Genomic DNA, 128,613 nt, shown 5'->3' with positions numbered 1-128,613 from the left:
TACGTCCATGAAAAAAAAGAAAGTTGGGATATAACCTATTGTGTGTTCCTGTGTAAAGGCAATCAACCAAAAATAAAATCACTAAGAAAACCGCTTAATCTTTAGAAACAAAAATAATATAGTCATATATAGTCCAATCACAACACCGAAGTAATATGACACTATCCTGTGTCTATAAACCCTCAATATCAATTGACTCCGGAACACTGTGTTGTAACTATGTTTATATGTGGGTTTGACAAGCATAAAACTCAGACCTAACGGCTGAAACATTACATATTGTCTCTACCTCTGCCTCAAACCAGAGGCGGAGAGTATGTTCTTCTAAGAATACTAAATGATGTTTGAAAATACCAAATACATGATGTTCTCGCCCGGCATGTAAGCCGGGCGGCTAACGGTATGTCTCACTAGGAAGCCCGCATAATGCCTGAAGGGAAATTTAACCCCGTGCTTTCCTATATAGGAAGTATAGGGTTTGGTTATTATCGTCCAGGTATCTGGAGCACAGATTAGTACAATTAAATAGAATAACGTTGATGTAAAACGGTGCCCATAAGTAACACTTATCCAAAAATAGTAATTGGCCCGCTCTAATAGCTGACGCATCTATACTTTCTGTATAAGAAAGAGTGGGGTTAAATTTCCCTTCAGACATCATTTAGCGATCATAGGGAAACAGACTACCCACAGCTCCTCGACTTAAAGGCTAGGGTGAAGACATCATTTGGAGTTCGTAAGAATCAGACAGATTTTAAGAGGAGAAGATCATCATGTAGACTTAGAAAGAATGCTGCAAAACCCATAGCTAAACCAACCAAGTCAATTGATTCTTGACGTTTTATACACAACGTGAAGTTAAAGTTAGTTCCTAATTGACTGTAGTGTCACAATAAAGATTAAGATTATCGGAATATGCTGCAGGTCAAGGATGGGGGTTGGGATGGTCTAGTAGTCTAGATTGTCGCGCTTTGGGCTCTAGCTGACCGATTACCTCTGGCATGCGGTCGTGGTTTCGATTCCTGGTGTGAGCGAATGTGGCTTGGAGATAGGAGCGCCTTCTCCACCTCCCATTTACTCCAGGCATTCCGGTTTTCCCCCACAGAAAAGCGCCTGTGCGTGGAAGCGGATGTTAAACACTAATAGGTATTGTCACGGAATTAACATTGAAGTCAGCGTGGAGAGAATTCCAACTCCGACTTACGTTTATCTCCCTTTTACCTGGAGATGTGTTTATAAACTTATTGACCTTGAATCATCAGAAAGAATAATCTTTCTGCCAGGTATTGGAAAAAATCCGTCATATTCACGTGGAACGATCAGTGCGTAAGCAGGGTGTGATAGTGAAATACCCTTCGAAAAGATTGATACGGCTCTATACAGCAAAAAAGTCCCTTTCAAGATTTTTACCAGCTAATTGTGACATGTTAGGCTATTTGTAAATATTGATATTAAGATCTCCATAAAAGAATGTAGACTAAAACATTATCAGGGCGTAACACAGAAAGCAAGTGGGGAAAATTACTAGCCTTGTGAACAACCAACCAGTTTAAACATACAAGCATGGAGTTAAGTCCCTTCTATCTCAGCAGCCGTGTGTTTACTGCATAAGAAAAGTAGCCAGCTGTCTGTGGCAATAAATATTAGCGTGGTAAGGTCTATTTAATGCCATCACACGCACGCCTTACTTCATCCTAATTATAAAACCCCATCTCGTTTGATATTCTGATTCTAAAATGGTCGGAAATTAAATAATTGTAACACTGTAACAATTATGAAGTTATACCTTAATGCAAATAGTTTGAATATTTTTATTTTAAAGATGCATTATGTAAGATTTAGATAAAGAGTTGGTTGTTCTTTCTATAAAAGTTCAAACATAGACAATAAAAAATTGAATATATTGATAACTTCAGTCAAATTACTTTATTCTGTGCAAAATCACGAGTGTTTGAATATGTAGCGTATATAGATCGTTTATTATCGCAGCAACGGAACAATCAAGAGTAAGTCTCCATTATCCAGTTTATCGTTGAAATTTTAAATCTCGGTCATCCAACATCCAATGGTCTAGATAACAAACCTCATCTCTCAACCCTCCGTGTTTCGGGATAAGAGATGGTGCTATATAGTTCCGCGTAGCAAAGCCCAACGCAAATCACATCGGGCCTCAGTAAGCAAAATTGACAAGTTTAATTAGTCATAATAGAATAAATTTATCTTATTTTTAAGATGTTACATGCATTAATAAAAAAATTGAATTTGCCACTTGGAACTAAAGGCACCTAATCGTAGCTAAAAACAAGCACATATATCTCAAGGTTTTTAGCTACGTTCTCGAGCTCGTAGCTACCGATGTACTAGGGAGTTGATTATAGGGTCGTCTGGTGAATAAATGTCTAAATAATAGTTTATATAACATTTTTAAGCCAATAGGCACATTTATAGCTTACCTAATGCATCTTTAAACTAAATATTTAAAACCCAATGCTGTTGTAAAACAAACAGCTGTCACAGTGTAATTCTGTGAATATTAAATTCAATTTGTTTTTAATACTATATATTTGCAGTCCGCTGAGTATCTCAATAACAATACAACAAGTTTTCTCATTTGAGACTAAAACAAATTATTGTTTAGTCCGTTTGGGGCAACTATCTGGAAATCTTTTTGTTTGTAGAAAGCTGGCTTTTCGTGTTATCCGAATAATTAGGCCCATTTTAAAGGATAAGGTAGCAAATTGGGTGAAAAATCTACTTTTATGAAATTGAAACCGTCTGACATGTTCGTAATCTTAATGAGTATTGAATACTTACCGTTCCGAGTAATCCTAGTATAGTACCTATCAGTCTAACATGCCATGATTTATATCGCATCTCCAAATACTGAAATAAAACAAACAAATAACAACTAGGTTTTTTCTCTTTCAATTTTACAGATTCATCAGTTACATATTCTGATCCCTGGACACCGTGGTTAATTTTCTACTCCATACCTAGTTTATGCTTTTGAAATCCAGGTTCACTTTAGTTAACTATACAGAGTGGTGGGTGTCGTGCTCGAGGACGGGTATTTAGAACACCTGTTATCTCTTTACGGGTGATCGAGGAGAAGTCTGTTGATTGGACTACTTTGGTGTTTACTTATTATATCCTAAACGAGGATCATATTTCGTTTCGTGTTTTTATTGTTCAAATATCGTTTAAAGGAGGCAGGTCTGTAACTCAATATCATGATGGGCTTTTGATATCCAATATTTAAGACAAAATGAGAATTTTAAAATTGGCACATGTATGAGCAATGAATACTAGACTGGAATAACCAGACGCCAAAGACTGCCATTTAAGTTGGACTCTACCCGTATTTCGCCGATCATAACTGATTAGAAATATTTACAGTAAAACAAAAACGATTGAAATCAGATTATATACATTCATATTACATTATTATATGCGCTGCTATCCATTTATGTCCATTTCTAGGTCCCAGAGATTTAGCTCTTTTAAAGTTGCAATTTCATATTTTTAAGTTATATTTTTAAGTTATATTTTTAAAATTTATTAAAATAGATGGTATCTATAAACAGTCCTACCTTTGTTAAAGAATAATCCTATTAGTCCTATAATTCACTATTGCCAGATGAGAAATTGGCAAAAATATCATTTTCATCGACAAATTCAAACGTTTGAAGTTAGCTACTCCATAGTGGAGAATATAAAACAAGGGAGGTAATTGGGAGGTAATTGTGTTTTTATTTCCGGTGTAAATGAGTTTTAAGTGTGAGAATGACACCTATGATCGTATAATAGTGAGTTGACAACCTATTAAGCAAAAGACATAGAAATAATTGTGTTTTGACTTTCTTAGAAAATATGAAATTGTAACTTTAATGTATTTTCACTACATCTAAATCTGAAAGAGTTTTGAATTAATCAGCATTCTATTTAATGTCGGGGATTAGCCATTGAAATGGCATGTTTAGCTTAACTTTGTTCGAGTTGTCCATGGAATTCTGGGAGACAACCCACAGAGCAGTAGAAAACAGAAAAAAAACAATAGTTAATTATACATATCCCACGCAATTTAGCTTAAGTTCACCCAAACTGGTCAGGTCTTTACGGAACGAAGCATATCAAAGTATTAGAATAACGAAACGAAATTTTATTCAGATTGTAATTTAGATTCAAGAATATTAAAATATAAATTACGGAAAATTGCCATCAGATCAAAAACACCACACTATAAAATTATTTAAAATACAAAACTGAATAATTGCTTTACTTTTTTTATAAACAGCTGTTATACTATAGTTCAAAAATATTACTTTTATTGATCTAAACGTCGTTTGATTAAAATTACCCAATATTGACAAGGGATCACGTGGCTAAGTGGGTAAGAGTCTGGCTTGCTAGCCTGGAGGTCGGGTATTCGATCCCTGTTCATCCAGATTTTCCGGCGTGGTTCCCCCTTGTCAGTGATGCAGGACGCAGGGTCTGACAAGGACAGCTGTCTAGTCGTTCGGATGGGACGAAAAACCGAGGTCCCGTGTACAAATTGGCGTGCACGTAAAAGATCCCTTGACAGTTGGAATTCGATATAAGAGTAGGCCGTAGTGCCGCTGTCCGGGCAAAATTTCCCTCATAGCACACTGTATGGCGTATGCCCGTCTTCATTAGCCCATTTCGGAGCAGAACAGTAGGACGTTAAACCCCATTTCATTTCATTTCCAATATTGACATACATTTAGACTGTATATATAGTTTTACTCTTGATTAGCTTAATATAACTGATTTTAAAGCCGCCATTGAACTAAAGTGTGTCAGGTCAGACATACTTATTAAATGCAAATTGATTTTCAGCGTTAGTGTCCTATTAAAAGTCCCGAGGCAACATATACGTTGTAGAATTAAAGTAACTGACTCATTGAATTAAAAAACAATCTCGTTAATACAAAATCAGCATTGTATGTAGGATACAGTGGTCATGTTTGGCTAGTCTACAAACGCTTGAGCTCCTGGGTATTGATTAAAAATAGATTTTTCAGTAAAAACTTTGCTATGTGTGGGTTTTTTGTTTGTGTATAAACCAAGCATTCTGTTATTGTTTCACAATATTGAGGTAGTATATATGTGGTGGTATCTGGCAGATATTCGTTAGTATTGGGTGTACTGGGTAGTAATGGGTATCTCGTCTTTTAGCTTTACAATACTGACATAAACGTACTGATTAAGTGGGATATACGTTATCAAAAATAACGAAATCCGTATTATAAAATCCTCATGTGTATTGATACATTATCGATTTTTTAAGCTTCGTGTGTTCAAATGCTTTTTGAGATCGTTATCCGCTTATGGCCGTATGTTTAGTGCAGAAATAGAAACATTTATCGAATACATAAATCCATAACATAGAACCGTCATTACATGTAGTGATTAAAGTTACAATTTCATATTTTTAAGTTATATTTTTAAAATGTATTAAAATAAAGCCCTGAAATAGATGATATCTATAAACAGTCTTACCTTGTTAAAGAATAATCGTATTAATTCTATAATTCACTACTGCCAGTTGAGAAATTGGCAAAAATATAATTTTCAACTTCAAATTCAATTGTTTTAAGATAGCTATTCCATGGTGGGGAATAGGAAAACAAGGGAGGTAATTGGGAGGTAATTGTGTTATTATTTCCGGTGTGAAGATTTTAAAGTGTGAGAAAGATAACCTGTGATCGTATAATAGTGAGTTGACAACCTATTGAGCAAAATACATAGAAATAATTATGTTTTGACTTTCTTAGAAAATATGAAATTGTAACTTTAAAGCCCCGGGTACTCAATTTCTCAAAGACACGACTACACTGCGCAGCATCAAAATAAATAATATATCGACTTAATATTGTTGTGCTCGATAAGGTATGACGACTAGCATACAAGGAAATGCAATACAATTCCAACAGGGTTTTTTTCTCTTAACTTCTTAATTTCGCCTTGAAGCAGAGGTATTTATTTCTCGATTCTAATTACACGTATTTGTTATGTTGGACTATGACACGAAATAAATTTTGAGCTATGGTCTGTAGCCTCTCTATGTTCGGAAAACACTTCAAATTCCGCTCCGCCTTCACAAATGCCTAGCGCTTGTCTCCATATTTTAATATGGATTTTTTTTATATGAAAGCTGTGAGGTAAATTGCTTGATTTGTAATTATTTGCTTTTTGAATCTCTGGTAACTGCAGATGTACAAAGGTGTTACAATCTTTTTTAAGGAGACATAATATTCCAGCTTTGTGGTTTATGGTTTGGAAGTTTGATCATAGGTAACATTAATACTATAAATATACACCTGTTTAAGTCACGCATTGGTACGGTATCTTCGTGACATCCGGGTGTAAATAGAGAAATCCGGACACCAGAACACGTGCCCTCGTAAAATCAAATAGTCTCGTACGCCTACGTAACTGGATCCTTGGCCTAGCAATATCAAGTCATGAACAGAACTTGTGGGCCCATGACTTAAAATTAGATCCTTGTTTTGAATGCTCGGTGTTGTTTTAAAAAAGGGAAGAACATACGGTTTATGTAATTACACGTCACTGTTATATACGAGATGTTGGTGGGTCAATCAATGGTTTTATCTCCAATTCGTATAACAGTTTTATTCATATTATTAAAATTACCTCAAATACACTGGTTATCTTCAATGGATGAATTAAGGGCACGACGAGAAAAATAGAGATCATTTGAGCAGTAAGGTATCCCCAAGTACAAATCCACCACTGTATTCCATATACGTAAGATTCGGCTGGAACCCCTAACATCATTATAGACGATTCGAACGATACCAATAATGATATAGCCACCGGTAAAAATGTCATTTTACGTCCTCCTACTAAATATTCAGACGTGGTTCTCTGTCGGCCTCCAGACAAAGCATAATAGATTCCAATTCCTATAGAAATAGCCATTGTAACACTGAATATTACAAAATCGGCCACATGAAAGTGATGGAGTGTGTTCACCATTTTGTGGATTTGCTGAGACCAACATCTGCAGTAAATGTAAAGGTATTTATGAGTATATTAATGCGATTAAAGAATTTAAGAACTTATTAGTAATATAAACCTAGTTGAAACCAGGCGTTAACCCCACCTAATAGTTGCAATAAAATTTTTAAACTAAGACCAAGAGAGAGAAAAGAGGACCCGGAGAAAACCCACGAGGTTGGACAGACCCTACTCCTTGTCAGGTACAATCGGGGAATCGAAACCACGCCACTTAACTCAATGACAGAACTTCTGATCCAAAGCGCATGCGTTAATCATTTGGCCAGCCAACCCCACTAAGACAAAAAAAGGAATTCCCATTAAAAATAATCGGTCAATTACACCCAGTCAAAGAATTATGAATATATTACTTCTAACAAGTGTATAACTTTTTTTCTTAATTGGATTTTTAAAGATGCATTACGCAAGATTTAGATAACAAGCTGGCTTTTTTTGCTATAATAGTTCAAAAATAAATAATGAAAATATTGAAAATGTAATTTAAATTACTTTATTCTCAGTAAAGTTATGGGTGTTTGAAGGTGTAGCGTAGATGGTTTATTAAGAATGTGTCTTAATTATACATTTTATCGTTATTTTTTTTAATCTCGCGGTCATTCAAATCCATTTAAATCTCTGCCATCAGATAATTTATGGGCTTGATATGTTAATAAATGTCTAAATGTATAACATTTGAAGCCAAAATCAAGACCTGCGATCGACAGGTTTAGCTCCTAAATAATTCATCTTTAATCAAACTTACCGACGAATAAAATAAGTTTCACCTTTGGTTACGACGGTGGGTCCCTCTGTGTGATAACCCACCTGATCGTGATCACAACCTTATAACCAGGTTTATAATGATAATGAGGTGTACATATTGGTCATCATACCGAACTTCATGTATATACACTTATACATCTTAGAATATTCTAATACTTTGCATATATGTAGAAAAGGCAATATCATGTTGGCTTTCAAAGACAGTGGTATGCAGGGGTGGACCGAAAAAATTTTGCATGAGGGGGTTTGTCAGGTTCCTGAGACAATGTATCTTTGCGGGCGGGGTCCGGGCTCTCTTACCCCGGCCGTGAAAATTTTTGAAAAATACATGGTCTCTATCCCCATCTTGGCATATATCTGGGATAACCGGAGGTCACTTAGACAAAACACAGAAACTGGAATTTTACACACGAAAAAAATATATTAAATACATGTACCAAATACGCTACGTTTTACTTTTGCTAATATGCAATAAAATCAGTTCTGCGTGATTTTTACAGGACACATAAGGGAGAATAATAGAAAAACAAAAAACGCCCTCGTCTAACAACAATATATCAAGAAAATTCAGAACATGTACAGGGGGAAGCAAAAAAAAAAAAAAAAAAAAAACGGAATGAGGGTTTAACGTACTTTTCTGCACCAAACGTACTAAGACGGATATATGCCATGAAGGAAAATCTGCGACGTTGCCCTAATATATAATCTCCATCGAAGATTAGCCATCGTATTAAAATTCGGATCTAAAGTTCGTTTCGTTTATTTGTTATACTTTCGACGGTCCAGTCTTTCCAAGGATATTTTTTAATTCGTCTTGTTGATTTTTTATGGCCATTGGCCATTTTGATATGGCCGTCTTGGCACGACATCCCCACAGCCATCTTGGAAATGTGACGTCATATCATCAATATCCGACGTCAATCTACCGACGCGCTATTGTCCATACATGCCAAGTTCCGTGAAGATCTCATTGTCGAAGAGTGCCGTTCCAAGAAGAAAAACAACAAGAAGATGAATTTGGATTCGGGCGCGATTCCTGGTTAAAAAAAAGAACCAAACATTTGAATAAATATAGATTTGCATCTTTGTATAATGGTACTCAACTTGTCATTACTCCCTTTGGTTCATTATGGCTGAATGTCAATAAATCAGAGCAGTAATGATTGTAGCACACCGTGGTTCATTGTGACACAATTAATGTGGTTTAACATTTTACTTTCTCCTTGCTTCCAAATCTACAAAAATCGGTGCATTGACGCCAAAAGACATTATCGAATATGGGTCACCTCTTTGTATTATGTCGATTATAGCTACAACCGCATGATCGGAAAAAGAAATTGTCATTTGGAAAGGGCAGAAACATGTCTTCCAGGTTATAAACAAATTTGACCAGTTTACTAAACCAAAGCAATATTTTAAGCTTGGTTAAGGTGCCATGATGAAACATTTGATGAAGTTGATGATGTTACTTACGCATAATGTAACACAGGGTAACGCGTGAACTGGGACAAGCAAAATTTTCTAACAGTTGTCTTCTTAAAATTGTTTACTAGAACATAAAAGCTGATGGACTATCACCTTTAACGCCAAACGCGTTTCTCGACCGAATTGATAACCTAGATAAAAGACATGGGTGGGCAGGTGCTTTAATTAGGTCAACAGTTCTATGTTTGCCCTTCCGGTTTTGTAGAGGACAGAGCCGTGTTTTAAAATATAGTTATCATGAAATAATTAATTAATTAACAACCTTAAAGTAGCTAAGTCTCTAACTCAATATCATCCAAAATCTTCATTGAAAACACGATTTATTTGTCAAATTAAATCAACATTCATGTTGTGATCTTACCGGAAAAAGATGGGCTTTTGATATCCAATATTTAAGACAAAATAAACATTTTACCATTGGTACACGAATCGTGTATCATAATGCGCTTCAGCCCCAGTTGTATCCAGTGATTACGTTTCTAGTGTAAGGAAAGATTTGTAATATAAGAATCTTCAATGAAAAAAATGGAATTAAACAGTTAGAAGGTTTAATGGATCCATGTGATTTAAAGCGTCGACACATGGATCCAAAATTTTCACAGTCTACAACAGAATACAATACAGAACAGCTGTATTCATCCGCCAAAAAAAAAATAGTACCTAAAATTCATGTACATTATATATGTTTAAACGTCAAATGAGGTCAAATGAATAGAGACGTCTTTAATATATACTAAATATTCGTATCATCCCAAATCGACAATAAAACAGTGAGAAAAAGGAAAATCTAAGTAATGGCAATCTAATTAACATAAAATTTACGACATAATCGATTCTTCAATGTTTTGATGGTGATCATGAAGAAAATACATCTGTTCTCAGGAATCCGATAAGATTTTCAAAAAAAAGATCACTAGAATTATAGATTGTTATTCCACAAAGTCGAAAGGTATGTTAGATTTTTCATTCAGTCAAGTTAGAGCGAGTTTATTGCCGTCCTTTGAGCTCCAAACCAGATAGAAATGAAGGCGGAAATGGCCATAATAGTTTTAGAGATCACCACGTGATGGCGCTCCTGCGTCGCGACAAACGGGGCCGATTTTTCAAGAAACTCGAGGGACAAGGCTAGACACATTGCACCAAATCAAACGGCGTATGTAGACTGGAATAACCAGACGCTAGAAATTTGCACTCGCTTGAGACTGCTGGCTTATTTCGCCGAACATAACTGATTTGAAATTGGAGTAAAAACGGAAACCATTGAATGTAAATCAGTTTATATCCATTCTTATTACAGTATAATATGCGTTGCGACCCACTTTTGTCAATTTCTAGGTCCCAAATGTTAGCGATTTAGCTCCTTTAAATAGCACTAGGTCTTTGATTTAAGCAATTAGTGTTGTGATTGCTCATTTATCCATATTTTTTTCTTCAGATCAAATTACTTACTTTATTTATTTTTGAAAGTCTTCGTCATGAAATACTTGACGTTAACCATTATTATAGTCTTGTAATATCATAAAGTAGGCCTATATGTAGGCATATATTATGAAACATCAGGCAGAATGTAAGGGGCGTCACTTAATAGCAACCTATCCGTTCTTTGTCTGTTCGAGTGATATAGGGAGCGCTTGGCATTTTATTGACTGTTATGAGGACAGGGCGAGGTATACACGTACCAAGCAGAGTCTGCGATTAAACGTCGCAAGATGAATTTGGCAGAGTATAATCCAAGACTTTGATATTTATGGTAAATGAACAGCGCAGCAAGTAAAACAAATACGGTCTAAAATGGACCATTTGTGAAACATATAACAAACATGACTGTTTAGAAATGTTTTTACGGCATGAGGTAGATCCTTGCGATTAAAATGTGTTGAGGGGGATTTGAAACAATTCTTTGATAAATTAGTCTGAATGTTTTTAGTCCAAATATATCACCAAATCCCATTTTGTACGTGGAAAGGCATCTTTTTTCACGCGGATCAGATATGAAAAGCAACTGGGCCGCGGTGCCTCAGTGTGTAAGATGTTCTCGCTAACCTGGAAGTCTCATGTTTCATCCCGGTGTTGGTCGCGAAAGTTCATCGGATTTTCGGGGGGTTGGATGGCTGAATGGTTAGCGTGCGCTGTATCATAGAGTCTGTCATTGAGTCGACTGGTGTGGTTTCGAATCCCCGGTTGTACGTGACAAGGAGTAAGGTCGCCTGTCCAACCTCGTGGGTTTTCTCCGGGTCCTCCGGTTTCCTCCCACTGCTAAAGACCCCTACGCGCAAGCGAATAATTGAAATAAAATTAAACCATATGTTAGTCCCGAAATGACCTAATTTGTGTCGAGTGGATGTTAAACCCAATTTCTCTCTCTCATCGGATTTTCCGGCGGGTTCCCACTTTTCAGATTTCCAGGGCCGGGCAAGAGACAACGTATCGTTGTTCGAATGGGACGAAAAACCGAGATCCCGTGTACACATTAGCGTGCACGTAAAAGAACCCTTGACAGCCGGAATTCGGTGTAAGAGTGGACTGTAATACCGCTGTCCCAGTAGAATTCTTTTTCATGTTATTCATTTTCATTTAAGGCATTTTAAGGGGAAAGCTTCCAATAATGAAGAAAACACGAATAAATTTATATTTCATTTTTTATTGAGATATTTTTCATGATTGTTTTATTTCATATAATACATGTATCCAAATAACAGTAAAATAATGACAATCACTTCACGATGACTTCTCAAAGCTCTTATAATATAAGCTATCAAAATACAATCCTATGATGCTTCACCGTATTAAAAAATGAGTTTCGTCCAATCGAGTTTGAACATAATTTAGTAGCTACGCTCTTTACCAAGTCAAAAGATCCTGACCTGAGCTCTGCTGGGAAGCATGGAATACCTTCTGAACATTACGATGAGTAGCAGAGGGATGTATTTTGATAAACTACAAGATTATATTATGATATCACAAGTACGGCATGGGGGTAATATAAACCTAAGAAACATTGTTTCACATTTTACTGGTATTCCAAGGAACTCTTTATGTCCAACAAAAATCCAGCTGCAGTAATGTAGCTTCATTTAGATAAGAAGCACTAGTCTCGACTCAAGTCTGATAGACGGACTGGACGTCTGAAATAACTAGATTTCAGTTTCCCTATCAGGTTAATTCAACTGGATAAACTAGACTAGTATTATCTGAACATGAATGGCTGAAATTTGAATTGTTTCAGCCAATTGGATTGCTACGAATTTGATGGCTGGAAAAACAACGGAGATTGTATGGTACGGACGAGAAGCTGTTCTATGGGCATTTTGCCATGCCCTAGCTTCACTGTAAACTTTATATGTGCTGCAGTAAAATTAACGTTTCATAGGTTTTTATTACCGACTAAAAATGGAACAGTAATGTTTAATTATATATGAATCTTTCAATTATAACAATATAGTAACGTAACAAAGATGGATGACTAATAAGAAAGCTAACATCATTAATCTAACAACAGCACTAAAATCCTTTCAAAAATTAGTCAATAAAAACAAGTGTCAAACTTGCTATACACAATATGGCTCAACAAATTCAAAGTTCTAATAATGATTCACAGTATACATGCACTTTCACCTGATTCTCACACCAATAACAAATAAAGTTTTTTATCTTAAAATCAAAAAAATAGAGATGATACCGCTAGATGGCTTCAAAACAATGAAACGGGTTCCTCCTCCCCGATGTTGGCCCGGTTACAAACAAAACACTTAGGGTTGTAGGAATCATTATTTTCATGAACAAATTAAAATAATATGCGACTTAGGGACCATTCTCGTCATAATTCATAATGATTGATTTGAGAAAGCTGGTTTCTAAACATTAAATGATCACAATTAGGCACTATGATTGCTTTTCGGTAGGTCGAAATAGACCTCTTATTAAAAGGTGGGGGGGTGGGGGCGATATTCTAAGTTGCATTGTAAGACAGCGCATCCTTTAAGCATTCAACAAATCTAAAGCCAGGCATAAACTGCTTAAAATAAGATCCAAACGATCAAAATACATCAGCAATTTTGTGTTAGTATTTTGTTGCCATTAAAAATGTCGCACGGTAAAAATTCTATAGTTCAAATGTCCAACAATATTTACACATTTATTCAAAAACATTTATGACTTGACCACTACGGTTTGATATACATATTCACAATCACGCCATTCGTTCCCAATACACCAGCTTTACTTCACATAACGTTTATAATAACACTTGGCATATTCATGACCACCACACCATTTACCAACCACAGAATCGTAAAGCAGAAGCAACACCGTTGAATAAATATCACAGCACACAGCGAATTATTTACAAAGTACATTCATTAATTCGAATCACATTCGTCTTCAAATGCAAATTTTGATAACGCGGCAGCTGTCGCATGAATTGAATTAGTTGTTTTCGTATCCGACGAACTGCTTGTTTTGAATTTCCTCGTATCGTCCTTAGTCGAGTGTTTATTTGGATGTTTATTCATTTTATCCTTATGCAATTTTTCCTTATTCATTTTTTTGTCTTTTTTAATTTGTTTATCAGAGCCTACAGTTCCATTTTTCTTAATAACAACTTTTGGTAACGTATTAAGACTAGATTGATGTTTTTTATGGAACAGATTACTAGTACCATTCTTTATATTATTATTTATAACGTTATTATTATTATTGTTATTATTATTATTGTTTAATCCCGCACTTGAACTCTCGGCACTTCTGGATGACGTCGCAAAAGCAGACGAACAACTTTGAGATTTGAAAAGAGACTGATTCTTTAAATTTGCCCCTTTCTCCGATTGTTTCGTGTCGCGTTCCGACAAAGACTTCACACACTGGGATTTGCTGGATTTTTTATTACTTCGGGATGGGCTATCACAACCTCTTGATGGATCTTCCAGTTTTCCAATGAGTTTCTTTTCCGTAGCTTTGTTTCTGTAAGATATCAGTTCCGATACGTTACTGCACTTGGTCGTAGGTGTAAGCTTGTCCTTTAAAGATTTAAAATACGCGTACTTGATAAGACAAATTGTTGGGTTTGTGGACTGTGGACATCGAACAACAGAACTTTCAAAGCAACTCTTAAATTTCAAGAAGGGCATTTTGATAACATCCATTTCCGGCGTACACAATTTACGTAAACGTGTTTCGTTACAGTTAAATTGTGTCTGAATATCTTCACCATATACATAACTTTCAGATCTGTAAAATATTAAATTCATAAAAATGAGATCATTTTACACATGCATTTATGTCCATAAAGTTAAGGACGGTAGATTATATGTTACAAAGTAGTCTTGGACAAGATCCAATCAGAACTACCTACATGCGCGTGGTGTGTTGATTATATATATTTTACATTACGGAAAATATCTATATGGTCATCAAACTATTTATGTTTGAAATTCGTGAACCTGTACCGAGATGCTCTTCTGCTCGAATGTCCTGGTCGTTGTTGTTACCGAATGTTATTTCCACTGTTTCGTATTCTGACGGCTCTGTGGCAATCATATGTAGCTGTTTTATGATCAATGCTCATGACTACCCCGTCGAATCTCTTTTCGCGCTGACTAGCCTCGAACAATCAGATTAAAACACATATCCTATTTCGTTTCATTATTAGTTCAAAATTTCGTTTTACTTGTCTTTATTACACTAGGATCTGGAAGAGTTGTTATCATTGACGTGTTCTGAATGGTGTGAGAGATTAGCCAATGAAACAGTCTGTTACGACGAGCTTTAGACGTGTTTTGCACGGAACTGTGGGTAATCCACTAGTAACATCAATGCTGATTGGTTAATCAAATGTCTGACGGCATAGGGTCAAAAGTCTCTCGTATGACTTCTAACGCGATCTATAGCTACAACAGGTCATATCTTCATGTAGTGTAAGCCATTGAAAGTATAAAAAAAACGAAACGAAATATAGATCTGTATTTTAATCAGATTGAGCCTCGAATATCAAATGTAGGAGACCACAGGACCTACTTCTCGCTGCGTAGGTCTACCATATTGAACAGTCTGAACCGGCTTCTCGACTACTGACCAATTAAAATTATCTTGTATACATGTCTGAGAGTAATGACCTGGATTATCCCATCATTTATTTTATATATTAGTCCAGCTGTTCTGGTTTATTTTCTGTAAAATAGTTCTGTTACAGGACAAGAAAAGAATAACCCAATTTTTGTTGTGTACGATTAGTTAGAGTAGGAATTCGTATATTACCTTCCTATGTTATAAAGGTCAAGGTCGAACACCCTGATGGAGGAGGAAATTTCATCATCGAACAAATCGTTTTCATCATCTTCTTCTGGATCGCTAGGTATTTCTGAGAAAATATCAAATCCGGTTTCTTTCTTCGTTTCTGGAATAAAACAGACGACAGGGAGTTAGATAAGTAAGCATAGACTGCGATGTGATGAAAACGCCATAGACCAACGATACCCGTGACTAGTAAAACCACACGACAAATGAAAGTGTCCCGACGGGCTACCATATGGGATTTGTTTTTATAACTATTAATCTATCTTCTATATACTAATATTTGTGACTGTCGTTTGTCTGTCTGTCTGTTTGTCTGTCTGTTCGGGGTTGGCGGCTACACTAGGTCTGCCCCGAGTCTGAAATTTGGGGTATAGGGGTAGCTCGGACCGGGGAGTAACATAGGCCAGGTGGCGTTAGTCTACTACTTCCGGTTTCGGGGTTATGACCCCCGGGCGAAGCCGGGCATTCTTCTAGTAGATTTATATTCTTAAATTTAGTCATAGTCACACAGTACACTGCGGTCCTACTAATCACCGACAAGATCCGGTCATTGTTTGAAAGATTTCGGACGCCATTGACCAAAAATGTTCTTGTTGGTGATTAGTAGGACCCCTGTACCGTAATAGTATAGTGCAGGAGAACCGTACTGCACGCAAAACAAAACCGATGAGACAACCCTGCGGGCAAGACAAATTACACACATTGCAAGAAACAAACAACTAATATCAATTCAAGTAAATGGGTCAGGGGGTCACCCGTAAGCGTTCACTACGCCGTGCTGTCCCGGACCTGTAATGATACAGGGTTCACTCAAAATGAAAAAAAAACCAAATGATTTACAAGACCGTAACAGAAATAATGCGACAAGGCGGTCGTCTCTTGAATGGAAATAGGCTGCCAGTTGACCCCCCCCCCCCCCCCCTGCGCCCCGCCTTTTTGGAATTGGAGAAAAACACCGCGCCCGCCTCTTTGGAAATGGAGAAAAACAACACATATTTAAAGTTTATAAAAAAAACGGTAACCAATCTCTAGAAAATTGTTATTGCCCAATATTTCTCCTAAGCGGAAGAACAACATCCATCAATGTCATTTATTTGTCTCTTGAGTACGATTTTCAAACACACATATATCTATTTTTAATACGACGTATTGATAGTTAATCGTCATGGGGTTTCTCGGAATCTACCTAGAACACAGTCAAATCACAATATTTCGCTGGATACAGCTTGAAATGTGGAGATGAGTTTGGATATTATTATATTTAAATTATTTAAAGGTACATTCCTACCATAAAAGATTCTTTAGTGTTTCAAAACAGCGTTGCTATAGTATTTTATTTCCTTTATTTTATAACAGTGAAACATCGTATGTTCTAGTATTTATTACATCAATATTAAAATCAGTGAGACATAAATATTTCAGTTATTTAATAACGTTTATTATGACAATGTCCACAACATTTATATACGCGTATTGATTTAACATTTGGGGGTCGTTGAGGACAAGGTAACTTGTAATATTATACAATATAGTATACAATAAAATTTCTAGCGCCTATAATGTTTAACGCTTAGAGGTCTGTAGTAGATAGTAGTGGAAGGAAACCAGAGGACCCGGGGGAAACACACGCAGTTAGGGAGGCGATCCCACCTACCATACCCATTAAAGATTCAAGTCTCAATTTTGTCTTAGCAATTTGGCGTGGAAAACAGAGCTTGCAGACTGTGGCACTCAGAATTGAGAATTCCGGTTGTTTCTTCAGCTCAGTGTTGAATATTGTCTCGTAGTAAATGTAGAAAGACCGAATGTCTAATTGTAATGGCCATTGTATTCCTGCATCGATTTTGCTCTCTATTTTGTTAATTAAATTCTGAAATGTGCGCCAGTATAAACTGTTAAAACTCAAGCAATAGATCTCCATAGACATGTGTTCTCTTTAAATTTAATAAATCTCGAGAGGCCATTGTCAAGATAGAAGCGAATCCACACAGAAAGTAATAAATAAACTGACAATTAAAGGAAGACTTAGAAAGAATAAATACACGATCTTTCGTTGAGTGTGGCGGAACTAAACTGACAAGTTAGACAACGGTATTTATTCCTGGCTTAAAAGTCCATCAAAGCTCCAGCATTGATGGAACTAGGTAACTAGGTCACTGTATATCATTAACCTCATTTATAAGTAATTATATAATGACTAAACAACTGACCAAGAACTGACCAATACTGGAGTTGTCCTGTTTATAAGATTACCCCCTATTAACCAAACTAGCGTGGTATACAAAGGCAGCTTCCAATCTTTAATATATCGCCTTATAAACCGGGGTAATTGCTAAGTATAAAGTGCGTGAGGTCCTCATCGACTTTTACTTAACTGGCAGTTGCTGAGGGAAAAACTAACCAATAAATGAGCACGTTAAATCGATGCCAAGCTTCCGCAGAGTTCATCAGCATGTCAAAGAGCTCGTGCGATCTCCAGACATAACTACGTCATCGGTATGAAAAGATAAATATTAGAAAGCCGTGTTCAAGGACCTATGGGGAACAATCAGGGAGAAAAGTGCCAAAATTAGTCTATGATTTCTTGATTTACATGATGTGGCTGAAGAAATTACATTGCGCGAAGAAAACCAGACAATTAATTGGTGTCTATATGACTGTAGATAGATTATAGTAAATGTAGGGAATGTGTTTTAACGTCTCGTCAACACAATAATTATGGCATTATACATGGTATGATTGAGGAGGCGTTAAAATTAAAGTGTTTATATCCTGATAAATTGCAACCAGTTCTTCAATTTGTATCATTTATTTAAATCATTTAGATTTCCCATATATTTTCTTTCGGTCTCAAAACCGAACAAGCCATGTCTTCTGTTAAATGTGCTGTTGTCCCAAAGAATCCCGGGCTCTATATTTAAAATGGTTGTGCTTACCCATGTCAAAGGTGCCAGAAAAATGCCATGGATTATCTTCAGCATCAGAATCAAATCCATTGATATCACCAAAATATCCTGAAAAAAATATCAAAAATATGAATAAATAGGTCAAGCCAAAGATTTTGCTAGTGTACGAAATTCAGGAAAACAAATAAACCACAGGTTCGAAACAAAATGACAAATAGTAGGGCTGTCAACTCTATCACTTTATACTAACTTAAAGGTAAGAATCAGACAATTAAGATTTGGGACGTGGCATCTTATAATCTAGACTTTAAATTACAAATTCGTGACCTCAACAACAAACCTTAATACATTTTATTAATTCTAGAAAAATCTTGCTTAGTGTTTCGTACATCACACTCAAGCCGAAGCACTCGCATGGCTTTTGAACTTCGGGATAATATTTATTTGCATGGGCTACATAGGTCCATTTTTTAAAACAGGCATTATGTAACATTTTGATACAAAGCTGGTTGTTCTTGCTATAATACATCAAAAATATATATAATGAATATATTGAAAATTTCAGTCAAATTAATTTATTATGAACGAAGTTATGAATGTTTGAAGTTTTGACAAGAAATAACCTAAATTGTGCTCGACGATTGCCAATTCATTTTATCGGTTGACAAGTACCATGGCCACGATAACAAACGAAGTCCGTGTTTTCAGTCATTTAAAATCACCCTCACCGGCAGTGCCACCGTATTATTGTTTAACGTAGATATGGCTGTCATTGTCTAATCCACTCAACAGCTAAGCCCTACAATGGCCTATAGAATTGATATGGGTTTGTCATGTGAATAAATGACGCCAGAAAAAGGACTTGCAACGGGGCTTAAAAGAAATGAAATGAAATGTGGTTTAACGTGCTCTGACTGGGCTAATGAAGACGGTGGTCTTTAAATATATATAACCATTTTAAAACAGAGCGTGTATAGAATGTATTGTTACTATATAGACGATTTATGTGTGTTTTGTGTGGGTTGAATAAATCATCGCATTTCTTTAGCGTAGACAATTTTGTCACATTATTTGCTTGAGGCACGCGACCGAAGTCATTGGCATTTTCCTGTTTACTGGTTTCCAGTTACCATGACACTAGCGCAGCTTGTGTTTAACTATATAACACTATAAAAATCCTAAATTATGAAAAACAAATATAAAATAAAGTTGATAACTTGAAAAACAAATATTCTAGGTATTGCACTCGATAAAGAGCATGTCATCGAGACTATGTCTGACCTGCGACGAATAGGGCACCAATTAATAATACCACAATCATTCCTAGTAGAACTTCTTCTCTTTTACTGGAAGACCGAAACCACCGTGATCATTTCTTCAGCGTCGCTCATCGGCAGTTCGCCATTTTAAAAAACAGTCTATCAGTATTCCCATGTTACAGACGGCAACTCTGCGTGTTTAGCAAGATCTGACCTACGAGGAAGACCAGTCCAGTACGGCGTAAGTGCCGATTCCCCTTAGTATGTTTCATACTGTCTTAGTCCTTAGTCAAGTTGCAACCGTTAAGGTATGCGGCGTCGGTGGCAGACTCAGCCTGTTCTCACACTCTTCTACGACGTGCCTGCGTCTCACTGAACCACTTGCGCGCGAGCCACCCCGAGCGGCAAATCTCAGTCAATCACTCATCGTAGCTGTGTCCCATGGCGTTTTAAGAAATCGATTTTACGTTGCCAACGACCATCTAGCTTACCAGCATGGACACTGACCAGAGATCGGATTTCTTGTCAAGCTTTGCGAGCTGAAGTCGGACTTGTGGTCCTAATCCTTGCTGATCGTTTGTCAGATCCACAGGCGCTGCTAGACAAACTGGGTCACGACATAGCAGGCGACAAAAATATATAAATATGCGCCTATAAACATCGATTTTATCAACATAGTAAGGGTTATGATGAAAATACGTAGGATTGTGAAATCAATAATTCTAAGCGTTATTTAAGGCACCATCATTATCTAAATAATTCTATTTTACAATATCAGAGATCTGTCATCAACGCCCGCAGCACCAACAGTTCCTTATTTATCTAAATATTACTAAAAATGGGGTTTTAAACTCACGCAACACACCAATTTGTGCGTCAATAATTTGAGTTGTATTTTTAATTGTCTACTAAACACGTCATCACCATTTATGGAAATAGTGAACAATACTGCTCCAATACCGGATTCTATCGTGATAAATAATGAGTCGAATGGTGGTCGCAAACAAAAAAGTGGGATTTCAATTGGTATCAATGTAATGAAATTCGTGTTATAATCGGATATTCTGATTGATGAAGGACGCACTTAGGGATATTTAGACGGGTTTAACAATATGGTATGTTTTGGAAGATCAGAATTCCGCTCTATTTAATTATATTTCATTCAATTGATGCGACTTAGAATCGAAATTAAAGAAATTTGTTTCCACCACTCAGTTCGTCTAACTAACCGACATTTTGCCTGTTCTCGTTTCAGGCGCTTATATAATTTATCTATACTGAACTTTTATACTACATCATATTTGAAATGGATTTTAAGCAGAATCATAAAACTCCATTTTCAGAGACAATTTATGAGAGGAATCAAGTCAGTCCCTTTGACTATGATCTGAAAGTATTATTAATCAATATGGTGTCATCAAGACCAGATAGCCCAAGGAAGCGATAACAATCTGGAAAACAGACATTATTAAATTAATCAGAAGAGTCCATGGCTAACTGATTTATACAAGGTCATTACTGTCATTAGATTATCGTTAATTGGACCGTAAAGTCACTTTTCTCAATATGGAGCAAACCAAAATGGCCGAAGTTTGAGTTAACCAATTACGACGAGTGCTGTACAGGAAAAAATCAACGGTTCTCCTCTATATGATTTTAAAAGAGAACATTTATGTTTTCAATAATTGCTTCCCTACGCTATTAAGCTCTCCGCATTTGCAATACTTATAGTGTGTTGTACTTGTCGCCAATAATGGTTTCCATTGATGACTCTCCTCTTCTTATAGTGACACCAATGCAAGACAAATTGACGTGTTTCAAGTTCTCGGATACAAAAACTTCATTCACATGGGTTTTTTATTCGTTGTATTTCTTGCTCTGAAATGTCAACCTTTAAAACAAATAATGATACATTGTGATTAGAGTTACATACCCTGTAAGAATCGGCTCATCGACGACGTCACAGATATATCCGATAACGATTTTCCTGTATTAGTTTTTAAGGTGGGGTCAGCCCCACAGGCGATCAACAACCTGACAATTTCAATATGGTTGGATTCCACAGCATCATGGATAGGTCTAAAATATATAAAAAAAAAGATAATTTAAACAACATTCTGACTAAAATACAGATCTATATTTCGTTCGGTTTTTTATACTTGCGATGGCCCACACTACATGAAGATCTGACCGATTGTACTGGAAGGTCGAGTCAGGGGTCGTAAGAGCGGCTTTTGACCCTATGACGCCAGACATTGATTAATCAACCAGTGTTGACGTTTCTAGTGGTTTACCCACAGTTCCGTGCATCGCAAGCCAAGAACTCGTCGTAAAAGACCGTTTCATTGGCTAATCCCTCACTTCAACTCTTCCAGATCCTAGTGTAGTAAAGACAAGTAAAACAAGAGAGACAAACTAGGTCATTTCGGGACTAAAATATGGTTCTATTTTATTTCAATAATTTGCTTGCGCATAGGGGTCTTTAGCAGTGGGAGGCAAACCGGAGGACCCAGAGAAAACCCACTCCTTGTCACGTACAACCGGAGAATCGAAACCACACCAGTTGCTCAATGACAGACCTTATGATGCACCGCGCATGCGTTAATCATTTGGCCAGCCAACCTCTGTAGCACCATGAGCCTTCTGTCTGACGTGGAGAGCGTCTATGGGAAACCGGTCGCCACATCCTACGTACGACCCATGCATCTTTTCTGTAGCCTTGTGATCGTCTAGAATTTGTCTCTAGCTGTCTTTACTTCTGCTTCACGTTGTGTATTTACTTCTTCCAGTTTCTTAAGACGTTTGTCTTACCAGGAATAATAATGCATAGTTCGCTTCTAAATTTTATATAGCATATAACTGAATACAGGTATACAAGCATAGCACAAATTACAATACTATATAGCTAAAACCACTTCTCCACCCTATCCAGCCTCTCGGCTGTCTAGGAACTCAGATGTACCCTCGATCTCTGGAATCTAATGCAAGTCTGACTTACAACTTTACTATGATTTATTTTATAAGACTCCTGCAGATCACGCAGAGAAAGCCTGTTCATGGCCCTGAACCTGTGCAATTAACGACATGATTGGTTACTTTAAACCAAATGATGCAATTAGAATAATTCCACTCACGTGTAATTCTGGTGGTAAATGAGTGACATATGTTTTCGATAAATAGCTCTTTTTTATGTGTCAACTGTCAATTACAGACTAAGTTGATTTAAGTATTTTAAGTACATATCACATATTATGCGAATATGTTATTTCTCGAGCAAAAATTCTACTAAAAGTATTACACCTCACTAAGACAAAATAAGGAATTCACATTAAAAATATTCGGGCAATTACACCCAGCCCCCCCCCCCCGGAGTTAACATGGGCTTGTCATGTGAATAAATGAAGCCAGAAAAAGGATTTGCAATAATGCATATAAGTATTGAAGTGAGCATCGAAACAACCCATTATCGTTTTTCAGGCAATGTAACAATGTAAAAAAAATATTACACAAAAACCCATAATAAATCCACCAAGACGACTCACGTGTTGACAACAACATGAAAGACATAAATCTTTGAAATCATGTGAATATGGAGGCGTTTTCATAAACTAACGCAATAACCTGAGATATAGATATTTATCTTCCTAACTGCTTTAATTAAAGCCCCGTAGGATTACATAATCACCATTGACACCAACTTGATTAGAGCCACATCAATGTCAATTAAATAAATAAAAACATACATAACTGAAAACTAAAGAACTTTTGACCTTTTGTTAAACTATGTCGCCTGTAGTACCAAATAAGAATAGGGTCGTTGTTCTGACGTAACTACAATAGCTATGTGCTGCTTGAAAAGGTCTACCCAATTTAAAACTTGGAATCGAGCCAAGTCTTTTAACTATCGTGCCTCGATCATCGGCGAATACATGCACAGAAAGTAGGCCAAGTCTGTCGCTTCCGAGTCACAAATCAATACGGTAACTAAGTTGAATAAGCCCTACAAGTTCTCTGCTTAATACTTTGAACGTAAAATGTCAGGCGAACAATCGATACATTTTCCATTTCAATTCGTCTGGTTTTATAAGAAACCCAATTAACCTAAGTTCACAGAGGAGAAAAATACGGGCCTTGAGAGAAAATAAAATCATGGGCGATTAAGTCCACTTTAGAAATTGATGACACGATTGTCAAATATACTCTCTTAATCACGCCATTAATTCTTGATATATTGCTGAATCTAGTCAAACATACAAACTACGAAACGGTCTCCGGTATCGAGAAGGAGACAGCCTAAATGAAAACCCCACGTGACAAACGGTCGTTAGTGTCAAGCGGACTCAAGCCGGAAGTTAATTCTAGTGCTCTGGTGTGAAAGCCGGGACTTGAGAGCACGGCCCAATATAATGTATTTTACTGTAAAAATCGTGTCTTAATACGTGACAATAAGCACTGTAATCTTTAATCAATTAGATACAGGGATAGTAACATGGCCATCTAGCCTACTCATCTTGGTCTTCTTCTTGTTTTTGGAGGCGAAGCTTTTTAAATAATGCCCATGGCTCCCTCAATCAGGTACGATCGACGTGAAACTTGGAAACTTGACGTGTGTTCCTAGTACAATTATTGCGTATCCATTTTTGATATGACGTCACAATTCCACGATGGCGGCGGTGGCGTTATGCTCGGTTCCTGGTCCATAGTACGCTCGAAAATTGCATGATCTAACTTAGTACGAGAAACTATATTTTTCACTTCGAATGATTTCATATTTCAATTAAATCAAAATAAATGGAATCTATAAATATCCTTAGATACACAATTCTCTTAATTACCGTTTACGAAAGTTCTACAACACGTTTAATCTGTAGTAAATGTCAAGGGTCACCTCAACCTGTTCCCACAAATGAGATTAAAATAGCTATACGCAACCAGTATTATCTTCCACTAAAACCTATCACTCACGATAAATAAACCCCCGAGCCATAAAAATGATATAGCTCTAATCTGATTCGACAGGCTGATCAAAACCAGACCATCACCCTCATACCCCGTGATGCAAGATGTATTATGCTGCCAATGAACTAGGAATGCTTACTAAAAGCTTACTAAAACCTCCTGGCAAGTCAGTGCTTGGTGATATGTTCCGTTCATTCGGTACATCGAGTATTTGTTGGGTGCAATGTAAATCACCACAAATATTTCTTAGCTGAACTGGGTGCAGTTTTGGACCGAATTCAGTATCTGGCCACCATTGTTTCCCTGCCATATTACGTTACTCCCACCCCTTGATATGTATTATAAGTAATGGAGACATTTTGGTATCTATAGCCGATATGTAATGCCTACAAAAGACATACATCTGCTTTATTGGTTACTATTACTCTTCAACTTCGATGAAGAATATCAACGAAGTCGATAAAACAGAATGCATTATGTGGAGTTAATATTATATATACAATTTTAACTAACCTAATGTCATCATGTGATGACGCATTGACGTCTGCACCATGCTCCAGAAGACTTCGTACCACGTTCAATTTTCCTACTACACATGCCTCGTGTAAAGCAGAATATCCAGCATTATCTCGAGCATTCACATCAACTGTTCCACTTTTTAAATAATATAAGATTGCCTCCTGCAAAAACAGTAAATAAGAATTGGTAAGTCTATAAACAATATCGTATACACACCAGAATCATGAAGGATAAAGGTTTATCCAGTGGGCACAGAGGGTTGTCCAAATAATTAAATATCCTAATCAATTCTTGAGTGCGGTTTGTTACAGCAGTGAATATTTGCTCACAAAGCGCAATCCGTCTTTTTGTTCTTCTTCCAGACGACTTTCTTCGCAAAAAAATTAAGCTCAGCAAATTAAATTACCACAAACATGTCACTTCGCACGACTGTTCCTGTGACAATGTCGCATCCGTTGACGGACTTCGATTTTTTATATGACGTCACAATTCCGAGATTGCGGGCACGTTCTGTTCCTTGCCCCGAGTTCACAAAGCATTCTCAGACTTAAGAATTTACTCAATTTTCAATCACTCTTCTATGAGAAATATCTTTGATCCAGAAACACAAAACTAAAGTCTGAAAATGCTTTGTGAACTCGCGGATCGGGACCCGGTCTATATAGTATTATAGGACTTCTTTTAAAGGGCCATTTTCACTTTCAAGTGATATGAATGCATAACCGGGCTGCGATCTACTGTTGAAACAGAATTTACAACTTCAAAGTCTGTAGTGCCGCCACTTTATCCCATGGCTATAAACAGTAAGGTCTATGAGATAACGAAACAATAATAGATTAAAGTAGCTAAGTCTCTAACTCAATATCATCCAAAATCTTCAACATTGAAAACACGATTTATTTGTCAAATTAAATCAACATTGATGTTGTGATCTTACCGGAAAAAGATGGGCTTTTGATATCCAATATTTAAGACAAAATAAACATTTTACCATTGGTACACGAATCGTGTACCATAATGCGCTTCAGCCCCAGTTGTATCAAGAGACTCGAGGGACGAGGCTAGACACATTGCACCAAATCAAACGGCGTATGTAGACTGGAATAACCAGACGCTAGAAATTTGCCCTCGCTTGAGACTGCTGGCTTATTTCGCCGAACAAAACTGATTTCAAATTGGAGTAAAAACGGAAACCATTGAATGTAAATCAGTTTATATACATTCATATTACAGTATTATATGCGTTGCGACCCACTTTTGTCAATTTCTAGGTCCCAAATGTTAGCGATTTAGCTCCTTTAATACTAATACCTTAGTTAAAAGGTATCTTAGTTAAAATTTCGTGAAACAGACCCCTTGTTACTAAATAGTTAAAACAAACAACAGTCATTGTAAACATTACGTGTCCCTTTAACAAGCCAGCTGAGGTGATTAATGATTTAAAGGGAAATTATTCCAAGAAAACAGGATACCATTAATAGCAAAACAATGAATTGTCACGGTATAATGTCACTGGATTAATAAGAAAGTGGTATCTGCTCAATATCCAATTACGGTATAATATTGCTGCTCCGGACGGCAGCTACGGGTTTAGGTTGTGCGCTGGGTTAGTCGCAAAATGACAACTGCCTAATTCAAATTGCACCAGAAAACTAACTTTCTGTATTAACAATAACTTTTGGAAGTCCGAAATAATGCAATCTGATTAAAATACAGATCTATATTTCGTTTCGTTTTTTATACTTTCGATGGCCTACACTACATGACAAATAAAACGAAATTTTGAACTATAAAAAAACGAAACGAAACGAAATAGGATCTGTGTTTTAATTAGATTGGGAATAATATAATATCAACTACACTACTCCGAATGTCTGAATTTAGAAAAGTAGTACTCCATTAAGTACATGTCATTAAAGTCCTGCTTTAAAAACAGTTTCAAGGAGATACGAGGAAGCTATTTATCTTAATAATAAATCAAACCTGGGGCTATAAATAACATTACAAAACATCGCTGGTAAATAAAATTAACTGGTAGTAGATCCATGGAAGCCTATTTAGACTATTTGTGTCTATTTTAAGGTAGAATGGTCAATGTTATGTTTTATCTGAAGACAGTAAACATGACTATAATTGATTACCCTCGAGACACTGTTATTAAAGTCAGCTAGCAAGAAACAAAAACACACTTCTCCCATTGTGTCTTTACTTTTCTTATGCGATGAATATAAATGTAGGCCCTATTGATAATATGTATTGTATAACAAAATAGTCTAAAAACTTGTCTCTACCTTGTTATATTTTCAAAGAAAGGAAAGGGATTGGAGTCTAATTTTGTCCAGGCAGTGGCGTTTCCGCCTACTCTTCTTACAGGAATTATTTTGCTTGCACGCCAACGTTTACTGTGGCGGACCTAGGATTTTCGTTCCCTTGGCAACACTTGTCAGCACCACATCCTTTACCTCGAATTCTATTTGGAAAACGTCGGGACTAGAATCCGAGATATTTTTGACGAGACATCAGCGCCCTTACCGCTCGATTACCGCGGTCCCTTTTGTTTCACGTTTCAGCACGCTGATTATATACATGTACCTGTACATTAATAAATAACGTATTTTGTACTGTAACGATTATCAATAAAATTTAACGAAGCTACAAATTCCCCAGTGATTAAGTCTTGGCAGTGATTAAGTTTTTCTATGACGATTCTTCATAATGAGCCGCACTGAAGGAAACAATCGGTGCAAATCTATTACTTAGTAAAGACAAAACCTCTATAGGTTTTATTTCAATGCTAGGCTAATTGACTTTTAGAGCTGATATTTTAACCGGTTGTATTTGTTTTCAGGTTAGTTATCGGGAGTCGCTATTAATCGATAACCTAGAAAGGAAAAAATCTACCATTATGTTTTCAGGATACCAGTACACTGCATTAAATGTATGAAATGAAATGAAATGCTGTTTAACGTTCTACTGTTCTGCTCCGATTGGGCTAATGAAAACAGTCGTTGTTTCTCCCCCGACCCTCCGTCCTACACTACTGACAAGGGGGGACCACACCGGAAATTCCAGATGAACTTTCTAGGCCAATGCAGGCACCGACGTCTTACTCGATGCTCCCATTAAACGTACGAGTTCAGATGTCCTAAGAGACCATTCTGTTAGATATATCATGAGATGAAATATAGTATTGATATATCTTATCAATGTAAACTAATCTATCACATTAGACAAGACAAAAACTTGATAATTCGGGTTACATAATATTCCCATAGGGTGGGGTCCGAATACGTCATTCTTCACGCTGTGGTATTTTCGTTTTTTAAAGAGATTTTTCAGTGCATATACACTATTCTTTTTCTAATTAACATACAGCCTATGTTTCCTCTTTCTTTGATTATGATTAAGTGAACGTTAAAGTGGATATATATACATGTATACACTGTGCTCAAACGGTACATCTTAAATAATTCATTTTGACAATCTTGCAGTAAGTGCAGGAGGACCGCACTACACGCAAACAAAACCAAAAAGACAAACCCGAAGACAGGACACAAACTGTACAGACATTGCAAACAATAAACAAATATGCGGTCGTTTCAAATTATGTGTACCACGCCGGATGGCAGTATTCGTTGAATTTTCGCCGAATTTCGGTTATTTGTGGACCTCTATTGATTTATGCCAATGTATAAAAGAGGTCATTGGTTTCACATGCCCCCTCCCCACTATGCTGTTTAGTCAATCCAATATGTTTTAACAATTAGCGAATACCGTGTTCGATCCCGGTGTAGGTGGGGGCCTGGCAACGGACAACGTATAGTTTTTGGGAAAGTACGAAAAACCGAGGTGCCGTGTACACATAGATGTGCAAGTAAAAGAATCAGTGAAACCATGTTCGAGCCCGGTGTAGGCCGGTGGCCTGGCAACGGACAACGTATAGATTTTCGGAATGGACGATAAACCGAGGTCCCGTGTACACATAGATGTGCACGTAAAAGAACCCTTTACATTTGGGATTCGAGACGTGTCCCTGTATGACGTATGTCCGTCTTCATTAGCCCAGTCGGTGCAGAACAGTAGGACGTTAAACCCTATTTTATTTCTCATCAAAACATCGCATAAGGTTGTTAGCGGTCCAAAATTGGATTCTCATTAGGATCATTATAATCAAAAACTGGATTTTCATTAGGGTCATCATTATCGTGTATCCAGTCTTGATAGTTTCATAGGCGTATTCTCGATCTAAACTATAACTAATCGACCTTGTTGACGAGAGGCGTTCATTTTATTTCCACTGCGAATACCTTTGGTTTCTTCACCTTTAAAATTTTAAACATGTGTACAACACAATGGTGTTTTTTTTTATAAAAGTCCATGACGTACATTTTATTCGTTTTATTAAACGCTTTATTATCACTTCGATCAGCCATTCAGCCATTACAAAAGAGTCGTACATATAAATGACATTTTCAATTGAATTCTTCATCATAGCTCATTTTTTAAAAGCCGATATTGTTTAGCTATTAATATCAAATTGCTTACGCAGGCGTTTCAAACTAAAATAAAAAAATATCGCGTGGTGTGGCAGCTTAACGAGAGCGTAAGTTGGAGCTAATCAGCGAATGGCGGGTGGTTTCGGGGTCAAGACACCTACGTATATTATTCGCACATATCTGTGAGCTCACCAGTGGGCTAAAACAGTATTAGCTAGGCGCGGCAACTAAAGTAAATAATTTTGGCGACATTGACCTTACCGACATTGACAATGTGTAAACGAGCACGTAGTGTAAACATTACACGGCGTGCTGGTTTACCTAGCTATCTGACGTTTTAAAGCGACGATGTCGGGTTTTAAAGGGACGACGTCGGGCTGTGAAGGTGCGGTGTCGGGCTTTAAAGGGAATGCGTTGGGCTTTGTTTAATGTTCAGCTGATTTGCGTACAAACGAATCGGAATAATTGAATGTTCACGGTACATTTTACGCTCATTTCCAAAGAATTACGCTCACAAAAGAGGCAATAGATCACGCAGGCACACATGTAAAATATACATTTTCAAGACAAATCGTCGGAAAATCGCTTCCAGTGGGAAAATATTCGGGTTTGGGCGCGGGGGGGGGGGGGGTGCATTGCACTAAGCCAAAAAACGTTGTCGGTGGTTTTTCCTGGACTGTGTCGGCGGCTATTTTTAGGGCATCTCATAGGTTTTACGTTTGATATACAACCATTTTCCTAATTTCATTATATATATTTATTTATCAACCAAATGCAATAATATGTCTGTCGACCGTCTCTTTAAGCTGGAGATAGCGCATTATCATTCAGCTCTCGGTTTACACCAGAACACGAGTAGAAAATAAATTCGTAAAAAAAAAAAAACAGACTAATATAAACTCGTGATAAGCATTACAGTAACGCTAACAGCTGCGTAAAAAATATCACCTTTATATGAAAGCTTCAGAAAAATATAGATTACATTTATATCCAGTTACAGAAATATCATTAACTTTAAAGGCAATAATATATTTTGTTTGGGGTATATGAAAGTCACCTTATTCCATCGTATGAACATCGTTTGTTCAATAAATCAAGTATTAATTTTGACACGACAATGTCAGTTTCTCAGAACCACGAAAATTGATCGGTTACAACAAGACGGCCGACAGGGCTGCATTTAAAACCGGATTTTGACTGACGGCAACTAGTCTAAGACAGTTTTTAAAGAGTCGCACAAGCCAATGGGAACTGATCTGACAAGTCGCGTGATACTAAAGCACATCGGAAGACTTATATGGCTAAAATAAACTATACTAGAAAACAGCTGCTAATATATTTGGGCGACGTTTCGAAGAGTATTCTTTCTTTCAACTATGACTGAAGTAACTTGGACAGACGTTGGTGACATATGAGCGCCGTTACGATCCCGACCAACCAGTTTTTACCCTATCTCTGGCCGTAAGAGACATACTCTAAATGGTAACCTTGGTATGGTGGATCATCCATGTCACCATCCACTATAAGAATTCTAGCAATGGTGAACTAAGCATTATAACTATAACCGATATTTGAATACCGCCCGTGTTGTTGGTTTACGGCCATAAACAACTTGTATCTTACAGGCGTACCTTTAACCTTTAAGCTAGGTAAATTGATCACAGACGTCGTGTTATTTCTTTGTCGGCGAATTATTACACTTGATTAACTCCACTGCCAATAATATGATGTTAGAAGATTGAAGCTTAAAGTGGAGATCTTAAGAAGAAAAAAAAAGGTAGCGATGTATTTTAGAAATGTCCAAAGTACTTACATTTTTTTAAAACAAAAATCAGATAATTCTGTACAGTGATCGCGATAAATAGTGGACGATGGGCGGACCGACGGCAAGATAGGACTTGAATTTCTATGTGGGCTTAAGAAAAACTTTCTCAAAAACAAGCAGTGAGCCGTGGTTTTAAACTGGTTTATTTGCCCCATGCTTGGGTTCAGACGACAAAGTTAGGCTGGTTAAATGATCGTCGATGTTTTTTAACCACAGTAATTAAGTTAAGTCTCTGGGCGGAATATTGTACTAACAATTAAATGTATGTGCCATTAGGTTTGTGTATAGAACCGCAAATCTGATCAAATTGTAAATGATGAGGTCTAGACACGTGGGCGTTTCTCGCGTGAACAAATACCATGTATTAAAAGAAGGGTAATTATTTTTATATACGAGTCAAAAATAATCAGTGTTCAACCTTGTCTTCAAGACTAGCTATCATACGTCATGTTCTTACTATGGTACACGAGGCCCGTGTCACTTTAAACATTTTGATTTTAATACTGTCGGTTTTAATATTCTTATCATGCAGCTTTAAACATCCTGGTTTATTCTAATTTTGTTGGCTTATTTATTGTTAAAACTTTAAATATTGTTTTTTTGAAATATTTTGTTCCACTTTAAAATTCTTATTCTTTTTAACTGATTTTATAGTGTCCCTTTAACCACCTTGTGTTCTTGGCTGGTATTATTGGTTCCTTTTTAAGCATTCTGATTTTGCTGGCTTATTCTACTTTTAGTTCCACTTTAAACAATCATGTTTTGTCGACAGACATTATACTGTCACTTTAAATAAACATACTTATTTTGCTTACAATCATTATACTGCCACTTTAAATAATCTTGTTTCGCTAACTGGTTTTATACTGCCACTTTAAACAATCGTTTATTGTTAACCGGTTTTATGCGGTCGCTTTAAACATTTTTGTTCCCTTCACTGATTTAGGTTAAAGGTTATAATATCGACTAGTATTACAGCGTATTGTTAGTACAGCTTCAATAATATATATTATCTACATAGTAAATAGGTCAAATGTATCATACGCTAGAACGAGTTTTCTTATTTACGTATATTACGTTCACGAGGAAGACCTTACCAGTGTTTCATACGAGCAGTAAATATTTGTTTTATTTACGAAAAATTTAACACACGTACATATATGTAAATATAGCATTCCCATCTGCTACGTATTTGCAAATTCACAGTATGTTGAATCACAAGCCGGAAGAATGGTTAACAATACCAATTTTAATAACGACAAATATAAATAGATTGGGAACAAGTCTACCAAACATATACAAAACTATTTCTAAAAAAAGGTTGCCAGGGTAGGAAACACACGTACACTACAGATGCGTCACCGGGCCGTCGATAAACCTATTAAGATTGCAAATAAATAAAGTTAATTTGCTAGACTACGAAACACAAGCCCTTTAGCAGCTAAGTCGTCCGAATAGTCAACAAAGGTTTTTGCATATTTATTCAGTTGTATGTAATTGGAAATCCATAGATGTCTTGGTCGCATGAATTTCAAAACAATCGGATCATAACGGTAGGTAGCCTGAATAGTGTCCATAGGCAATAGTGGAAGATGGGCGGGATTAAGGATCGTGAGCATCAGATCATAAGATCTGTCAATGAGTCATTCTATTCCAAGCTTGTACGTGACAAAGAGTGGGATCGCCTGTCCTACCTCGTGAGTTTTCTCCGGTTTCCTCCCACAGCTAAAGACCCCTACACGCAAGCGTTAAACCCCCGTTCTCTCTCTGGCCACTTTTATATATCGATATATTAATATATAAATGACTCGATAACAAATGTAATCTCTAGGGTGTTCACAAGGAATCCAGGACGTTGGGAGAACGCATCGTGGCGACTTCAATATGGTCTTATAAAATGACTGAGTTTACCTTTAATTAGTTTATATGTCAGAGGATGTAAGTATTCGTAAACATTAATTACACTGCTCGTGAAGCTTCGTTATTATTGGTGGGAATATTGAATTACGATAAACATCATTTGGACTATCATTATAACCAGGAAGTCATTTAATGTTCTTAATATAGATATTCAATTATAGAATTCATTATAACGCAGGCTCTTGTCATCTTATAGTCGTTATATACACGCTATATAAATAATGGATTTATAATTATATCGCAAAATTCATTTCCTTTCATCATTATCTAAAGGTCGAGTATTCCCGTACATGTATTTGTGTTTCAAAAATTTGCATTCGTGACAGCGCTAACAATGATAATCGAGGCTACAAAGATTTTAAAATAAGGTTTTGTCGGCTTACAGGGAAGCAATTTGACTGAAATTATCAGCATATTCCCTTTACATCATCTAGTTTTTAACAATTAGAGTGAGAACTACCAGCTCCTTATCTAATTTCCCATAATGTATATAATATAAGCATTTTGCGTTTAATTAGTACAGGATATTAATAGTCATAAACTTTCGTGCTGTAAATAATGATATCATACACTATTCACACTAGCTATAGATGATTCATTCTCGCAACGCAGAATAGGTTATTGGTTTTGTTTGTAATTTACAGTTGTGAACAAGTAACAACCTATTTGGCTTTTAGTTCTGGCCTATTCTAACATTTAGCATACAAAGCATTTAATACTAATTTCCATAATCATTGGAAATCGCTGAAAATCAATAGGCTTCTTCATCTCATGACCTTAAACATTGTGTATAAATTTAAAGTCAATCAGTTATTAACTTTAGACTCTTAGAGCTTCTACACGATTTTTCAAAGAGGTCAAGGGCCATAACTCTGGCAGTAATTATCGGAAATACTTGAAAATCAATAGACTTCTTCGTCTGATGACCTTACACACTGTATATAAATTCAAAGTCAATAGGATATTAACTTTAGCCTCTAGAGCGTCCACAAGCAATTGTGGGCGCCGGACGGACGGACGGGGACGGTGGCAATATAGACCACATTTTTATTTCAGGCGTATAAAAATACATTAATTTCTCTATGATCAAATCAATGCCTAATTTACATCTGCTGCCCCGAGAGGAACAGATCAATTTTGATCACGCTGGAAAAGATTACACAATGTATTGCATCGATTAAAATGTACTAAAAATCGTGTTTTTCAGTTCCCGTAGATAACGTTTTGGGCTTCAATCTGAAATTTAGATTTAATATCTACTTTCGTTTTGGGGAATTTTCCTACATTATTTACGGATTGTTTACCATTAATCTGAAAAGGTAAATCGCGGATGACACACTAGCAATCGTTGATTTTAAAAAATTAATTCCACCAGTTATATCTTAGAATCTCTTTACTTTAGACGATATTAATAAGATCAATATTTTCTAAAAAAAATGCCTGGGCTTTTAGTAACATTAGTAGTAATAATATCTAGTTCCTTTTAACAGTCGAGTTCCATCTATCGATCCCCCACCAAGTATTTGTCATGTTAAAAAGATTTATAGTCCAGATGGGTTACACTGACACAGCGTTAATGTGAATGGATTTTCTAAGGAAGTAATTGAGAGTGGTTATGAAAAAGATTACCTGATAACTGAGACGAACGGCTCTGTGTAGCCCCGTTTCTCCAGTTGTTTTATTAATCGTTATCTTCTTCACCTCCGCTGGAACGTGCTGTGGAACGTCTTCCCCAAGATAACAGAACGCCGCATCGAATTCCTCATCGGTGGATTCCTGAAATCATTACAGAATGTTTATGCCGGTTTATATAAAACTAAGTACTCATTTCGTTTTAATACCGTGGGGATTTGATTAATTTTATATACACGGAAACACTAATAAGCGATCAAAATTCGAATAAGTAGTTTTTAATAACGTAAGTTATAGTACACAGACGACAAGAATTTGCATTAATACTCTACTTTGCGCCATGCCTATAGGTTTAAGTGGTGCTTTATACTATTATTGTGCTTAGATGCACAAGACCTGGAGAGAATTTTCGCACATGATTCCACAAGATAATAGACGAACGCAGTGTACCCAATAAATCTGCAGCAAAAACCTCTAAGTGCATATCTGCTGACGCCTACCTCTGATTGTAAGACCGGCGTGTCGACATCTTTATTGACTGTAGAACGAGTTTTCTTTCTGTTTCGAGATGCACGACTTGGTTTACACCTTCTGGTGCTACTCAAGAAACTGTGATCCGTAGAAAAGTCGTCGCTTGGTGTACCATTCTCTTGGTCACTATCTGAATCATCTATGATTTGGCGTCTTGTAGGGCGTTTGCGGGTACGTAAAGACACTCGTTTCCGTAGCACACGATCTTGATTAAAGTCATCAGTATCAAATTCATATTCGGTGGCATCGTCGTCCTCATCAGCTTCTTCGTCATCCTCGTCATCATTCTCAAATTCTGTGTCTGATTCGATTCTTTGACGTCTATTAGCTTGTCGAAGTCGCCTGGAAAGCTTACGAGAATGGTGGCGTTGTAACTGGTTTTCGAACGCGGCGTTACGGTTAAAGCGCGGAATACGCCTTCTGCCTGCAATAACAATGTATAATAGCAAATATTTAAATCAAGAGTGCATTGATCATACAAATGGCACCGGTACCGTCAAGGACAAAAGGCCTAAAGGCCGTGGATAACACTACTCATCCGGTACAGGATAGTAGAATACAGAGACGTAAATATTGTTTATTTCTGTTCACATACTGATATTTTCATTTCAACATAGTTTTGTCTACAAAATAAAAATTACAGTCATGCACCAAATGACTCCCAGTCATGCACCAAATGACTCCCAGTCAAGCTGTCAAAGATATCTACATTTGAAATATATAAGCATGACAAACAAAAATCAACACTGTCACTTGCGTCATTTTTGCCTGGCTGAGTAACCATAGCGTGATGTGGGTTCGTTGGCCATTAACGTACCTGAACGCCTCGTTCGTGAATTCAATACTTCCGGTTTAAAATCAATAAAACCACGTGGCCTTAGACCTGGACGTCCCCTGAATGTATTCTTGCAACTGCGACCTAAAGAAAGAACAATGCTTAAGATGATTTATAGTAGACATTAATGAAGCGATGATATCCCTACGACTGTACAGAACACGTACGATAGTATATTATTATGATTGAATCAGGAAGCGATCATGACGTCAACGTCGCCATTTTGAAATTGTGACGTCCTATTAAACAACCTAAGGAACAAGCCTTATGTTTTGTTTTTTTCAACGAGCGCCTCCCCGAGAAGAACACCAAGTTCCTGGTCCAAAAATATATTCTATTGTTTAGCTTCTGACAACTTGATAATCAATTATAAAACGTTGTATGTGTGAATGCCAATAAAAATAAACATTTTTCGATAATCAGTGTTTGGTTGATAAACAAAATCCATGATTTACATTCCGACATGAAAGGGTTTATCTCATGTAGACAAACGCACGAGTTTTGTTACAAGACTAAATGTAAATGCGTACATGATAGATAAAACAATACGATTTAGTTTATGACATTTGAAAGCACTTTTAACTATCACAATATTGTTTGATATTTTGTAACACAAATATGTCACAGTTAATTTGCTGTTCCTGGCATACTGCAAAATCGCTTTATATAAGTAATGAAACATGGTGTGAAGGATTTTTCTATTATCGATCACAAAATTGGATTAGAAACATTCTAATAAATGTTAAAAGTAAGTTCAAATCAATATATGTAATTGTGTTTTGAGATACAGTTTTATTGATTATGTACACCTCGAAATTTATGCCATCAATTCTAAGTAGCCCCAGACAATGTTTACATTTTAAATATATGCCACAGAAATACTCATACTCTTAATAAAGATAAGAAAAATAATCTTCACCGTGTACTTAGTTAAAGAGGCAGAATCATCTTCACCAAGAAAATAAAACTAATTATGAATAATATCATATGGAAAATAACCGTACATTATTATTGAAATGCAAGCAACCATCTGCCATTCATTAAAATGCTTGGAAACAACAAAAACATATGTTAAATTCGTAAATTAATGTTGAAACGTGTATATCTCGGCAATGGCTTTGTATACGATATTATTTGAACATGCCCGATGTAAATGTAGTCATATCACGTCAAATCGATATTTTTTAACCACCCTAGGTCGAACCTACCAAAGCGCAGGCAGAGCCACATCAAATGTTTACGTTTAAAGTTTATTTTGGTTTTATAAATGTTAACATATTTATAATTATTAAAATGTAAATCATATAACATAATTCTATTAATACCTAGATAATATTAAGCTTTACGAAACTAAATATTACGCAATGCCAAATATGAGGTCATTTTCAAAAAAAGCTTGTTTATCGATAGGTAAGACATATGAGAACAGAACAATGTGTATTCTTATTCCTGCACTAGGGTATACTTGGAATTAAATTCGATTTAGATCAATTACCACGTAATAAAATATTGTTTTAACAAGATGATTTACCACGTTAGTCCACGTATCAAGTATTATGAAAATATACGTGATGGTGTAACGTCAATAATCATTTAACCATTATTGCGTTACACGCCAACACTTTTATTACCCATTAGTCTTTCGCAAATAAATTCCAAATTGATTTCCATTTTGTGTGCGTTGATTTTGATTTTTGTGGCTGCATTCAGTACTAAATAAAGATACCATATTCATGCAGCGTTGGCAATCCCGTGAAGGCCATTTCAAAGTCTCCCTGTGCTTTTTGTAAATTTATGTCCATTTTATAAAGGTAATGGGGCGCGGGGATCTATTGAATTGTGGGGTTGTGTTTATTTACTAATGGTATCCGCACCGATTTGTCTGTTAAATCCAGTGCCACGTCAAGTTCTCCAGGTCAAGTGGGGTATGATGAGTTCTGGGGTAGTATTTATTTTATTAGGCAATTAAAATCTAGGGGAGGCGGGGAGGGGGGTCGTTTACTATAGCACTAGGTCAAAGTATCAAAGTATCCCAAGGCTTTGGAAAAACGCTTAATGATGGTGTTTTGGGTTGCAGACTTGTGTTTTACCTTGTGATTACTGGAATCGCCAATTTATTTTAGTAACCGAATTTGCGTTGATACCAAAGATACCAACTACAAACCGCGTGGGAGAATCCGTGTACGTCAGGTCAAAGTCCTATCGGCTTTTGGGAAGGATCACGCTTAAATATTATACAAACATATGTGTGATTATACAAAGTTACAAATATATACATATGTGTATGTCAATGACCGCCTGTTGACATTTTTTATGTTATCGTATGATACTGAATCGATTAACATGGGTCATCGTACTTTATCAGCTGGGCGGATTACAAACATATTTTTAGGTCAATTTTACCTTTACTCAAAGAAACCTATAAAATTATATAAGAGAACCTTTACTCGACACAAACTAGGCCATTTCGTGACTGACATAGGGTACAACTTTATTTCTATAATTCGCTAATTCTATGGGCAGGCGAACATGTTCGAAACCACGCCACTTGATTCAATGACCGACCTTATAATATAATATTCGATTTTTCGGGGTTTAATCCAAGCTAAAATATACTCAGACTGATTACTTAACATTTAATTATCACAAATATAATCGTGAATACTACTGGTGGCTTATTTTTACCATTTCCCGTTTATATTGCCCGCAGTGGATGCTGAATTGCCCGAATGTTGATACATTTGAGGTCAATCATTTCTGAACGGAATTGAACCATGTTTGGATTGATATTTATTTTAAGCATCCCACAAATGACGATCAGAGATTATATAAGCTCATCTTGCTCCATATGGTGTACAGTAAATTATATAGCTACATGGAAAAAACGCGCAATTTATACAGGCTTCTCCCGATGAAAATACCAGACGTCTCATCTATGTTTGGACAAATGTCTGTAAATCTGGACTCGTTCGGAATTCTGAATAAATAACAAATAATTACCCTGAACTTTATTCCTGCCGATGGCTTTCCGCTTTAACTCTTGTGCCTTTAAAATAACAAAAAGTAAAAATACAAATAATAAATTGAACATGCCACACAAACATTTCTATAGATTCCAATTACTATCACACGAAAGAGAGCTTTGGGGTGTCAAATGATGAAATGCACATCGATAAATCTTTGCATGTATCTGTCAGTTTAATTAAGAGCAACATCTGCTCGTAAAGCAAGTCGATTTTTTCCTAAAAATGTTTTCTTCCATTATCAAAAGCAGATTGAGCCAATTTGTCTAGAACTTGTGTATTCTTCCAAAAAAACAATTCTCTCATAACGTAAAATATATCGGTGAAATATAGGTTAAAGCCAACCAACAAACATGTTTACTGGTTTTTGTACTTAAAGGGATACTCCCCCCAAAATAATATTATTTTATTTAGTAATAAAAAAGAGGAATTAAAGTGACCTCCTTCAACTGGGTAGAAAATCTGAGCTTCGATTTCATTAAATCTGACGTTATTTAATTTGCCAGATGGATAAATTTCAACATTAGCACTTTTATGTCCGCATTAGGACAGTATTCAAATATAATCGATTTTTCTTTCAAGGGTGCAGAGCTCAATTTACAATAGAATCATTTACTTCATGAGAAGAAACAATGATTAACCCGTAGTTATTGCACAGATTTTCTCCCGTACAGTTTTAGAATTGAACAGGCATCTTTCTGACAGATTTATAAATGGTGCCAATAGTAACGGAGTTCAATTTGCTTAGGCGAATCAAAAGAAATATCTCAGGACAGTCTGGAGTATGCTATTTTAATGAGTTATGTTCTGATTATGTTGAATGCCGTTACCACCACCGACCTGGGAGTATCCCTTTAATGTCATTTTGTCTAGTTTGATAATGAAACCGCATCTTACTCGTTTATTTGTATTAGACATTCGTCTGTGTCTGCCTTGGCTATGTTGATACTTGCTTCCATTCTCCATCTTTGTAAACTGATCAATTGCCCTCTGTAAATGTGAAGAAGTCATAAAATAGTGACAGAAAGTAATGGAAAGTGTATAAAGGTCGCATGTACATACTTCCTATTCATTTCAAGAGCGATAACAAGCCACGGTTCGACTGACAGCATCGTTGATTAGGATCAGCTTTGAATACTAGCACAAAATTCTATCAACAGCCTCCAGAGAGTAATATGGATTTTACTTATATATATTTAACGAATCATTTAGTACTATTGATATTAACATGTGGCAGCCTAAAAACCACTAGTAACTCTTAAGTTCTTATGGGTGTGTCCAAAAGGATATGACCAGAATAAAATCGCCACAACATCAAGGGTTGATAGCTATATTATCTGTAAAAACCCAATGACCATACTAATTTAATGAACAGAATACAAGATAACTTACCCTAAGAGCCCGTTCTTCCCTATCCAGTAATGCAGGATCGGACATAAGGTTACCAGGTGAACTCGTTTTAGCTTCATCATCTTTGTCCAAGATCTCCCCCTCTTTTATATCAGATTCATGAATCACTTTCTCCTCCGAGCTCTTCTCTTCCGAGTTCTTCTCCCCCGTAACATGATCTATTTTTCTTACTCGTTTACCATCACGCGCACGTTTTCTCGCTTTGGAGGGGAGTTTAGAAAAACGGATGTGCACATCTACACTTCGTTGTACTTTTTTCTCAGGAGAAGTGTGGTTGATTTTAGTGTCCGTCGAACTTTGCTGTTTTTGTACCCTTTTAAGCTTATCTTTTGATACTACATGTACTTTATCACTTTGTCTCGTTTGCTTTTTAGTTTTGCTTGTTTTGGGTTTAATTTTAGACGTTTCTCTACTGATATCGGTAATGACATCCGGTTTACGTTCAATATCGTCTGTGGTGACATCCTCCGACTTTACAGTTTGGTCAAGATTTCCTGTTACCGGTTGACTGGTACGAACCGCGTCTGTCTGTAGGTTAGGTTCCTGTTTATTTTCAGAATGCACGAAAGGAGCAACATTGGCAACAGGGATATTTTTCTGGTACATCCATGTTTTTTCGGGTAAGGAATTCCGACGAATCGCTTCGGGTCGAGCATATGTTGTTCCGAGTTGATCCTTGTTTACGTCAGTAGATGCTTTAGTAATCTCAACTTGCGGTGGTTGTGGAGTCTTTGTCGAATTAATTTTGCCTTTCTCTAGCGCTCGTTTTGGAATTGAATGTGGAATTCGTCCTTTAAGTTTTTGCTTTGATGGGTAATCGGGAAGATCTAGTGTAGGAGGGTCATTGTGAAGCGGGGAAACAGACGGGAGAGTCTTTTGCTGTGGACTAAGAATAGGCATCTTTGGAGATGGTGGACTAGCTGGTGAACCCCCTGGTGTCTTGAATTCACTACCGTGGCGAGGTTTTCTGGACGTGTGTGTGGCTATATTTGTTGCGTACTTCTTCAAGTTTTCATCCTTGATCACGGCGTTCATGATCATCTGTTTTCTAGAGAGGATTATAGGCGGCGCAGGGGTTGTTGAGGGCATTGGTTTGGGCTCTATCTTAGGGGTAATTATTTTCTGGGACTTCGTATCTGTATTATTGTTTTTAGTAGAAGGAATGGCAATAGATAATGGTTCCATATAATTATCACATGTCGACGAATCATTTGTTGATTCTGTGGATTTAGTAACATTTTCACTTGGTGGGGTTTCTGGTTGGGTTTGGCCAACTTTGGCTTGATTATCCTCCAGTTTAATTATAGGCTGAATTGTGCTAATGGATTTCTCATTTTCACTCTTCGGCATACCCATAAGTTCTGGCGGTTTTACATGTGTTTTGTAAATAGCCGGAGTTTGAGAAGCAGACCTGCTTTTTGTTTCTGTTGGGACTAAAGTAGGTGGCAAAGGTCCCGTCAAAGATTGTTTGTTATAGCTGGGAAATAGCTGCATGTGAGGTTCGGACTTGACTTGTGCAGGGCTGGTACGAACGTCAGCATTCCCTGATTGCGCTTTTGAGTAATCCTGCCACTGTTGAGAAATATTATGCTGACCGGGAGATTGTTGTGCCGGGGGCTGACTTCTCGGTTGAGCTGATTTAATCCCATGCTTGGAATCGTTCACTACAGGGGAAGGTTTCGCATTATTTTGGATTTGAGCACTTGGTATTTGTTTTTCTATAGAATGCACATGTCCTCTGGGAGAATTAGGTTTACTTACATTTGTTTGTTTTACATGTTCGTGTTTCAGATTTATATTTGAGCTGTCTACACTACGTCTGTACATATGCTGTGGTGCATGTTTAGAATTTATATGATTCTGTCCTATCGTACTATCAGGACTGCACCTGACTACCGATGCCTGATTACTTGCAGGATATACACTATAAGGATACGGTGATAAATCCACTTTAGTGTCTCGGACTGACTTCACATTTGGTGGCGGAAAATGCGTCCCGTGAGTTTTCTGAAGATGGCGATGGGCGGCATTTTGCTCGGCAGCTGTTGCAACTTTTGTGGATGGTATATTAGATACCTGAGGCGCCAATGTTGCTGCAGTGTGTTCTGATTTCAATACATCCAAATTTTTAAAGTGTGAACGTGGAGATTGGTGTTTATTGACCTGTTGTTGGAGGTGTTGTTGTTGTTGATGCTGATGATGGCTGTGTTGTTGTGGATGCTGATGGTGCTGCTGTTGTTGCAGAGATGGGGAATGATTTTGATACAGTGATTGTGCAAGTCCCATTTTACCAGTAGCTTCCATAGATTCTTGTAAATGGTTTCTGTAGTGCTGATTCACATGATTTACGGAGAGTTGTGGAGTTTCAAGTCGTGGTCTTTTATAACCAGGTTCATGTCCCTCATTACTATGCTGAGCAATTGTGGTATCCGCACACCTCTTCCTCGTTTTAATTGATAAATCAAGGGGTGAATCTGCCTCCCGGTCACTTTTTTCACTTACAGGTTGGGATTTTTCGGAAACTCGCGAGAGGTCAAGTGGCACACCCGTTTGAATTGAGCCTTGCCCTGAAGGAGTTTCAGCAACAATGGCCCTGGCTCCAGAGGTAATTCTTTGGGCATGAATCTGTGAAGAGTAATTGGGGTTTGAATGTCCGTGATTGCCTGGTCTTTGGGAGAAGGTTGCATTATTATGCTCTTTATGATTACTGGAAGGGGCGATATTGTGATGTATTGAATGCTTAATCGGTTGTTGGTGAGCCTTGGCTTCAACTAATCCTCGTATACTTTGTGGATGTCTCATATGTGATTCGCCAACTGCCCGATGTAATTCACTTACAGTACGGTGGGGTTCATTTACAACTCGATGGGATTCACTAATAACACGATGAGGTTCAGTACCAATACGGTGAGGATCGTTAAGAGCACGATGGGGTTCACTTACAACACGATGGGGTTCACTAGACATACGGTGAGAGTCCATAGAGACGCGATGTCCAGCACGAGTATCTGTTCGCCTGTCTGCTGTTGGTAAATATCCATGTGCGAATGACGCAGCTTTCTGTGCACTAACTTCTCCGTGATGATAAAGATGCATTTGTGTTTGAGCAGATGATGTAGGTGGTTGTGTCGAACGTATATTATGGTGATATTCCTTGGAGTGTATCGAATGTTCACGTTGACTAGATGATACTTTGACTGTTTCAGGTTGAGCCATTAAATGTCCAGTGGCATGAACTGATTCGTGTGTTTGATTATGTCCCAAATAGCGAGCACTAGAGTTTTCATAGTTTTTAGGAATAAATTGCTGACTGTCCGGTCTATGTCCTGTAGCTGGATTATGAATAGCGGAATGAGCGTATGACGCTAGGGTCATGGCATGATCTCTTTGAAATGTGGATTGTTCACTTTTACCCACAGTTGAATAGGTGGGTTGAACAGGGGATGGATAACCGTGATGTGGATAGCCGGCTTTTTGAACAAGGGGTTGTCTGGATGTGAAACCAACTGTTCCTTGTGAGGCTTGTAGTTCCTGTTGCGTCACAACCTTAGAATTCTGCTGTGGATGCTGGGCCATGGGAATACCAGTGCCATAAGCTGCTGAAATACCCGTTTGAATTGAACCTCTAGGTGTTGCATGATAAGCTATCTGTTGTCCACCCGGAAAAGACATCTGGGGATGTAGGTGGTTCATTCTATTGGCTGTTTTCTGGATATTCATCATCCGTGAATACTGAAAAGATAAAGAAAGACCTTTAAATCTTTAGCAAGAAGTGGATAAATAGATGGATGTATTGAAAACATGTTCTCAGCCGTACGTAAACCTTTGATCTGTTGCTGAGATGGATATGTCTAACAAACTGATTATTCGTACTAAAGGAACGGTCGATAAATCAATATACCAGTTTATCTTGACGCATGACAGGTTACAAGATAACAGGTCAATAATACCTGACCCCCCTCTGTGATCTGGAGAGTAATACATACACAATAAACTGTCTTAAATGAGCAAAATCAATGGAATATCTAATCTACCATTAAACGAACAACTAAAACATCGACCCAATTCTTTGACATAACATATCTGAATTTCGAATTAAAGACAAATATTTGCTTTGTTTGAAAACAGAATCCAAATCGATCGTGTATCTCTTTCGCCTACACAAATATAGCTATTATTGTTCTGTTCAATTATTAACACATTGTATATAAAAAATCGTTAAAAGAAAATAATATATTTGCGTGTCTATTTGTTTTTATTCATGTCTGTGACTGTGAAGATATTGGTAACATTTTGTTCGGTCTATTTGCTAAGGTTTTTATTAGAAGTTCGTGCAACATAAATATTATGATATAAGTAAAAGTTGATTGAAATCGACAACAAAAGTAAACTACTCGCGCACATAACATCCCGATAAGAAAAAAGGTTTATTCCAAAAATAAATCCGCGGAGACCCACACTAATAGCTTACTTAAAATATGTGAATCGATTTCGTGAATAGTTATACAAATAACATGCAAATTTATTTCAAATCGATGTCTAGTTCCATCAATAACCATTTAAGCAAGTCAACAGTGATGCTTATGTCCCCCGTCCTAATCCCAAATAAATATATCACATTCATCATTCACTTGCTCATTTATCTTTATTTAAATCAACGATCAATCAAGCTGTCTACTCGTCTGCTTAACTTAAGCAGAAAATGCTCATTATCGCACTTAATCAAGGTATGTAATGAAACTATACAGTAAAATCCATCACTCTCGTCCAATTATAACCGTTTCCAAAAGTCTAAACCAACCCAAAAGCTCATCTGAACTTAATACTACTGGAAAATGACCATAACCAAACTCAGTCAACACACGCACTTCTATTACATCTATATAAACAAGTTTGAACATTCTACTTCAATCAGAAGTTATTGTTTTCGAAAGTTTCGACCAATCAAATTGATGATCTTTACTTGGCCTAAGCAGATAATGCTCACTGTCGAACTAAGTGAAGGTATGGACGTAATGAAACCATGATAGAATCAATTAGAACCCAAGTTATTGCATTCCACGGTCTCAATCAATCAATACGCGTACAATTCTACTTAACCTGAACAGAAAATGCTCATAAATGTAATGAAACTATATACCATCACTCTCACTCTATTAAAATCAAAGTTTTTATGTCCAAAATTGCTTATGCCTGCCTGCGTAGTAGAGGTAGAAAAATCTCATCATCAAACTCAGTCAAGACATTCAACTAATGCTGATGAAGGGACATACCGACCGACAGTGCAGGTAGACGAACTTACGAATCCATTTTATATTCTCTTCTTTCCTCGTAAGGCGGCGAACAAAATAATTACAGAACAACCGGTTACATTCTGTGATTTGTAACTTATTGAAACATCGTCATAAATGTAATATGATATCAAACACCCATCTTATATTACCATACGTTCTATGTCGATCAATTTGCCGAGGAACATCGTTACAATCGATATATAAATCGGGCCAACAACGTGGTAATATATTTATCCTTGTAACAATCCTATTGTCATTGTAGCTTGCCAAACCAGTTCATATTACGCACTACAGCAATATGCATACGGCCTGCATTAATATGATTAATCGTGTTCCGGTATAATTCGTTATGATGTCGAGTTTGCCACATAACCCGATTAAAGGGGCAGTGTCACCCTAAACAAGAAAATAAATGCAAATAATTTGAATACTGACACAATCAAATATCGTGTGGTATATTGTTTCGCGACCAAACGCCAGCGAGTGTGAGCCACCCCCGCCCCCGCTCTTTTTCAAAGTTTGCCCCTTCCACGCCCCCTCTGAATTCGCAACGGAAAATAAAAAAATTGTCGACGGTCCAAGCACCTGGCCTAAATCTACAGGTTTGTTAAATCTGTGTCAAATATAGCACTCTAATGTTTACGTGTCCGGTTAAACTGAATTACGTAAAATCGAAAATTACTTTTTTAAACGGGAAAGTTCGATCGCATGCTTAAAAAGAGGTCAACAGAAAATCCATCTTTCCTCTATGCAGTTCAGATTTGGTCACTTCTAAGAAGAAAGAGACAGAAGTGAAAAAAACTCTTTATAAATATTTAAAGGTGAAATGTCGAATATTCTTGAATTCTGTGCTGAAAATTGATTAAAAACTCACTTCATCTGGTGTAGCTGCCAATCTTGACATACCTAATTATTATAGACCCTCGGGATTTTCGTGATCTGTTAACGATGTCAATGGCCTGAAATTGTTCTCAGCATTTCTCTATTCTCAAAAGATTCACGAAAACAATATTCACGTCGTATTTATTTAAAGCATCCTTCGACTGTTCGGCACATGTAACATAGACCTATAATGCATCAACTAAAGAATGCCATCCTATCTAATTGTAAACGAAATTTAAAGTGGGTGAGTTTCTACAAAAGTTAATCCAATAAAAGACAGCTAGGTATCTCAAACCAACATGTAAATCAAGATATAATACAGATTCGGTAAAATGGTTACACTTAAAAATATATCATATCCAAAACTTTAAGTTTTTATTTTAATTTTGATTCTTGAAATCAACGAAGATTTCACAAACTGTGTACTAGAACCGTCACTTTAACAAACTGTTTTTTTATGGACTGTTGTTATCCCTTTAAAATCCTAATACACGGCTCGCCGTCTCCTTTACTACAAAATTATATACATACATACATACATATATATATATACGCTTTGGTTTATAAATAATAGGTCACCGTTATTCCCAATTACTCGTTATATATAACCTGTGCACGTACCTTTTGTTGATCATGTATATCCAAAGCCTATCAATATTAGAATGTATCCAGTGTATGTCTACTCACATTAAACTATACTACATAAATAATAAGATCAACATCGTGTACATTACATCGTAAAATGGCGATCTAGTCGAGCCTGCTGACTGCCATGACGTGGTTTGCGTTTATAAATAGATTTATATGTCGCTTACTACGGATCTACGTCTACTTGCAATATCAATCCTCGCTAATCTTCATTTTATACTGATAAACGTTCACGAGAATAAGATCGTGTCAATATTCTTATCTTCTTAAAGATTTAATGGATTTCTTAAAACCAAGCCGTGTAATATGAATTAAATTTAATGTTGGACTTTTTTTTTTGCATATGTGACAATAACCACAACACAAATGTTTTTTGTGAGTCTTGACGTAAACGCTTGCCGCAAAAACATTTCACCGAAGAAGAGCGTGACTTTTCGTTAATGCAAATAGATATTGCTATGATACGCTCACTAGTTTTGGGAATATTTTCTAGATTTCATTTTTTGTTTGTTGAAACTACACGCACGTGTGGGTGTAGATTATAATCTGAATAAATATCATATAATAATGTGTATCATATTACTTGTCATGGTATTTATTAATATGTGCCCTAGTTCACATTCATATCACTCAAAGAAATGAAGTAAGATTTAACGTCATACAATTCTGCACCGTCTGGGCTAATAAAGACGGGCATAAATACAGTGTGCTATGAGGTAGATTTCGCCCGGCCAGTGGCACTACAGCCAACTCTTATTTCGAATTCCAACTGTCAAGGGTTCTTTGACGTGCACGCCAATGTGTTCACGGAACCGCGGATTTTTGTCCCATCCGAACGACTATACGTAGTCCCTTGCCAGGCCCTTTGTCTTGCTCCACTGACCAGGGGGATCAATGCCGGAAAACCCCGATGAATTTTCTTGGCCAACACCGGGATCAATCCAAAGAGGATTAGTAGTCATTACGTCTATATTGTGTATTGAATTAACAGTAACTTTTGATCAAAGTAATACTTTCTGTCCGAAGCAAATTACACGAAGTATCTGCATTCTCTTACATCAAGTGGATTGATATCCACAATTAACTTTGTTTATTAATCACAAGGTGAACGCTAGGGAACCTACTAATAGTGTATTATAATCCGATATGAGAAACCGAACTGTTATGTTTTTAGAAACGCGATTCGTTAGTTCGAACAGGCCTGTAGGCTCTGCATGACCATACCAAAGCTGGAATGTCTCTGGGGAATCGCGTCGGCCATTTTAAATGTCAGGTGATGTATCCTTCCGCCGATCGCTTCCCAGAGATCCAAGACGGCGGCTCAAACGAAACACTAACATTGCGTTAAATCATCAAATCGGCTGTTTTCGACTGAACTTTTGATGTCAAGGAATGAAAAATGTTCCAAGGATTACTAATATGTAACTCTTGCGACGAACCGATACCTAATTGTCATTCAACAAACTCTTTGCGGGAGGGCTACGGGCCTGGTTCAACATTTACTAGTCGTTCAGGTGGAACGAAAAACCGAGGTGTAATTCGAAATAAGAGACGACCACCGACAAGATCGGTCGCATTATTTTTGTTACGTCTTTCTTGTAAAACATATTTTTTTGAGAGAGAGAGAGAGAGGACTGCACGACTGGCTCCGAGTCCATTCACTTGATTTGATATCTGTTGTTTATTTCTTGCAATGTGTATGTAGTTTGTCCGCGGGTTTGTCTTGAAAGTTATTTTGCCTGCAGTGTGGTCCTCATACACTTACTATAACAAAGAATAAGTTCCTCTACGGTAGCTCTTTTCACAAGAGACATCCGTTTGAATTAAGATTATGTTACACCCCTTTCCTGTAAACATTACGAGTTCACGGGGGGGGGGGGGGTTCAAGCAATACATCCGGCCAATCAATTATTACAGAGACACGCTCATGTAATACATAATGACATAATGTATGTCTTGTTAATAACGACTACAACTTGGTCATCCAGGGGTCGTATAAGGAATTACAGCAGACATTATTAAAATGACCCTAGTTAGGTTTGATATTATAGATTGGTTTCGAACAGATGTAATTTCTGTGGTGATTAGAACTGTCTAGTCATTTTTACGACAATTCCTAACATGATCGAACTGTTACTGTCTGAAAACCCCAATATAAACATTATCGCCTTCTCAATAAACTCATTTAATATATAGACAAGGTCACAGCGGACGTTGTATCCAGACGAATTCCACAGTTACCGTTCATTTTTCATGAACAAAATTCTTAAAGGCCGACATATTCTATGTCATTTTAGACGAATTCTTTCAGGGCTAGCAATTTTCGATATGATCTAACCTCTTTTTTTTTCTCAGATCACAGTGGACGTGAAATAATACAATCGCAACATATCTGACAAAACTATCAAATACTGTGCGAACAGGGCCGTAAGTACCTCAGAGCAACGAGGGGGCGAAAGTTTTCTCACAGGGGTGGGGACCCCCCCCCCCTTAGTTACAGGCCTGTGTGCGGTAGACTTAAAATCATAAAGGGCATTATATAAGATTTAGATAAAGGGCTGGCTGTTCTTGCTAGTTCAAAAATAGATAATGCAAAATGGATTATCAAATATTTCATTCAAATTTTGAGCGGAGTTATCAATAGTTATAGTTTTGACAAGATGTGTGTATTGATTGTAACCACCGTATTAGTTATTCGAGTCTTAGCCTCGCTTCTCTATTTTGAAATTAAATCACTAAATGGCCCAACAGTTCCAATCTATTTAAAATTATAGCCATCTGATGGCATCGAGAGTTGATTAAGGTCTTGCCATGTTAATAAATGGCATGTCTAATTAATAATTTATATAACATTTAAGGCCCAAATAAAGACCTACATGTACAATAGGTAGATTTAGCTCTTACATAATGACCGTATAAAAGGTTCAATGATCTAGAGCAGTTGTGGAACATTACATAAGTACAGAAGTATATCTAAACGTACTTACTAGGTCAAATATATCACGCAAAAGCGTTATTCCCACGAACAAATAATTCTGTACGCAAAACCCCTCCAAACAATCAAGAGGGTTTCTAATTAGATCATTCTAAAACTTGCCCAACATAAAAATAGTTTTAAACACAAACAAGTCCATAACCCGTTTACAAAATTGTTTACTGTTTCCTAATAATATACTTGAAAACATCAAAGGATATTTGTGTCATCATGACATAGGTTTGCAAGTGCAATATAATGACCAACTTAAAACGATATGCAACATTATCCTAACGAATAATGAGAAAATGTAAACGGAGACGGAACCGATGCGTATCGTAAATAACTGAAACCAAATAAGAGTAATTGTAGGAGGACTACTTTGATTTGATGTGGTTGGGTAGTTTTATCCTCTAATAATTATAGTAGATACATAAACACGATTAAAGGTCGTGTCGGCAAACAAATAAACTTAATATTAGACTTTGATTTTGATTAATAATTTTGATTAATAATGTTGATTAAAAGCTACATATAGCTATCTATATGCATGTTCACATTTTAAAAAAATATATTATATGAATATTATTAAGTGATAACGAAAAGTACAAAAAAAGTACGGTGGTACAATATGACCAGGAACCGGGTGTGATGTCATCGCCGCCATCTTGGAATTATGACGTGGAATCAAAAATCGAAGTCCGTCAACCGAAGTGCAATTGTTCAAGGAACAAGCATGTCACAATTCGTGTTGATCGTACTTGAATTGGCGGGGCTCAGTCTCTCTTTTTTTTCGAATAGCGTAACCCCCAAGAAGGAAGACAACAAGATGAGTAACGCACGAGCAACAAGTCCTGATCCAAACAAAATATCTCTTTTCATAATTACAATCAATATTTGATCATAAATGATAACACTGTTTTATTTTGGTACCCTTCCAATGATAATAATTACAATCATCTATATTTGATCACAAATGATAACACCGTTTTATTTTGGTACCCTCCCAATGATAAAGTGGAATATATAGTTTTTGACTTTACGTTTGATACCTTTTAGCGTCGATGGATTTCAACCCCGCCCACTTTTCTTCGAATATTTGAGCTGCCGGGGGTTCTTTTACGTGCAAGCCAGTGTGAATATGGGTCCTAAACGTTTCGGTCCATTCGAACGATTAGACGCTATTCATCGCAAGCACCTTACTCGCCGAGCTATCGTAGCTCCCACTTAACAAGAGACAGTGCGAAGCCGTTGACATGGGAAGGGAAAACGTCTTCCGCATAAGCATTGCTTAAATTCCTCAGAAGCTTTAATTGGAAGACGATAAGTGGAATGCCACGGTTCAAGCAAAATTCCCATCTCTTGCACATTTGAGAGAAATAAATAAAACAACCGTATGTTAGTCTGAAAATCGCCATGGTAATTTTATGACGCGATACCAACCCCCATTCCAATTCTAAAAGTTCACAGACATAATATCCCGAGACAAAACGAGTGAAGTAAGCAAATATTTGTGAAAAACATCAACACTTACCCCCGGTTGATGTTAAAACACCATATCCTATATCCGCGAGACGTTTTGTCACGTCCCACCTTAGGAAATTACGTCACTCGTGTTAAATAGTTCAAGTGGTGTGTTTATATCAGTGGGTTTATTTATAAGGTTAGTTTAACATCTACAGCTTGTTGGTAACAGTTATAAATCTTTACCGTTATAAATAAACACGCTAAAGGTGAACATTTTTGTGACGTACTTACCATATGTCTAAGTTATTTAATTACTACACGTCTGCTATAAGATTGTATAGAAGATGCGGAAATTGAATTTAAATATTTTAGAATCCGTTTTTTCTTTTTTGATAATTATCTCAAACATACGCCTACATATTTCATCCGATTGTCTTCGTTTGTTACACTGTCTATCTGTTGAGGGAACTGATTTGTAAAATTAGTTAAAATTACCACCTTGCCGCCGAGTTATCCAAAAGGCCCACGCATGAAAAGTGTAAACTTACAATATCCACGGAGTTGGAGGCTTGAATGAGTTTAATTTATCCCAAGCTATTTTCCAGCTTTAAATATGAAAATTATATTATATATATATATATACACACACACACACACACACACACACCCATACAGTATTGCCAAAGATAAAGGCCCATCTGTACCGTAGATAAAATTTGCTGAGCCAAATGTCACCCTGCACGTTTCAAGTCAGTAGTTTGAAGCGTATATATGGTATTAGTGTCAGTGGCTTGTGGCACGAAGTAACAGTATATTGTCGCATACATAATATATTATGTCAACGCTTGGGCGACATAATATATTGTGTTGACGCTCCAAGCGTGTTAGCATATTAGACCTGTAGACTCAGTGGAATGTACGCGTCATCAGAGCCATAGAAAGTGTCCCTGTAAATAAAAGAGGGCATCCTTATCAGAAAAAGGGCACCTGTGATGTCAGAATTTCAAAAAAGGGCACTTTTCTTTCGGATTAGGGTTAGGGTTAGGGTTAGGACACAGAAAAGAGAGAAAAAACAGAAAAGAAAAAAACAAGCATTCATTGGTTATCAAAGCGCCAATTAAATCTATCGTTGCAAGTTCATGCCTAGTCACCTCCATCCTAGTTCCAAGCGTTGACATAATATATTATATCGCCCAAGCGTTGACATAATATATTATGTATGCGACAATATACTGTTACTTCGTGCCACAGGCCACTGACACTAATACCATATATACGCTTCAAGCTACTGACTTGAAACGTATCGCCTGCAAATGTTCAGTGTAATGAAAATTTTTAAAAATATTTAACAAAATATTTAACACTGTCCTTGAAAAATAAAATCATTGGTAATTTCAGTTGAAAACAAATTCAAATCTTAAACCAACGCGAAATCAGAAATTAAATCTACATAGATAGACTATGATAAATTTGTTATCTTAATCAAATACAATTTGTTTCCAGCGAACATTATTCATTTATAAACAACAAATATTGTGTATATGCCTAGTTCCAAGAATGTAAGATCATCGACATTTTCAAAATGGCTACATCATAAAGGGGCGGTTCTTAATATGTTCAAAATGGCGCTATGACAAAGAGTTCCTATTCATTTTCGATATGACCAGAAGACGATCAATCCATCAACACTCCAGTAGTTATATTTTGATTCAGAAAAAAAAAACCGTTAAAGATGGGTTCCCGCGTACAAACTGGGTGATTTAATGGTATATATGGACCAAAAACATATTCAAACTAATTAATTTGTCATAATTATGCTTCAAATCCTTCTCAAACATTGTAATTGTGAAGGAATGCCCTGCTATTAAAATTCGATCAAATCAGGTCATGTTTACGTCACGTCTTGGGAGTCAGAGGAGAAATCATTGCATACATAAGACGATGTTGTCTTTAATCGCTTACTATTTATTACAAATATCGAATCCTAATTAAATTCTCGGATTATCCACTACCCGCGACTTTTTCCGTCATTTTTATCTCAGAAAGTATTGTACGTCTAACTCTTCATAAAGTTTATCAACTTGTACATCAAGCGCTCAATGTTCGCTTGTGACCTTTGACATCGTGCGTGCAGAAGGTCATAATCGTCGGGCTGTTGATTAGGGGAACCCTTACATTTTTGTCCTGTATACGTTCTATGAGTGTTTTTCGGGGAATCCAGTATTTTTCTAGTAAGATTGGATATCTCTACTTTCCATATATACCAAAATTGCCATACTTTTATTGGAAATAACCACCCGATAAATACTTTTCTGGGAACCCATCTTTAACATAGAAGGATTGGCCTTTTAGGGCGTGTTTAATTTCCTTAAAGTAATAAAATAAAATCAGCTTAATATATTCAGAAGTGTTCATGTTTTAAAATCGATATTGCACTTAGCTTGTTTTAATTACACACTTTCACAATAAGAATACCACAAGTTATGACACGAGCGACAAATATATGTGGGGTCGAGAACGAGACATCTATCTATCTTCTAAATAAATAAAATCAAAGATGTGTGTATGCGTGTATGTTCACCCATTACGCTTCGTCGCCGCGATCCACGCCCACATGTGTGGTATCAAATTAACCATCGAATTTTGGCCCAGGGCGAATTGGGCTTTGCCCCGGGCGAATCACGCTTCGTCGCCGCGCTCCACCCTCATATATATGGTATCAAATTAACCAGCATGACCCCGTGAATGTTTTAGGCCATCAAATTTGAGACCCAGGCGAATACGGGTTTGGGCCCCGGGTGAATTGGGCTCCGGGAGAATTTGAGCCCTTGACGAATTTGGGACCCGTGCGATTTCACGCCCCGTCCAATTTGGGCCCCGGGAGAATTCGGGCCGTGCGAAGTTGGCCTCCGGGCGAAGCCGGGTATACTCCTAGTTAAGTATTGAGACTGCACGAGGGCGTTAGCCCGCGTGATGTTTCAATACATTATGCAATGTTTTGCTCGAGACCATTAAACAACTTAGAATACAGACACTATCCAGCACGTGCATTTCAATGAAATCGTCACGCGAGTCCAATAGTTCATCTAGTATAAATAATGTACGATTGGTACGTTGCCAGTACCATTATTTGAAATAATGCCAATGGTACGCCAACATCAAAGGATGACGTCACATCTATATTTTAATCTCAATTAGCTCCGACTGGGCAAATGACGATGAGCATTCGCCATACAGTATGCTATGAGGGAAATTTTGCCCGGGCAGCGGTGCTATGGCCTACTCTTATTCGAATTCCACCTGTCAAGGGTTATTTTAAGTACACGCCAATGTGTACACGGTACCTCGTTTTTTTTGTGCCGGAAAATCAAGATGAACTTTCTCGACCAACGCAGGGATCGAACACGAGACCTATAGGTTACCGAGCCAACGCCCTACTCACTGAGCCACGATTTTTAAAGAAACACTTTCCGTTATTACAATTATACTACATTTACATTTTATAACACCTATTACAACCCCTAGGTTTGGAGAACAGACAACCTTGTACTTATCATAAATTCAGATTTGAAGTTCCGGGTTGATTTTATACAGTAAATCAGTAACAGTACATAAAATCAACAAAAGTACATAAGAGACTACCATCGTTTTAGATACACCGAATCGGCAAAAGTATATAACCGACTACTATCGTTCTAGATACACTAAATCAGCAAAAGTACATAACCGACTATCATCGTTCTAGAATCTAGATACATGTACATGTACACTAAATCAGCAAAAGCACATAACCGATTGTCATCTTCCCAGATATATCAAATCAGCAAAAGTAAATAAGCGAATACCATCGTTCTAGATGGTCCACGGTTACACCAAAATCGCCAAAAGTACATAATCGTCTACGATCGTTCTAGATAAAGCAAACATACCGACATGTAATCATTTACTAACTTCTATTTTGATATTACAGGGGAAATCTGATCCTTTCTTGATGTTGTATGCCATTAAAACAAAAGAACACAGGCTTTGATCTACTTCTAAAGAAGAGTCATTGTATCTGTGTCACATACACTGACTTTATCCGTGGGCTGTTTTTTTCCCTAGTACGCGTATAATTTAACGCCCCCGCTCCACAAACATTATTTTTGTCATAAAAAAACGTTATACAGAACAGTCAAATTATTTTATCTAGTTTGTTTTACCCAGGTAATAGATACGTATATTATAATTTAGAATATATAATTTAGATGTGTATAATATGCGGCCTAGTAAAACCTTAACCTTACATAAGCGATATCGATTACTACAGGGGTTTTAGTACATGATTGTTCTGTCTAATTACTTCCCATTGGCCACAAAAATCTGCCAAAACCCAATATTGTACAAGGATATTAATATATTACAAACATTCTAGTAGAATGTCCACGTTCCATAAGGTATATGCGGACGATCTGGCATTACCAGCGACATCTTAAATGGGAAGGCGACCATAAAATGGATTCGATAAGATCGCCGACTTAATTAGATGGCTTTGATTGACACTGAATCTCCGATCTGTACCGTACTGTGCAATCAATGTCTGGAACCATCGATTTTCCTTTCCTGATATCAAATCAATGGTTATGCCATATCAGTCAAAGCAACGGTCATTGTTTTCTTCAGATTGTACGAGGCTGGTCTCCTTTCAACATCCGTATCAACTACGATATAAGAATTAAACAAATTAAAGTGCATTTTAAATTAAATTATTGAACAAATTAATATTTTAAGGCGTGACACGAATCACCCGGTTTAAAGGATTTTGAAATGGACACACTTTAAATCAATCAAAACTGAAATATGGAGCAATCATATTCATAACAAAAGAACGTGGAGACATGGTTTCCCCAAAACAAATCCATTTGTCACCAACAGCCAAAACACAATATAAAGAGTTTAACTTCGACAAATGTTTTATTGTGTCTACGGGCAATTTATGATGTATAATTAATGACCTACATTACGGTTCAAAACACTGAATTATTCAACTGTTGATCACAAAAGATTCCTTAAGAAGCGTAAGTTGTGTTTATTCTGATTTCGCCTCCTTTCTTTTTATCACGGGGAAATACAGTCGAAAGTTAGAATAGTGGGTTGGTTTATTGTTTAGTTTTAAATCTCCAAGAGAAGGGCTATTTATTGTAAAATATTATGCTTGAGCGATTTATTTCTGAGACAGCTCTTCAATATGTGAACAATGATGCGTACTGCGTATATCCGGTTTGTCTTGTAAATAATACCACCGGGCCTGTTCATTGATCCGCTTTAGGGCAGTTTTCAGACCACAAAATACTTGAACTACTACAAATAGTATAGCGACGCCTATAAATTTATAATGAGACATTGGCACACGATTTGATTGGCCGCTTGCTGTTTGAACTCAAAGCTTAGATCCGTCTCGTAGTGAGATAAAACAAACAATTTCACAAATCCAAATAATATAAATATTGGGTTGCATAAAAATGGAACGAGATAAATCGACGATTAAAGTCACGCCAATACACAACGTGCGGCGAGAAACTCTAGATGTTTATTTTTATGATTTCGTCATTGATTGCCTTATATAAATACGTCAAATAATTTTGGGCCTACCAGATATTTCACCATAGAAAACATCGTAATCATTAGATCAAAGGTACATATCTCATGTGTGCATGGCACTTCCCAATATGCGACCGCAACGGGATCTTTTTCATCGTTGTCTGTGTCAAATTATTGTTAGTTAACAAACATTTTAAATTTAATCGCCAATCAGTTACAAAAGAACAAATCAAGAGCGACTAAATACCTCATCACATGTGGCTACGTAGATATAAAAACTTTACCTGTTACAGAAGTGTAGGCTGATATACTAACCTACATACCGGGGATCGGGGAGCAGGGGGGGGGGGGGGGTGAGTGTGTGTGAGTGTGTGTGGGGGGGCAATAGGTGAGGGTAGAGTGTAAATTCACTACAGAGCAGTGAATAAATAGATAAAGTTGGTTCAAAAAGACTTGCACAATATCAGCCAATGCTCCATGGATATTTGATGAATACATTCTACGTTGAAGATCGCCTTTGACATAAATCCTTAAAACGATCAGAAATCAAATCAGTATTTTTAAATGATTTACTTAAACATGCACTATGCAAGAGCTAAATCTGATTATTGCAAGGTCTTAATTTAGGCTTCAGATGTTATAGAAATTATAAATTAGATCTTTATTTAAACAACAAGACCAAAATCAACTCTTTAGACCCACGGATGGCTCGGCTACAGCTCGGATTTAAATAGGATTTCACTAACTGATTAAATCAGATATGGGGTAACCTGATGAAAATACGTCTGTTAGATCGAGGCTAAATGATAGAGTGTACTTAGCGAGGCCGCTGTAAACCGTTTCCGTATGCCATTGAAAACTTTACTTGATAATCGAGATATATAGGTGGAGTTAACGCCTGTCAATCAAACGATCAGCGACGGTGAAGACACAATTCGCTACCATTTCTAGGCAAATATTACAACGATGATAACTATGTTCAGAATAAAGTAATTTGACTGAATTTTTCAATATATTCTTCTTTCATCATCTACTTTTGAACTGTTATAGCAAGAATGGCCAACTCTCTATAAATATCTCCCATAAAGTATCTTTAATTAATACCTGTTTTATTTCGCTTTGATTTTTTCAAGATTGGTGATTGTGTAGACCGTTATTCAATATAGTACATGTATGTTCGTCAATAAACTTGGCATTAAAAGAAAAAAAGCGACGCACGTGGTTTTCGTCGATTATCGGCTGTTTCGACGTTTGTTTAATCTTGTATAAATTATTTATCCGGGATAAAGTTAGTTATATATATCTATAGATAAATATATGTGCCATTTGCTGTCGATCAAAAAGAAACACGTTGTTAGTCAGAAGGTGGAGTAAAGGGGGGAATTTGTTCGTAAATGAGAGAAAAGGTTTAGGGTCAGCGATTTCGGCTAAAAAAACCAGGGTCGGTCGGATAACCGTAAACACAAGTTTTTGTTATATTATAGGCTAATAATTTTTGCCTCTGTATTGTTTATCCGTTATTCTGACAACCTAGTCCAGGAAATCTATAAAATGATAAGGTCCGTACAAAATGCACTATAAACTATAATAACATAAAAACGTGGTACACTTTGGTCATGAATAATAAAGATGGACTGCCAGGCAACGAAACATACGCCCACAGCAGCTAAATCGTCCGAGTGGTCGACAGGGTTTGTCATATATTTATTCTTTTGTAGGTAATTGGGGGCATTTACACGACAATTTCATACAGATCAGATTATATTTTTTGTCGCTTGAGGGTTCACAAGGTTCTACAAACTGAAACAAGGGCATTAACTCTGAAAGTAATTTACAGAAATTGTTGAAATTTGAGGGGATCGGATAACTTTTGTCATTCGAACGGTCACAAGGTTCACTTAGTAAAACAGGGGCCATAACTCTAGAAGTAATTGACCTCCGCTCCGTTTGCGTGTTAACAAAGATGGTTAACCGGGTATAGCCATTAACCGAAAGTAGCATTACTCCAAACCCGGTAGGCCATCGCCACCAGGGCTATGTTACTCCCCGATCCGAGCAGAACGAGCTACCCCTACACACCAAATTTTAGCCTCGGGGCAGCCCTAGTGTAGCCACCAATCTTGAACTATAATAACATAAAAACGTTGTACATCTTGGTCATGAATAACAAAAATTATATTTATCATCTGATCATTCTGAATAGTTAAAATGTCACTCGCATTGTCCATGGCAAAGTTCAATAATTGTACGTTTGCGTGTTAACAAGGATGGTTTAATATGTAACCGCTAGCGGTTGCACCGGCGTAGCACGGTATAGCCATTAACCGGAAGTAGCATAATTCCAAAACCGGTATGTTACTCCCCGATCCGAGCTACCCCTACACACCAAATTTTAGCCTCGGGACAGCCCTAGTGTAGCCGCCAATCCTGAACAAACAGACAGACAGACGAACGAACGACACTATAGATACACAAGTTGGTTGAAGTGTAACGTACATGTACGCTCAACACAAACTAAGCCATTTCGGCACTAACATATATTTAGGCATATATTTTTATTTCACTAAGCAGGGGTCTTTACTAATAAAAGCCGATCATAGAAACCACAACGCAAGGCTCAATGGCATACTTTATGATCTAAAACGCTCGTCTTACACAACCCTGTCACCAAACATCATCTTTAAATTATATTTTAGAAATATATCATCATATGTCCTGTGAATTATTATCAAAATAGGATATGAACGCGTGACGCTTTGATTGGACTATTTATTAAATAAGGATTTGTGGTGTGAAATAAAGACAGGAAGTAATTTGACATTTTATAACACATCGAGAAACATGTAGAAATGGCGGCGACCATTGTATGACGTCAAGGCATAATTTGAACAGGAAATATGTATGCGTGATTATAAGGAATATAGTAGTAGTGTATCATTATTTAATTCTAACAATATGCCCCCAAACTATTAGTCATCATCAAGACATTGTTTAGTACACATGTCCTACTCTAAATTATTATGTACAGATAATTGAATTAATGTGATCATTTTATTAAATACGAAATCTGTGATAGATCCGTGGTGAAATGAACTGCTTTTTCGCCATGTTCGTAAACTATTCTAATAATTGTCTGGTTTTAAAATGTAGGGCAAATGTTACGCCATTACAGTAAAACTTAAATGGCATGTTACTTATTTATAGGAAAATCTAAATCAGTATATTATTATAACAACCGCTATGCGTCCAGTTACATCTTTCATTTTACGATGTAAATAAATTAACCCGGAAAGGATTCGGTTTTTTAGACGTACATAGTTTAACATCACATTCTAAAAATTCAACTAAAGCCATAAGGAAAGCCATAGGGGTACGATTATTGTTTGTAAATTTAACGTGGTCTCTCTAATAATATTAAACCATTATTTTGCAAAATAAAACAGGTTACTTCTGCGTGAAAGACTCTTATATTAGAAGTCTTTACTCTCCTCCCGTGCAAATCGAGTATGGAACTCTTGTGGTATTTTTTCGAAGAAATAAAAACTTTCAGTTTTTGTGTGGTTTGCGATATACCAAAATCCCAGTGTGTAACTGTTGTGATTATAAAGTCACGTATACAATTTGAACGATGAAAACCAGCAGCGACTGAGTCTTGTACTCTGTAAATTCGTGATTGTCGGTGCATACACGATAAGAACGTCACTGGGTCAAAGACTATCATGATGTTTGTTTATTTACAGTGTTTGAACTTACACGCGTGATGACAAATGAAAAGTGTTAAACATGCAGTATGCAAGAACTAAATCTGCTTATTGCAGGTCTTTCTTTAGGCCTTAAATGTTATCTAAATTATTAATCAAACATTAATTAACTAATCAAGATCAGAATCAACCCTCGATGCCATTAGCCTGCGATATTTAGTGGATTTGCATACGTTTTGTGACGGATGAGTTAACGTTTATAAACGATGTATAATCAAAAATATTTGATTTGACTTAAAGGACAAATTCTCCTACATGGTATCCTTTTTTACACGTCACTAAACCCTCAAAGTTAGTTTCCTTAGTCCCTTAAAAACATACCGTCCACCGTGAATACGAACACACGGTTCCGAACATATATCATTGTGGTGTTCATACATACATCCGTCTTCATTAGCCCAGGTTAGGAGCAGAACAGTAGGACGTTAAACTCCATTTCATTTCATACATACATGTATATGACATAATCGGGGGCAATAACTTTACAAACAATAATTGATTTTGGTCGCAATTGTTTTCCATCGCAGTAATAAAAAAAGAACATAAATTTAAAGTAGATTAGATGATTACTTTAGCTGTTAATGAAAGGTCACAATTCGTTAGCATGGTCATAAGATTCTACAAAATGAAACCAGGGCCGTCCGTGACTAGATTAACGGATATTGTTGAAATTCACAAGTCTTCTTCGTTTCATTGATTGAAGAAAGAATATAAATATAGCGTTTACAAAGTTCTACATTTAAGCGAAACAAGTGTCTAACTCTGAAAATAAATAATGGAAAGTAAAACGATTCTTGTCTCACTAAAGTCAATAATACACATAAATTTCAAAAAGATCGGATAATAAATCAAGTTTGTGGAATAGACACAAGACATTGTGGACGACGGATACAACGCGGCGACGGCAATATGTAGGCGTACAAAAATAGCTCATTTTGGGTTTTCAGATCACTTTTCCTCGATTTTAGTCCTGGTTACAGAAAAACGATTGTTTATTCAATAAGGCCCTAAACTTCTTAATTCAATGATTGGTGGAAATATCATCGTTTATAACGGATAAAAAATATCGCTACCATAGTTTTATTCTGAATATTTATAACAGAAAGCGTTTATCTTCCATGAGACAACTATAGTTTTTTAGTTTGTGTTTTTGAGTACTTTAATCTCACGTTCACAATAAAGTCAATAAAACAATATAATATTTTTGCTTTTAACTATAATCTATAATAGTGTATATTATTAATATATAAATATTAATATATAAATAAATTCGTAAATAGATACTTGTTACATTTTTATGGAATTAAATTGTTCGGTCCACACAATTAATCGATATAAAGAACAAAATACTTAAAGTTAAATGTACACGTCGTGGCAACAGGTCGCAGGGGTCGTTTTGAAATAACACGCTTTTGGGCAAAAAGGATAAACGTATAAAATGTTCTTTTGAATTTTGCTGAAATTGTTAGAGCACTATTAAAATTCGGAGCTGCATATCGGTTAAAGCGGAATTATTGCCCCTTTTCTTCACGGAAGTAATAAAACTGTTTAAATCCGTGGGGTTAAACGGGTTTAGAAACGCCGGTGTTGGTCAAGCCAGCTTAAGTTTGTCATCAAAACGCACAGGTGGTGAAAGACAAAACCCGTTTGAAAAAAAACAAAACAAAAAAACACAAGATGACTAGTTATCACCATCCCGGGTTTAACGCCCACTCGACACAAACTAAGCAATTTCGGGACTAACATATGGTTCAATTTTATTTCAATAATTTGCTTGCGCGTATGGGTCTTTAGGAGTGGTAGAAAACCGGAGGACCCGGAGAAAACCCACGCGATTGGATAAGTGACCCTACTCCTTGTCACGTACAACCGGGGAATCGAAACTACGCCAGTTGATTCAATGACAGACCTTATGATACAACGCACACACGTTAACCATCCCCCCCCCCCCCGAATTATAAGTGTTATAAAGGTATCTTGAACAGTTTCTGCAATATGCTCTAGAATAATAATTATATACCAAAAAACTAAGTCAAATGTGTGGGAAAATATAAATCCTAGAAATACCTAAATAGCAAAAGGCATAACTATTATAATACGTTAATGTGTACACAAAGTTTCAAAACGATACTTTGAACGGTTTATCAGATATGCTCCGGAAACAAAATTGTAAACCAAAAACCAAGTCAAATTTGTTTACATGGAAACACAAAGAATATAAACCCCAGAAATTCCTAAATACCAATAGGCACAATTACTGTAATAGGTTAATGTGTGTACAAAGTTTCAAAAAGATATCTTGAACGGTTTATGAGATATGTTCCAGAAACGAAATCCGGACGGGCGGGCGGACGGAGCCCATTTCAGTCTCCCTCCCTAACTTCGTTCAGCGCGGGATAAAAAAAAACCCAACGAAAACAACTCACTACTCGTCTAGACTAATTACTAAGCTGTTTTATCTTGACTGAATGAACTGCAATGGTTTGCTGAAAACTGTCCTCTTAAACATACATTATGCAAAAGCTAATTCTGCCCATTGCAGGTCTTTCTTTAGGCCAGAAATGTTTTCTAAATTATCAATTAGACATTAATTAACTTATCCAGGCCATAATCAACCCTCGGTGGCATCGGATTTTTTCGATATTAAATAGATTAGAACAGTTCAGCCATATTTTGATTTAAGCTAAAAATGGAGGAGCGAGACTTAGCTTCAAACAACCAGTACGGTGGTTAAAATTATTGCACACGTCTTGTCAAACCTTCAAAGACTACTATCTTCACTCGCAATAGAGTAATTTGAATGAAATTTTCAAATTATTCATTTTACATTATCTATTTTCGAACTATTATAGCAAGAATGGCTAGCTCGTTATCTAAATCTTACATAATGTATCTTTAAGCTACTTTGGAATATTACGGTTTCAAGTAGGACATAAGAGTTCGTAATTCATTTTAACCTACATGTATGACTGTGGCTGACCGAACAGTTAAGATGTATTCACTTATAGTCACCATTTCCTTAAACTGGATTATGGTCGTCTGAATAGCGTTATAAACTATTAGTCGTGTGCAACTTCTTATATCAATATAAAATCTAGACCGTCTTCATAGCCCAATCGGTGCAAAACAGTAGGACGTTAAACCTTATTCCGTTTGAAATCGGGGACATCTCCTTTAAAGTGTAAATAATGTATGCAGCTAGATATGATAGTATTTTAAAATTAGTACCAAACATTATGTTAAGTGACAGGTAATTAAATTAAAAATGTTTGAGTTATCGACTTAGTGATGTAGATACCACGCTGGTACAACTAGAAATATACTAATCGAATAGTCACGATGAGTGGTGGAAACCACGTGGGGCAGATGTGTTATGATATCAAAAATATTTAGGCTAGAGAAAACAGCTGTAGTTATATCCCATGACAGGATCTTAATTACTCCCATACGTTTAACCCAACAAACTTTTTATACCGTTTACATTTCATTGGTCTTGGTGCACTGGCGTTGATCAAATTCGAAAGGGAACGGTTCATTTCAATGTATACTCTTCAAAAAAGTAGGGGATATTGAAATGCAAATACCTATGCAGGTTGTGATATGATAAATAGTCATGGACACTTGACATGCTTTGAGAGTATGTTCACAGTATCGCCCCAACAGAACCACTGAGCTGCATGTGCGACACGCAATAGCGCCATACACGTGGGAGGGATTCATTGTCAAATTTGACACTTCAAGGAAGGGTTGATGAAAACTGCCGTTTGCTGGTTTCTCCTATCCATGTTTGCTTTCCTGTCGGTTCTTGCATAAGATTTACTGTTTAGCGTATCTTTGCTTTAGTGTGTTACGTTTAATTTGATCGGGAGAGGTGTTCGTCGACGTCAACGTCAACGGACAACACTGCAAGAATTGGCCGTGGCACTGCAAGAGGAGTGGGTCAGATTGCCCCAAATCGTGATTGGACGGTTGATTAGGAGCATGAATGTATGAGGATTGGTGGAGCAATTATTCATTATTAAAACAAACATCAAAAATGTCCATTTTCACTTTTGACGGTGTATCTCTTTGCGAGTGAAATGGGACCGTCAGATAAGCCGCCCATATGAACTGTTTATGTTTTCATGTGTAGGCAATTGGCCTGTTATTAACATACACTGGTTACCTCTAATAAAAACAGCAGTGCATTTCCGCAGTTTTGTATTGTTTCTGAATATCTCCTACTTTTTTTTTGAAGACTATATTTTGAATTCTTTAATAAAGATAGGTTGCCAGGAGAGGAAACGTATCCCTTAAACAGCTAACTCGCATATTTATTCTTTTGTAGGTATAGGGAGGATTTACGACCAAGAGTAACAACCTATTACTTTATTATCAGAAAAAATTAAAAATTTGATTGGCTTCTAGTTCTTCCTGGGGCTAAGATATGTTATACAAAACTTGTAGGCCTACCGGTAATCAGGTGATAAATTTAGCTGCTTGAATTATCGGAAATCGTTGAAAATCAGCTTCTTCACATAAATAGAAAATGACATAAAATGGGGTTTAAATGTATTCACATAAACAGTGTATTAATTTCAAAGTCAGTCGGATGAACTTCCGAGTCTAGAGCGCCGAATGGGTGGACGGGGGTAACGACAATATACGAACACATTTCAATGTGATCGCATAAAAACGCATCAATATCTAATGGACATCAATATCGAATTATACCTTATTCGTTAAAATGTATCATTGCGCTTGGGAACATGTGTCCCAGAGTGTTCGGATTACTAATACATAAACTAAAATAATTTGATATAGATTTAGTAACTCCATAATACTTATAATTCAAAATAACGGTATAATTGAATTAATTCAATATAATGGTAAATAATTCTATAAATTTAAGTTAACGATGGCTAAACTATTAATTCAATATAACGGTGTATTAATTCAATATAACGATATGTATACTATTAATTCAATATAACGGTGTTTATACTATTAATGCAATATAACGGTGTATTAATTCAATATAACGATGTGTAAACTATTAATTCAATATAACGATGTGTAAACTATTAATTCAATATAACGGTGTATCAATTCAATATAACGATGTGTATACAATGTACTATTAATTCAATATAACGGTGTATATACTATTAATGCAATATAACGGATACTATTAATGCAATATAACGGTGTATATTGTACTATATTATTTTTTTTTATAAATATGTAACTCAAGATAGCAGCGTATAGATATATAATTTCAATCAAATTTAATAAAACGGCAAATCGAGTAATTCAATATTACGGTGCATGATAATTCAATATTATGGTGTATAATTCTATTAATCCCAGATGCCTATAATGGCCAATTTAATATATCATGGTATGGATGTGTTAATTTAATACATCGGTGTATGAGTCTATCAATTTAAAGTAAAAGTCTTTACATTAATTAAAATAAGGGTACATATCTATTGATTTAATATAACGATGCATATATCATAATATCAATATAACAATATATATATCTATTAATTTAATATAACGATACATATATCCATTAATTTAATGATGTGAAAATACACTATATATAACAGTACACGGACCGGTAATGTGCACCGAATACTACCTCGGGATCTGAGGATAAAACAAAACATAAATGAGCAACGTACGCAAATATATTAATATTCATTGCCGGATTAATAATAAACACAACAGATGAAATGGGTTTATTACGATTTATATTTATGCACCAACCGGGCCAATGAGGATGGCCCTCGGGTGGGTGGGTGAGTGGGTGGGTGAGACATACTGCAAAATCCTGAGTAACTTTCCCGGCTAACAACGGGATAGCGCCCAGGACATGTTAATTGAGCCATCACGACCGTGGCTTCGATTGTGAAAGGATTGTAAATTAGTTCACGACTAACGTTTTAACTAATTTACAGCGATATTTTGATCTCGATACGTGAACTAGATCAAAATGAAGTGTGTGGCTCATCAGCTATTATTTTTCTACCGGGATGTATTAGCTTTAATTCTCATATATTATATAAAAAAAATAAAACATTATATAGTAAGCCTGGAACAGACAGGCTACACTTTTATGATGTTCCCGATAGTTTTCAGCCAACTAGCGATATAAATTATAAATCCAGGCCTTGTCTTTGTGGTGCATATGTATGTAGCTAGATCGCATTAATGTTGGACCTGGGCTATATATCTTTAATAGCCAAATACATACGTGCGAAATAAAAATAATACACATACCTATTTTGAAATACGTCGCCTATACTACTTTTTAAACTATAATAATATAGATCCCACAGAATATATCCCTGAACTAAATACATAAACGATGTGATAAAATTGTCCACTTCGTTCACACATGCCTATCATTAAACTAGTTATTCGGCGACATATTTCCTCATTTTGAAAGCAACTTCACACAGACCGTTATGCCTCAAATAGCGTGTTGATACTTAAGCCGAAACTAGGTCAATATAATGCCCTATCGTAAAATGGCTGCTACACACTCTCTCACACTACACACTCGCCAGTTATAACGGTATAAATACCACGACAACGCCACACCGCAGCCTTTCAATTTAGCCAGTAAACTATATAATATTTCTTACCTCCGACGCCGCCATTTTGTCTGTTGTTTGTCGGACATACATCCTTTCTATCGCTGTCCAGTTGTTAGCGTTTGTAATAATAATCCAGTCTCTCGTCTAATAAATCATTAGCAATACAAAAATATTTGACAGGGGTAGCTCCGCGGACAAAATCAATTCCTATGTCGCGTATTTAGTTCAAACAGTAAATAACCCGCCATGATGCTCACTCTCACAGATGCCGACTTCGGCTAGGAATAGTTTAGTCACCGATAACGCCATGAACTTGAACAAATAACAACAATCTTATCCTTTAGTTTAGAATCAGTGAGTAGCCTCAGGCTTGTCATTCAACCAGGTTTTGATTAATCGCTTCAGTAGTCAGATGATACTACCGTCTCACTCGCTCTTCGTCATCAGCACAGTCAGTCAGCACCCGATCGCGCAGCTGACCACATGGTGACCGTAAAGCTTTACGATTTTGTTTTTAAAAGACGTTGGTTCTACCTTAAGCGATACTAATTTATGACGCTGTCTCGTAAATTTCAACACCGGTCTTTTGGCGTACGTAAGATTGTTTAAAGGCGAAGACTGGTGAAAAGAAATTTAGATCGAGATGTTGTTAAGATAGATGTGTCGGCTTGCTAAATTCGATCGATAATTTTATGTTATGTGTTTCTCTATGCACGAGATTGGAAGCTCTAACGTTCTCTTATTAAATATCTTTCACTTCCTTCTTTCCAGATTTATCATTGTATGTTAGTCTATGTGACAGCCTGTTGTTTAATACGTTTTATGAATACTGATTAAAAGGATACAAACAAATGGCAGCCCCCCCCACCGTGCATCTAGAACAGATCAAACTACGAACCCATTAAGAAAATTAGTCTGTTCATGGACCGTATATATAATACGATTACGCTTGTTTGTTTGTGCAAAGCAATTACGTAACATGGTATTGTGTAATAGGATTTATTATTTCAATAATACGTCATTATTTTCATTGCTACACGCCATTGCTATATGAAATAGATCGACCATTATATAGAAAATAAAACAATGTTTGGTATGCTTTATATTAGGAGACATTGGGTTTGTCCTCCACTCGGGAGCCGCTGTGGCTCAGTGAGTAAGACACTGGCTCGCTAACCAGGTCTCGGGTTTTTCGGCGCGGTTGCTTCTTGCCAGTGGAGCAGGACGGAGGGCCTGGCACGGACAAGGTCTAGTAGTTTGGATGGAACGCAAAATCGAGGCCCTGTCTATTGACGTGCAGGTAAAAGAACCCTTGACAGTTGGAATTGGAAATTAGAGTAGGCCGAAGCGCCGCTGACCGGGATAAATTTATCCCCATAGCATATTGTATGGCGTAAGCCTTGTACTCATCACAAATAGGTCATTTTAGGGCCCACATGTGGGACCCTTTAGTACTATGAACCGAGAACTAAGCGATTGAAATTTCCGCCTAGCCCCGGTCATCATTACTAAAGTCAGTACGATAAACAACATAGTCTCGATTATCCATTTAATCGTTAAATCGTGAAGGAAAGTTATGCAGTAAATCGGCTCATAATCCACTAAAGATCACCGGCTAGCCATGCCATCTAGAGTTGATTTTGGTCTGGATAGGTTAATAAATGTCTAATTAATAACTTATATAACATTTCAGGCCTAAAGAAAGACCTGCAATGGACAGATTTAACTCTTGCATAATGTATGTTTAACCCTGTGTTTTTCACCATTCATCTAATACCGTGTTTAACATTGGCAGCACGATAAAGTTTTCCTGAAGCCACGGTACCTCAGTAAGCCCTTAAGGTTATTTTACATTCTACATTATAGTTTATATCTATATATATCTGCCTTGACGTATTTTATATTTTAAAACAATTGACGTCATGGGCTTTATTTCTGGAAGTCTCTTCGATCTAAATGTAAAGTGTCTTGGTTTATCTTAAAATGAAATCACATGCTGCGTACCCCAAGATTTACGATTATGTTTATCCAGTAAAACGACAGTACATGTATTGGTTACATAAAGAAAATACATTACATCGTGGTTCCCTGTGTGGGTTAGAATAAAGCCCGTTCAAAATTATTCAGCACAAGAGAGGGTATTGTCTAGGGTTCAATGTCTCGTTGGCGTTGTGTATCTCATTCTGAGACTGACACAAGGTTATTCGTTTAATTCCAACCTCGTGGGTTTTCTCCGGGTCCTCCGGTTTCCTCCCACTGCTAAAGACCCCTATGCGCAAGCGAATTATTGAAATAAAATTAAACCATATGTTAGTCCCAAAATGACCTAGTTTGTGTTGAGTGGACGTTAAACCCCATTTCTCTCTCTCTCTCTATTCATTTAATATGGTTACGTATTCAACTTGGCAGAGTGGCGTTTCTGTCTTCTCTTCTTCGAATTCTTTGATCCCGTCTTTCTCTGTCAAACATTTAAAAATTGCGCCTTTTCGTCAAAACCATTATTTCATCACCACCCCGTAGTCTTATTAGAAAGTAAAATGAGGGGTGTTATCACCTTTCGATATCTCTACTGAAAGAGAAGTAATCTCGGTCACCCAGAACCTCCTAGTCTTCAACATGCGGTGGATCTGGGGTTTTTTTATGTGGTTAATTATCCAGTATCTTTGTCCAAGTCAAGTAAGAGTTGCGCCCCTTCCCGCAACAAAGTGTTCGATATTGAACTGGCAATGCAATCAAATTGATTTTCTGAAAAAGCATTCTTAAATTATTTTCATGGGCGTTAACATCTTGGTTTTGACTAGTTAACTCCCGTAGACAATGACTTATTATTATTCTCAAATGTTGACAACGCATCCAGAATAATATTCGTAGAATATTTTTCTGTATGATAGAGACTAATAGAGAAGCGGTTTCGGATGAGTTATCTGTCCCTGAATTTGATTATCTCCCTTATATGAATATGAACGTAGGCTCAAAACTGAACCCTAAAACAAATCGAGTGCCCATATTTATCCACAGCGAGTACATAAACAAACAAACTAATTACTAAAATGTGTCAATAAAATAACATATTAGCCATTTCCCGTTTTTTTACTGGTCTAGACACATAAAATACAAAGACAATTCCCTAAAGTGTCAATCAATACAAGGTAGTGACCGAAAACTATCCCACATGACAAAAAACTTCAAATAATAAGTTATTGCGCAATTAAGTGGGCGCAATAGTAGGGGTGACATATTACATTTAGTGATATTGCATTATCTCATTTGACTGGTGTACAAAAACCTCCCAGGGCGTGGTGGTTGGTCTAGATCGAAGTAGGGGGGCAAAAAAGACATTAGCGCAGCGTGTGATAAATGCAAGGGCTCCTGGTATATAGGGTATATATTGTGACATTTGAGTTCCACGGAAACAAACCAAAATCTCATTGAACTGACATACGAAACCACTAATGTGACCTCCATATTTATCTATGAAAAGAATCCGCTATTGGATTATACAAGCATGCAATAGTCGTTGATTTGGCGTTGATATCTGTTACTGGACAACCTGTCCGTCAAATTAATTATTGTAACCGTCCCAGTTTCTCTGAGGTGACTCTGGGTTTTGGTCCGTGTCAAAGATGGAGGCCTACGATACACCTGCATATTGTCTCTTACAAGTCCAAACTAGATAACGCTATGTACTTCGTTAAGCTCACCCCACACCCTGCTCAATTATTACCGGTCTCGTTCCGCTCATTATGCATCTTGCTCCATGATGGTAAACTAGCAGTTTCGTGCTATGTTGTGATAATAATGGCCTACCACTGTGTGTTAAAATTCTAAAAAGGCATGTAAACGTTGACAAAGATGGTGTGTGTCCGATCGTGTTGAAGAGTAGGCGGTGACAGCCCCACTCCACCCCCTCAAAAACAATCTAATAAAACGGTAATCAAAAACGGAAAGAGAATGTTGCAAAAAATAGAAAACGGACAGAAAAAAGGGACGAGGAAAGTGCAATAAAGCGGAAGAAAAAAATGAGCCGATCACGTTGCAATCATACGGAAAGAAACAAAAAGAAGCTTGTACACTAATTTTGACGGAATTAGGTTGACATGAAGAAAAGGGCTAATTTTAGTTTCCATTCCTGATCAAAGCCATAGAATCGAGAAAGAAGCTGGTATCGTAATTATTTTCCTGAAGTAACAGGAAGTGTGTATTGCTTTGAAATTCCAAAGATTAGAAAATGTATACGTAGTGTAGATTTACAAAGAGATTAATATTACTTTCAACTTTTATATATGACACGATGAAAGAAATTGGAATTTAAAGGTACATTATTCAAAAGCTAAATTTGCCTATTACATGTCTTTCTTTAGGCCTTAAATGTTATATAAAGTATTAATTAGCCCTTTATTAACATGACAAGACCATGATCAACTCTCGGTGCCATCGGATACTTGAGATGTTTACTAGATTAGAAGGTTTCGGACATTTAATGATTTAATTTAAAAATGGGGAAGCGAATATACCAGTACCGTGGTTACGGTAATACATAATACACACATCTAAATCTTACATACGGTATCTTTAAAGATACTACTTCCCGCATACAAACTGTGATTTGATGATATATTTGGACTAAAAACATATTCAAACTAATCAATCTATTAAAAATTTGCTTCAATTACCTCTCAAAACGTTGTATCCCCGGGGATTCCCATTGCTATAAATAAACTGTTGTGAGACGCTCTGTCTGCCACCTGAGCTTCATTGTGGGTGGGAGGGGGGCATTTTTCAGAATGCATTTATCATTACTTACTGTACATTTACTATAAATATTGAGGCCTAAGTAAATTCTTAATTATTTTCTGTCAACTTCTTTTTCCGTCGTTTAATTGTAGAGTCTTTTGTACGTCGACACCCCCTCAATGTTCCCCAAACCGCCTAACCATTTGATCAAGAAATAACAAGTGCTCCCTCAGTCAAGCTAGCACACAATAAGCTGGCAGACAACAGTCGGGTTGCCAGTTAGTGATACCCTGACATTTTTGCCCAGTGTTTGCCCCATAGGTGTTTTTCAGGTAATCCAGTATTTTCTAGTAAGATTGGGTGTCTTATCTTTCCATATATACCAATTTGCCATACTTTTATTCGAAATAGCCACCCGATAAATACTTTCGGGACACTGTATCTTTAATAGATCATTATTGATCGAGATAATGTACATGTATGGAAATCGTGATTAGCTTTTATAAAAACAAAACAAGCAACACGAGAATGTAGATGTGTAAAAGCGGCTTATCATTTCACTTATATATTATGAAAGTTCGTTTGTTTCGGCGTGAAACTCACAAATGAGAAGTGGCATTTGGTGTTCTAAAAGAGTATAGATATCGTACACGTGTTAATTGTACAACGTTAACTATAACTAATATTTTCTTCGAAGAGAATTTATCAGAGAAGAGCGGTGCAGAAACATCATGAAAAAAAAGGGTTGAAGATAGAACTACGGAAAATAGACTCGCCACACCAACTCACTATGTTCACTCTACAAACCCAGATTGGTTCTGGCCGCTCGCTTTATATAAATGAGTATTTTACTTTATATAAACCTAACGCTTTTGAGAGGGGTAAAAAGTAAATTGGGTCCAAGTTCAGTCTTAAAAGGGTTAGGGTTAGGATTAAGGTTAGTATTCCCCAAATACTTAGTTATATAAAGCGGCCATTTTGGACTCGGGAAATTCCCGAACCTCCCCAACCAGCCAAAAATTAGCATCTCTCAACCAAGAAACAAATACCCGTCTTTACGGTTACACTACTCACCCTAGCTAATTTCCTAAATCAAAATCGTGCAGCATAAACTTTTGTCCTCATTTTCCAGGGCCCCCTATAAATTGGCTTCGGTTTATTTTTCTGACAACAAATTCCAACACTGAAATTTCGGTATTTACAACAGTCCGAATCGGCACTATTTTTTAGAACCTTAATCAGTAATTAAAGGGGATAAATCGCTAATATTTGGGATCTAGAAATTGACACAAATGGGTCGCAACGCATATAATAATGTAATATGAATGTATATAAAGTGATTTACATTCAATCGTTTCTGTTTTTACTGTAATTTCTAATCAGTTATGTTCCGCGAAATAAGTCTCAATTGAAGACAATCTTTAGCGTCTGGTTATTACAATCTAAACCGATGTTATTTATTGCCTATGCTCTCCAGATAAGAATATAGCGTCACCATTTGCCATGACTTGTGGAATATGTCTAGCCTCGTTCTTTGAGCCCCTTGTTCCTAATGGCACTGAAACGCATTATGGTACATGATTCGTAAACCAAAGACAAAATGTTTATTTTGTCTTGAATATTGGATATCAGAAGCCCATCTTTTCCCTGTAAGATCACAAGACCAATGTTGATTTGAATTGACAAATAATTCGTGTTTTCAATGTTGAAGATTTTTGATGATATTTCGTTAGAGACTTAGCTACTTTAAGCTACCATAAAGGTTATATAATGCAAGTGTCCATACGAGTACTTTGGGCAAAGTAACCACAAACACAGGTATTATTATTTGGCCATAGTCTATTAGATCATCAGATAATTCGCATATTATGTTGGGCCTAACACTCGACCGCGATGCGTTATGAGAGTTGTGAAATTGTATACTGTAAAGATTAGATGAGATCACGTCAGACGGCACTAACACAACATATAATTAAAACCCAATTTATCAGAAATGATGGAATGATTGGTAGCAATTACCCCAGTGACACAAGACGGTTATAATTAAAAACGCGAAGAGAAAGAGAGAGAGAGAGAGAAAGCTGATTCACTCCCCCCCCCCCCCGAAGATAAATACCAAACAGCTAAATAAAAGCATTGGTTTTATGACGTTTCAGATTTCAACATTTCAACAACCAAGAGATATAAAGATGATATAAAATGGCCTCCTCCTAGATCCAACCAAGAACAGACCTTGTTTTGTAGACTCTGTAAGGAAGACAAATAACAAGATATCTTCTAAAGTCAACATCTGTCAATTCGAAGGGCCTTGTGGGGGTGGAGCCGATATTGGTGTCCAAAAAAGAAGTTCGCAACTCTCTGCTCGGTGTTCAGGAAATGCTCATTGTTTATGTTGACATGTGGTCGTATGTTGTTCTCGCCCCAACCCGACTGTCCATCCGTTGGTTCACCGGTCCGTTGTCCGCAATTTCTTTTAAATACTCCACGGTATAGCTTTTTGTGAACCGAGACAATGTCAGTTGGAGGTCAACCACTGAAGCTCAAGTACTGAGCACGTCACACTTTCTACGAATGTTCGGAGCTAGTTGTTAAAACACACAAAGACGCACAGATTAAACTATATTGTTGGTCTTCTTGTTCTTGGGGGCGACATTCTTCGTAAAAAAAAAAGCATGAGGCTCACCAATTCAAGTTTGGTCGACATGAAACTTGCTATCCTTGGAAAAATGAGCATCGATTAACGTCATAATTCCAAGATGGCCGCGATAACTCCATTCTTTGGTTCCCGGTCCATAGTAAACTTGTACTTATTACAATATGTAACAACAATCATTCAGTTATTAGAAGTCTTTACGCCTTTTAAGCGACGCATTTGTTACTAGATTTCCAATTCAGAGCCGAACCAATTCTTATAAGAAAAGCAAAGATCAGCGTAACTGGTGAAAGGTCTTTAACCTTTGGCTATAAGTAAATGTCATGACATATTACGTTTTTAGAATACTCTCACGGTTGCTTGTGCGTATCAGTTTCTGTGGCGTATCTCCCTGAACTAAAACACATGTTAGTATTCCATCATATATATATATATATATATATATATATATATCTTCATCACACTTTCTCGTTTACTATAGTTTTATTTTATAATACGATCGAGACTCAATAAACTCTTGTACATCAAGTGTTGATCCCTTTTCATCAAAACAGGTTGTTTTTGTTTGATCTGATACACCGCTATAGGCTGTTTACCCAGCTTAGTGTTCGCGGCTATTGAACCTACTAACGTGCTAAAGTGAAGATCATACACGTATATTCGGGAAACATCTTTTGTTCCTAATTTGAGCTGACGTATCTAAATAGGCCAATTAAAAGTGGTTATTCAAAGTGGCATTTCGTTGGATTTTCAAATTACAAGTATTCAGACATGGCATGAGACGACATTATTCATACGTGTCAGCGTGATTACCCTGTTTTAAGCCGTTTGATCCGAATAGAATCAGATGTATTTTCTATCATGTTAAGGCCTCGTCAATGCAAGTACGGTCGACATGAACCTTGGCATGTTTGTTTTTGGACGATTGCGCAACGATTTTTGATATGACGTCAAAATTCTAAGATGGCTGCGATGACATCATGCTCGGTTAATGGCCATTATAGAGCGTTCGCACTTGTTCGGTTTATTTCTTTCCACATACCATATAATATACCAAACGAAAGGAAATGATACTTTTATTTTAAATATACAGTACAGTTTCTAATTATACTACCCTTGGAACTAATCGACATGGCCAACACGGTTTTACTGAGCTGTTCATAGTAATGGGTTGACTGTTTTCGCTATAATAGTTAAAACATAGATAAAGTAAATAGAATATGCTGAAAATTTCAGTCAAATAGTTCCTCTCTGAACCGAGATATTAGCTTTTGAATTTTAGGCTAGCCTCGGCCATTATTCCTAAACTCGGTACGATAAAAAACAAAGTCGGGATTATCCATTAATTATCGATTTAATTATTTTTTTCAAAATATGTATTCCAATCCGCTATATATTGCAGGCTAGAGATGGCATCGAGAGTTGAATATGGTCTGGATAAGTTATTTAATGTCTAAATTAATACAGAAAGATCTGCAATAGGCAGATTTGGCTCTTGCATAATGTATGCTTAATAATTTTCCGCGCACACAATAATAATAAGCACAAACGATAAACAGTTGTTTTGGTTTAGTAACATGTGTAATTAATTGATGAACAAAGATCGGAAACTAAAAAGTAATAGGACATTATAAATGTTTTGAATCGATCGTAAATTATTACCAAATCAAAAGCAAACGAAAGGACTAAACTCCCTTTAATGGTTATTTCTGGCTAGGTTGATAGCATGGCGTATATTAAAATCACACAAAAAGCATGCGACTAAATGTCATATTAATCATGTATGTATATTTCAAATGCGTCACCCCGACAGCTATTATCTACAAATTACATTTTTATTTTGATATATTTACCTACATCATGTGACCTATACTGAACTATGAGACATGTCTGTAAGGGAAAATTCAAAGGACATTATTATTTATATTATATTTATAAAGATGAAAGAACGTTAAGAGTATTTTTCTTTATTTCTTTATGGATGTACTAAAGAAAGAAAGAAAGAAGAATAAAATTCGGTAGTAGAATAGTTAATTAAAGCTGCTCTTTGGTAATATATAATTGAAATTAAAGATGGCAAAATAAAAATACATTTTATGCTAACGTGTTCACCGCGATAGCGGCTCTTCAGGCATTTATTTGAATGATGACAATTTGCCATCCTACAGGAGTAATCAATGTATAAAAACTGTGAAATCGACTATTATATTTAGGATCCAGATCAAAGAGGAAGTTCTATTTTTTTTTAAAAATGTTGGTATGTCAACACGGAGAGAGAGAGCGTGCGCGCGCCCGCGAGAGAGAGAGAGAGGGGGGGGAGGTTAACGTCCACTCGACACAAACTAGGTAATTTCGTGACTAACATAATGGTTGAATCGGCAGTGGGAGGAAACCGGAGGACCCAGAGCAAACCCACGAGGTTGGACCCTACTCCTTGTCACGTACAACTGGGGAATCGAAACCACGCCAGTTGACTCAATGACAGACCTTATGATATAGCGCGCACGTGCTAACCATTCGCCCCCCCCCCCCCCACACACACACCAACACGGAGAGAATGTTCAAGTATTCGCCCGACAACCCGCAATCTGATTAAAATACAGATCTATATTTCGTTTCGTTTTTTTTTATACTTTCGATGGCCTACACTATGTCAAGATCTTACCGGTTGTAGTAAAAGGTCGCGTCAGATGTCGTACGAACGGCTTTTGATCCTATGACGTCAGACATTGATAAATCAATCAATGTATCTTGCTATTATGTTCATTATTAGATGTATTTTACCATTTTATATAAGCATACATTTATTATGGAGTATTAATTTGCACCAGTAAAAAACTAGACGGAGGAAACAAAAATTACCAGGATTTTGTTTTTCTATATTTGAAAATGGAATTTATGTTAATTGAAGGAATTTCTGTAAATTACAGGAAAAACAAATACGGATAAAAATTTTCCTGGTAATTTTTGTTTCCGGAATTTTTTACGTTTTTTCACGGATTTTTTTTTTTTGTTACGGTGTACATCCCTTGATGCTGTAAGAGCGTGCTTACTTTGCTTTACGTTTAATCCAAGGCTGTTGTTTAATGCCAATTGATATCATGTGTTTTTTTAAGAGGACGTATACCCTGCCTCCTGTGCGACACCAATTACGACTTATAGATAACTAGGTCGATGTACTGGATCTGGATTCAGACCCCACGGGCTGTTTACCCCGATTTCAGACATGTTGTTCGTCTATTTATTGCAACTGTATATGACAATTTATGTTAATCTTTTAGTCTATAATCGATGAAGAGTGATTGGATATGCTATTTTTGGGAATATTCTTGGCTTTGAGACGGAAGGATTGGGATGTTATCAGTTATGAATTAGGAAAATGATGCCACTGCCAATTGATTCCTTTGACCATGTGTAAGAAAATTCGAGACGGTCAATCGGATCCTCTTATTTATCAGATGATTGTAACAGGTGTTGGGCTCTTATTGGGCATTCAAATTATCGGAAAGTTAAAAAAACAATTGCCAAGTATATTTAAAGTTCAAGACAATTTAATGGGGTGATTAATGACTAATCTTACTCAATATGTTAATATTTATCTGTGTTTATATAATGTGAATCATTCATGTCAATTATGTCTATGATGTAATGTGAGTTATTCGGGTGAGCATGTGCGTAATTCTCTGTGAAACAGATTGGTCAATTATGTCTATGATGTAATATGAGTTATTCGGGTGAGCATGTGCGGTAGACGGGAAGTGAGTGACCGGTTGGCAGGAGTGAATGGCCGCTCATGGCGGGGTTTTGATGTAATGTCAGAAGGAATAAAATGGTTATAATTAACATTAATATTGTGGTCTTAACACAATAACTGTAGTATACATCCTCGTGGAAAAACGCGATTACTTATTTTGAATAAAATATTCGTGATAAACATAACAGCCTATTTTAGGCTCCATTTATTTAAAATTCTTAATAGACAAGTACTTGTGTTATTGACGAATTGGGTCTATATATAAACCAAACACTTGCGTTTATAGTCCAATTAACTACAGTGTAGGCGCCCAAATGTTTTAATTCACAACGATAATTTGATTTACAGGGTGTACGGCTCTATTCTTTGGAACCTTAAATTAGATGAAAATGGGTGTAAAAGCAAACATTAATTTCATATGTAATGCGGTATATTAGATTCAAACTTCTAACGCGCGATCGTCCAATTTCTAACTTCTATTCATTTGGTGATTGAGCAAAAGATCGGGGCCTTTATGTATAGGATATTAACCTACCCGAGGTTGATATGATTGAGAACACGCGGGCGAGCCTTAGTGTCCTCTATCATATCAATCCGAGGGAGAGTAGGTTTATATTCGACATATACAACGCCATTTCACCCTTAAATTTAATGGGCTCTTCTATTAAAAGGCAATAATGATTGGATAATTGCTCGATAGTTTCCGCCAAATAGCGACAATTACCAAAGTAATCACGTGAATGTACGTGCATGTTTTTTGTTTATACGTCGTCATTTTGGAGTAATTGAATTGAAAGCAAAATCAAAATGGATAGTAATACGAAGTCAGACGAATAATCAACCCTTTTTAGCCAGCATATTGACGATGGAATAGATGTGAATGCAAATATCGATGAGGATCTATCCAAAGCCTGAAGAAAATTTGGATCAAAATCCAATCTTTTCCGATAATTCTGACAGTGAACCGTGATTGAAGGTTTTCGGATGTTCAGAGAAGGATTTGACCGACTGTTTTAAGTGGATTGTACCCAAAAATACTTTACAAAGAAACTCTTGGCCGATAAATACTTTCAAGTCTTGGAGTGTGTGGAGAAATAATCGATATGTGGACGGAAAGAAAATTCTGAAAGATATCTTAGACATGGAGTATGGATAACCGATTTAAATATGCCGATAAGTACGCCGTCTATTTCGGTCCTGAATGCTACAAGTTGTACTATAACAATTTTTAATTTTCAAAAGAATAAAAATTTATTTCTGTGTTCTTTGTATTATTTCGATCATCTACGTCATCAGCGGTTGATATGAGCCGAATATATCGTCCTGAGATGACGTAATTAGCGGTTGATATGAAATATCAACCTGTCATGACGTCATCAGCTGTTGATATGAGCCGAATATATCAACCTATGATGACGTCATGACAGGTTGTTAGAGATATAACTGCTATGGACATCAAAGAAAAAAACTACCGCCAGCTGTATATGTATTTTTTAATGGTCGAGAGCGAGACATTAAGTAATTGTAACAACAAGAGGGCCGTAGAGAGAGACAGAGAGAGGGTAGCGTCCCCTCGACAAAAACTAGGCATTTCGGGACTAACAGAGTTCAATTTTATTCCAATAATTCGGTTGCGCGTAGGGATCGTTAGCAGTTGGAGGATTAGGAGATAATCCACGAGGTTGGGCAGGCGACCCTACTCCTAGTCAAGTACAAAATACAACCGGGGAATCGATGCTGAAATTGAAAATGGCATAATGGTCCCGATCAGATGCTCAAACGCCAAATTGAGCACACGGTGGCGACACTAAGCGACGTCATAATGATTGTTGCTAGGAAGTATCAAAATTCTAAATTTATTCGACGTTCATGCTTAACATATAAAGCGACAATGAAGTAGACATTTTTCGTCTTAATAATAAAAATAAGATGAAACAGAGTTAAAATTTACACTGATCAAATTTTAATAAAGAAGTTGGATTATACATTGTCTTAATTTAGAAATTACATGAATAGAAGTTAGAAATTAGGCCTACATGAATAGAAGTTGGAAATTAAACGATAGCATGTTAGAATTTTGAATCTAATATACCGCCATATATATGAATGTATCTAAAGTGATTTACTTTGGTGTGCACGTAAAATATCCCTTGGCAGTTGAAATTGGATGTAAGACTAGACCGTTGTGCCGCTGTTCGGGAAAAACTTCCTTCACAGCACAGTATACATGGCGTATATTGTCCGTCTTCATTGGCCAAGTCGGGCCAGAACGGTAGGACGTTATACCCTATATCATTTCATTACAAATGGCACCAGAAACCATAGAATGCACGACCCCACTCGGCAAAACTCGGCAGATTCCGTGACTCTACATCTAGCCTCGGTTGTATGACGGTAAGTGATGTACCTACGCCTATACAATTGCCGTTTTTAAAAAGAAGTTATCAAAATTGCGTCGTTCGAAGCGTGTTTAGAATTTTCAGTGCAAAGTTGTCCTTGTTTACAGAAAAGCAATTAAACTTGACAGAAAAGCAGCTTCAGACTTTGAAATATTTGTATGATAAAACATTCTTCAAAGGCGTCGTCATGTGCAACGCCGTTGGTAATCCGGGAACTTGAAAGTAGTTACAATGGCGGACTTCGTTAGGCCTATACAGCCGAGGCTAGATTTAGGGTACTGGCCCCAAATTCATAAAGCATGCCAGACTTAAGTTAAGAATTTACTCAACTTTCACCAATTGTTTATGAGAAATATCTTTGATCCAGAAACACAAAATTTTTCATATAGTTTCTTATTGAAGTTTTATAAATTTTAGTTAAAATAAGGCAAACAATTTTGAGAAAATTCTTAACTTAAGTTTGAGAATGCTTTGTGAACTCGGAGCCTGGAATCTGCTGATGCTTGCCGAGTGTGCACGACCCGTGCACAGATTATAAAATGTCCCCGTGTCTTAAATATTGGATATTATGACACAATAGTGTCACAAGATAATAGCATTAATATTGATTTAAATGGAGAATATTGAATTCCAAATCGTGTGTTTAGTTTCGAATATTGTGGAAAATATTGAGTTAGAGATTAAACTGAAGAATTTTTTATAAAAAGGCTACAAACGGAAAATTTTTAATCTCGGTTTGACCCGCTTGCTAATTTACTGGTAGTCTTATGCATTCTTACTGTATTTTGTTTTAGACAACCCCGATTATTCCGACTTATAAACCTGAAACGGTATCTTATTTGATCTATGCCCGGAATAACTTGCCGTCTGAAAGTCGGGGGCGGCTTTGGATATATATAGGGAAATTTGGGGTTATTCTTCTGAAAGTTTTTCTTTAAACCTGTACTGGGTTATTCTTCCAGGGTAGGTTTTTTTCCATAAGAAAACATGATATAAGGTTTTTCTTACGGGAATTCTGGGATATTCTCATCTTGCATACATGTAAACATAGACGGTTTATAAGCAAGATAAAGTCCCCGACTTCAGTTATGCTGGGGACGAAAGACTTCAGAAAAAACCCTTGACAGAACAACCTCGGCCTTCCGGCCTCGGCTTATCTTTTTGTTGGGTTATTTTCTACAGTCTTTCTTTCCCCAGCATAACCTCAGTCTTGTGCTTTATCCTACACATACAGAAAGGAGACAAAGGCCAGAAAGCTCGAACGCAGGCTACAAATAAATGATACATCATGCAAGATTTAGCTAGGTCTAGTGCTGGCTGTTCTCGCTGTGAAAAAAAAACATGATAAAAATTTACTTTATTCTGGGCGAAGATATGAATGTTTAAAGTTTTGACTAGAATAGCGAAGTCTCGATTTTCAATTTTAACGTTAACCGATTAAACGGCGCGGATGGTCTAATCCACCCAATATCCCAACCATCCGATGATATAGAGAGTTGGTTATAGACGTGAATAATAATATCTAATCAATAATTTATATAACATTTGGAGCCAGAAAGAAGACTTGTAATAGGCAGATTTAGCTCTTACATAATGTATATCTAAACCTAATTAACGAGTGATTAAAATCATATTTCATAAAAAGAATTAAATCTAACAGATGAGTTATATCTTTTAAACTGTACGTCTAGGGTAGTTTTAATTAAGTCTTTTTTTTCTTTTTACAACATATCAATGTAGTTTAATTATAGTAAGTGCAGGAGGATCGCACTACACGCAAACAAAAATCAACTATCTTAATGTGTTTAGTGCAATGCACACGGGGGCCGCTTTGTCTCTTTGAGTCAGACGCTGGCTAGCTAACAAGGTCACAGGTTCCCATCCAGGTGTAAGCCGAAAAAGTTCTTCGAGATTTTCCAGTGTGGTTTACCCTTGTCTTTGTTGCCTAAAGGAGGGCTTGGTATGTCTAGTCTTCCAGATCGAACAAAACGCCAAGGTCAAGTGTAGGCACGTTAGTGTGCACGTAAAAATAAATCTTGACGGTTGGAATTCGAAATAAAAGTAGGTTGTTTTGCCGATGTTGGAACAAACTTCTACTCATTATCACTGTGTGATGCAGAAATGAAGGACGTTAAATCCCATTCCATTTGATTTTATTTCTAGGGTACACATGTGTATATGATTTGACGTAGCCACGTGTGGACAAAATGGTTGTATGAATGAATGAAATGTTGTTTAATGGCACGTCAGCTCCAACCGGGCTATATTGCGCCAAACAAAAAGGTTGTAATTGGTTGAAATTATCATTGCTGAAATAATGTATAGTGTAAAGGGAGATAACTCTCTTTCTCAAATTAACAAAACTAGTTAAGTACATGGATTCAGACTAGCAATTAATTATTTGGCCATTGACTTCAATGTTAAATGGCTGTAACCTCCCGGGATGTAGCTTTTTGCTCAACATTCCGTTGGTTCCAATCTTTATAGGCACAATGGGGACCACATTTGGCAATCTCCTCATCATAATTTTGTAGGGGGTTGACCGTTTAGAGTTTTTGCTACGGGGATTTGATGTTGACTGGGGTGAAAATCTGACTTCCGACACAATGATTACTCCGCAGAAAGACACTTTATACCCCCTATCCCTCCGCTGTAATATCAGTATTACCTCAAACTGCTGTGATATTGCAAATTTGATCCCTTTTCTCCAATTCTAGACCAAAAAGTCAACCAAAAAATGCAGGAAGAGGGGAGAAAAAAATTAAGGGAAAAATTGTCTATTTATAACTCCAGTTTATTTATTTTTTTTTTTAGAAAGGTTGTTTAACGTCCACTCGACACAAACTAGGTCATTTCCGGACTAACATATGGTTTAATTTTATTTCAATAATTCGGTTGCGCGTAGGGGTCTTTAGCAGTGGAAGGAAACCGGAGGACCCGGAGAAAACCCACGAGATTGGACAGACGCCCCTACTCCTTGTCACGTACAACCAGGGATTCGAAACCACGCCAGTTGACTCAATGACAGGCCGTATGATACAGCACGCACATGCTAACCATTCGGCCACCACTACCACCACCCCCTCCAGTTTATACAAAGAGGCCAATAAAACACGCTTTGAGTTTAATAGCAGATGAGATATTAAAAACGTACAAAACATTATTCCATTCAACTTTTGTTATTTCATGACAATAAATGTTTGCAGCAAGTAGAAAACGACAGGAAGAAAGAAAATCAAACTACGTGACTTTTGATCATGTTGCATTTTTGATTACTGAACTTATAATGGGGTTTAACATTCTACTTTTCTGGACCGAATGGGCTAACCATGTAGTGCACTATAAGTGTGATTTAGTCATGACCAACGTGTCCACAAAAGCTCAGGTTTTCGTCCCATCCGGGACAAATGGGTCGCATCGCATATTATAATGTAATATAAATCTATATAAACAGATTTACATTCAATCATTTCTGTTTTCACAGTAATTTATAATCAGTTATGTTCGGAAAAATAAGCTAGAAGCCTCAATCGAATGGCAATCTCTACCGTCTGGTTATTCCAGTCTACACCGATAGTATTTAATGCGCATGCTCTCCGGGTAAGACCGTCTTCATTAGCCCACTCGGCTAAAAGTAGGACGTTAAATTCCTTTCATTTCATTTCCAGGTAAGAAAAAGGCGTCACCGTTTGGCATGACCTGTGAAATATGTCTAGCCTCGTTCTTCCAGTCCCTTGTTGCAAATAGCGCTGAAACGCAGTGTTGTACACAATTCGTTAACCAATGATAAAATGTTTAGTTTATTTTAAATATCGGATATTAGAAGCCCATTTTTTTCCCGGTAAGATCCCAACATCAATGTTGATTTAAATTGATAAACAATTCGTGTTTTCAGTGTCAAAGACTTTGGCTACTGAGTTAGAGACTTAGCTACTTTAACGAAGGTTAGCCTCGGTATTAAAAATGCACTGGCGTGTAAAGAGAGGGACAGAGTGGGCGACGTCCCCGAACACCCATTTCAGAATGGCATTTTATCAAAGAATGAAACAGTAAATACCCTATGTGAGTTAAATATTCAACTAATGTCCTCGTTTCTGGCGTAATGTCAGTCTACCCGCCAACCACTGTCTTGATTTCAGTGAATTAGAGAGCACCCAAGGACAAATCCATTATCATGCATTTATATCTCAATTGGATTGTGTAGGATCAACGTGAATACTCACGACCTTTACCCTATAGTATTTTACACATGTATACAGAAGCCTAGTGAAAAGGGTAAACACGAAAAATAGCAGACGATATCACAATGAAGACTTGACAATTGACTGTCATTGACAACCACTAAACAATATGGCGGACGACACATTGTTAGAAAAGTGCACAGGTTCTAACACGTAAGTAGGAGATTAACGGTCGATCAAAAATGGACGAAGATATACATAATCATCATCGCTTATAATCTCAAACTATTTGGACAGCCACCAACTATGACTAACAAGAGTTACAGCGCCAAAAAGCCACGTCTGCGAAGTGTGGATTTATCATTCGACGACCACGCTGAAGGACAACCAAAGGAATATGGAAGTCGATCACACAGTGGTCAAAACGGTAAACATATTACGTAACATTTTATGGATCGGTATTTGACAAATCATATTTTACAATGTTTTTTTGTGCCGGGAAACACATGTTTTCTAATGCCTTTTGTGTGTGAAGTGAATACTTGGTTCATTTTCTTTTATATAACTATCAAAATAAAGCGGAAAATGGGGTGGGGTGGGGGCTTGTCAAACAGTTCTGCGGTACAAACATTGTCTAATTTTTTTTTGATTGGTCAGTTTAGTAAATTTTATGTGTTGGTTGGTTTTGCATAATGAAAATATGTCTTTGTTAAAAAAATTTACATAGATAAAGTCAATGTTGAGATACTACCGATTTGGTGTTTCACTGTCGACACAGAAAACGAAACAAAAAAGTAAACCAAATTTAATAATCGAGTCTATTTTTGCTTAATCTTCAGAAACCAAAATTTAATCGCACAGAGCTTGCCTCATCACTAATCGAAATAATAAAGCAGATAAATGCTTTAATAATTTTATTAACCTAATCCAAAGACGTTTAGCTCCTTTAAGCTCTTGAGCTATACAAAGTATGGACGCCAAAAATAGAAATGTACAGGCAATCCTATCCAGCTGATGAGTTTAATCTTAGATGCATGCGATTAAATTGAACGAAGCTGCCTTTGTAAAAAAATACAACGTTAATTAAAAATTATTCGAAGAAAATCTCTATGAACTAAATCTTAATCGGATGTATTTAAAGAACAAAATTAATATGAAAGCCTAGATATTAAATTACTTAACTGTGTGGATATTTTTGTTGTGAACGTATAAAGTGATTAAAGGGCTAATCCCGATATTTATCGGAGGATAAAATTACTTAATTTTGTGTTAAAATCCCTTAAAATCCTCTAGCTAAGGGCCGAGCAACTAACTCAATATTTGTGATAAGTTTTCAAACAACTTAAACCCGTCAGTCTTCATATGGAAATGGAGACCGGTGTCCCAAGCTGTATTATGCGGTGTCTGGATAAAACCAGACTTTTATTTTATAAAAATAATGTGTAGGTGAAATTTACCTTTCGTTATCAAGTAGAGCACATGGGTCATTCACTATATAGACCTCTCAAGGAACGGGAATCGATTATCAGGTCACCCAACAAAAAAACTGCCCCGAAATCTTAAAAGGGTTACGTGTTCGAATAAGCAGTTTTGACGTTCACCTCCAAACGGTTAAATATTTTGAGCTGGAATTTTGAGAGAAGGTAAATACACCATTCCTCTATATTTTGGCGCTTAAATTTCAAACGTACTCCGACTTTTATTTTGAGACTCTCTTGAAATTGGGATAGCCCCTTTAAGAGATGTTTAATATTGGATTTGCATAGTTTACGTAACATTTACGTCATAATAAAATAGATTAAGCCTACAATAGAGCTTCCTAGGTTCGTACAAAACAGAATTTGTTTGAACTAGGCAAGTTTGATGATAGGGAGATTCTGGACATCCACACAAATATAAATCTTCAAAACATGAAGAAATAACTAAGACCCTTCATTGGATCAAAACATGGGCAGCATTTCATAATTAAAATCATACTCCACCCGATTACAAATATAAAATCTGATACACAGATCTGATACACAGATCACAAAATCTAATATAACGATGGTGGGCGGCGTGTCAATATTTCAAATCTTTGAGCGTTCTAAGTTAAGATTTGCAATATATTTTATTTAAATCTTAGATGATACCATTTAATAGAATAGAGATTAAATTTTAAATAAAGGATTAGATAGGACTTAGGAATATATCTTTGTTATCTCTTGAAACGTGACACACTGTATGGGATATTAATCTCCTTAACACGAGGTTTATCTCGGTTATTCGATTAACTTAAATTACAGACATAAATCTGTTTAATCTTAAATTATAATCACGACAACCTACGTTCATCATCACTGCACTTGCCTATAGATATAACTACAATTGAATCACACGATATGGTATTGTGTTTGTCCCGTGGGGTCTGTTTTGATGACAACTCGTTGAGTATATCGAATAGTTGTTCACAGAGTAATTAACGGTAGATTTGTAATTTATTTCGACCTTCGAGAACGGCGAAAAGGCCCAAGAACCAGTGCTTCTACTCTATTTATTTATAGTTCCCGCAACAAAGTACCATCTTTTATTATTTCGTTTCTTTACGACCCAATGAAACGTAGTTACACGACCCCAGCCCACCCATTAGACCAACATTCTAAGTCCCACCCCCATCTATTACATGTAAAACACAGATTATATTACGTTATCACCCAAGGTGGAAGCGGACGTAAAGCTTTAAGTAAAAAGAAATAGTTCCAATTTCGTCTTATTTGTCTTCAAGACAGAAGGATCTGGGAGAGGTTTTGAATGAATCCAGGTATGTTTGATTAGGGAAGTTATCTGATGAAATTGTCTGTTTTGTCGAGATATACGTGAGTGGTGGACGGAATTATGGGAGACATCTGTAAAGTAAAAGAGAACTAAACAAACCCGAAGTTTAAATATAAATAGTCTACGCCTTTCAGTTACATTTCATCTATACGAAACTGGACGTTACCACACCCCACCCCTCGCAAACCGCTCGGATCTGAAGTAAGTGTATGCCATCAAAAATATATTTTAAAAACGAAACGAAACGAAGCGGACTTTAGATTGGTATTTAATCCAAGTAGCTATAACTTCTGAAATCGATGTCCAAGCTATATTTTCATTTACTGTCTGCTCCAGGTGATAATACGTTTCGGATATTCCTTGTCATTTCCTCAATTTTTATCTAAAGTGGCTAAAACTTTGTGAAATACCTGGAATGGTCATCCCATATTTGCTTTCTGTTTAGTGAGAATTGAGTTCAAATCAAGCTATATAGCTTTCTCCCTTGAAAAAAAAATCGTGGTTTGTTGACATCGTGGTACTGAAAACAACCATGTTTGGCCTAGTTATCTGGAAGATCCTAAGCAGACAAGGGGTGCTGGGTTGGCTTTAAATCTTTTCGCCCTACTCGGATGTGTAGGTAGTTGTTTCGGTCCAGTAGAATATAACTGAAGAGTCCCGGAAAAGAACGATCTAAGTCACTTTTTCAACAAGCCCCAATGACGCCACCTGGTAGCAAATTGTATAAGCTTTCTGTGGAACAATCAATTTCTGGTAAAAAACGACCGGAGTCACATAAAACCAAAGCCCTTCTGAAATGTCCCCCCGGACAAATACGTCCATCATACCCTTTATTTGACTTTAATTTGGCCGAAAAGTGGAAGTCAGTTGTTGTACTGGTAACTATGATTCGTATTAAATATTATTTTGAAGTTGTAATTAAACCCACCCGTTGTTCTGTTCGCGTCAAGCATTCTCGTCCAAAAGTCTGTTTTGCCTTTTATGCAAAAAGACAAAAATGTGACTTAGATCGTTCTTTCCCTGGACTCTTCACATGTTATCACGACGTTTCAAGCGAAAAATTTTGAAAACTAAAACTGACTCAGAGCTATAAAGTCAAAAAAAAAACCAACAAAATTCTGAATCATTTTACCCGATAGATTTATCTAAATTTAAATAAGACCTAACCCTTTACACCAAATAACTTATTTCGGAGAGTTCTCATAGTTCTGGCATTGCCAACTTTTCAAAATAGCTTTATTCTTTAAGTCACTCCAAATGATCCAATAAGCATTTTTCTGCGAAATAAGCAAGGTAAAAACAGAAACAAGCTTCATAGTGTGAAATAAGCGAAATAAGCAAGGTGAAAACAGCAACAAGCTTCATAGTGTGAAACCCTAATAAGTATTATTGCCGCGAAACAAATGGGCGAATTCTCCTTCACTAGACATTTCTAACCGAATGCACCCAATTTTTAAAGTACCTATATACCCTAGTGCGATATGCAAGGCGCAGTCGTAATGTTTATGTTCTGAGTAAGTGACAATGTCGAAATATGTGAAATTTACATGAGAATGCTGGATTTTAGGCTAAGGGAAGAAATCAAAGGGATGAAAATTACAGGTATGTCACAAAGTTTTAGCTATTGTAATTACAAAATGAAGAAATGGCAAGCAATTTTCGAGTCGGAGTATCACCTGGAACAGACAGTTGCTATTCTTGTGCCTGTATGAGGTTGGTAATTTGTAATTTATATTAATGTTTTGATATTCTTTCTTTCAGGTAGTAAGAAATACCCTTTAAGTATTCATTCATTTGAGAAAGATGGTGAATATCAGAAGAAGTTAGCTGAGGACATAGACAGACTTTTTAAGGAAGAGATTCTATTGGTTCATGGCTCCCCAACGTGGGTAGAAGAAGTCCATAAAGAATCGACGAATAGTGGAGAATCGCCATTATTTTTACACAGATTGCTCTCTCCTTGCAAGGTTTGTAGACCTATATAGGTTTAATGATTGACCAGGTTTTCTTTCACATTAAACCCACTTAAATCAGTCATGTGCACATTTCGCTTAAGTGTGAATATTCAGAACAATTTTTAAAATGTAATACGTAAAGTGTTCAGTACTTCTCTTTCCAAGATCTTAAAATAATAATTTATATTTTTCAGTCTGCTCAAAGTAATCAGAATAAAATAAAACGCGCAGCTTCCGCCAATGCAACAAGAACGATAACTAGTGAAACGGGATTATATTACCGTCCTAATCGTACTCATCAATATCTCTCTCAAACTGAGCTTAGAGACCAATCTTTAGATGATGTTAATCTCAAATATGGACGACCTACTAGAACAACGTAAGTTACAATAATATTACCATTTGGTGAGAACATCACGTGAAGCCGGTTGCCGAGCAACGGCAGACTAGCTGAAAATATTATACCCATAATAACACCGCATAAAAATTGTTATAATTTCTGTCGGATTTTCATCAAAATACAACAAGTACTTCACGAAAAGTTCTGCGATCATCACTAGTATATTGGGAGCACAGAATTAACTTCCTGTGTTATTTCTTTGCAACAATTAAATGAATTGATTGTGTTTTAAGGGCATAAATGAAATAACTGGGATTTTAAAATACCAATTTTTGTTCAATGATTTGTTTAACATAATCTTTTTTTCTGTAGATTGTTACGGGCTAGACAAAGGGGAAACACTCCGCCAGTTAATGCCTATGAGGAGAGAAAGGAACAAATGAAACGTAAGTTCAAAATTATTACATTGAATTGGCCTGGATTTGTGCCTAGTTAATCATGTCCATGTAGAGTACCGTCTTCACTACCCCAGTCGGAGTAGAACAACAGGACGTCAAACCCCATTTCATTTCCATGACCTACCATATCGCCTGTTTGTAGAGTACAACCCTGACTGACCCCACATATTTGGATTAACTATAATCTTTTAAACTGTATATTATACTGACTATCGACTTTAAAAAAAAGTTTGATTACCTCTACGAGACACAATAAAATTATAGCAACATTTCAGATAATCTTTACCGTTGTGAATATCTGTGCAATCAGATTAAAATACAGATCCTATTTCGTTTCGTTTTTATAGTTCAAAATTTCGTTGTACTTGTCTGGCTTCATGTTGTGTAGGCCATCGAAAGTATAAAAAAACGAAACGAAATATAGATCAGTATTTTAATCAGATTTAATATCTGTGGTATTATCATTTGGCACTGGCATTATCGTCCATTCTTAAAATGTGTGTTCATAGTCACAGTTGTTTAGCATTTGACATTGCTTTTACCACATTATCGCCAATTCTTAAGATTTATGGTTCATAGTCCCAGTCCCAGTTTTTCATTTGGTATTAGGTTAACCACACAATTATGAATGCTTAAACGTTATTGTTCATAGTCACTGTTATTATATCATTTGGCTTTACCGCATAATCGTCATCTCTTATAATTTATAGTTTATTCTGCTCTATAAACCGTATATGCATTTTAATATCATTGTTTGTAGGTGCTGATGAATTGAAAAGTTCAAGTATATTATCATCGGTAAAGGAATCTTATAGAAACGATGGCGAATCTCTTCATTCATTTTTAACCGGCGCACGTTATAACGGGTAAGATGTATTTTCCTTTTGACGTGTTTCTATTGAAATAACACAAATCAACCTTGTAGCTACAATACAACATTAGGTGAGAGTATATGCATGTAGGTAAGAGAATGCTCTTGATTGTCAGAGACTCTGAACATTGAATGTCAAACTGGTTAGCAATAATCAATGTATCACAACTGATGCCACAATAATATTTTGTAGATATGACGCATGACGTTAATTTTCCTAGATCTTTTTTTTTCAGAGCACATTGTGTTGACATAAGAAGTCTGTCATTATACGGTATTTACATGCCTCGTACCGATCCAACAAGGTATTTTATAAACAAAGCTTCGAGTTTTAAGGAAAGTCCTTCGGGGCCACCAGGTACAGATATAATCTTCATATAAATAGTTAATAAGAATATATTAATAGTCAATAAGAATATCAATAGTTAATCAGAATGTAAATAGTTAATCAGAATATAAATAGTTAATAAGAATATAAGTTATAGAGTAATGAAATAAGTCATTTAATATATGTACCACATGAATCCCCAACATTGATGTGCTTAGTAACGCTATTATTGTTCAGATATTTATAATAAAATATAAATGTTTTTTTCTGAAAACGTAGTCTTTCCTTCTATTACTCTTTTCTGTTTGACTTCAGATTCGCCAAGATCAGACCGTGGAGTTAGAATGAATACACCTTTCCAGCGTCGACCAATGACCGCACCAGGATACGGTAAAAGAATGTCAACGCCAACGCAGAGAAAGCCTTACCAGGCATGGACAGACACTGATGAAATGGAAGAATTGGCAATAGAAGACGACAGTGTTGATCACAATGAAAGTACAACAAATGAATGCAGAAACACCCGCAAAGTTGCCGGTGAGTTGATTAAACCAAATGGCATTGTTAACTGATTAATGATAAAATGGTTTAGATTTGCTATTAGAACGGTAAATGACCTCTTTTGTGTATTTTTAATTTTGTTTCGAAGTCTGGAGATTGGGGTCATGCTTGGGTAAATGTAGACATAGTGTTAATTATTCTGTGAACTAGGTTCTCATATATGGTTACTTATCTCCAATCATCCAAAATGAAACAAAAACGTTAGTATTTTTATTTAGAATACGGTTATAATTACTGAATTCGATGCTTGTTAAGAATTGTCTACGGTTCTGTTTAAAGGTAAATCACAATTCAGTTCCACTATCTCGGTAGTGAGATGCGTTCAGCCAAACGAAAATTTGGGAAAACGTTGCAGCCGGACAAAGAGACCGGAATTAACATTAAAGTCAATGGTGGTCTGTATCCACAAAGTTAACAAGAGTTGTCTACCGTCTTTCATTGTGTTAAAATAGAGTTATTTGCTTTCAGGAATTTAAATATTGATTTCAAATGGAAATAATTTTACTCAAAACTCACGGATGTTTTAGTTTTTATTTATTTAGATTTCCATTTTTATTTATTTGGTTTCCATTCTTCCTTACCTGCTCAGTCTACCCATTCATTTTTTTTAGGAATGGGAAGTAACAGATTTTCTACAGGGCCCGGATTACCAACTGTTCAAGGCATATCTGTCTGTAAAGTAGGAAGGCAACGTCTCCTTCGCGAGAATTTCTCACCACCAGTTCCAGTCATTGAAGCAACTCCTTCAAAAAGAGTAAATGTGCAAGATAAAGAAATGGTCCCCAATCATCCACGTGATACAAAAGCGCGACCCGTATTAATCGATCGTTCGGTCAAAGCTCCTTCGGTTGATACAGAAGGAAATCTTGTTTATCCAAATATCGTAAGCGAAGAGATCATTGAACAAGAAAACTGTGACGTCATTTTGGAAAACCAAAATTGTAATGAAACCGATCCAACTACTGCAGCTGAAAACGACGAAACTCTGGGCGTTAATTGTTCGACTTCCGTAAATAATGAACCATCGGAGTGTACCTTAAAGACAGTCAATTCTTCTCCAGATCTTTCACAAGTCATAAACATTCCTTCAGAAACCGGGGATGAACAATTTTTCATTACAGAAAAGGGTAGTGACACCGATAGAGGAGATAAACAAAACAGTATTAGCCCAAAAGAACAATCTGGTATCACTGATGTGATAAAAGTCACCATAGATAAGTCTTAAAAAAATCATAATTTTAGCATTGATTCAAACATAGGCGTGAATTCCTTTCGGAAAAATGTGAAAATGTTTCTTGTATGTCCAATGCTTCTAAAAGTGCCATTTTTAAATCAAGTTTTTTTTTATTTTTACCGTGTCTGTAGATCTGCTGGCTTCTGGGTATTGGGTATATTGTTTTAATCTGATTTCTCTTTTTATCATTAACTCTTCAGTGTTACCGCACTAGAACAGTAAGAGTGGGTTTAACGTGTTTGTGTACTGTGTAGCCAGATAAATGTTTTAATTTAAGTGATAACAACTTATTATTTGAACACATGATAAATAAGCTTTTGTTTTGTCGATTATGCATAATATACAATTACTTTTGCTTGGCCAATTTCCTATTTTAGAAATTACGCATATCATTTGTATTGATTTTTAATGTCAGTGTTAATGACAGTTTTGAGATTTATTCTTATGCATAACAAATTACATTAAAGATGTATTTCTTTGACAGTCGCGAAACGAGTAATATAACCATCGACTAGGGTAAAATACATTATTGTTATCAACACGATTATAGCTTATGACATACTTTAGGCGAAACTCGTACTATAATCTACCCATTTGATGTAGCGGTCATTAAGTAGTACATTGCATGACGATGAATGGTTCAGAGCTGACGTTATAGGGGCAGCGCCTGAGTTAATACACTCACTGAGAAAGCAGGGCCCTAGGGCCAGACACATTGGTTTGCACTCTGTCAAAAATGACTTTTTAATTTATTGTGGCAATTTTATAATCTGGGTCATATAGACATCACACTTTCAAATACAAATAATTATTATTGATAAGATGTTGCTGAAAGATTATGTGGGATGCACATAAAAGATCAGTTGGAATTTGACATACGAGTAGGCCATAGTTCCGCTGTCCGAGCAAAATTTCCCTCATAGCACACTGTAAGTAAGGAGTATGCCCGTCTTCATTTTTTCAGTAGAATAATCATATTACATCCTGTAGCTCGTTATTTGATAATTAGGTGTGTATTTTGATATTTTAATTATGATATTAATGATTAACTTTATGTATGAATATATTTTGGATTGCCTTCTTCTTGTTACTACGACCTTCTATGAATATAACATTGGTATAACTGTAATGTTTATGTGTGTAATTAATTGGTAAACTGTCATTATCCAGTAGCAGCGGAGGGATATTACAGTCGGGGCGGGGACAAAAATTATATAACATTCCCCTCTGAATATGCCTGCAACATAAATCAGGTAACAGGGAAAAGAATGGCCCATGGAGCTCAATATGACTAGCTTAGAAATATTATCAATATGAAATATGATTTCAAACCAAGCTGCTCCGTAAAATTTTGGTATGGGTAATCATCACTTCCAAAATCTTTGGGATGTCTTGTTATAGTTTCAAAGTGAATTTTGTCGGTGGCTAAAGGTTGATAAGTCTACAGAAAGTGTTTTGAATCTCAATAAATTCGCTCCAGTGCTTATGTGTTGTAGGGTAAATGTTTTAGATTGATATAGGCAAAGTTGTGTTACCAACGTTATCCATCGTATTCGATGGTTTTATTTATCAGAACAAAAGGGTAAACAATCAGAATTGTATAACTGATATTTAATTAACTGTATAAATTTATTATAAAATTGAAATAAAGAATAGTTCCGGTATTTATACACTGTATTAAGACTTTGCTTTTTCAAGAACCATTCACGAATCATTTTCGTGTACGAAAACAAGTCCATAGTTAGTGCGGTTTAATCCACCCAAATTCCTTTTGTTTTCCTCCGATTACTAATTTCTATCATGACTATGTTCTGCCGGGAAGAGTATAACATTTATGTTAGACAATTGTATTTAAGTTGCTAGAACCCATAACCAATCATTCTCACACGCTTTATCATAATTCCCCCCCCCCCCCAGCCGCCCCGCATGCATCAATGGCGTTAGGCCAAACGAATTAATGGAAGCATTTTGCTGTGGTGAATCCTATTAAGATGGTATGTGAATACCCGTATCATGTTTTTGTCACATGTAATCGTTACCCAAAGTTAAATAATTGCGTAAGCGTTATAAAAAAAATAAGCATTTAATGCCTCATGTACGACAATCAGGACTATCTAACCTTGATTATTTGGACGTGGAATTTAGAAGCCTAACCTATGGATAGGGGATAAACTTTATATACCTATGCCCTGTGCAATATTTTGATATGCATGTTGCAAAGTCAAATCTACTAACATGAGCCACTGTGACTCGGCGCGTAAGGCACTGGTTTGCTAACCAGGAGGTCTCGCGTCCACTTCCTCGGGTTTTTGCAGTGTGGTTTTCCCTTAACAGTGGTACAATAATTAGGATCTGGCAATGAGCAGTGCCTTGTCGTAAGGATAAGACGAAAAGCGAGGTCCCAAGTACACATTAGAGTACACGTAAAAGAACCCTTGACAGTGGAATAACAAATAAAAGTAGGCCGTATGCTTGCCTTCATTATCCCAGTCAACACAGAAAAGTAGGAGGTTAAACCCAATTTCATTCTAAATTAACTGAAAATTTATTTTATTAATAATGACCAACAGCGATTGTAAATGTTTGGGTTTTTTAAAAGGTAAAAACAAAATGGTATATTTTTAAAAGCGTGATTGCTCTATATTTTGACAAGACCATGGATACCATATAATATTTAATCAGCTAGTTCATGTGTGTATTATTATTTAAAAAAAAAACAGCCGGTAAATTGCCATAGAGATAACATCATTAAAGCTGTATTACTTCTATAACCCGTCTTAAAATTATACCTAGAAAAAACATTAAAACCCGAAGCAGGCTGTGGCTCAGTGATTCATGCGCTGGCTCGCTAACTAGGAGGTCGGTCTTGCGTTCAACATTACAGGAAAGGGTTCGCTTATGACCCCAACAAAATAGTCAATGAATATAATGAATATAAAATCTGTTTATATACGAAGGACAAAAACATTAATAAGGGTATATTTAGCTGGTACGTGTATTTGATGCCACAGGCTGACATCTGCAAGACTGTGACGTATACAGTCTGATTCAAATACAGATCCTATTTTATAGTTCATTTTTTTTTTACTCTTATTCACTACACCGGTCATGTAGTGGATGCCTCGAAAGTATAAAAAAACGAAACGAATCATAGTTCTGTATTTTAAACAGATCATCACCTATTGGAGCTAATCAGAAGGGTATAAATGTCATAAGTTTAAGTTATTTGGTAATTGCGGGCCAATGGACGTATGCGGTGGGGTGGTGGTCTTTATCAGGAGGTTACTTTATTCTCAGTAAATTCGAATTCTGAAATCCAGGTCTAAAATATGACTCTAGTTAACCAAAAGGAGGGTTGTTTTTCTCGTTAATGTATAGTGAAAAAATGTTGATTATGGAAAGACGCTGCTCCTTGTTTCGTTCTCAATGACCGACTGCGCACGAATTATGAGGTTTTGCCGGATACTATGGAGCAAGATAGGATATGATTTGTTTTATCAATAAATAACGTTATTGCTACTTTAAACTAACGTGTAACGTGAATCAACTGGTGTTTTCTGGTAGATACTGATTGTATGGACTCTTGAACAGTTACATAGTATATTGCGTTTCCTAAAAGAAATTTCAAGTAAGGATAAAAAAAACCACCCTGTTTAACCCATACTCCTCGTAGTGTTTCGTTTGATGTTGTTGTTGTTGTTGTTTATTACAGATTTAACGTCCAATACAATGAATATGATATTATGGACAGAATGATTTAATTAAATTATTTACACTTAAAAATTGTTAAAAACACAAAATAAAAAGGTGCTCGGATTCCAAAAGTTTCTTAAAGCACACTTATAAATTCGCTGTCGTGAGAAGGGGCGGGTTATCTTCTCCCTTTGTCATAATAAAGTTAAACAGGAGGTCCAACTAACTGATGTTTGGCGTCATCAGGGCGGATAGAAAAAAAACCCGAGGGGAAAAAGAATCCGCCGGCTTTATGTGGAAAAGCGAAGTGCTCGCAGTAAAAACCACATAGCTGAACCCATAGATTATTTACATATTAAAAATGTTCGTCCAATAAGTTCCATGTTGTTAAAAGTTCAAGACTTCAAAGTTTAAAAGTTGTAAGCATTCCATTAGAGTTTTCCTTGCGTATGGCTCTCCACAGATAAAAAGTTACCTGAAAAGAGAAAGAAGAGCCAGTAGCAACACACACACACACAAAATAAACAATAAGACAAATTGAACCATTTATAGGAATAAATAAATTTTTAAACACAGGTTAAATCAAATTGATTGATGTGCACTGTCATTTTTAATAATGTTTGTGTAGGTCACTATTCCTTTATTTTGTCATTATTTTCCCTTGTATATTATTATATTAAATCATGCAGCAGACTGAACCGCCATACTGTCCTACAACAATACTAGTAGTTCCTAGATATGTAGTTCCCTATCTTATTAAAGCATCCAGGTGGCTTAGGGGCCAACCTGGTCTACACAACCAGTGTTCTCTCTTTGACTAGGGCTATTGTAACGCAACTAATTTAACAGTTATTTCCAGATTCTGCTATGAATTTTGAGATAGCTTTATAAATTTTATATGACATATTCCGAGGGGGAAAGAGTACATTTTGGAGGGTATATTGAAGTTTGGCATTTTCCATTAAACTTCGTACGGGGAGTCTTTTCTTTTCCAATTTATTGCATGTAATGATAACATGATTAACGGTCAAATTGTGGCCACATTCGCACTTCACTGGGTTAAATTTATGGTCGGTAATTAAATCTTGTGATTAACCCACAAATTTTGCGCGATTGGCGATTAATCTCCGTCTTTGCAACCAGATCGTTGTTTAAATTGAATCTAAGAGTATTTGCTATGGCCAACTCAATTTTCCATTGTGATTTAATTTTAGTTTTGACGATGCTATTAAATTCCTGAACGTTATATTTTAAGTATTCGAGCCAGATTGTCTGCGGACTCATTACCTGCTATGCCAACATGGGATGGTATCCATGTAAATTCTACGGTTTTATTTTTGTTTCGGAGGGAATAAACACTTGCTCGAATATTCTGAACAATTTCTGGTCTAGGTGCTACTTTTTTTGTCATGTATTATTGACTTTATGCTGCTAAGGGAGTCTGACACAATGACTGCTCTTTGAACGGTGGATGACACGAGCCATTCAAGGGCTGTGGATATTGCCTTTAGTTATGCTGTATATATAGAGCATCCATCTTGTAGCCTTTTCGATATATTAATATTAAATTCGGGAATGGCAAGACCTAATGCAGTTTTGGTAGTGTTTGGATCGTGAGACCCGTCCGTGTATCTTTTCACATGCGATGACCATTTTTCGTACAAAAATTCCCTCGATAGCAATAGAGCTTGTTGTGTTTTTTTTTTTCTTGACAACGTTATCTAGGCTTTTGTCATAGTTTGGATTTAAAAAAGTCCATGGGGTTTGATACGAAAATACCCTGTCAGTAATCTGATAGTGATCTAATCTTAGGTCTTTTAATAGATCATTTGCTCTGTGACCGAACGGCTGAGTTTCTGATTTGACATTTCTTTTGAATTTTCTCCTTGATGTTTTTGTACACTTAAATTATGGACAGCTGTCCCCAAGGTACTGTAACTTGGCCCAGTATCTCAATGTCAGTTCGTTTTGCCTCAATTCGAATGACATTTCACCTACTTCCTGCAAAAGACTTTCCCTTTTTGTGCCAAATGAAGCTTTCGTTGCTATCTTTATTGCCTGATATTGTAAACTGTCTAGTTTAGCAAGAGCTGTTTTATTTGCACTTGCAAAAGCGACACAACCATAGTCACATATTGATCTTATCATGAACCTATATATCATTAGCAGGGCCGTTTTATTTGCTCCCCATGATATGTTTCGTTTTATTAGACCTAATCTCACTTAAAACTGCTGTAATGGAAGCAAATTTCTGTTCCAAATTATGACTGGCCAATAGTCCGATTAACAACCAATAGCTAACTGCGTAACAATATCATTACGCTTTAAACAGAACTCCAAATTGGACCAAATATGTTTACATAACGTTACGTCACGACTCATGATTTTATTACGCCCAATTAACCAGTGCATAGCAGAATATTGCAAAAAAATTGCGTGACAAACTAGGCTATCAAAACGGATACAATGTGATCAATAGTAACAAGGACACATAAGTTTGATCACATCCAGAATGTGCTAGCTTCTTTACACTGGTTACCTGCTGAGGCGCGAGTCAAATACAAAATACTAACATTAGTACTTCAGGAATATATGAGTTTAACCGAGTTTCTGATTTTTCTTGATAAGAATTGGAAAGATAGTATGAACTTGGTAACATTTCCTAGATAAGTCGGACACGTGACATATTTTGTTACTCCTGTTTTCCTTATGTTGTTATTATCTTATTTTTTAAAGATATATCCCATGAAGATATTCTATAATTTTAGCGCCGTCTAAATGCATGCCGTTTCTTGCATAGGTTCTTTTCTCTAGCTTGAAACGATTGTAACGTAGCTAACCGATGCATGAACCCTATCAATCATGTGGAAAATTCCACTGAAGATATGATTTCGGCCCCCTATTTACCAGTCGCTGGAAAAGGGATAAACAAAAAACACCATCAAATTAGAACTTTATTGAGATATAACTAATACTATTCAGGGCAGACTAGGTCTCATACCCCAAGTTCGTATTAATATACGGGCGATAATCAAATTCAGGGGCAAAAAACTCATCTGAAATCTCTCTACCACGACGTTGCGACCAAATAATTCCTTGGTTTTAGCCGAAACAGCACGTCTTTTAGGTTTTGAAACACCATGTCACGATAAACCTAAAAAATATCATGCAGTTGTACAAGAATGTTATAATGTTATTTGGAATCGGAAAGATTCGATATTTCACGGGAGGTTGGGTGGCTGAATGGTTAGCGTGCGCGCGCTGTATCATAAAGTCTGTCATTGAGTCGACTGGCGTGGTTTCGAATCCCCGGTTGTACGTGGCAAGGAGTAGGGTCGCCTGTCCAGCCTCGTGGGTTTTCTCCGGGGCCTCCGGTTTCCTCCCACTGCTAAAGACCCCTACGCGCAAGCGAATTACTTATGTAAATAAAATTAAACCATATGTTAGTCCCGAAATGACCTAGTTTGTGTCGAGTGGACGTTAACCCCCATTTCTCTCTCTCTCTCTCTCCCTCCCTCTCTCTCGATATTTCACACAGGTATGCCAACCTATGATAATGCCAACAAACATGGTCTTCAGATAGCATCGGCCTGTCTGGAAATGTGATTTCAAAGTTCGGTACCATTTACACAATTATTGATGACATCAATGCCACTAGATGCTATTATATATTTTATTTTCAATTGAACACAACATGAAATAAGACTGCTATAATTATTCGTATTGTACTCTAAGATTTGAAATAAACTGTGCCCATCTTCCGAATGCGGTGGTGTTTTTATTTCTGGTCACTGTGTTTTTACCATAATTCTATAAGAACAAGATTAGAAAATTATTTCATTAAATTATATAGTTAAATTTGAAATGGTTGCGGGTAGTATCAGGAATATATATACGTGCCGGTCATACGTATCAAGCCATTTTCGTAGCAAGAAGGTAGCATTCAAATTTATTTACACTGGTGATTCAGCGAACACCCCGAATTTGTTCATGATTTCACTTTGTAACACTGTGGCTATTTCAATGTTTACGATGTGAAATTTCTTTGATTATGTCAACTCTTTCAAGTGACACTATCTGCAACACTATCTAATTGATGATAAAACTTTATAAGATAAGAATTTGTATCGAGTTATGAAACAGTTCTTAGGACGGAACGCGTGTAAGATGGCGTCCCCAAAAAATGCGCTGACTCTGTGCTTCTGTATTTTGTTATTATGTCAGTCAGCTTCTTCAGGCAAGTGTGTATTTAATATATCAACTGTTAAAGATTAGTCTTGGGTTGGGTTATTTATTTTAGCAATAATTGTTTTGACCAGTGGTCAGGATCTCTGATTGATTTTTATACGCCCACATTTTCTTGTGGACATATCTTGTCGTCGCCCATGTGAGTCCGGACGTCCGTCCGTCCGTAATAATCTGTTTGCGGATATTCTACAGGTCATAATTTGTATCCCACATTGACGAAACTTGAAATATAGGTTTGTATTTATGAATTATGGCCCCTAATTGTACGATAAATCACGATTTTAGCGTGTGGACACTCTAGATGTCACAATTTTTATCCGATTCTTTTTTTACAACCCAATAACGGTTGAGTTCGAATTTCGTGATAATCTGACCGAAAATGTCCAACAAAATGGCAGCTCCTTGTACGCAAATAGTGTAAAAGTATGTAATACCAAGGTCGTGGACCCTATTGAGGTCAGATTTTTTTATCTGATTTTCATGAAATTTAAAAAATATGTTTATATCCCAGAGATGTGGATTCCTTTCGATATTCGTGCATATCGGACCATAACATATCGGACTGATTGTACGAAAAATAGTTTGGGGTTTTTTTTAGCTTGTTTTCTGTCCATCCCTTGTAAAGTGTAGGCTAACCTTGCATGGTAACCGCTTGTAATTTTTATAACGACATCTATAATACTACACATTACTACAAAATATATTATTATTATCCAAACATGACAAAATTCTTCAATTATTTTAATATCAATGACGGCGAAACATTCAGTGGCCTATTCTTATTCACATAATTGTACTTTTATCTCATATTTGATAGTATTGTCTAATTATTTTACAGAAATGAGATGATTTTTGGCAGTATTGGGAGATCATAGGAGATAACTGGAATTGTCAGGCATTGGCTATTATCTTTACCATACGTTTTTGCAACTTTTCCGCGAATTCGCTCATTCTTTATTCATATAATAGAAGTATTCAGTGATTTTTTAACAATAATATTGGACAAATCGTCCTTTCTTCTCGGATGTGTGTGCTTACTAATGCTTAAAATTTACTGGAATTGGGTTATTCTCCCTAATGAGAGACATTTTGTCAATGAATGTATTTGAATGGGGAAGACATTTCCTCTTATTGTATGCACCAAAGGCTGAATTTTCCTAGGAATTGGTGTGAAAATATTCGTCAATTGCTAAAACGTCTATTACGTTCGTTTTTATATAAGGGGAATAATCAGATTCAGGGGCAAATAACTCGCCTGAAGTCACAAAATACCCGCGAACTGGATATTGACGATATTATTAGTCAATCGAGTCTACAGCCTCCATTCAAAAAGAATGATAGACTCGATTGAAGTTATACGAACCCACTTTTCTCTGTGGAAAGTTAAAAAAAAAATACGCTTGTTAGAAAATACAATTTTAGAAAATTAAAGACATCGTAGATATCTTTCGTTTCTGAAATTTAGTATTTATTGACTGATTGAAAAGCGGTTCCAGACAAGTTGTTTGCCCCATGAATTTGATTATTCCCCTTATATAAATAGCATAAAAATAACCTTATATTTTCGAAAGAGATTTTCCATTTTACAAGCGTCTGTGGATACTATTGATAGTGTCTTTAATCTTTTTTTCCAAAGATGGCTCAGTAAGAACATAAATCAGATCGTTGATGGAATTTTACGTAATGATGGACAGATCTTTGCTTCCATTTTTGTCAAACCTTATGTTTAGATATTCCAGGCAGTCCATTTAGAGTTAATATATGTCTACCTGTCATTAATTCATTATTATAATTTTCAGTTTCTCACAGAGATAATTGTAACACCAGATGCGATGATGGCTATGGACCAGGGTTTAATTGTTTCTGTAACACAGAATGTGAAGTTCACAATAACTGTTGTTCTGATTACTGGACTATATGTAAAGGTAAATAGTGTTTGATACATCACAGTTTTGCAAATGTTGAGCTTGATTTTGGACCTGTGACATCAAATACAAGCTAAATATATACCCTTATCAGTGTTTTGTTATAAAAAGTTCCATATTACCGGAAATGTCATTTAAATATGATCGTATCACTCCATAGAATATTCTGCTGTGGTCATAAGTTGAACTGTATTTCTTCTAATTTTGATAATTTTGTTCCGTATAGCAGGCACCATAAGTTCCAGTTCAAGTTAACCAGCATAACATAGAATGTTTGCTGTGGTCATAAATAAGCGAACCCTTTCCTCTTACGTTTATAATGTTTTTTGCATAACAGGTGGAGGAGCTGTCCATACCCACCCACCTCACACCCAGGCACCATATGTTCCAGTTAATGTTAACCAGCATAACATCGCTCAAGTATTATGGGATGCAGACTTTAACAGGCTCGGTCCGGGTGACTTAAATGTCAATTATCAAGGCCATACTGGACCGGGACCCAGTAGTGATCATGCAAATTACCCGTAAGTACCAATTCATATAAAATTCAACTTCAATATTTTATGTGATGCGAATGCATCTATAATTTCGCATTATATTTTGCGTGTCATTATTTACGTTACCTTGCACACGGGATCGACGCCTGGCCTGGCTCGGCTTATACATGCATAGTTACAACTCGTAACTTACTAATTGCTGTGCACTTCACGCCTTTACGTGGGAGCCGCGGTGGCTCAATGTGTAAGGCGTGGGCTCAGTGAATAAGGCGCTGGCTCGCTAACCCGTGGGTCTTGGTATCGATCCAGGATTTTCCGGCGTTTTTCCTTGTCGATGGTGCTTAGGGTGTCTAGTCGTTCGGATGTGACAAAAACCTCGGTCCCTTGTACACGTTAGAGTGTGCGTAAAAGAAAAAGAATCCTTGACACTTGAAATTCATGTGTTGTCCGGATCCCTCATAGCATACTGTATTGTGTATGCAGATCTGAATACAAATATTGCTTATAAAATCCCATTTCATTCCACACTTACATGTATATATTTTTTACAATAATAATGTCCCTTTAAAACTGTTTTAATATAATCAGCACGTGTACAGTATAGGTTATATGGTAAATATTATGTAAACTGAATAATCAATAATCGGAATGACTGTTTCTAGTTGATGGACATGACATCGTGAGAAACAGGATTTGTGATGAACATGAAATTGAATAATAAAAGCCAATTGAAGCAATTTACATTTTATGTTGTTTTTGTCACCAGTTTGATAAACGGCTGTAAAATTGCAAATCAAATATATGCTTTCCGATCAAAATTTTTATCAAAATATACATTTTTATTAAATGGTTTTAATGTTTTACAGATTTTTTAGTTATGTCAATGAAGCCAAGCTGTCAGCTCCAACATATAGAACACTTTTAAATCTTTGGGATAATTATGTTACAAGCCAGTTTTCTCATGAAGCAACAACATTCCAGAAACAATCGGAAATTGATGCATTTCTGAATGCTGTAATGAAAACAAATGTCATGCAGATAACATATAATTACTTAAAAGACAATCGTAAGTCCTTGTATTACGGTGGGGATGCACTTTAGATCATCAGGTCTGGCATTGGGTCAAGTTGTGTGGTTTCGATTCAAAGCTTGTAAGTGACTCGCCTGCCCAGTCTCGTGAGTTTTCACCGGATCCCCCTGTTTCCGCCCACTACTAAAAAAATAAAATTGTACCATGTGTTTGCCCCGAAATAACCTAGTCTGTGTCACGTGGAGTGGACGTTAAACTTCATTTGACACATTAATTCCCATTCGTTGGTAATAACTGGATCCATCAATAATAATGCAAGTTCTTCATTCTCGTGTATTCTCAAAACTGTTGATAAACATAATGAATAAAAGAGGTGACAGTATGACACCCTAGTCTATACCTGTGTTTAATTAAATACTCGTATTTATCTTAAAATAAGTCAAAAAAATGTTTGTGATTATTTCGGTTGGCGAAGTCACCCTAATATGTGTAAATCTTATGATTTTAGATTTTATTACTGGAGATCAAACGGCTTTTAAACATAAACTTCAGACATTGTGGTTTGACCTGTATTCAAGATCAAGTGGTGGACCGAAGAGTAGCTGTGGATTTGAACATGTTTTCTTGGGAGAATTTAAAGGTTCTTCTGTATCTGGGTTTCACAACTGGTTGAGATTTTATAAGCTAGAGAAAAGTGGAAGAATAGATTACAAAGGTTATATTAATAAGAAAGAGGTAAGAGTGAATACTGATGTTGAATCAAAAGCTGATTAGGAGTAAGACTATTAATTACTTCGCCTGATCGCATAATATAGCAACCCCTCTCTCCCTTTTTCTTTATGTATGGCAGTTTGTGTTGAATTGTTGGTCTTAAATTGAAGAAGGGGTGTTTGAGTTCCCATTTACTGCCAGGGTTTTGGTAAATATCCATGAATTTGAGACGAAACATCAGGAAGTAAACAAACATGAATTAGGGAAATCGCTTCTAGATTCCTTTGACCAGGTTTAGCTTAAAAATCAAAAAGGTCAAAACCCTGACATCTTGAACTCTTTGTGGTTATATAGATTGAGATAATCAGAATAGTCAATATAATTATATACAATATGCAACTTTTGGTCTTGGAAGGAATTATTAGTGAGCGAAAAATCGCCCATGTATCTGTTATCACTCGTCACTTCAGTCAGTTATATAGAGGGATGCCTCGTGTGTTCCTTTGGCGTTCGTCACTTCCGATTCAGGAAACCTGTATTACTCAGCTATCGTAGCAATGATCTCTGTGTTAAAATTATATTTGGAACGTGTTTAATTAGTTCTACCACATATATGATAATGACTGACACGAATATTGTCCTTTAAATGAGGTGACTGATAAAGTGTAATCCGATCTTCAATCCCAGTGTGTGTGACATTTTTTCTGTTATATTTTTCAGCCATTCCTGATTGAATTCACGTTTACATGGGATGGAAAATGGAAGCCAGTGAGTTCATTTTTCATTGGAAGTAGTCCAGAGTTTGATATGGCACTTTCCACTGTTTGTATTTTATCTGGACCTAACCGAGCTTGTAGTTATATAATAGGAGGACAAAAATTCAGAATAAAGAATTATGATAATGCTAACGTCCACGGTCTGCAGGTGGCTTCAGCATATCCAGAGATATAATATTGTATACAGGCATGGATCAATAAATTAAGTACGTTATGACATAAGAGCTGTTTTGTATGTGAACAAACTGGAGTTTTAGTGTGAAATGGGTCCATTTGTATAGCAACGGCTGAGGTCACTATCCTTTCCATATTATACTAAACTTGTGTTCGGCGCATTTGTGGTTGTCAATGGATCTAAGCAAAAAAAATAATAAATAAAATACTATGGCCAGCTATATAACTTACCTATAACACAACCAAATTCGATACTGACATGAATTTTGGTTTCATTTTTGGAATTTCATATAGTACCATTAATTATACCCGAACTTAGTTAAATTGTAGGTCTTTCTTTAGGTCTGAAATGCTATATAAATTATTAAGTAAACATACATTATGTACGAGCTAAATCTGCCTATTGCAGGTCTTTCTTTAGGCCCGAAATGTTATCTAAATTATTAATTAGACCGTATCCAGACCATTATCAACCCTCTATGCCATCGCTAGCCTGCGATATTTAGCGGATTGAAATGCATTTTTATTAGCCTAGAATTCAAAAGCTAACATCTCAGTTCAGAATGGAGCAATTTGACTGAAATTTTCAGCATATTCTAGTTACGTTATTTATTTTTTAACTATAATAGCGAAAACTGCCAACTCTTTATCTAATCTCCCATAATGCCCCTTTAATTAACTTGCCAATACTATAATCAAATCTCGATGCCATCGGATGGCTCCGATATTTAGTAGATTTGAATACGTTTTGTGGTTGATGAAATACCCGTTAAAATGGATAATCGAGACTTTGTTTATTATTGCAACAACGGTAGTAATGACAATCGAGGTAGACAAAAATTTATCTTCGATAGCTGAGCTCGGAGTTAAGTAATTTGACTGAAATATTCAGCATATTTCTTGTTCATTATCTATTTTTTTTAACTATTATAGAGCGAGAACTGTTAGCTCTTTATCTAATCTTACACAGTGTTCCTTTAATATTACAATCTAGTGTATAGCCAACAACGTAGGAATTGACAATCCCTTTATCTCCTCAAAATAGGTGCGGGATTTTCATGACCGAGCCATCTGGTTAATAATATCTCTAAAATGATGATCACTATGTGAAAGATTCGAAAGTGAAATCTGAGATTGCCATCCGCTATTCAAAGTTTAATTCATACGACATTTGATTTCGAAAACAAAAAATATATTCAAATGAGTATAATTATTTGACAACAAAAGCGAATAAAATTGACCAATGGATGTATAATGGTACATCAGCTACCTTAATGTTGTGGTGTAATTTTCTCAAATTAGAATAAATAAAGGCAATGATTTACATATGAATTTAGTATTCCGTCCTACCACAGCTGTACGTGGCAAGAAATTCTGTTTGATGTGGGGGTTGTTTAAAGAGGAGGGGTTAACATCAATCGTTATCTATTTAAAGTAAAGGGTCCAGGATGTGATGGTTTACGGCGGAATTATATTAATTAAAGCGTTTGGGAAAAAATTACAAATTCGCATGACATACTTTTGTGAATTTCTAAAAAAATATATAATTATATTATTTAAAATTATTTATGTTTTGGAATTATTATTTACACTATTATTAATGTTTCTAAAATTTATTATTACGAATTTAAGCATTTAAACAGTATTTGAGAGCCGATTTATAATTTCTTCGCTTAGCTATAAAATGTAACTATGACAGCAGCTTTAAAATAATCAGACCGTGTCAACTCCACATGAATAAAATTAAGACGTAGCTTTCCTCAATAAATAAAACAATGACATTTATATATAGACTATAAATTACCTATTTTATACATAAACATACACACTTTCTACTTATCTTCATACTTTAACATTTCAACATTTGTCATATATATAAAATTATTGTCTGTCAAATGCCAGAAATATACATTTTAAATTTTAGTCCTCAAACTGTGTAGTCCTGTAAATATTTTACAAATATTTCGTCAGTTAGGTTTTAAAGATTGTGTGTAAATAGTTATACAGCTTAAAAGAATAATTTTGAAATGAAATGAAATGAAATGAAATGGGGTTTAACGTCCTACTGTTCTGCTCCTATACTGGGCTAATGAAGACGGAGAATAATTTTGAACTCTAAAAAATGTTTACAAACCTTTCATAGAGAATCGTAAATTCATGATGGCAAATTGTCAGAATGTAATTCTAATTACGTCCACTCGACACAAACTAGGTCATTTCGGGACTAACATATGGCACAACTTTATTTCAATAATTTGCTTACGTGTAGGAGTCTTTAGAAGTGGGAGGAAACCGGGGGACCCGGAGTAAACTCATGAGGTTGGACAGGCGATCCTACTCCTTGTCACGTACAACCGGTTAATCGAAACCACATCAGTTGCCCCCCCCCCCCCGGCCCTCTTCATTCAGGCAAGCATAGCACAACATCTAAATAAACTTTAAATACATTATTATAATTATGAAGCTAAACGCAAAATGACGACATAGTTTACAGCACTTAATAACTAAAGTGTATGAAAGGCAGCCATCTTGCTAAGTCCCATAGTCCCATATATAGATAAACCCCGAACATCATGGATGTCGTATCACCAAATCTACAATAGACCTATAATATATTATAACGCATCTAATTACATGTTATTAATCAATTAGGTGATTAATGATTTCATAATTCGGGTTAGTCATTATTAAACTGCGGACAATTATCAATAATTATCGTGAACCATCCAGCTGTTAGGCTATGTTTGGCATTAACACACTATAAAATATTGACTTGTAAATTTACAATCAATCCAATTCGCCATTCTTTTTTGCTCTCAAGTCTTTATCAGCTTTATATTATAGGATGGGAGAGACTTTTGGCAAGTTGAATTTTTCCCACCCGTATCGCGTATCCGTGATACGTTGCGTCAATGTAGTTTTAGACTTTTTGCCGATTTTCGCGCCGCGTACGTATGGGTAGCTGAGCTGAGCGTAGTTCTATTACAGCATGATGGCAGTTATCTACCAAGATCAACATCAGTACTCATTAGTCAAGTACATAGCCTACAATTTCCTGGAGGGAGTGAAGTCACTCGACTTCGACTCGACAACAATTTCTATTTTCACTAATGTACCATTTCAGAAAGTTTATCCCCCTCTATGATAGAATCACGTCATTTACAGATTTGCAAGGTCCCACCTACGTAAATTTAGCACGTAGATCAGGAAAATATGAAAATTCCGCGAAAAGTTCATCAAAAGTAATGCTTAAATTCCAGTCTTTATCATCGTTGGTTTCGAATCCCCGGTTGTACGTGGCAAGGAGTAGGGTCGCCTGTCCAACCTCGTGGGTTTTCTCCGGGTCCTCCGGTTTCCTCCCACTGCTAAAGACCCCTACGCGCAAGCGAATTATGTAAATAAAATTAAACCATATGTTAGTCCCGAAATGACCTAGTTTGTGTCGAGTGGACTTTAAACCCCATTTCTCCCTCTCTCTCTTTATCATCGTTAAAATCACATCTTAATATACACCTTCGTGTTCTAGGATACACATAGATTCATAAAAACGCTATGGCACAACATTTCAGCGTCCAAAAGTAGCAAACAATACAGTAAAAAGACGACGATGTTATACGGACCTTTTCTGTATAAAAGCTGTTCGATGCGTGCTGCCGTATCCGTGTGCCGTATCACGTATGGGAAATACACACGCATTGGTGACGTCACACGCAAAATCTTTACGCTTGCCAAAAGTCTCTATTGTGTTCTACGGGCACGTGTGGTATGCTATAAAAAGATAAATTTGCCAGGATAGCGCCGTTCTACTTACTCTTCTAAGTCTCAAGTCTCCTTTGTGTACAATCCGGTGTGTAGACTTTGACTACCCTAATCATAATCCTAATACTAAACCTCCCCCCTCCCCCCTCCGCTACCCTACCCTACCCTCAAAATAGAAACAGAAAATATCTAGGAACCGAAAGTAAGCAATAGGTCTTAAGATGATGTGAACTACAGAAACTCATTCAATAAATCCAAAATAATCAATTGCGAAAACTGACAGTGGTATGCATAACGGAAATTCGTGGAACGTATAAAATCTATGGGGCCCGTCAATTCACAACCTTAAGGCTTCACATCAAATTTGGAAGAAAACACCCATTGAAATATGTAGCTTCTATCGCGTTACAAAGTATTTGGAACGCCGAAAATTTATAGGGTTTGAAAAACAAATCACTTAAAATCTATATCTTCTATCGCATACACGGGGTTTCAGAAAAGGTGGGTTACTCCGGGACGTGGGCGTATAAAAAGAGAAGTTTACTTTACAATACTGATTGTCTGCGATATCACCTCTGTGGAAGCGGACGTAAAATACAACTAACTCAAACACACATTACAATACTGAAATATTCGACAAAATCAACAATTTGTATCATATTTTAGCGCAATACTGCTGTAATGTCTAAACGCACAGGTATGTGGGTTAGGTCTTTTATGTGATATTTTCTCGTAAGTTATGACATAATTGTAAATTTGATTTTTATTTGGTTTTGATGGGATATGAGACAATATGTAATTTTGAATAATGAAAGCTTATAATTTTTAGCCACATATCTTCAATTAAAGCAAACGGAACGATATTTTGGAATGCCAGAGGGGCCATTGCATGCTGAAATGGAATGCGTTCTCAAATGTATAGTGGCCATGGTTACGTATTAAATAATTATATTCCTCTTAAAATGTCAGTTACCCAGAACAAACATCTCTTTTCATTTCTTATGAATTTCAATTTTACCCGTTGTATCAAAACATCGATTATCGGTTTGGGACACTTATTTTACATAAGTACGTTCAATGATATTCAGATGAAGTACCGATAAGTATTTCCTCCATTTCACTATAAATATCGTCGATATTGCATCCAATTTACCCGATACCCCTCAAATTATGGTTACATTTTCACAGTGTGGTTCTTGGCGAAATATGTCCTATTTAGTAAGAAATAGCTGTAAGGTGACTGTTCATGTCATGTTGACAAATCTGTTGATTGATATATGGTTATATACAACTATCAAAGCTAAATTTTAAAATCTGTCCACCGCTCACATTAACCACACAGTAAGCACAATGAATACTACATCGCCATCAGGTACTGGTGGACAGAAGTATGTTAATCCCAAAAATCATCATAAGGATTTATATTTTGACCTGGTGTGCTCGAGAAGTGTTAACAAAAACCAATTTTGGCGGTATAGTGTCCGAAAAGCATTACTTAAGAGTTACGTTTTGGCGGTCCCGATCGTGTGGACAGTCAGGAAGTCAATACCAGTGAGATCAAAAAGGTGAAAATTGGTCTACCCGATTTTTTTAGGTTTTGCCATTGGATCTAACTGAAAGTGTGTTGGGATGTATTTTTCCTGTTGAGCAAGGGTAATGGTACTAGTCCGGTAGTCAAATACCAGGTTAAGCCTAGCGAAGGAAATAAAGCAGGGTCCGTGAGAGGGGGGGCAGTTGGGACACTTGTCCAGGGGCCCGGAGCCTAGAGGACCCCGAAAGTATGCCGGGTAATGTTTTAAAAAGCATTTGTATAAAGTAATAAAAAATACACTGTTACTTGATCGTAAAGTAGAAGAAAACCGGTAACTTTTCTGAATGTGGGTACATAGGCATTGGTAAGATTCCGTTTGAAGCTATCGTTATCGTCAAGGTATCCGGGCCAAATCCGGACTTGAAGAACGCTACCATGATCGCTCTAGGTAGCTTGACAGGTATCCGATCATTAAAAAAGAAACTAAAAGGAAAACTTTTACTTTCGTCTTCGTTTCATTAGACGCTTAAAATCTCCATGTTTTTCGCTGTTTTTGCCAATTGTGGACTTTTTTCCGACCAATGTGCTTTAGCAAAGTTACCTCCAGTAATCCCAGATGTATGCCAAGTGACGCTAGAGACTACGTATCTTTCAAAACGTTTCGCCGAGTTGCTTGTCCTAGGGCCCGGATGTCTCTGTCGTGGGCCCTGATATAAAGTCCACCTAATTTCTTTTGATGTATTTATATATCTTTAATATGTGTAGATTCAGAATCCGGTTGATGCCAATACAAATTAGTATTGCAATATGACGGTTTTATTCAAAATATTGCCACATTTGGCGGGAAATTTCGATGTTAACGATATGGTGGTGTAATACGTCAAATGGTAGGTTTTTGAGGTGGGCAAATTAATATCATAACCGCAAAATGTGCCATGACCGAACTCAAATTCGACAAAATATCTAGATTATGTCCAGGAGATCATGGAAGAAAATAGTACATTTAGCAGTTCAGATATGAATTCGGTTACCTCGAAAACCTCACCATCACAATACTATAGTAACTGACATCGAAATGTCCCTCCATCTTCATTAGCCCAGTTGGAGCAGAACAGTAGGACGTTAAACCTCATTCATTTCGAAATGTCCTGCCAAACGTGACAGTCATAGTGAATATAGTGGTCATACTGGAATAGCTTTGGGCGAAAAATATTTTATGTTAATACCCGAATTAGGGGATCACAAAAACCAATGTAGGGGACTTTGCGATTTTCTCTCAAAAATGGGCCCCATTTTGTATTTGGCTTCCTAGCGGAATTCGCCGTAACTTTTGGGGGCGGGGGATACCCAAGCTCATTGGATTCAGCGAGTCGTGGCCTATTCTTATAGAAACCAACCTTCAAACCGACACAATAACCAGAAAATATATTTGGACAAATATTAGAATTGCTTCAAAATGTGGCCTAAAATAACTAGTATAAAGACGGTAGAATTAATTTTGAGGATGAAGTCGAATGAGAGCGATGATGCAGTGGCCAAAAAGATAAAAACAAGCGACATTAAGGAGCTGATCGAATCTATGTTTGACCCATTTTATGCTTGTACTGGAGAAGTGCATTAAATGTTGCATGGACAGGGCTGACCAACTTTCAGCCTTTTGGACTCTCTGGTATTGACTTCCTATCAGTCCACATATGATCTGGATCCCCAAAACACAACTCTTAAATAGTGCTTTTAGGGCCACCACCAGGGGGTGCTGTTCACATTACCGCCAAAATTGGTTTTCAAGACATCTTAGGTACATCTACGAAACCTGTGTCAAAATATATATTTTTCTGATGATTTTTGGACTAAATGTCAAAATTGGTCGCCCCCCGCCCATTCAACCTTTAATGCACTTTTACAGTAAAAGAACCCTTGGCAGTTGGAATTCGATATAAGAGTATTCCGTTGTGCCACTGCACGGCAAAATTTCCCTCATATCACAGTGAGAGACCAAAAAAATAGGGCGTATAATCCCATTTCATTTCTTCAACAACTGAAATGAATCCGTGTTCCCGTGGCTACTTTAATAGTAAGTATCACATATCGACAATGCAGTAGTAGTTATACTTTTAGCCCCCTTCTTCGTGATTGTAACACATTTTTCTTCTTTATCAATCCAACACAATTTCCATACACTCTTCGCTGCATCAGTATTCGTTTCTGCAGGACAGAGGGTCTGTCAAGGGACAACGTATAGTCGTTCCGGTGAGTCTCTAAAAACCGAGGTCCCATTGTGTGTACACGTTAAAGATCTCTTTGAAGTTGGAATTCGATGAGTAGGCCGTGGTGCGGCTGTCCAAGCAAAATTGCCCTAACAGCACACTATATGACAGATGCCCGTCTTCATTTGCCCAGTCGTTGCAGAACAGTAGGACGTTAAACCCTATGTCATTTCATAGTATTATATCATAGTATTATATTAATTATAGCATTATTCGCAGTTTGTTAAACGAAAAGAGGGACACATTGTAATGAATGGCCAACATATAATTTAATACTTCCTAAATTTAGTTGCAATTTTAGGAAGGTGTGTTCAAGTTTTTTTATACCTTTCAATTCATATTTGATCTTTTGTGACAATTAAATGTCGATATAGTTCAAAATTTAATACGCTTTAATTTCCGACTGGTCTTTGTCTATGTTATTTAGACTGGGTACCTCCAAAGGATTTGTCACTTAAATGCTAACTAAACTATACAAAATAATAATAGATCCAGGCGGGCGACGCGGAAAATGTCATGCTATTCATAACTCATCACCAATTAACGTTCTTCACACATTACACATTCAATGATAAATTCTCCTTTTCCTACTCATATATCTTCTATATATATCATTTGTTTCACCGTCTAGGGGTGTGGTCATAAAATGCATATATTGATAGAATAATTTAAAATCGAATTAGTGCATTTCATATGTTACAAATTAGAAAGATATAAAATGCAATATCGAAAATATAGTTGCCAGGCAACGAGACATATGCCATCGTCTATGTCGGTGGGTGTGTTGGGAGGGGGGGGGGGTATAATCTGAGCATGATAAAATTATTTGCGTATGCAATAGAAATATGGGTCGTCGGACGACAAAGCTTCCTCCTTCAAAATCAGATTAGTGCGCTTTCCGTGGTATAAAGCAGTACATCATAAAATGTACATTCGTATGTTATTTAAAACATAGTTTGCCGGGAAACGAAACATGCTACATCTAAGATAGCATTAACGTGTGGAGAAATATCTCAAAGTCCGGTACCAAATCTCACCATTATACTTTTGTACGGGATACGTTTTAATTTAAAAACTTACACCATATTATCTAAATGCAATTACAAGTAACTTTCGTATGGCACGCTAATACACTTCGCTGAAAAGTCTCGGCCAGTGCTTTCAACTATTTGTTTTTAATAAATACCATATAATATCGTTTCGACGTCCCGCAACATCAAATTGGCTACTATGGTATCGAAAATCATCAAGTTCCAAAACAGTTGTTTTTTGTTTGTTTTGTTTTTTTTGTTGGGTTTTTTTTTTCATGAACTCTAGCTTTTTGAGTTCGACATTATTTTGAAGAGTTAACTTGTTCGTCGACCAATGAAAGTATAAGCTTTATAAAAAATGTTTTGTAAATAAGTGCGGTCTCTCGAGACAATAAAAACAAGTTCGACTCCGTTTAAAGCGGGCTCAAGGCAGGTTTTGACCAATTTTCCTAAATTGGCACCCCACTAGAAAGGAGTCCTGCAGCTTACCAACTGTCAGGTATTGTTATTTTTCAGGTATTGATGGCTACAAGAAAAATATATGAATGAATATAGGCCTAGTTAAAGTTATTCATATCCTGCCCCGTATTCATATCCAGTAACTTCGGGCCTCCCAAACTGGGCCTCGCACTTCTACAACAGGCTCTGAGCGAGCTACTGTCAGAGCAGCTGATTCCGATCATATTCCGATCATGAAATGGCGACTGAAAGCTGACGGCACAAATGAGTCGCTTTCTTTCCTCGGGGCCTAAATCGAAATTTTGCCCACAATGAGTGGCGCTTTGTCCCATAGGTGCCCTTCAGTACTACAAAGGAAAAATTGTGACTGCATTCCAAACTCCTTTAGCCAAAGTTGAAGCATCAGCTTTTCCCTTTTTCGATTTCTATATTTCTATACGATGAGGATGAAATTAACTCGCATACAAGCTTAGTATCACTTTTGAATCTAGATTTCTACCGAGATATAAAGATGCTTTCTAATAATTACCCAATTGCATCCACTCCAGAAAAAAAACTTTATGAAGAATGTTTCACTATACCATTCTTATAAATTTAGGTTTGCTCAAGTTTAAAACAATCGAATTCCGAGAAAAATTTGAAATGGTCCATATACTTCGTGTGAATTCAGTAATGTTTGTTCATATGGAAGGATAGAGTTGCCAATATTATTTCAGTGTTCACCGTACAAACTGCATATGTCAACAGTTCAAAATACGTATTTAGTTTTACAATTTGCAATTTCCATTGCTCCACAATACCATTGTCACAGTGTTGAAATACAGAATACACTTTTCAATAATACAAAATACAGTATAATAGTTATTTTGCACATTACACTTCTCCATTCCGCATTATAGACAAATGCATAATAGAACTTAGCATATTAGAAAATATACTGTATATGGGATCTACGGTGAAGCTCATTTACATACGGAATACAGGCGTAAACGACTTTCGTTCAAATTGGACTGTTATGTATTTCACGGAACCTAATTGATTAGAAATTACAATAAATATTTTTAAAATTGATTATAAATTACTTTTAGACCCATTTAAGGTTCCAAAGAATAGAGCCATGGGCCCTTTAATGAAGCATTATACATGTATCAATATAAATAATGCATATAAGATTATTAATATAAATAATGCATATAAGATTATAATATAAACAAAGCATAAATATCTATATAATAATATGACTTGTGTTAATGTAAATAAAGCATAACTATCAGTGTATTAATATAAATAAAGCATAAATATCTGTGTATCAATATAACCATACTCCTCGCAGTGTTTCGTTTGATTAGAGCTAATCCCACTTAACACTGCTGTAATGGAAGCAAATTTCTGTTCCAAAGTATGACTATTCAATAGTCCGATTAACAACCAACAGCTAACATTAGGTCATGACTACGATTTTCTTATGCCCAATTAACCAGTGCATAACAAAATATTGCAGAAAAACTAATTGCGTGACAAACGAGGCTATCAATACGGATACAATGTTAACAATACTATGTTTGGAGACGAACAATACTTTCATCATTTTTAATACCTTAAATCACTGTCCAAAGTTTTAGGGAAGATCCCAGATTAAACGAAGGACTGTCTCATTGCTGTACTTGGGATAGATTTGATTTAACGGGAAGAACAGACACACCCGCTTAAAAAGCTCAAGTATCAGAAGCCAATCCAGCAATGGTCAGAGAGGGATTTCTCGGGCCATTGCTTCAGGAATATGCAATATAACCGAAGTTAGTTATAATATAGAATAAATATCAGTGTATCAAAATAAAGAAAGCATAATATATTAGTTGAAGATTTTTTACGAATTTTACTATACATAATGAGTTATCTTTTTACAAATGATAATCACGGCTATAAGAATATTGCCCTGCTATTCAAGATACTGATCCAGAAGATATGTTACAAATAATAAGCGATTCTGAAACCAAAACCGACTATTTTACGACTTGCAGTCACATTCGACCCAAGGGGCAATCTATTATTATAATTACATAAAACTGTCTCCACCCTTTCAAACTTGTTTGATTAGTAATAATACAAATACTACAATATTTGAGGTTTAATTTTAGTGTCTGTCGCAACACCTGCCTTGCATCGTTAACTAACCACTTGAACATGAAAAACGAAAGGACAATTACAATCTATTAGGAGCGATGCGGGTAAAGCCTAGAATTTTATAGTCTCGGCGATTTGGGGGTGGACACGATTTGTTTACTGGCGATGGATGTCGATAACAAAAGCTATTGTAATAAGCATCACATAAACAATACAGTGACCACTTCTTCCTGTGTCTTGTCCGCTTGCCCGTGGTGACCGTCATTAGCAGTGGACAAATAACAGAGGAAAAGGTCAACTTGCAGTTTAAGCTTTAATTTAATGATCACTATCCACCACAAAAAGCGCTCATAAATTTCCCTCATCGGCTCGTGTGAAGGCGACAGTCAGGCCACTTTCAACAAGACGTAGAATAGTGTGTTTGACCCCCCGAGGTCACACACGCCAACCACGCGACTCCTGCCTACATGAGTGTACATGTATATGAACAAACAGAAGCCGATATTATGTAAACCTGGGTCCCGATTTCTAGCCCGAAATTAAACTCCAATTAAATTTGTAGTCAAAAATAGTTTGTCAATTAAGGCGGAGGTCTAAGATTTGGCAGTTTTTATTGTGAAAAGGTTATCGCTGGCGCTGATGACGAAATTAATAGAGCACTTTGGATCAATTAAATTCAGCCGAATTTTTCTCTCGTGCATGAAGCGACCATAATAGAAGGTTATTAGAAATGACTTCATTGCTTCTGTCGACCACACCATCATATAAATAAGCTGACTATTCAGTCGTACAAGTTTTTGTTGTTAGTTGCCAGCAAGTGAGCGAAGTTGTGTCACAGATTTCACTTTGCCTAAAAATGTATACGGACAGTAGAAAGGGTGAGGAACTTTTTAAATTAATTCAATCAATTACAAATATTGATATCCTTTTATTAATTACTAATCATCATTATCTAATTAGTATCAATTTATAGGATCGACTTTTCATTTATGGTTACTTTTTTTTTAAAAATAAAATCTTTCTAGAAAAATCTAAGTGTATATTCATTTGAGTAAACACACTTTTGTTTTACTCATTTCATATCAAAATTCTCTCGTTATTGATTATCGATAATCGTTTATCAAATAGAACTTATCACTTATTGATTTTAACTTATTATTTCGGACATATCGCTAACATATTTTAACTAATCGTAAATGGTTTTAAATTACGGCGTATTTTTTATAATTGATCAGTTGTTAGGTCATAATCTCCTATTTGAGCTTATTGATTGCAGTTTATGGAATTTATCTTAACTCTTATTGATTTTAACTTCTCACTGTTTAACTCATATTGATTGGTTTTATCATTTGACTTATCTTTTATTATCCGGTTTTAACTTTTAGTTGTTTTATTTCTTACCGTTAATTGGTTTTGTATTATTGTTTAATTGTTTTATCTTATCGTTTATTGATTTGGACTATAAGCGTGATTTGTTTTAATTCATCCCTTTTAACTCCCTCGTCTTTTATTAGTTTTATTTATTTTGTTATCCTCGATTGATTTTAACTTGGCGTTTATCAAACTTAGTTTATCTAGCTTTCTAGTTTTTAACTTATCCTCAATGTGTTTTATGATTTAATTTATTGGTTTTTATTGCGTTTATTTTATCATTTATTGGTTTTATTTTATCATTTATTGGTTTTAACTTATCTCTTATTGATTTGATCTTATTTATATATCTTTTATTATTAAATTACGTCCTATAAAATATTGAATTTTTAATGTGTTGCTGTGGATTTCTCGTCTTATTCATCAATAAGTACCCCGTGTTTCTTTTTGAATCAAACATAGCGTATATATAAATCATTCTCCTCTATAGTTCTAGGTCCACATTGATCCTTAGAAATTCCTATCTATTAAGGTCTCATAAAAAAAATTACTGTTAACCCATATAATTTTATCTTTTGTTGAACATAATATCGAAATGAAATGAAATCGAGTTTAACGTCCTACTGTTCTGCTCCTAACCTGGGCTAATGAAGAAGGGCATACGCCATACAGTGTGCTATGAGGGAAATTTTGCCCGAACAGCGGCACTACGGCCTACTCTTATATCGAATTCCAACTGCCAAGGGATCTTTTACGTGCACGCCAATGTGTACACGGGACCTCGGTTTTTCGTCCCATCCGAACGACTAGACAGCTTTCCTTGTCAGCCCCTCCGTCCTGCATCACTGACAAGGGAGAACCACGCCGGAAAATCTGGATGAACTTTCTCGGCCAATGCAGGGATCGAACACCCGACCTCCAGGCTAGCGAGCTAGCGTCTTACCCACTTAGCCACGTGATCCCCGAACATTATATCAACAGTATTTTATCAGTTCTACGAACTGTTGGGAAAACATAATTCAGCAAAATCTTCATATAATTAACCATATGAACGAAACATTATTTTGAAAAAAAGGACATTTTGTTGGCGAAAAATGGGAGAGAAATGCAAATAAAATGTCCATTAGATTAAAGAAAACTGAAAATCGTTACAGATTTTATCTTATAGATTGCATCATTTTTTCACTAAAATTATGTCTTTGCATTTTGACTGTAGTATCGGGTATGCATTAAGGTGAAAAATAAGATAATTTTGTGAATACAGTTAGTTCTGAAACTAAGAAGTGGGTTTTTCGGGGGGGGGGGGTGTTTAATTTCTCTTTAGTAACTTTTCCCTATCTTTCAAGTCCACAAAACATTGTAAAATAAACAACACCGAAAATAATCAGAGTCTTGACAAGGAATTTGATTTTTACTGCTGTTAAATTATCCAGTAAGCTCTGTTATGAAATGTTGATGACTTTGATAGAAATGTAATAAATAAGACATTTTGTTCCAGGAATATAAATCTCAATCTCCCTAATTTGTTTACAGAGTTATTATTTTTTTTTGATTATTTTACCTTTTCTTTAGCAACATACGACGTCCTGATACGTCATTTTAAGCAATATGAATCACTTGTAAACTATAAATTGTGAACGAAGGATCTCCAATAGGAATATCGGTACAATACTGGATCAATTCCGTTCAGTGTTTACATAGATATGTGGAATTGAAATTTTATCAGTCTATGCTGTTCGTTATGCAATAAGCCCATCGCCATTTTGTTGTCCATGAACATTTAATGAAAGGCCTGTTTTAAACCCCATTGAATCCAAACCGGGACATTATCTAGCTTTGCAATTTTGATTTTGATTTCTTAATTAAATGTTAAATAATCAATCTTAGTACATATTAGTGTGGATTATCCGTGTTAAATTTGATACCTTAGCGGCAAATGCCAATGACACATCGTTACCTAAAGATGCATTATTTATTAATAGTTAAAAACTAGATAACGAAAAGGGAATATCTTGATAATTTAAGTCAAATGTTTGGAGAATAGCGGAGTGTCGATTGTCATCTCTAATGCTGTAACAACGATAGTAAACAGAGACTCGATTATCCATGTTTTAATTAAATTCGTGTTTAAATCCGTTGGAAATCTCGAGCATTCGATGGGGTCGAGAGTTGATTTTGGTCTTGGCAGGTTAGTAAATATCTAAATAATAATTTATATAACATTTAAGACCTGAAGATAGACCTGCAAACGGCAGATTTAGCTCTTGAATGATGCATCTTTAAGTATTAAAAAACAATCCGGGATATGTAGTAACGGGGGTGGGGGCAGAATATCGAGAAATTTTAAAAATCTTGGCGTTTGCTTTCACGGTTCTTACGGTAATATGAAGATTGAAATTAAATTAAACGAAACGTAGTATTAATATTATACGTTAGAAGGACTGTAGTAACTATACCTTTGAAATATATAAACGTGATTAAACTATTAACATGATGAGAATAGTTCATCTGGTATATTATAACCAATTATACCATGACTCACAATACTGTAGCGGATCTATTAGTGTGACACTGATCGCTACAGTTCCTATTATTACAACCATATAACAATAATTACCCTTATCGTATATAGATAATAAATTATAAAGCGTCCGCTATTTAGATTGTTTAAATTTCGGTGAAATATTTTGCAAGGGTGGAAATGTTTGTCCGATGATGCACTTTTATATGGTCTACGTCTGTGCTAGATTTTCCATTATGCATACTCTGCAATTCACGTTCCCACCCGTTGGCGTTAAACTTGTCTAAATTGAAGAATTAATTATATTGACAGAAATACGCCTCAATCGTGTAAACGATTTCAAAAGTGATATGCACATTTCAGACGATAATATGCCCTCCCATTGCTAGGAGCTTTAATAGTCGACGTATTGCTGGGTATCGTTTTAGTGCTCGTCCAAAATTCTAACCCTGTTAATACTCGAGTGTAGTTGAAGATGATATTATTGAAAATTAACTCCATTTTATATTTCATATTGTGGATCTTTAAAGACTCGCGAGGCGCAATATTTTGCCCAGGCAACGACATAATTCGCTTTTGTTTTCTTATTTTGGCGAAAAAAGTCAAGAAATTGCATGGAGGGCAAACATTTAGGATTGCTCATAGATTCGGATCCGATCAAAAAGTTCTGATTGTTTCTTAGAAATATTTGATTTTCATGTATATGGAGTTGGTCAATATTTTAAAACAATGGACACCACGAATGTCGTGATATGGTAGAGGTATTATTATATCAGGAAATTAAACAAATATTTTTTTAAAAAAAAAGAAAACCAACAATTAATAAGCAACATGACAGAAAACGGTGAGATTTTCATTATTTGCCCTGAACACAAACTTTAACCTTTTTCTGCCATGTTGTCCCTTTAAAAAATTAATTATATCGGTTTTCTTTTTCTCTGTCTATTTTCCATAAATAATAAAAAAAAAACTTAAAAGTGTAAATAATGTTATATGTTTATATATGCTTATTGTATATAATTGAGATAAGAAATGAAATGAAATGGGGTTTAAAGTTCTACTGTTTTGCTCCGAACTGGGCTAATGAAGACGGGCATACGCCATTCAGTGTGCTATGGGGGAAACTTTGCCCGGACAGCGACACTACGACCTACTTTTATATCGAATTCCAATTGTCCAGGGATCTTTTACGTGCACGTAATACACGGGACCTCGGTTTTCCGTCCCATCCGAACGACTGGGGCTTCAAATACAAGATTGTCCAGTCGACGATATATCTCGATGAACCGTACACCTGCGATTATTTGTTGACGATGAAAAATGGCTGACCTGTAATTATAATGTGCTTAGTGACGACCGCGGCAATGGTTGCTGGGGTTGATAGTATGATACAGCTCGTCATATCCAGGCTTACATCTTTCTGATTGACGTTAAATTGCAATTATTTCTGTTTATTGTGTTTCTTATACAGAACATAATAAAAAATCTTTTATTTCGCCTATAATTTTTGAAGATTTTCTGGGGGGAGACCCATCCTCACCCCTGGCATCGTCACTGTATACAGATGTTATTTTTATTTCAGATTTCATCGTAAATGGAGTAAATGAATGGGGATTTAATTCCGTATCGGCGGCTAATAAATTAGATCGGTGTTTAAATAAGAAACCACGTCACAGAACTACATTTTCCCCACATCAACTAGAAGAAATGGAGAAAGCTTTCCGTAGAGCACCCTATCCAGACGTTATTACACGGGAAGAATTAGCTCAAAGACTTGGTTTACAAGAGGCAAGAGTACAGGTAAAATAAAGAATATGCGCATAACCATTTCTAAAAGCTGGGCCCTGTTTCTCGAAATCTTAACTAAAGATAAAATCCAAATTTTAGTAGTTATTTCAATTTTGATTGGCTAAGCACTAAAATCAACCTAATATTATCCAATCAAATTACTAAAATTTGGATTTCCCCTTTTCAATTGCTGATACGAGACAACACATCTAGTTTCAAGAGACAACAACGCATTGGATATCTTCGTCTGTAGCAATTTGGATCTTGTGCTTAATTCGAGACAAAAATACCTAGACGTTGCAAATTTCAATTTACGATGTGTATATATTTTACTATTTACTGGAGATAACGAAAGTAGTAATGATACTTTAAAATGTAGTTCAATCGAGTGTTGCGGTATAGAACCCATTCATAAAAATGGCGGAGGTCATGGGGGGGGGGGGCTTATTTTACTAAACATGTTACGTTTCATCATATTATGTACTTTACTATAATATTATTAAATCCTTTTGTGGTATATAAGAAAAGAAGGAATCCCTGATAGTCATCTAACTTCAAACTTTGTACTTTTCCTTTTAGGTCTGGTTTCAGAATAGAAGAGCTAAATGGCGGAAAGGGGTTGCACCAAAAGTCCATCCCCAAACAGACGAAGGTGAGCGAATTATAATTTAATATAATCTATATATATATTTGTGACTGTCGTTTGTCTGTCTGTCTTTCTGTCTGTCTGTCTGTCTGTTCGGGGTTGGCGGCTACACTAGGTCTGCCCCGAGTCTGAAATTTGGGGTATAGGGGTAGCTCGGACCGGGGAGTAATATAGGACAGGTGGCGTTAGTCTACCACTTCCGGTTTCGGAGTTATGACCCCCGAGCGAAGCCGGTCTGTTCGGGGTTGGCGGCTACACTAGGTCTGCCCCGAGTCTGAAATATGGGGTATAGGGGTAGCTCCGACCGGGGAGTAACATAGACCAGGTGGCGTTAGTCTACCACTTCCGGTTTCGGAGTTATGACCCCCGAGCGAAGTCTGTCTGTTCGGGGTTGGCGGCTACATCTGCCCCGAGTCTGAAATTTGGGGTATAGGGGTAGCTCGGACCGGGGAGTAACATAGGCCAGGTGGCGTTAGTCTACCACTTCCGGTTTCGGAGTTATGGCCCCCGAGCGAAGCCGGTCTGTTCGGGGTTGGCCGCTACACAAGGTCTGCCCCGACTCGGAAATTTGGGGTATAGGAATAGCTCGGACCGGGGAGTAACATAGGCCAGGTGGCCTTAGTCTACCTCTTCCGGTTTCGCAGTTATGACCTCCGAGCGAAGTCTGTCTGTTCGGGGTTGGCGGCTACACTAGGTCTGCCCCGAGTCTGAAATTTGGGGTATAGGGGTAGCTCCGACCGGGGAGTAACATAGGCCAGGTGGCGTTAATCTACCACTTCCGGTTTCGGAGTTATGACCCCCCGAGCGAAGTCTGTTCGGGGTTGGCGGCTACATCTGCCCCGAGTCTGAAATTTGGGGTATAGGGGTAGCTCGGACCGGGGAGTAACATAAGCCAGGTGGCGTTAGTCTACCACTTCCGGTTTCGGAGTTATGACCCCCGAGCGAAGCCGGGTATCCTGCAAGTGGTATAATAATTTAAGATAACTGGAGAAGGAAATTTTGGACTTTTGATCTTTTTAAAGAAAATTCCGATATTCGAACGTCGCTTGCCAAACACAGCTGGGTATTTTGTCGGATAAAAAAATAAATAGCCATTAATCGCACGGACTTGTATAATGTCTGCAGAAATAATACAAAATACTAATGTCATGGTTAACCATGGTGAAAACAGGTTTGTGAGTAGTTTAAAGAGAATGGGTTAAATGAAAACTTGACTTTGGGATCAATGAAAAACAACGAACAATTCATCAGGGGTTTTTTTTGTTGTTTTTTTTTCAGACGATGAAAGAAAATCAACTCCTGATATAAGTCCGGTGCCTTCATACCAGACGGAATCAACAGATCTTTCACAGGCATCATCATTACCATGGCAACCATGGAATATACCCAAGAGTTACTTATGGTACACAAACTGGATGCAAGGAAGTCCCCCGCCATGTGCCTGGCCTGGGCCACCAACATCGTCGTTACCTTATGACAGTCAGGCCCTTGACCGACAAATTGATTGCCAGTTTACGTATAAAGACATTCCACAGAAAAATGATATAAACTTGCCGATGACTTATGCTTAAGATACTTTCCGGAACTATTTTTGAGATTGTGAATACATTATGTACCTTTATTTATTGTTAAAGAGGGACTTATTTGTCCGTTTTAATTTCTATCGTTGTAAATAATTTGTTTTACAAATAAATGTTTCTGTGGCTTAAATGTATATACTATACTTAGGGTTACTTGTGCAGTGCCCAGTAAGTTCTTTCATGTGCATGCACAGGTATACACCTATCACTGTTTTACGTCTTATCCGTGCGGCTAGATAAATCGTCAGACCAGAGGCATTCTCTATAGTCAAAAGTCCAGTCCTTGACTTTTTCCTGCGGCCCCTAGATAAGGCTCAGTGAGTATGTGTCTAGTACACCAACCAGGAGATTCCAGCTTCGATACGGGGATTTTTTAGCGTGGTTTGTCCTCTCTTCAACAAGGCGCTTGCTTTGGGAACATTGGGTTTCCCTTGTCAGCAGTGCAGGGCGAATGGCTTGGCAAGTGAAAGTGTCTAGTCGTTTGGATAGAATGGAAAACCGAGGTCCACTCGTCTACTCGTTTGTGTACATGTAAAATAACCCTTGGCAGTGGAAATTCTATACACAGTAGGCGTAACGCCGCTGTAAGGGCTAAATCGTCCACAAGGCACACGGGAAGGCATGTGGCCGTCTTCGGATAATCCATTTGGAGCAGAAAAGTAGGACGTTAACCCCAATTTCATTTCTTTTCAAAGTTGATATATATGACTATCAGTATTCAATACGAAGAAATGTCCGGAATAATCCTTCAGGGACATTTAGTAACTAGGTAATTATTATTTCCCGACCCAATTGTTTCTGTACTTGAAATGCTGAGAGAATATACTTCGAAACGTCACCAAAATAAATGAGTAATCGTTCTTAGTGCTGCGGTTTCATTCATCTGTAGGAGCCGTGGTGGCTCAGTGACTAAGACGTTGGTTCGTTAACCTAGGGGTCCCGTCTTCTATCCCGGTGTTGTCCGAGAAAGTTCATCGGATTTTCCAGCGTGGTCCCCCGCCCCCTTATCAGTGGTGCAGGGTGGTAACCCTGGCAAAGGTCAGTGAATAGTCCCGTGTACAAATTGGCGTGCACGTAAAAGAACTCTTGACAGTTGGACATCGAAGAAAGAGTAGGCCGTAGTGCCGCTGTCCTGGCAAAAATTCCCTTTGAGAGAAAGGGGGGGGGGGGTAACGTCCACTCGACACAAACTAGGCCATTCGGGGACTAACGTATGGTTCATTTTTATTTCAATAATTCGTTTGCGTGTAAGGCTCTTTAGCAGTGGGAGAAACCCGGAGGACCCGCAGAAAACCCACAAGGTTGGACAGTCGACCCTACTCCTTGTCACGTACAACCGGGGAATCGAAACCACGCCAGTGAACTCAATGACAGACCTCATGATACAACGCGCACGTGATACAACCATACGGTCATCCACCCCGACCCCGTAGCACATTGCTTTAGTAGGAGGGAGTCACGGTGGCTAAGCGAGTAAGACCCTGGCTCGCTAGCCTGGAGGTTGAGGGTTCGCTCCGATGTTGGCCGAGAAAGTTTATTGAGGTTTCTTCTTGTCAGAGGTACAGGAAAGGGGGCCTGACAAGGACAGTTGCCTAGTCGTTTGGATGGGACCAAAAAAAGATGTACACATGGAGTGCACGAAAGAGATCCCTTGGCAGTTGGAATTCGATATAAGAGTAGGCCGTAGCGCCGCTGTGAGGCCAAATTTCCCTCAGCACACTGTATGGCGTATATTTGTCTTCATTAGCCCAGTTGGAACAAAACAGTGTACATTTTCTTATCATATTTTAACCAGTTTTCAAAATTAATTTCGTTGATAATGTGTAACGAAGTTCTTTGTTTTTAACTGCATGGTTGTTGTCTGTTTAAGAACAATGATAATCGTATAATCTGTCTAATAATGGATTTATTGATCCTGGAAGTCGATCTATAAATAATTTATGCTCTGATTGATCAAGGTATGTTGGTCTGGGTATATATATAGTAAGTACTCATCTCTCTATTGAAACAATATTGACCTCAATGTTCAGTCAGAGATGGTACAAAAGAAATCAATATTTTTTTTCTTTCTGCCGATAGGCCTGCGAGACAT

General features: G+C 36.6%; 2 protein-coding genes across 6 annotated transcripts; one reads left to right on the top strand and one right to left on the bottom strand.

The window, feature by feature from the left end:
* Positions 1 to 11,934: 11,934 nt before the first annotated feature.
* Positions 11,935 to 68,628, bottom strand: LOC126819267 (uncharacterized). 4 transcript variants are annotated; one of them, XM_050547219.2, is made up of 12 exons: positions 68,157 to 68,628; positions 40,898 to 44,647; positions 40,403 to 40,495; positions 39,483 to 39,528; positions 36,465 to 36,566; positions 35,617 to 36,071; positions 35,114 to 35,260; positions 25,238 to 25,404; positions 21,699 to 21,844; positions 18,537 to 18,614; positions 15,562 to 15,700; positions 11,935 to 14,535 (listed from the first exon to the last, which is right to left on the bottom strand). In XM_050547219.2, exons 1-12 carry the CDS (start codon positions 68,196 to 68,198, stop codon positions 13,668 to 13,670), a joined length of 6,033 nt encoding a protein of 2,010 aa, XP_050403176.1. In that variant the 5' UTR covers positions 68,199 to 68,628; the 3' UTR covers positions 11,935 to 13,667. The 4 variants fall into 4 exon arrangements, with proteins under 4 accessions (XP_050403176.1, XP_050403196.1, XP_055955250.1 ...); XM_050547239.2 differs by lacking the exon at positions 68,157 to 68,628 and adding an exon at positions 67,789 to 67,809; XM_056099275.1 differs by lacking the exon at positions 68,157 to 68,628 and adding an exon at positions 52,248 to 52,265.
* Positions 68,629 to 85,866: 17,238 nt separating this feature from the next.
* On the top strand, positions 85,867 to 107,492 carry LOC126819338 (poly(U)-specific endoribonuclease-B). Of its 2 annotated transcripts, XM_050547323.2 has the most exons (8): positions 85,925 to 86,256; positions 90,405 to 90,610; positions 90,793 to 90,977; positions 91,311 to 91,384; positions 92,157 to 92,262; positions 92,504 to 92,625; positions 92,911 to 93,132; positions 93,768 to 96,065. In XM_050547323.2, the coding sequence occupies exons 1-8, from the start codon at positions 86,136 to 86,138 to the stop codon at positions 94,379 to 94,381; spliced, it is 1,650 nt and encodes a 549-aa protein (XP_050403280.1). In that variant the 5' UTR covers positions 85,925 to 86,135; the 3' UTR covers positions 94,382 to 96,065. The 2 variants fall into 2 exon arrangements, with proteins under 2 accessions (XP_050403289.1, XP_050403280.1); XM_050547332.2 differs by lacking the exons at positions 90,405 to 90,610; positions 90,793 to 90,977; positions 91,311 to 91,384; ... (2 more) ...; positions 92,911 to 93,132; positions 93,768 to 96,065 and adding exons at positions 104,131 to 104,256; positions 104,594 to 104,780; positions 105,620 to 105,819; positions 106,292 to 106,518; positions 107,215 to 107,492 and having other exon boundaries at positions 85,867 to 86,256.
* Positions 107,493 to 128,613: the final 21,121 nt, after the last annotated feature.

This window comes from Patella vulgata, chromosome 1 (genome assembly GCF_932274485.2).
Source record: "Patella vulgata chromosome 1, xgPatVulg1.2, whole genome shotgun sequence".
Lineage (NCBI taxonomy): Eukaryota > Metazoa > Mollusca > Gastropoda > Patellidae > Patella > Patella vulgata.
This window is presented reverse-complemented; position numbering and strand designations above follow the sequence as displayed.

Coding starts and splice junctions, on each gene's coding strand:
- LOC126819267 (XM_050547219.2), bottom strand. CDS start 68,198: ATGTATGTCCGACAAACAACAGACAAAATGGCGGCGTCGGAG. Junction 44,648..68,156: donor ACAAAATGGCGGCGTCGGAG/GTAAGAAATATT, acceptor TTATCTTTTCAG/TATTCACGGATGATGAATAT. Junction 18,615..21,698: donor GATGAGCCGATTCTTACAGG/GTATGTAACTCT, acceptor TATTTTTTTCAG/GATATTTTGGTGATATCAAT.
- LOC126819338 (XM_050547323.2), top strand. CDS start 86,136: ATGACTAACAAGAGTTACAGCGCCAAAAAGCCACGTCTGCGAAGTGTG. Junction 91,385..92,156: donor GAGAAAGGAACAAATGAAAC/GTAAGTTCAAAA, acceptor CATTGTTTGTAG/GTGCTGATGAATTGAAAAGT. Junction 92,626..92,910: donor AAGTCCTTCGGGGCCACCAG/GTACAGATATAA, acceptor GTTTGACTTCAG/ATTCGCCAAGATCAGACCGT.